This window comes from Cyclopterus lumpus, chromosome 6 (genome assembly GCF_009769545.1).
Source record: "Cyclopterus lumpus isolate fCycLum1 chromosome 6, fCycLum1.pri, whole genome shotgun sequence".
Classification (NCBI taxonomy): domain Eukaryota; kingdom Metazoa; phylum Chordata; class Actinopteri; order Perciformes; family Cyclopteridae; genus Cyclopterus; species Cyclopterus lumpus.
In genome coordinates this window covers 21495134-21598106 of record NC_046971.1, presented here as the reverse complement: position 1 = coordinate 21598106, position 102973 = coordinate 21495134, and the positions used below count along the sequence as shown (strand labels likewise).

At 42.1% G+C, this 102973-nt stretch overlaps 4 protein-coding genes across 5 annotated transcripts; 2 read left to right on the top strand and 2 right to left on the bottom strand.

Annotated features, from left to right (window-relative positions):
- Nucleotides 1-3345: 3345 nt before the first annotated feature.
- On the bottom strand, nt 3346-5337 carry exosc6 (exosome component 6). Its single transcript, XM_034534884.1, has 2 exons — nt 4663-5337; nt 3346-4002 (listed from the first exon to the last, which is right to left on the bottom strand). The coding sequence occupies exons 1-2, from the start codon at nt 4938-4940 to the stop codon at nt 3468-3470; spliced, it is 813 nt and encodes a 270-aa protein (XP_034390775.1). The 5' UTR covers nt 4941-5337; the 3' UTR covers nt 3346-3467.
- A 99-nt stretch (nt 5338-5436) lies between these two features.
- aars1 (alanyl-tRNA synthetase 1) lies at nt 5437-19807 on the top strand. 2 transcript variants are annotated; one of them, XM_034534873.1, is made up of 20 exons: nt 5437-5560; nt 7939-8096; nt 8278-8466; nt 10027-10172; nt 10288-10479; nt 11549-11693; nt 12126-12271; nt 12401-12509; nt 12791-12941; nt 13576-13700; nt 13881-14025; nt 14130-14308; nt 14888-15001; nt 15161-15367; nt 15903-16087; nt 17444-17552; nt 17988-18101; nt 18192-18398; nt 18659-18772; nt 18870-19807. In XM_034534873.1, exons 2-20 carry the CDS (start codon nt 7953-7955, stop codon nt 19047-19049), a joined length of 2901 nt encoding a protein of 966 aa, XP_034390764.1. In that variant the 5' UTR covers nt 5437-5560; nt 7939-7952; the 3' UTR covers nt 19050-19807. The 2 variants fall into 2 exon arrangements, with proteins under 2 accessions (XP_034390764.1, XP_034390765.1); XM_034534874.1 differs by having other exon boundaries at nt 5445-5560; nt 7943-8096.
- Nucleotides 19808-23884: 4077 nt separating this feature from the next.
- Nucleotides 23885-37710, bottom strand: st3gal2 (ST3 beta-galactoside alpha-2,3-sialyltransferase 2). Its single transcript, XM_034534664.1, has 10 exons — nt 37686-37710; nt 37386-37474; nt 36438-36507; nt 35063-35721; nt 30859-30918; nt 30282-30415; nt 28688-28867; nt 28301-28346; nt 27706-27825; nt 23885-26902 (listed from the first exon to the last, which is right to left on the bottom strand). The coding sequence occupies exons 1-10, from the start codon at nt 37708-37710 to the stop codon at nt 26729-26731; spliced, it is 1557 nt and encodes a 518-aa protein (XP_034390555.1). The 3' UTR covers nt 23885-26728.
- A 23352-nt stretch (nt 37711-61062) lies between these two features.
- sf3b3 (splicing factor 3b, subunit 3) lies at nt 61063-84646 on the top strand. The gene is made up of 27 exons (XM_034534870.1): nt 61063-61211; nt 61863-61998; nt 62604-62759; nt 63052-63222; nt 63667-63839; nt 64644-64785; nt 65227-65339; nt 65712-65849; nt 65945-66048; nt 66249-66414; nt 66536-66631; nt 67092-67164; nt 67689-67840; nt 68121-68276; nt 68788-68943; nt 69628-69771; nt 70225-70347; nt 70482-70636; nt 71203-71377; nt 73087-73292; nt 74810-74966; nt 77167-77292; nt 79031-79243; nt 79452-79550; nt 82377-82520; nt 83040-83144; nt 83250-84646. The coding sequence occupies exons 2-27, from the start codon at nt 61929-61931 to the stop codon at nt 83388-83390; spliced, it is 3654 nt and encodes a 1217-aa protein (XP_034390761.1). The 5' UTR covers nt 61063-61211; nt 61863-61928; the 3' UTR covers nt 83391-84646.
- The last annotated feature ends 18327 nt before the right edge of the window (nt 84647-102973 follow it).

The window sequence follows — 102973 nt, the reverse complement described above, 5'->3', positions numbered from 1 at the left end:
ATTTCTTTTACAAATTTGGTGCACCCAAAAGACTGCTAACAGACCAGGGCACTGAGTTTCGCAACAAGGTATAATGCTGATGCATTATGAATCCCCACTAGGTAGGCTCACTGCTGTGCATACCGATTTCATGTTTAACCAAATGAGAATTTCCAGGTCAAATCTGGCCTGTGAGAGGCTGGGCATCGAGAGAAGCCTGTGCTCCCCATACCATCCACAGACCCATGGCCTTGTTGAGAAGCTAAATGGAACAATACAGAGGTATGTTTTGTATTGCATGAATTTGAGCTCTTTATAGAATAACACACTGATTGCCTGATTCCTTTCTGAACAGGTAATTAGTAGTGATGCACTTTGTGAAAAAAAGGTTGCTTATCAAACCAAATGCCTGTATTTGATTCTTTGCATTTTTAGGTCCCTGAACAAACTAGTGGCAGAGAAGCCCACCCGCTGGGACAAAGTCCTTCAATCGACTATGTTTGCTCTTCGGACTAAGAAGCAGCTAACAACAAAATATAGTTCATATTATTTGATGTTTGGGAGGGAGGCACAGTATCCGTCAGAGGTGCCAAAAGAGTATGAGGTAATGTTCTCATCCTTTTTTAAAAGCTTGAATTTAGATTGATTTCCACAACATTGAAAATGTGGTTTGCGGCAGGTCACTGAAGATAAAGTCTGCAGTCTGGTGCAGAGGAAGACACTGGCTGAAGGACTACAAAATCAAAAAGCTGTTTTTCAAGCAGTGCAAGAAAACATAAAAATAAGCCAGGAAAAAGTTTAAAAAAAAGAAAAGCAGAAAGTGGCCAGGAGGACCAGTAACAAGTGGGGGATCAGGTACTCCAAAAGAATATACGCCAGGACCAGAGGAAAGGAGGCAAGATGGAGGCAGACATGTTGGGACCCTTTGTTATCATGCAACTAGAAGGAAAGAATGCTGTCCTGGCCCGAACAGGTAGTGCATTTTACAGCAAAGTCATCCGTGTTTAGTCTTTAACAACATACCATAAAAATAACGTGACAGAGGCTAAACGATGGAAATGTGTATTTCCTAGTTAGTCGACGTGGGTCCTGCCTCACGGATGTAAACAAAAAAACAGTTAATTCAAAAAACAGTTAATCTCGCACACCGGAAGCCATGCCCATGGCCAGGGCCGGAGTGGGGCCACTTTTCCAGGCTTTCCATTCATGACTCCTAAGTACAGAAACATGAATGCCTCTCATTGAGTAAGCAGTCATATAGAAGACTAAAAGGGCATTTGAAGCAGTTATATTCATGTCAAAGAAGGTTATGTTTAAGCTTGTTTAATACATTTGTACCATTAAAGATATGAAGGAAGAGCTGAATACCTTTTTTAGAGACATTCATGGATTCAAAGAGAAGATTGATCTGGTTGGTGATGTTTGTATTAAATACACATTATGTGTGGAAAGAATCAGAATCGGCTTCATTGGCCATGTATGTGTGCACGTACACTCCAACAACAGTGACAATTAATTGGGGATGTTGGAGCAGAAAGTGATGACAGTGCAAGTTGTGCAGATGGAGGTGATTAATTGTTCATCAGAGTGACAGCCAATGGGAAGAAGCTGTTCCTATGTCTGGTGGTTTTGGCGTAGTGCTCTGTAGCGCCTACCAGAGGGGAGGAGTTGGAACAGCTTGTGTCCAGGGTGTGAAGGTCTGCTGTGATCTTTCCAGCCCGCTTCCTGACTCTGTAGGTGTACCAGTCCAGGATGGAGGGCAAGCTGGAACCAATAGTTCTCTCAGCAGACCTGACTATCCGTTGTAGTCTGTCCCGTTTGGTGGCCGATCCAAACCACACAGTGATGGGAGAACAGCTAGGTGTGCAGGTTTGTGGTGGGAGGTTGAGGACAGTAGGTAAGTGTGGGGTACCCTGTACATTTGTGCATTGACTTAGGTACTTTGTGTCTAGAAACATTAGACTTTGTTAGATAAGCAGGTGAAGCCATTTTGTTTGTTTCTTAAGAGGTTAGCCAGGCCTAGTTTTGTTATCTTGATTTATTTTGTTTGGCACAACCACAACTGTCCCAACCTCTCCCAATTGATAGAACCTTTGGTTTTTGTGTTAACCGCATCCTAATAAATGTTATTTGAAACCGTTAGTCCTACTTTTCACTTATTCTTTGACTGCCATGTGTTCGTCCCACCCCCACCCCCCTAGACCGAGAAGGGGACGTAACAAGCCCCAGGTTCTTCTGACCACACCAGAGGACCAGCTGTTCAACCTCCCGTCTGTACGCAGACTCATCACTGTGCCTGATGAGGCTGTTGTGTCGTCTGTGAACTTCAGGAGTTTAACAGACACACCAACGACTGCACCCTGAGGTGCAGTGGGGAGAGCACACATCCCTGGGGGGCGCCAGTGCTGATAGGAGGGGTGTTGGATATGTTTTTTCCCAGCCTCACCTGCTGCATCCTGTCTGTCAGGAAGTTAGTGATCCACTGACAGGTGGAGGCGGGCACGGTGAGCTGGGAGAGTTTATGTTGAAGTACCTCCGGGATGAAGGTGTCGAACGCTGAGCTGAAGAGACCACAGATGTCTGGGCGACGGGCCTGTAGTCATTTAATCCTGTGATGGAGGATTTCTTGGGGACCGGGATGATCATGGAGCGCCTGAAGCATGATGGGACTTCACACAGTTACGGCCCTGTAGCCGTGAGCTGCACTTCTTTTAATCCGCCTGCTCCTCAGCAAGGTCTTCGTCAGCTTGATACACCTGGCAGTCGAGCCACAACTCTCAGCTCCTCCTTCTGAAGATCTCCACCAGTTGAGGGGAGGGGAAATATGCAATTGTAATGATTCCCTTTTCGTTTGTAAAAAATACATCTATTTTTAAACCTCTGGGGTATGCAGCCCACTGCGCAGTAGGGTTTCCCCCACTAGCCCCGCCTGCAAGTTCCCACTCAGACTTTACACTGTAATGACGTCACATATTCAAAATAAATAAATAAAATGTTTTTCTTAGCTCAAGGACATTTTACAAAATATACATGGTTCTAAAACATAATCCACAAACCATTTGGTGACTGAACATTAAGTCGGGACAGAGCAACTGAGTTTAGTATTCAAACTCCAGTTTCACAGCAGCATGGGATTTGTTTTCTCCCCCAGAGAACACAAGTTGAACCCGTTTCAAACCAAAACCTCCAGCAGAGCGGATCTTGAGTTGACCAAATTTTAAACAGGAGTCCATTTATGTAGTCATTTTCCACAATACATTCAGGAACCATACTAGCAACCTTATTAATCTACAAAGTGTGTTCATGGCTGTTGTGTAAGGCAAATTGGAAGTTTCACACCCCAAATACAGAATAGCCCATATGAGTGCATTGACACATTATTTAATGGAAAACACTGAAACATTTCCATTTCAAGAATATAATTGCAATCATAGGAAGCTGTAAAGTAGAAAAGCTATGGACTGAGTAGTTATTGGTGCCGGAGTCTCTCAGCTCTCTGGTGGTGGGGGCGCCGCCCTGCGTACAGCCTTGGACAGGGCTTGTTGGATGACCGGGTACAGTTTATAGCATCCCTCGATGCAGGTCCGCACCCCGGCTGTCAGAGTCTCTTCAGCCATTTCTCCATCTGACTGCAGCCCAGAAATCTGGTTCAGGCTGGGGAGGAATGCAACGGTCAGACCGCCCTGGTTGTCGCTGCAGCCGCTTTCCTCCACATAAGAAGGGTCGACCATGTAAGAGGTGCCATCCTGGCGCATGGAACAACCAAGCACCAGATCGTACATTTCGATCCCAGCGTCTGCGAGAGCGAGTGATGCGCACGTGACTGCATGGGCCAGAATGGAACCGCTGTTCTCAAGAACCATCACGTTGACCTCGATCTGAGAGCGAGGATATTTGTGGAGGCACACAGCTGGCTGCAGACTCTCGTGCAGCATCAGGGAGAGGTCCTTCTCCTGGCTCCCCTGAATCCAGGAGCCCCTCTCCCGGCAGGAGAATGGAGCGAAACGCATATCAGCGATCAACCTGGATACAAAGAGAGATACAATCATACAGCTTTGTTGTCTTTGTGAACTCTTCCTGTAGAACCCTATCACAAACATCAGTGTCCACTTCAAATGCAAGTAGGGATGCAGCTGCTTGAGGTAAAACCGAACTAAACTCATGGATGATTTTAAAGTGGCATTATAGGTTAAGGCATTTCATTTTTTGTATCCATAGTGGCAACTCTGGTAGTATATATTTTTTTTTATACGTTAGAAATAAATGTTCTCACTTTAATCACGCATATACAACTTCCGTGTCTTTTTGAAAACTTCTGTTAACATTGAGCTAACATAAGCTGTAACTTTAACTTAAACACACGTCACTTGAAACACACACCTAAACACTTTAACGTTATTTGTTGTCTGAGCACTTTATCTTGATCTTATATTTAATACATTGCACTGTTGCTGTCGCGTTGATTGTTGTTTGTCATGTCTAATGTTGCACCTTCCGCCCAAAAAAAATCCTCGTTTGTGTAAACATTCCTGGCAATAAACGGTTTCTGAATCTGATTCATATTTTATTTGACTGCTTATGAATTCAGGCAGAACGTGTAAGTCTCGCTTTGTCGCATGTGTTTACCGCGTTATTGATCAATAAACAAGTCGAAGGAAACACATTCATTAAATCCCTACATACCTTCCACATTTCATGTCGGTCTCATCTTTCCGCTCCGTTTCTCTGGGGCCGTAAACGCAGCACATCAACTTGGTGTTTCCAGCCTCAATGTACGCGGAGCCTTTAGCCTGGCTCACCAGCCCGCACCGGACAAACACGGGTCGGACGTCCACTTGGTCCCGCTGCCGGCCGTCCGCCCGGGGCCCGCGCGACGGAAGAACGGTCGCCGGTTTGCACAAAAACAGAGACGGGCTCTGAGACGCTTCTGGGCCGCGAACACGTTTGGTGTCAGTCGGCATGGCGCGTGGAAGTACGGTGCAAAACGAGTTGCGTCTGAACAAGTCCGGCAGAGAAAATCTTCCCCCGGGAAACACAGCGAGCTGAATAAAGATTCCGCCAATCGTGGCAGTAACGAGGACTAGCGTTACATTAGTGATATAAACATCTGATGTGCGGCTGCAGTAACAATCAATTATATGTCATTTGCATTATTGTGTCAACAAATCACAAATTATGACACAATTCTTGATACATATCCTGATGACAGAACTTAAACACCTAAACCAACGACCTGAAACTATCGTTGACGAGAACTTTTAAGTACACTTTTTATTGACAAACATGTGCACTACCACTTTTTTTAATCAAGCAGGTCAAAACATATCAATTGACACCGACGTCTTTTCCATTGCATCAGCCAAACCAAAGAAGTTTGTACCATTCATGCGGCGGGCTCGGCTAAGATTGACAGTAGGCTTGTCCAATAGAAATCTACATTGCCCAACGTACCGGTGCGGCCGGACCAATGGGCGGCGGCCATGGGCGTGTCCTCTTACTTTCTTTTGGTGGAGAAGCGTGAGCTAAAGCGTTGTGTCAGAGAGAGAAGTTACTGATTCATTCTGCGGGAATTGCGACCTCTGTGAGTATTATCTTTAGCTGAAGTGTTGTTGAAATACAAAACGCTTACCTTTCGCTAAAGAAGGTTCTCTGTTAGAGTTGTGTGCCTCTCTCTCTGGCGAGCCGGTCTGGCATTGCTAACGTCAGCTTGTCAAGCTAGCTCGCCTCTATTCACCACAGCAGGTAACAACCACCCGACGGTCTGATAATGCTGCATGGCGGCTTTTAGAAGCACTTTGTGATGAGCGCTCTGCGGTGGGACGTGCAGTGTTTTTGTGGAAACGATTTCTGAGCACTTGTTTACAGCGGAGATGAAAAGGTGACATGGGAGAACTATTGTTAGTCAGCAGGAGGAAAGGAAATTAACCCCCTGAGACGTCACGTTAGTCCTGCGGATTCAGTCGTTTGTGGTACTCCCCAATGGAAATGTGTTTACTTTATTTTGAGAAGCACGGGCCTGCTCTGCTTACTAACTTGGCAGTTTAACTCTCTGGACATGAAGACGTTGAAACCTATCTGAGCTCGTGATTACAGATAAGGCCCAACACAATGTGTTCATCCTTTTTTATTTTTTTCAATGACTTAATTTTTTGTTGTCACTGTATTCTCCTGTTGTCAGTTATTGTATCATTTTTTCCCCCATTTCTTTGTCCTTTGTTAGGGTTTTCTGCTTTATGACGAGAAGCAATTACTATTATTATTATTATTATTATTATTATTATTATTATTATCTTCACAATACACCAGGTCTGTTCCAAAGTTTCCATCCCATCACCCAAAGGTCTCCACTTTTTGTCGTTGCCAACCGGGTGGTTTCGTAGTCAGGATGGGGATGGTGGCTGTTTACCGTCTGCTTGCTGGCCCCAGAGAGCTGAAGGCATTGGCTGGGTGGTTTCTTCTTTTCCCAGCTAGTTTATGAATGACTCCACTAATGGGAATTCTACTATACTGCGTTTTAATTATAGGCATCATTGTTACTGTAGCTATGGTGCTTGGTGGAAAGATCCTTCAAATCCTTAATGGCTTTAGTTTTTCCCTATGTAATTAAATGCTCTACTTTTGATTGTGTTCATTGATGTGACCCCAGAATTGCTTAACAGCTGCTACGATAGTTCCCCCCACCATTCTCTGAACTTCATGGTAACTGTTAAGTATCAAACTGAAGCTCCACCTGATCAAAATACTCTCATTGTTTTGCCCTGAATGCAATCAAGCCTTGAGGCTTTTATGTGGGTGCATTTCACCGTTGAGAAACAGTGAGCACAAAGAACGCAACATAAGTCATCAGTAATTGTGGATGCAAAACTGCTCAATCTAAATCTGTTCTCAGGTTGACAGCAGTGCCCTGCAGCATGGAAAGCCTCACCTGCATCACAGGTTTCCTGAGTTGCCTTTGGGTTTTATGAGAAGATCCACAGACGATATGTTGTTGGAGGGAAATGACAGAGCAGAATGTTTCTGCCAAGACTGCTTGTTGGGAAACGCTTAAAAACTGACTTGACTTTAGGCACAGAAAAAAGTAAAACCATATGCTCATATTGGTTTATAACACACATTATGGATGTTGTAAGCAGATGGAAGCGTTGAATAAACTTGCCATTGCTGTAACTATTAGGCCAACTGCTTCTATGGGCGTGTAGGAGCTGAGAGTCACACCAGGCAGCATAGCCAGCCCTCTGTTTAGTAGTTGACAAATACTGTGTTGATAACGTGGAAATCTACGTACAACTAAATAATAGTTATAATAAATCTACTGAAAAGGCAAATGAGAAATTACAACGATGAAATATAGGTCTGTAGCCCAGCCGGGAAATTAAATTGGGCTACCTGATCAAGGCAAAGGCATGTCAAAACACAGTATTGCTATAAAGCATTATTTGGGCAAAATGACTCACAATGGCCAAATACAACTAGACATATTGAAGGGATAGCTATCATGGTATAAATGGTACATAAAATGTTCCATGATGAATGGCAATTAATATCATCAGTCACAAGTTTGGTCATGTTGCCCAAAAGTTTTTTTTCCCAGTAAAGTATTGAATCTCCAGTGTTTGTATTTATTTATATGTCCCAGCGTCTTTCCTGTGCCGTCAACATGGCTGATTCAACGAGGGGAAACCGTTAATAAACTTGCTTCATTAATGTTGAAGAATACACTTGACATTTTTGGAATGTATTTTTAATCATGATTATCATATGAACCAGTTTGTTTTAACCTCTATGACTTAGACTAATCTCCAAACTTCTTTAGATAATATACTTACCATGCTGTTAGGATTACTACTCATTTACATATATACATATGTTCATGTTGTCACTGTGCAACACATTCAGAACAAGTGAACTGGACATGGAGCTGAATTATACAGTATTCATTGTTGTGTATTTTTTGCCCAGACAGCTGACTCAGAATGGACTCCTCTTTGAGTGCTGCTCAAATCCGCGAGAAGTTCATTGACTTCTTCCGTCGCTATGAGCACAAGTATGTCCACTCGTCTGCCACCGTACCACTGGACGACCCCACGCTGCTCTTCGCCAACGCTGGCATGAACCAGGTACACTGTGCGTCTCCTCACAACCCTCCCAAAACATCTGTGCGCCTCTGCGCTAAGATGTAAAAAAATCTTTTTATCCCTACCCACTACTTTTTTTTACCTTTTGACCCAGTGCTGTATTTCTAGGCTCCTTGAAGCAAACACATCTCACAAATGTGCCTTTTGTGCCGCTTCCTCTTAGTTTAAGCCCATCTTCCTCAATACCATCGACCCGTCCCACCCCATGGCCAGGCTGCGTCGTGCCGCCAACACCCAAAAGTGTATCCGTGCAGGAGGCAAGCACAACGACCTGGACGATGTGGGTAAAGACGTCTACCACCACACCTTCTTCGAGATGCTGGGGTCCTGGTCCTTTGGGGACTACTTTAAGGTATTACGCTGTCATACTTCTCAGTTATCATTGCAATTGAAAATTGGAATCATTTAATCATCAAGTAAACCAGATTGCTCAATCAGACAAAAACAAATAAAAGGTGCAATCACTTTTGGTAGAACAAAGTTATATATGTGCAGAAAATAACAAATATATGGCAAAAAAATAGTGTATTGGGGCTGCAATTAACTTGTTTTGCACTGAATATCTTTTTAAGATAATATCAATAAAGTGCAACCTGTGAAAAACTAGTTCAAATATTTGGCAATAAAGAGTTTACACTGCATATCTTTTCAAAACAACAATAACGTGCAACCTGTATGAGCCATCATGTTTTATCAGTATTAGTGGCTCCAATGAGCTGGCTTTCCACTACAAATCTTTTTGAAATGGGGTTGCAGGCTTGATACGGCCACTCTCAATTCATGCTCAATGTTGAGCTAGATCTGTTTTTTGTTTTGAGAGGCAACAGCAGAAAAGCCGATCTCACAGAGGTAGGATGTGGCGAGTCGCCAAGAATCTTCGCAGTCGCGCATAAGTAACCTGTTATGGCGTAACATAACGTAAACATTTACACAAAAGTACATTTTGCATGTATTTTTTAATGACTTTGTACTTTTGTAATATGTGAAGTTCTCAATAAAGTTAAAACAATTATGCATTTCCCCTTGCGGTACCTGTAATACCACTGCGCCCCACTAGAGGGACACGTCTCCCGTTTGAGAAATACTGCCTTACAGTAATTAAACAGATACCGGTATCAATATTTTTTTACAAGTTAAACAGCCTTGATACATATCCCTTAAATGTTGTTTTCTATATGTGACCTAAATAGTAAGTAGGACAGTTTGCAGTAGGAAAAAAATCAGTTTATCACTGCATAGTTTGAGGCGTTTCTGTGCTGCATTTTCTTGCCACTTATCGGCGATCATGTGCACCAATACTGATATGTCTGCAATAAGCGTCTGCAATAAGTTCCTTGCACATTTTGTCATCTGCTGCAGTGCCCTTCATTTTGACTTGAAGATAAAGTGGTAAACTACAGAATTGCTTTCACTGTGGCTGAGTATGTGTGGCTTTGTGAATATAAACATGGTCTAATTGTTTCTTTCTGCTGAGTTGATACTTTGTTTTACCCGTGCTAGGGAATTGTAAAGTTCAACTATTACTTTCTGGGATCTCAAATCTATTAAAAAGGATTCTTGATTTAAATACTAGCAATAGGACATCCAAAGTAACATCTCTAAAAATGGCTTATTTTAAGTTCCCAGCTAAGTATTAACTCTGAAGTGTATCCCTGTACGCTGAACTGCGCAAGGGAATTTAATATTATGCCTCAGCGTCTTTTCTCTGGCGTCAACATGGCTGGTCCAACCATTAATACATTTGCTTCATTAACGTGCAAGAATAGACTTGAAATTTTAAGAATAGATTTTTTTAGTCATGTTTGTCATATGAACCAGTTTTCATTTTTTTCACCTCACAAACCGGAAGTGTGCTGTCAAGTCACTTCTCTCGTCTCGCCTCCTTCTGCGTCTCCCCTCCTTCCCCTTGCAGCACCTGGCCTGTAAGCTGGCCTTAGAGCTGCTGACCCAGGAGTTTGGTATTTCCATAGACCGTCTCTATGTCACCTACTTCGGGGGTCACGCTGATGCAGGCCTGGAGCCGGACCTGGAGTGCAAACAGATCTGGATCGACCTGGGGTGAGCCTAGCTTGTGAACGAGATACATTGGTGAACGCGCCAGATGAAGGCATTTGCTTCAGGGCATCTTTGAGCAACTTTTAATAATCACCCCCGCTCCCTGTGTTCCTCTCAGGGTGGATGAGGCTCGCATCCTGCCAGGCAGTATGAAGGATAACTTCTGGGAGATGGGGGACACCGGTCCCTGCGGTCCTTGCAGTGAGATCCACTTTGACCGCATCGGAGGGAGGGACGCCTCTCACCTGGTGAACATGGACGATCCCAATGTCCTGGAGATCTGGAACCTGGTGTTCATTCAGTTCAACAGGTAACAGACTTACACAAACACACAGTCACTGGTCAGAGTATCAGCAAACCTTCAATGCAATTCCTCATTGTATGTATGTCTACTAAAAGCACTTTTTGCCGCAGACAGGCTGATTGTTATTATACACGTCTGACAACATTATGGAAAGGACAGAGAAAAAACACTTTCCTTTTTACGTTTCACTACATCAGCCTGTTTTTTATTGTGTCTTTCGAGACGCGTCATGCGATAACCATCCGTGTGCATCACTTTTTCTTCATCTTCTTTCTATATTATCGTGACCCTCTTTTCTTTTTTCTGAGCTTTTTTCTAAATGCTGCACATATGTAGACCAAACAACTCACAACTCAACGGCTCATTGCTTTTCAGGCGGCATTGTTCAGAGGTTTTCTGGTCAGATTGCATTTATTCACACAGCCACACCTAGATTACTTACTTGTTTACTGTTGGTCTTTCTGGTTCATCGCGTTTGTTTACTCCTTCACTCTAACATCGCACCACTGTCTGTTTTAGTCGAGACTGGTAACCAGTTCAGTGAGATAGATAGATAGATATATATATATATATATATATATATATATATATATATATACATACACACAGAGTGCCTAACTGATTGCAACACACCTTTTCGGAATTTGGACACACCTTTTTATTGTCAACTGTTTTGTACTACTGAATCATATGTACTCACCATCTCTCCACCCCTCTTTACAGTTTGTTTTATTGTCTGTGCAGTACAACTAAATTGTACAGGTTATTATTATTTTCTTTTTGCATGTGATCTGGTTTTATGAATTTAATCTAATCACTTGGCCTGTGTAAACTCATAATCTGGTTCCTAAAATGGTTTGAAATGTGTGGATTTTGCATGACAGAAGAACCAGGAAAGAAAGGTTTTTGTAATAAAACAGAATAATTGCTCATACCCCAAATAATCAAAACTGTATGATCCTCTTTCAACAAATGCATACAGTAAGAAAAACCTGTGTTCCCTCCCATGGCGAGGCTACTTAGTCGAAAGTGCTCACTAAATTAATCTGTTTTTGACTCTTGCTTCTTTGCCTAGAGAGTCAGAGACCGAGCTGAAGCCCCTGCCTAAGAAGAGCATCGACACAGGGATGGGCCTGGAGCGCCTGGTGTCCATACTGCAGGGCAAGATGTCCAACTATGACACCGACCTCTTCGTCCCGTACTTTGAAGCCATTCAGAAGGTAACGAAATGCACCCGATGTGTGTAACTGAATGGAAGTGCAGAAACATCTCACTTATGGGGCGACTGTGGGTCAGTGGTCAGTGGTTAGCAGGTCTGTCTTTCAATCAGGGGGTTGGTGGTTCAATCCCCGCCCTAGTCGATGTGTCCTTGAGCAAGACACTTAACCCTGAATTGTTCCCTGTAGCTGTGTCTACAGTGTATGAATGTAACATGATTGTAAGTCGTTTTGGATAAAAGCATCAGCTAAATGACATGTAATGTAATGTAAACTTATCAGTTAATGCTAACCGTGTGAATGCTAAATTCTGCGTGATCCAAATCATTCTTCATCTTCAACTATTAGCGCTTTAATTTCCTTTTTTAAAGCTGAAACTCCAATCAGGACTCCCCACTCTAAGAATCCAAGGCTGATTCCTTGTGTTTGTTTCAGGGTACAGGTGCTCGACCGTACACCGGTAAAGTAGGTGCCGAAGATACTGACGGCATTGACATGGCCTACCGTGTGCTGGCTGACCACGCCCGCACCATCACCATCGCCCTGTCGGATGGCGGCCGGCCTGACAACACAGGACGAGGGTGAGACATTAAAGTGTACTGGGATTTGTGATTGCAGATTAGACTTGTTCAGACGACGTGGCTTTGAATGCAGTGATTTGCAGTTTTTCACACTTCATCTTAATGTTTTGCCGTTCATGCCTTGTTTAGCTATGTGTTACGGAGGATCCTGCGCCGCGCAGTGCGATACTCTCATGACAAGCTGGGAGCTCAGAGAGGTTTCTTTGCCACTCTGGTGGATGTGGTGGTCGATTCCTTGGTGAGATTTATTATTTATTTTGACTTTCTTTTGATTCTGGCCTCGATGGTCTATGACCGATATAAACTTGAAAGGACTCGTCCTTAAACGTTGTTTTCTACAAGTGTAATGAGCTGTTGGACGAAAGGTTAGCACAGATATGTCCAGTACTGGTGCTATCTATATGAAATTCTACCCCCAACTTTATGCATTATACTCGCACAATTGTCCTACCTGAGGGGACCTCCTCTCTACGTTCCCTCTTATCTTTTCCATGTCTTCTTTCACTCTCATACCTCCAGGGCAATGCCTTCCCGGAGCTGAAGAAAGATCCAGAAATGGTGAAGGACATTATTATTGAGGAGGAGGAGCAGTTCCTCAAGACCCTCAGTAGGGGACGCCGTATCCTTGACCGGAAGATCATGAGTCTGGGAGACAGCAAGACCATTCCAGGTGAGACCCAGTTAATCGGAAGCTTTGCCACTGGCATGTGCGCACGTTGGAAGGAGTTTAGGTTTATTGTCAGGTATTATGTGTTGGAACAGCTTTAAACTTATCATTTGAACAGGTTTCTTTCATCCTTTCTAAAACTCATGGGACCCCTCACGACCCAGGTCCCTTATCTCTTTGCTCTTCCCTCCCGCTTGCTTTTTGTTCCTGCTTCTTCTTTTAATCCAATCAGAATGTGTTTGTTGCGGTTATAGAAAAAAGAATTTGAAAAGCTAAAATCCAGATCTTTCAAGCCGTGACGACAGATTGTAGTCTACCTCAGTTTTTAAACACATTTCCTTTTTGTCCCAAAGGGTCGGTATAATTTGTGCACAAAATGAGACGCTCATTCCAAAGTACAAGTCTTACATTGCATTTAATGCATTAATTGCATTCCCAATTGCTGTGTTGGAAATACAATAACAGCAACAACGCTTTTTCCATCAAACTTCTCTCAGATTGATCAAAAATGCTGACTGCATTTGTATGACATTTGTTTACTGTTTGACTTGATGGGTCTCTGAGCATTACTCCTTCAGACAGATGCATCTTTTTCTTCTTTTCTTTTTTAACCCTCTCTCTGCCTGTGTGCATCCAGGTGACACAGCATGGCTGTTGTATGACACGTACGGATTCCCCCTGGACCTGACCTCCCTCATTGCAGAGGAGAAAGGCATGGCGGTGGACATCGATGCCTTTGAAGAGGAGAAGAAGGCAGCACAGGTGAGGAGATGGAGGGAGAGGGCAAGGGAACTTTCTGATTGTTTGTTTGAATTTGGCCTTGGCTGTGTCCACAGTGTATGAATGTAATATGCTTGTAAGTCACTTTGGATAAAAGCGTCAGCTAAATGTAATGTGTGTGTGTGTGTGTGTGTGTGTGTGTGTGTGTGTGTGTGTGTGTAGTTAAAGTCCCAGGGCAAGGGGGCAGGAGACGTCGACCACATCATGTTGGACATCTACGCCATCGAGGAGCTGAGAAACAAGAACATCCCCGCAACAGATGACTCTTCCAAATACAAATATACCTCTGAGGAAAACGGCAACTACAGTTAGTGATTTTGCGTGCTCACCAGCAGACGTTTAAGTCCAGTTTGGGCGGCTGTGTTTTTCGGGACCTCCACACACTAACTCTCCACCTGTCTGCTTGTCTAGAGTTTGAGCAGGCCTCATCCACGGTGCTCGCCCTGCGCTGCAACCGCGCCTTCTGCGACAGCGTGACCACGGGTCAGGAGTGCGGCGTGCTGCTGGACCAGACATCCTTCTATGCCGAGCAGGGCGGTCAAACATTCGACGAGGGCTACATGGTTCGAGAGGACGACAGCACAGGGGACGTAAGTGCAACGCAAATAAAGAAAACTACAATGTTGATTGCAGGGTGCTTCTCAGCACGAGCTCCACTGATGCTGTTTGAGAGAGTTTTGTAAAAGCATCATAAGGGAGGAGGTATTTAAAAAAGAGTCAGAGTATTTTCGGGGTTGGTGTGTTGCATTTTTCCCAAAACTGCATAGTGGTCACGTTGCAGGTAGGAAACTAAAACCCAGGTTTCTGCAGACGTTAACATTTAATTTGTTAACTTGAGAAATGACACTATCATTTATTTGGTGTTAAAAAAATGTAATTCCTTTTCATCTATTATTATCCTTTGAAAACGGTGATATTTCCAGCCTTTGGCCCGTCTCATGAGTGAGAACCTGAGACAATCTGTCAAAAACAAATGTATTCAAAACTAATGTCAGCGGTTTGTTTCTCTTTTATGTCTTTTTATATGCTTTCTCATCCTCGTTTTTGCCGAGGACGTGAAGACTTAAAGGAACCTCCTCTGCCTTCATACATTTTATTTTCTCTTCTGTATTCCACACTGTTACCAAAAACCCTTCAAAGAAAAGTGTCTTTCTTCCCCGTCTTTACAGCGGACGGAGTTCACGGTGAAGAACACGCAGGTTCGAGGAGGTTACGTTCTCCATCTGGGGACGGTCTATGGCGTTCTGAAGGTTGGAGACCGCATTACACTACGCGTAGATGAGGTGAGATCACATGCAGTTTACGTCCACAGAATCAAGTTACATGCATGATATTGAGGCAGTTAAGTGGCGTAACGAGCAGTTTGTGACTTTATTTTTGCAGCTCTGTCTGTTTTATGGCATCTGGGTGAAGCTGTGATCACATTCATATTCTCTTTCCAGGCTCGTCGCAGGCCCATCATGAGCAACCACACAGCTACACACATCTTGAACTTCGCCCTGCGGGGGGTGTTGGGGGAGGCAGACCAGAGGGGCTCCCTGGTGGCCCCCGACCGCCTGCGATTTGACTTCACTGCTAAAGGTGCCCTGAGTACGGGGGAGGTCCGTCGCACTGAGGAGATCGCTTGTGCCATGATAAAAGAAGCCAAGGTCAGTGGGGGAATAAGCATGAAACGAAATCACACAACAGATTGTAGTTCATTTTCACCGAAAGGGAACATTTTGCTTTTTTCGCTAACGGTTTTAAAGGATCTCGCTCAAGGTTTTGTATGAATATACCTTGAATAGGTAGCACTTAAATGCCGTAGGAGCACTTAAATGTCCCTTACCAATAGCACTTTGTTGTTTAGCACTTTAGTAGCACTTAAATGGCACTTACGGATAGTACTTTGTAGTTTAACTTTATTGAAGAAATTGTACTTGCTTGATTCTTGTTGTTCTGAGTTTGGACTCATGGTTTAATGCACTTATTGTAAGTCGCTTTGGATAAAAGCGTCAGCTAAATGACATGTAATGTAATGTAATGTAATAAGTCAATGCTTAATGTCTCTTGCTGAAGAGATGACCAAATGATCCTTATTAAAGTTTCACACGGGCTTGCCTCTGATGTAATACTCATGATTATTGACTCCATCTAAACCATCAGCTGACAGGTGCTTTCTCCCCCATGCTTTGCTCTCTCCAGCCGGTGTACGCCATGGAAGCCCCACTAGCAAAAGCGAAGGCCATCCAGGGCCTGCGTGCCGTGTTTGATGAGACTTACCCCGACCCCGTCCGAGTCGTGTCCATCGGTATTCCCGTTGAGGAGCTGCTGGAGAAGCCCGACAGCACTGCTGGTTCTCTCACCTCCATTGAGTTTTGCGGGGGAACGTGAGTGTTGATGCTTTATTCCATTTCTCATGCAGTTGTCATCAAGTATTCCTGTTTTATGAATAGAGCATTTTTTAATCCCAGAGGTTAGATAAGGAGTTTGTTTGCATATCAAGAGTCAGTAATCTAAGAACAACTTTTGTCACACACATATGTTCATATCTCAATGAAAAGTTAATTAATTTCATTAATTCAATTCAAAAAGTGAAACTCATATTATATAGATTCATTACACACAGGGTGATATATTTCAAGCAATTATTTATTTTAATTTAGATGATAATGAAAACCCAAAATTCAGTATCTCAGAAAATTAGAACATTAGACTAGACAATTTAAAAAAAGGATTTGTAATACAGAAATGGTGGCCTACTGAAAGGTATGTCCATGTACTGTATACAGTATGCACTCAATACATGGTTAGGACTTTTTGCATTAATGCGGCGCGGCATAAATTAACTTTTTGATGACATTGAGATGCACAATTCACACATCCTGTTTTCAGTGTCAGCTGTTAGTCTAAATCAGATGACCACATTTCTGAAAAGACAATTCAAGAAGGGTATAAAAGTTATAATATAATGTAGCAGAACTAGCTGAGCAGGGGAAACGACAAGTGCCACGTCAACATGATGATGAGGTGTTTCTTGAAAATTAGTAAAGTAGCAGAACCAAAACACACGGCAGGAAGGAACGTTTAAATCCGTTGGCCTTTTAGTTTTCTCCACTCTGCTTTTGATCGTGTGTTTGTCATAAAGCGGACGCAAGGGTTGCCGCTAATTACGGGTCATGTTCTCACATCGACCTCGGAGACATAGAGTCGTTCCTGAATCTGCATGAAACCAACGTTTTTTTAGAAGTGTCGGACCCGCATATCTGCAGTGTGTAACGTGGAAACCATTAATTGGATTTGTCCAGCGATTTCGACTTGCTCTACTGACCTTTACAGTGTCTGCTCCGCACTGTAAAATCCACCTGATAGCCAAGATGTCCCCGCCCTCGCATAAATGGAACACTTGATTGCTGTCAAAAGTGATTCCCAAGCTGTATTTTATGTGCATTGGTGTTGAAACCGACCCTTGGTTACTGTTTTGAGTTGGTTCTGATTCAAGCACTGGAGGAAACATTCTGCCGCTTCAGGTTTATAAATATTCCACTTTTATTAAGCTGTTTTTGTGCCTCCTGATGTTGTTTTAAACCGCAGGCACTTCGAAGAACCCCTTGTTTCTGTTGCTGTTCTGCGATGTTTTCTCTCTCCCGTTCATGTTCCTCCTCCTGGCCGCTCTCCTCCTCGCGTACCTCCCACAGTTGTGTAGCGCTTCTGGTAATGTGCTGTTGCTTTCTGTTTTTGTGCAGCCATCTCCAGAACTCAGGTCACGCCGCGCCGTTTGTCATCGTCTCGGAGGAGGCCATCGCTAAGGGCATCCGCCGCATTGTTGCTGTGACGGGAACAGAGGCCCAGAAGGTACACGCTAATATACACACACACACACTTGCTTCCAGCATTATGCCCAGAAAAGTGTATGTCTACATCTACAATGAAATGATAACTTGTTACAATGATTTTCTTGCCACTCATAAAACCAAACTAGATGAAAATGTGTCCCCAGTGATGAAACTTTAATGAAGCTCGGAATGGTAGTAAACATGGTGCTAGAAAGCAGCATTTTTGCACCCCCCCCTACTCTCCGGGCCCCAAGGACAAATTAATCTCTACTATTTTTAGACAACAGTTGCTGTTTGATCCTCCTTGTTATCTTTATTGTATTTCCCTCTTCCTTACTCCGTCCACCGCTCTGCTGCTTTTCCTTTCTTCTCTCCCTCCATGTTTTTCTCGTCGCCCTTGTCTCGCTGCTGCCTGCACTGCTCATGCCTCGCGTGTCTCATTTACATTCTCCAGGCCCAGAGGAAAGCCGATTCCCTGCTCCAGTCTTTGTCCGGACTGGGAGACAAGGTGAAGCAGCAGACAGCCCCGAACAAGGACGTTCAGAAAGACATCTCCGACATGACGGAGGTAAAATGGCTTCTTTCTTTTTTTTTTGCGCTCCCTGCATCTCAATAGAACAACTGTGAGGTGGTCCCAACATGTCCGTCCTCCCTGCAGTTGTTAGGCACAGCAGTGGTCTCCCAGTGGAAGAAGGACGAGATGAGGGAATCGCTAAAGGGCCTGAAGAAGACCATGGACGACTTGGACCGCAACTTCAAGGCTGACATCCAGAAGAGAGTCTTGGAAAAGACCAAGGAGGTGATAGAAAGCAGCCCGAACCAAGCGCTGCTGGTCATGGAGATGGAGACCGGAGCCTCAGCCAAGGTGAGAGCCAAGATTGTATTGAAAGATGGACTGAACGGAGGTAACTGATTGTAGTATTGCCCATTTTTCCCAGCCAGTCTCATATTTTACATTATTATATTGTCATTGCCACGAGACAAAATCAGTCCATTGGTTCTGACCTTGACACATCAACAGTGCTAATTGGGAGACTTTTTATTTTTCTCTTTTCTTTCGTGCCTCCCCGTTTCTCCCCGTTCCCTTCTTGCTGCTCTTCACATTTTTCCTTTATCCTTTCTCAGGCACTCAACGAGTCACTGAAGCTGCTGAAGTCGCAGTCTCCACAGACCGCTGCCATGCTCTTCACCATAGACCCAGACGCCGGCAAGATTACCTGCCTGTGCCAAGTCCCACAGGTAACGTGGCCATTCATTCAGTCAAAGCAATTCAGTGGCAAGTAAAAAAAAATAATTAAAAAAAACATTTAACCCTGAACACCCCTTCTCTCTTCAGGACGTGGCCAAACGTGGTCTAAAGGCCAGCGAGTGGGTTCAAGAGCTGTGCCCGCTGCTGGACGGCAAAGGAGGCGGCAAGGACATGTCGGCCCAGGCCACGGGCAAGAACACTCAGTGCCTGCAGGAGGCGCTGCAGATGGCCAACCAGTTTGCACAGCTTAAACTGGGGGAGAACTAAGAGCAGAGAGATGTTTAGTGTGTGAGGAGGAAGAGAAGGAAGGTTGCGAACATAGGTTGTGTCGCAGAGTGGAAAAAAAGTCATACAAGTCCTCTGTCTTAATTGAGTTAGAAATCACAGAATATCCTCCTCTTTCCCCTTTAGTAACAAAAGATTAGGTTGAAAAAAAGCTCCCGGGTTTCTTGCTCACTATGTTGACGGACGACACTCTGCCAGCAGTAACTGAGCCACTCATTTATTAACACTATGATTGATTAATCTCTGTGGAAGTAAAAAGATCTAATGTAGTTAAGTGGAAGAGGGCAGCAGATAATTTGAGTCTCATTTCAGTGTCTCCACTGCACTATTGCATGCTTGTGACAGAAAAACAGATGCACCTTTGATCAATTTAGCCCCCGGCAAGTACTGCACAGCTCAGATGAAGCGACTAATACTGATGCTCCATCCATCAAGAGTGAGCAAAAGCCAGAGTTCTCCTGTGATTGGTTGGACTTGAGTCTAACAAGCACTAGATGTATCATTGTCTCGCTTTTCAAATAAACAGCCATTATCTGAAATGCAAGTAGTCTATGGGTTAATTTTAGTAAAGAAATCAACCGTATAAAAATGATCCATGAAAGTGTCCAATAATTAATCTGTGTAACGTAATTTTCTGACATTTAATATTTATCGAATGTAGAAAATGTCTTCTTATTTTTACCATTGTAGCTGTTCCATGTCACGTTATGAGGATGGAATAAATACTGCTGTCCACCTTGCTTCTTTAAAATGTGTGATATGTTTTGATTCACTTCAGGGAGGAAAGTACGAACTGGTTGGACCGATCATTTATTTTTAAAAATGACTGAGGTGTAAATGTATTTGTAAGTTGTAGAAACGTATGTTATTAACACTGTTGCTTTGAAGAGAGTGGATATTGTATACACTGTTTGACAGTTGCAGATTTGGTAAATTATTCTTACCCGGCAATAACATGTTTGGCCACTTGGGGGAGTGGAAACAAGCTGAATATACAACACTGACATATCAGCACTTCAGTTAATTATTGAACTTGATAGCAAATGGTTGCCAATGTACATATCCCGCTTTAAACCCAATGTGCCCTGCTTCTTGCATGATTTAGTATTTGCTTGCTGATAAAAGCAAACTGGTTTCTAGTTTAACGCCCCGTGATGTTTACCAGGCTGTTTGTCATTTAGTGCTGGCAGGAAGTGTGCGGTGGTGTTTTTAGTGCAAAGTGAGCTAAAACAAAAAAATCATACCCTCTCAATTAGATATTATTAGATGTGTGAAAATTTTTACCTTAAATATAAAATCATCTAAAGCTATGAAACAAGTGAAAAGTTTAATATTTTTTCTGTATGAAGTCACATAAAATGTAAATATTAAAAAGTCTATATAAAAAAAAATTCTATATCGGTGTATATTCGCCTGAAATTAAGAATAGTTGTGTTTTCATTTCCCCTTCACCTAGTTCACCTAGCCAGCCGCCATGTTGCAATCTGAAACCTCACTGATGACACCAAATCTCACACACTGGACCTTAAGAACCGTAGGATACCCCAGTATCCAGCAACAGAACACCAGTTGTGCCAAATTTTAACCAAATTTCAAAATTACACCCCCACATTATTGTAGTAGCCAAGTGGAAACCAAACACACAATCAGACTCTTACCTCATGTTTCTTGAAGCTTTTATTTGTACAATAGCATACGATACAAAGAGTTTGATCACATATCATACGGATGTTTCAATGTAGTAAATACACGTGCAGCGTACTACCTTGTTCAAAAGGCAGTCCCACTGAAGAATGAGATGTTAATGCTTGAACTATGATGACGGATCCAGACAGCAGGAAACCACCTACATTTCAACGATTTCACCCATCCAAACTCGGACATCAATCTTTTTAAATCCCTGGATCACTTCTTCTCCTACAGTATTTATTTCATATGCGCCACCAGTGAGATGTATTGACTAAGCAGCCTTTAATCCTATTTGATATGTCATACTTGATTGAGAGTACTAGCACAACAGCTTACAGAGGTTAGCGTTGTTGGTGTAACAATCTGATGTGTGCGGTCTGGAGCACAGTGACTACTAAAAAGCTGTCCTTGTCTAATGCAGACCAGTGAGCTGATGAGGCTTTCCTCAACTCGGCCTCAAACAGCACGATGCCAACAGTAGCCGGCGATGTCATTATGCCAACAAGCTGGACTGGCAGTAATTTTGATCGGGATGTATTTGTTCCTTAAAGCTCTCTAACAGTCAGTTAAATGTATGCCACTGATGCAAACGTTATTCTAAATTACCCAAGAACACCTTAAAGGGGACATATCATTACAAAAACTAAAATTCAGTATCTTTTTTATAGGCTACCTAGATAAAAAAAAACATGTGATTCAACAAGCCATTCAGATGTGGCTGCTCATCCTATGTCAAATTTGAGGGTAAATACAGGTGTATTAAGAGACAGTATGGAAAAAGAATGTGTTTTTATTATTAGGTAAAAACAGACAAACATGTTCTAGTTGAAATTCCAAATCCAACTATATGAACCTGAACAATTGAAAATATGTCACCTTTAAACCCAGCAACCAGAAGGAAACAAATTGAGATGTGAGTGGTGTTAAAAAAGCTGTGATTTTCTTTTCTCTAGCACAGATGTTGTCTTTTTTACAACTCAAGACACTGACTGGACTGTTTCTCCCCAGCCAGGTTGCAGCAAATTGATCCAATTCTCTTATTTGTGTTAACTAGCTCAGTAAAAAGTTTTGATTACTATGTTGCTGAGTTATAAAGCCGGCTGAATGAAAAGCACCCACTTGGGAGGGTTATTTGCTTTCTTGACAATAGTTAGATGAGGAAATCGATGCAGCTCTCAAGAAAGCAGATGGTTAGCTTAACTGAGACTAGCCTAGCTCAGTCCAAAGGTAACAATTAGCCTACTAGCACTACTAGTAGTTATCTACTTAAAACCTTATATCTTGGTTGTTTAATCTGTACAAAAACAGAAGTGTGTTTGAAGTTTAACAGGATATGTGACCCTATGCTATTTCTTGTCCAGGAGCAGTCACCACCGTACCGACTAGCTTGCTGGTTAACTCGTGTTCTCCCCATAGTTCATGTCGAAGTGTCCTTGAGCAAGGCACTGAACCCCGAGTTGTTTCCTGGGCGCTTCACTGCAGCCCACTGCTCCTTAATTACTAAGGATGGGTTAAATGCAGAGAATAATTTCCCCACTGTGGAACTAATAATAGGATTAATTAATTCATCCATTCATTCTCGTCTTCATGCTAATGTAAGCTAACTTTCTCAACACATGAGTGGTACGTTCTTGTCACCTCATGCTGCGTTTACACCAAACGCTGTGTGAACGCAGCATTACTCTTGCATCCCCAAAATGTCAGACTATTGCTTTAAATGTAAATGCCTGTATGCAATTGAGATGCTAGACATAGATGTAAAAAAATAAAAATGTCAGTCAGCTTTGTCTGAGCTGAACAGGTTGGCTTTCAGACTTCAATATAAAATGTACTTTAATAACTTTAATGTCTCCTTTTCGACCAAGTAAAATGTAAACTGCAGTAAACTCGAGTTGTTGGTGTCTGCTACTTTGTGCAGTTGCACAAGGCTCAATAACACATTTCCAGCAAGCAATAAATGGGGTTTGTGACTTTTCTGAAATGTGCGTCAGACAAAACGATGTAAAAATAGTCCTGGATGTGGAGGGAACCTGGATTCCACTGACAGCAAAGTACAACAATGGGGTTGTTATTCTGGGGAGGTTTTGCAAGAGTCTGGTAAAATAGAACAATAACACAACGCTTATCAAAAAATAAGTCCGGTTTAAGTTGTTGTGACAGACACATAACACACAAGTCGGCTTTCGTTTGACTTGTTTCTCTCAGCGTTAAGAGAGAACATGAACCACACAGTTTTCAGTGCGGCTAACTGACACAAACAAGGACCACGTTTCCCAAAATGGTCCTGAACCGAAGCCGATTTGTGTTCCTTGACTGATGTTCCTGATGCAGCCACCTGAAAACTGGCGCTGCTTCCAACTATACCAAAATAAATCAGTGTATTGGGTCAGCGACAGAGAACAAACCTACTAGGTTGTATACACTCTCAGACGAGATCTGTGTTGTGCATCGTAAAACCTCCACACTGATTTAGGCCAAGAGAGAGGGATCGCCCTGCTTCCCCCTCACAATGTTCTGGTTTACAATTGAAAGAAATTGAGGATGCTAATTTTCTGTGCTTGAACAGAGACTCGCCCGGTTTTGGGACATGGCCGACTATTACGACTTTTCTATCCACTGCAGGCTGCGAGAATGTGATAGGAATGCTGCCAGAGAACCAAGTTATCTCCAAAACATTTTACACATTCCTCTTGAAGTTGGGGAACACACATTAATGACACAGGACCACAGTAGTGGACAACTCCGCGATAACAAGAAGGCAGTGGTACCCCGATATGGCTAAGCCTTCAGGCGCTTTGTCGTCCTCACCATCTGCGCTACAGTCACTGTGGGGTTGAAAACAAACACCAGCAATAGGACAGTTACCTGCAACTTTGTGGGATCGAATCCAACGGATGACCCTCTGTGTCTATCTTATCTAGAAAAGGCAGCAATACCTCAAAATGATGCTCATAAAAGTAGCAAATGTCCGAATGTGAATTCACAGCGAGTCACACTGCATCACCGGTTTACATCCTCTCCTTTCGCCTACAGCGATTGGTGGGAAACAATGTCACAAAGCAGTGAGTTAAGAGCAGGAGGGAGGCGTCTGTTCCCCTAGCAGAAGGCAGAGTGTGTGTGTTTGTGTGTGTGTGTGTGTGTGTGTGTGTGTGTGTGTGTGTGTGTGTGTGTGTGTTAGTGTCTGTGTGAAGCTCAGAAGGCACAGCTCTCAGCCAAAAGTCGCATGTGTGAAGCTAAAAAAATGCAAAGGTAGCCAGTGTGTGTTGCCGATGGAGCAGCTGTAGGCGGGATATGTCCAGCAGCAGGACAAGGACAAGGCACGAAAGCATGAATTTGTGTGTGTGTGTGTGTGTGTGTGTGTGACAGAGAGAAAAAACATAAAACAATATGTCGAGATTCAGCAAAAGAGACTCCTAAAGTGAGCCCAGCCTGACAATGAAGCCTCCTATATGATCTATTATGTGCAAAGTAGGGTAGAAAACATTGATAGAAGATGAAGTACAATGATAATACAAGAGGGTTACATGTGGTTACACAAAATCCTGCAAAGAAAATCCAATAAAACAACTGATATCAGCAGAAGAGGAAAACAGTTCTTCCCATCGCCTGCTAGGGGCACTATAGCACCCCGACCCTCCTCATTTGAACCTTTCTCAGGGTGAGCGCTATGGGATTGAAATCCTTTTACTTTTTAACAACACGTTCTCACACATGCACAGGTGTTATTTGGGATTAAAGAAGCATCTGCTAACGCAGCGGGCACTCACGGTTCCTAAACAGCTTCTATTCACAAACATAGCCATCAATGTAAATCCAGCTCACGGTGGACCACATTATGAGTCACTAAAATGATACACCAACTCCTTTTAGGAGAAAGAAATATTGGTGAAGGTCTGGTAAACTTTAAGTAAGTTGTGTAGTTTTCTTATAGTTTTAAATGAGCATTAAAGGCCATGCATACATGAATTAGTTTGGTGTCAAGGGGCAATAGAAATATTACTTATCGCACCCTGAAAGTCTTATTCAATCATGGCTTCTCCATATTGTCCAGACCTGTGTAGGAACCATGAGCACTCATCCTTATCAGCCACCATCTGCTGCTTGATCACAGCATCTTTGGATGCATTTGCATCTTTGGATGCATTTGCATCTTTGGATGGATTTGCAGCCTCAAGTCAAACCAAATACTTGTATTTTCCTTCCTCTCTGTGGCACACATTCTCCCTTTTCCACGAACACTTCTGTTTTTCATATTCCGTCTAGCAGCACTTCCATGACTGATTTTATTTTGGGCCTCCTTGTTAAAGATATAAATAACCAACAATGGAGGCTATAACATGTAAATGGCTATTATTTGAAGTTACCAAATCATGATAAAAACATTAACGAGCCACCTGGGTGGAAAAAAAAGATCTAATCTGAGCCAACAATATCAATCCAGCCAAAGTGTAAACTCAAAGCCAAACAGCACATAAAACTAACGAATGAAGTCTGCAATCTGCAGGGTGATATGCCATCAACATGAAAATCAGAACAGGAAGTGCAGTTTGTGCGGTACAAAGGTGAAGTCTAAGGCGTCTGGTGGCTCCGGATATAGCTGAAGTTTGAATTGGCTGAGTGGGGACCAGGGCTAGTGGTTAATGAAGCCAAAATAATTCCCAGATGGGGTTTACTTTCACCCCATCATATGGGTCTTAATCTGGGGCGAAATGCTCCTGACAGTCTCTAATCCCACTGGGATGCAGGAGTCAGGTCTGTGAAAAGGAAAGGAAACAGAGCGAGGTCTGTTTTAGTTTCAATCCTTTCAAAGCTCAAGTGGTGAACCCGGTACAGTTTGTGTCAATGTGATTTTGAGCACATCAACAGTTGACCAACGTCTTATCTATTCACTGTGTTGCAAATTATGTGTTTCCTTTGTCAATCTGGTTCTTCGTGCTCCAGCTCTCGCTCTGTAGTCCTTGTCTCCCAAATTAGAACCTGACAGAGCACATGGGGAGGAAACGCCGGGCTTTTCCAGCCTGCCTCCATCCAAACATGAAATCCCAGGAGAAAGGCTGTTGGCCTCATTAGAGCGTCACGCAGTAAAAACCAACACTCCCTGTGTCTGGATGTGAAAGGGGACTGTAGCGTGGTGTTTAAAACCAGGTTAGCTGGCTCTACAGACGCTGAGTCTCATGCTAGTGCTGCAGTGATCTGTCAGTCAGAATGGCCACAAAGCAAAAGCCTTGACCCCGTTTCTGTGTGTCTGCTGCAAGGTGTCGAGGACAGTCATACATTATAAACTCACAGCAATCGTCTATGATCTTATAATCAAGTATTTTACAACACATCACCGTCAGACAAGATCCTTGTGATAGTGGCAAGTGAGGCTCCATTTGAGAAGATCAATTCTTTCTTAAGGAAGTCATGGCCCAGGGTCCTGTCAGAGATGGAAGATTAATCCTTGAGTCTCAAAATGTTTAACAGCACACCATCGTGTCAATGTGGTCTATAGGCCTACAGTATAGTGCGCCGTGCTTAGAAGGTGAAGAACTGTACAGGAGTGTTCCTGCTGACAAGCCTTCGCTTGTTTTTAACTCCTGAGTTGAAGCTGCTCCTGGAAAAGAGATATGTAGTCCTTCTCTGGCCATTAGTGGTAAAACCAACCTTGAAAACTAAGAGCCAACTAGAGAGCAGAACTATGTTGGGATCTACATGTTCCCTGCTCCTGGTTCCTCCATGTTCTCCAATCAGAGCCTCCACTGGTGGGCACATTCTCCAAGATAAGGGAAAGTGAATGGAATAGCATTGTTTGGTACCATTCTGTGACCATTTTGTCTCGCTTTCTGGAAGCATTTGGTTTACTTTTCAACCTGGGATCCCAAACTGGTTCAGGTAGGGGAATACAAGGACATAACACGTTCTAAGCAGTCTCTATAGTGTCTGTTGCAGTACCACAGTTGGAACATTAGATGCACAGGGTGATCTGCTGGTTATTTCCCAGGGAATACAGTGATCTTGCCAGCCTTGGCCAGGTGTTGGATGATCTGGGCTTCGTAGTCGGCGTCGTGGACGCCGGTCTTCCTGAACTCTCCGGAGTAGCGGTTCTGTTCCCAGTAGTGGTGCCAATTTCCCCTGCTGTCTGCCCCGAAACCAAACACATTCACCTAGGGGAGAGTCGAAGAGTGAGGGTTGGAAAGCAAGTGTGTAATTTAAAATGTGTCGAGTTGTTCCGAGGCCAGTACGCAAGTCTATTCACCGATCCCATCATGATATCTTATAATTTAGCCGTGATTGAATCAATCCAACTGGATTCAAGCGACACAGGAAATTAAATGGGACATCAGCACTAAAACAGCAAGAGACATATAAACGACCTAACTGGCAGCTCAGACCTGATTGTAAAAATAAAATGGCCAGTGCGCAAGTTGATTCACCGATCCCAAATGCCGTTATGATATAGTTTATCTGTTAGTTTAGGCAACACAGGAGCAACAACATGATTTAGATCTCTAGATCACTCGTTAGCTACTCGCATCAACGTTTTTTGGACTCTGTATCTTTTCCAAGCTGAGGAAGTAGCTAACAAATGTGTTGTCTCATATCTTTCTCATCCCTGTTAAGAGTTGCATATGTGCAGTACCGATCAGACAGGCGATATCGAAGAGTGTAACGGTAGCCAGAGCTAGCAAAATCTTAGCAATTTGGCAATATTTTACACTGGAAAATCCCACCAGAAAAAGTGCTGTTTTTACACCTCGGGTATCAGATTGGTACTCGGTATCGGACGGTTCACAAATTCAGGTTCGGCATCGGTGTTCAGAAGGAAAAATAGTATTAGAGCATCTCTACAAATGTGTATCTATTCAGAATGAATGTGACGGAATAGAGAGATGTGTAGTTTCAGCATGATGCCAGAATTGACCGTTTCTGGTTGTGGGAAAGCAGATAAAGAAAGAGAGAGACTGACCTCATCACAGACGTGCAGGGCAAAGAACAGCACTAGCATTCCAGTGGAGGGGTAGCGCCCATGATGCCTGGTCCAGCGGTCGTGGATGTATTTAAAGAACGCTGGGTTGAAGATCTGGACCTGGGTGGTGAACGCAGAGGATGAGAGATATGGTTATATACTGTCTACCAACCGTGAAGAATCAAACCCAAACTCCATCAGCATTGTGCCTCAGCCTCATATTCAGGAAGGTCCACTTATGGTGGATATGCTTTTCCAAATATTCCAAGCAGAGGTAAATCCAATTTACTCCGAATTTCAGACCTTAAGCTTTCACTCAGATTATTTATAGAGTAAGAAAAATAAGCACAGCTGCTGCACATTCAAGAAAAGATTTCATAATACTCTCCGAGGTATTTTTTTTCAAGGATTAAAGAGCAAGCAGAAGATTATTTAAAACAATGGGATGATTTATAATCTAACTGTAAGCCCTCATCGACAATGGGGAGGGGATCATATAATTGTGTGTGTGTATGTGTGGCGGCAATGTGTTGTCGTAATACTGAGTGTGTAAGAATGGCCAAAAGCAATTGCAATGCGCGTTGAAAATACACACCGTGTCTTTATCTACACGGAGGAACTGCTTCACAGGAGCGTAGGTACTGAGAGAGGGAGGGAGAGAGAGAAACATTGATATTAAACACATTCAATCAGCACTTTATGTGATTGCTATGTATTCTGGATGATAGAAGGCTGACACATTGTTTCAGCACGGAAACTCTCTTCTCTGTGTCCGTGTGTGTGTTTATATAAAATGAGTCTTTACTCCCTTAAACTATACTCGTGTGTCTTTGTGCCCTAAGGTCAAACGGTGGATGCCTACATTTTTGTGTCCCTACATTGTGTGCAGTATGTGTCCAGAATTAATTTTATGTTTGTGTGCACTCTCGTGTGTGTGTGTGTGTGTGTGTGTGTGTGTGTGTGTGCATGTGTCTCTTCTTACAATCGAATCTGGCCGGTGGACAGCGCGCTGGTGATCCAGACGAGATCCAGCGTCTTAAAGGGAACCAGGACGAAGCTGACGTTGGCCGCCAGATTCTTGGCGCTCTCCGGGTACATGAAGTGGTGAGTGGTGTGGCTGCCGGCGTCTTCTTCGTAGCCCACCGTGGGGGCCAGGTTTATCCTGGGAGCAAAGGGGGGACAACATAAGAGGTGTAAGTCTTTGTGTGAGCTTCCATCGTAGTTGAATAGGTGCCAAACACAGTTTCAAAGGATCTAATTTCAAGCTGACTTGATTATGAATGTTTTTGGAACAAACTTTTAAAGGAGTAGCTCTAAATCGATGTGGCCAAAGTGTTAACACATAACTGCTTACAGTATGTACACATCTAGCAGACACGGACCAACATTTGCATTCATTTGAAGTGTTCGGTCACCATAAAAGTGCATTCTTCATTTCCTTTTTGCTCTGTCTTGGTCTGCCGAGGGAAATGTCCTGCACTTTAACTGCCGAACAATCCAATATGTTCACCAGCTAGTTGTGTTGATAATTCACTGTGGGTTTGTCACTACCAGCACACCAGCTCACAGTAGTCAAGGTCATTTGAGTCAATATGAAAATAATAAGTTTCAGGACTTTCCAGCAACACATTGTATTAAATAATGTAAATCTGTGTAGTTCAGACATTTCCTGTATGTACAGTAAATCTGACTCATTGTCTGGAGGAGTGAGCTGTTTATATACCCAGGACGGAGGTGCACATGAAAAGAAAAGGGCCACTGAGAGTGCCTTCCCATATGTCAGTGAACACACTTTTAGATAGCGGGAGGAAAAAGACAGATTGAGAGGAGGTGGGCGATGCTGGTGGTGAGTGGTAAGTGGGCCTGTTGTGACAAAGCTGATAATTAAATCAAATGAGAATCCAACCACAGTAATGAGTTCCTGTAACAGGAGATGGAAGTTGTGCAGGCTTCCCACACAGGTCTGCTGAGAGTGCAACGCTAATGGATGCTATACGCTGCACAGAAACACAAAATACCAGTCATTCCTGCCACAAGCACACGCTCGCTGCAGGAAACAACATATAGCTGTGTGTTCATGCCAACTGACAACAATCAGGCACTGTGATCCATCACTGCTGCATGAAAAAAAAAAGCCGGGGCGGGGGGGGGGGGGGTAGATTTAGACAAAAGGATTGATGTGCCTCTCTGTGCGGGCGTGTACCTGAGAGGCACAATCTATACGTTTCTGCTTCTTAGGGACATAAAGCTCTCTGTGGTGACCTCACACGAGTCAGGTGACATCTCTGTCAACCGGTGGGGGAGCTGAATAGAGGACAGCATTAAACGGCGAGATCAAATGTGGTGTCAGACACACTTCTGCTGTCCGCTTCTTTGGAAATACTTCTCTCAAGTTCACACACACAATGTTATTTGACGTAACTAGAATGGCACCGTGTGCTCTCCGCAACCCTCCTCCTCCTCCTCCTCCTCCTCCTCCTCCTCCTCCACCTCCTCCTCCTCCTCCTCCTCCATATCTCATAAGCGGTCTCTGGTCTCTATCTCTCCCAGCTATCCATTGCATCCATCACCCTCACCTCATGATGTAGTTGTGTCCGTCAATGGTCGCCCCATATCCGGCCCCGCGGAGGTTTCCGGAGTTCCCCACCACGGCGCAGCGCAGGCAGCGTCCTGGATCCCACGAGCCGTACGGCGACCTTCCAGGAATCACCTGCGAGTACAGCGGTGACTTACTTAATCAGACTGGATTCAAGCGACACAGGAAATGAAATAGGACACCAGCACTAGAACAGCAAGAGACATGTAAACAACCCAAACGGCAGCTCAGACTTGATAGTAAAAACACATCCTTGCTCTCACTACTGGGGTGAATTCTTAATGAGAAATTAAAAATAGATGAGGCCCTTCGGCCCTCAAGGAGCGACGCTGAGTTGTAGAAACATTCAGCCTCATGTGAAAGCACTGCGCTGCATTGGACTGAACACAAAAAACAAAACAAATCCAGATAAATAAATAAAGGATGAGCCGTATCAATGATTAAACCTACAGTCTAATTAAGACAATCTGTTCCCCTTCATCCTTTGTCCAAGAGTGTGAAGGCTGATTTGAAAGTGCTCAGATAATGGAAAGGTGAATTAATAATATAATACATACCTGGAACAACCTCAGCAGCACCTGCTGGATGCTGTGGGGTTTAAACTGGGGTTGTAACATCTATAGAGACAGAAGAGAGGGAGAAAGTGGGGTTAGCATGTGTGGTTTTCAGACAAATTGGATGCGACAGATTTGATTTTGAGTTATTTTCCCGTGTGGCCGTGGACGTGTGTACGCATGCATTCATGTGCAATCATATCTGTGTGTGTGTGTGTGTGTGTGTGTGTGTGTGTGTGTGTGTTCAGGTAACAGACATGTGTCAGACTGACAGACTGGGTGAGTGGTCAGAGGAGCAGAAGCACTGCTGCTCACATGTCAAAAACAAATTGATTTAACAAAAGAAAGAAAAAAACAGATGTCGGGGCCGTGGGGGGGGGGGGGGGGGGGGGGGGGGTTGGGGGAAGGGATGAAAATCATCAAAAAGAAAGCGAGGAGTGTGGGAAAGTCCATCCTGTCAACTTCTCACTCCCACCAAATGTTTTCTTTCCCACTGTAAATAAATGGATTATTCCAGAGACAGCACAGTCCCAAAGGGTTGTTGTGTCTTTCCAGAAAAGTTTACTTTTTACACCGTCCGTGTAACAGTGAGTTGTACCCAGAGTTCTGCTCTGCACAAAAGTGACAGCGGAGATGACAGCATGTCTCTCTCCTGTCTCGCTCTGCCAGAATTAATAGAAGGTGGATCAAAAACAAAAAGCATGGAATGTAAAGAGGGGAGGAGCAGAAGAGCAGCAAGGGAAGTTGAAATGAGAGAGTTGAAAGAAAGACTAAGAGAGGAGGAAGATGATGCTGTAGGGATTTTGCCCTTAATGGATAAGTATAAGTACCATGAATGTAAAGCGATTTGTTTTCTGTGCAAAAAAAAAAACTACTTTTAATCACGGTTTCCTCTTCGGCTAGTTTGAAAATGACCTAAATGCAATTCTAATCCTTCTGTTTGTCTTCATTGGGGCCCATCCCCATTTGGGACTAGAGACATCCATTGCAATACTTTGTTTTTGTCTTGAATTGCGAATTTTGGCAACAAATAGAAAAAATAAAAACACTCAGATTAGAAAAGTTTCTGTTCGTAACGATTTTTATCAGTTGACGGATTTAAAAAAAATCTATATGAACAATTCGGATTGGGCTGCCACCACCTCCTGTGGATTAAGACCCCCATTACTTCCTTTGGAAGGGTGGAATCTGTGACTGACCAGTGTACAGCAGCAAAACCTACCTAGTATATCGGTTATATTGACACATGAACAATTGAGTGTTCTCGTTCTTAGAGGAATGAAACATTGGGAAGTCATATATGTTCACAATCGAGAGTAGAACAATCTATTTGCTTTGTTTCTTCATTTATATTTTCATATATATTTATTTGGAATCATAGTTTTGAATGACCTCATTGTGGGATGTAAAGAGAAGGAGGACGCATACCAGCGGCTGACAAAGAGAATATAACTCAGCCAAAACACACAGCTAATGCCAGCACCTAAACACACATAAAAACATAATCTGCCAAAGCCAACACACACACACACACACACACACACACACACACACACACACACACACACACACACACACACACACACACACACACAGTTCCATCAGGGTTTTGCTTCTCCTCTGCTCTCCATGAGCATGATTTCCTCTCCATCTTTTCTCCTTCTCTCCCACACAGCAGTCTTCCTTTTCCCACTCCTTTGTCACCACTTCCTTTTCACCCGCAATCGGCCTTAATTTGCTTTTCCTGACAGATCTCATTCGCTTACATTTTCCTTCATGCATCCTCTCCAGCAGTCTCCTTGGCCCCATGTTTAATTCCTTCTCTTTAATTTCACTGGCTCGCTCTATTGTTTCTCCTCCTCCTCTTGTCTCTCTTCATCTCTTCGTCTCTCTGGGGCGCCACACAGCTCATCAGTGCTGATCAGAGGCCCCTAAATCTTTCTTTTTACTCTCCGTGATTTTGTTTCCCATGCCGTTACCCCTCTGCATTCTTCTTCTTCTTCTTCTTCTTCTTCTTCTTCTTCTTCTTCTTCTTCTTCTTCTTCTTCTTCTTCTTCTTCTTCTTCTTCTTCTTCTTCTTCTTCTTCTTCTTCTTCTTCTTCTTCTTCTTCTTCTTCTTCTTCTCTCTCCCTCTCTGTGTTTCCAACCTCCTTAATCCCACCATCCTTTGCCTTCTTCTGCCTCTGTCTCTCCGCATGAAGCCAGAGGCAGCTTGGCGGCACGCTGTCCCGCTGTTGTTCAGGCACTTCTAATTTTTTTTGGCAGCCATGGCAAATGGTGTCTTGCTTCCTTGCTCACAGCTTCCTCTGACTCCTAAAGTATACGCTTCCTGGCACCTACTTTCAAGTCAATACCACTTTTGTTTTTCACCGACTATGAACCAAAATTGCGACTTCGGAGAATAATGGCACCTGCTGTTACCCAAGTTTAAACATAAGTATTAACATTTAGGGGTTGTACCACACCAAGAAATGTCTTTACATCCAGTAAATGTCAAGTAAAACTGCTGTATAGCTTACTCAACAAACTGACACAACCTGTGGCCAACAATTAATTTATTAAAAGAATTATGCATCCTACTTTTATCTGTTTGTAGCCCTTTATCAAGCTTTTCTTAAAGTTTCATCTCTAAATATCACAAAGAAAAAAAACAAGCAACAATGTTTTCCAAGTGAATCAAAGTTACGATTAATTTAATCAACGAAGAGTGGCGGTTGAGTGTTTATACTCATAACTGTGGAAATGACGTCACTAAACTAGAACATCACTTGAGTATTGCGCAACAAATCATTGTAAAGGTGGAGGAGGAGGTTTGATTTGAAGAGCATTTATACGCCAATCATGCACACACAAAATCTTTTGTTTTCCTTGCTTCTGAAAGTTTGTCGAGTGGATTAAAAACAATTCAAGTGAACAGAAAAAGAAAAGAAAGTGGGGTAATGGACTGCGGGGCACTGACACAGCTACGTCTCACTGTGCATCAGCGATGTCTGCCTCTCAAACTCTTTGCCAGGGAATGACATCTTCTATTTCCCAACAGAAAGAGCTGGAACTCCTCCTCACCTTTACACCATGGTGTACAAAAGTACAAGGCTATAAGCCAAATAAAGGCCCAGTTCCCTGGTGGTAATAATTTTGTGACCTTTTTTGGGAAATCCCAACATTATCCCACCAAATTCCCAGTTGAAAACAATGTAAAATATAAAAAGATCTGTTTAAATCCTTTGGTCAAACCCACTAACAATTCAACAATCTGTGGAGTGACACGACGCGTTCATGACATGACAGCTTATTTTCAGGAGAAGAAAAGAGAGTTCTGTAGAGTTGCTATTTGCATCGAGGCCACATGAAATTACCAGATGGCTCTGTGCAATTGGGATGTGATGTTCTTTCCGATTCAGACTGATAGAAAGGCTTCCCTCACAAGAAAGTGCAAGGTCAAAAACAGAGAAACACTGCCCTCATATATCTGCAGAGGCCAGTGAGTTTATCCTGCTTGGTATGGCCCAGTACCATTCTCCATATATCTTATTTCCCTGTTCTCTTTCCTTTCCGTTTCTCTGGTTCATATTATTACAGTCCATGACTCCACTTTCTTGGCTTTGTTCTATATGTGATCTCCCCTGTTCCTTTCCAGTCAAAACCAATTTCCTCATTTATGTCTCCTTCTTTCTGTCCCCCGGTTCATCACCTCCCTGTTGCTGTGTGACCTAATGACCGGACACTTAGGGTTTAAGACGGACACACAGGGACACCCTGAGAAGGGGTGTTGATGCAAGTTCTTCTCTAATTTGGTGCATTCAGACACGACTCAGTCGTGGTTTAAGCCTGGTGGCCGAACACCAAGAAATTAACATACAACTGGCAGGGATACATGAGGAGCATGTCGTACTACTTGTAAGAGGGGATTGGTTGGCTCAGTGACAAGGAAAGATGAGGAGGATGGAGGATGGAGAGAGATCTGTTAGTGTTCTAATATATATAAATATATACATATATATATATATATATATATATATATATATATATATATATATATATATAATATATGACTTACCCCTCTTTACCATACACGCAAATGGTGGGTTTGAAGGTACAAAATGTAAAAAACGGTAGAATTCTTCTAAAATAATTTGCAGCCCTACTTGACACCACACTGAATTTTGTCACAACCGATCATGTAAAGTGAAATTATATTGTTACTTACCACCCACCAGTAGTAGACATCAGAGGGCAGCTGGATGTTGTCTCTGGTCCAAACGGGTGAGATATCAGGGTCGTAGTTCTCATCGAACCAGTCTGAGACGCCGGGGTCTCCGACACAGCGTGGGCAGGCACATGTCTTCGGCTGCGAGGTCTCGGCCGGTGACAGCCTGTGTGCGCCCGCGTAGCTGGGCACTAGCTTCACCCGCCTCGACTCCTCCCACCCAGGCGGCTCCAGGTAGTTGAAGCCGACGCCCCCGCGGAGCGAGACGGAGAAGAAGAGAGAGGTGAGGAAGATGAGAGCCAGTGAGCCGAGGAGAACCCAGACCCTGCGGGAGCATCTTGCCCTGCCTCCTTTCTCCGCCCCGCCTCCAGCCACGGTACTACCTCCACCTCCTGCCGCAGCAAGCGTCCCCCCGCTCAGCCATGGCCTGAGCTCAGAGACTCTGGGGGCTCCCCTGGATGAACTCCCGCCCCAGAACCCCCAGCCCCAGCGCCTGTCCCGGTGCAGGGTGGAGGACGGGATGCGGCCCCCCCATGGCCACGCTCCCACCCCTGAGCCTGCCACTGTCCACAGCCCACCGCCACCTCCTGCGCTGCCGCCTCTACGCAACGACCACCAAGACCTGGTCAGCGTGATTGGGTCGACCCCCTGACTGACACCTTGGACCACAAGGTCACTCACTATATCACTATATCAGACTCTGGCGGAGTCAATTTGTCTCACAGTCAAGCTGTGTGCTCAGCGATGCTCCTCCGCTTTCCGTCTCCCGCTGGATTCTCTCCCTCTCTCGTTTCACAGCTTTGAGCTCGTCTCGCCACACACACACATTCCCACCCCCCTTTACTTTCTTATGGCTTCCACCGCCTTGACATGTACCTCTCTCTTTCCCCTCCTGCTTTCGTTTTTAGGATTAACTGCGGTGTCCATCTTCAGTGAAACCCGGTACCCGGCGCATGCTGCAGGTCCTTCTCGCTGTCTCTGCCATCTGAGCACGAGCTCCGGCGCTCTGCCTTCTCCCTTTTTCTCTCTCTCTCTCTCTCTTTCGTTGCACTGAAGCGACGTCGCCAAAGAAAGCTGGCAGACTAGTTGAGAGCAGCGGAGAGAGGGAGGGGAGACCGGTGGAGGAGGAGAGGGAGGAGGAGCGGTAGAAGGGAGGAGGTCTAGCCTGAAGGGTGTTCCATCATGTCTCCAGTCAACCTAGACCGAAAAGAAAAAGAAATCATCTCTCTTCTTCTTCTCTTTTCTCCTTCGCTGCTCGGTTACTCCGTCATCCGTCGTTCTCTCAGTGTTCTCTCTTCTGTTTAGTTTTTTTACCCTACTTTCAGCTTTTCTTTCTCCCTTGCCTCTCTTCCTCTCAAGGGCTCTCCTCTTTCACCCTCCGTCAGTCCATTGTCTGTGCCTGGCTGTTTCGCTGAGGCTCTGAGAGCTTCTTGGTGAAAGAGTTTCTGGAGTTCGTCAGAAGCACGTTCCTCAGACCCAAACTTTTAAAAAGTCGGGATAGAAACCTTCAACTCTTTGTGATGAATTATGAAATCTTAATGTGATAACCAACAAAAACTCCCTCAGAGAGTGGTGACGCTGTACCAATACAGCATTCGCCACCATCACCTTCTCGACGTCAGTTCTGTAGTGGATCTGGAAATATTTTTATCGCTCCGCTCTGTTCCCAGAGAAGAAAAAAGAAAAGATAAAAGGCAAAAATGACTTTGGGAGAAGTAATCAAAGCCCCCCAAGCGGAATGTCCGTTGTCCTTCCGGGGGAACGATTTTTATGACGACGGCTCATCCGGGGACGAAGCTGTGCCAAGGAAAGGGAACAGTGGAGAATGGAGTGATGTGCAAAGGCTGCGATGGGAAAAAAAGACAAAACCAATCAGCCCCAAATCTCATCCTCTCTCCAGCTGGCTTTGCGAGGGCGACGGGAAAAAGGGTGAGGGCAGCATCTGTCCTGCATCCCAGAGTGTGTGTATGTGTGTGTGTGTGTGTGTGTGTGTATGTGTGTGTGTGTGTGTGTGTGTGTGTGTGTGTTATGCAACTATGTCTTTGTGTCAGCGATTTAATGCGCGTATGGTGTTGAGCCAGGTTAGCACACCATCTGCCAGTTGCACTAATTTAATTGTGTTCTACAGCTGTGCCGGTGTGTGTGTGTGTGTGTGTGTGTGTGTTTGTGTGCACGCTTCGTATTGGATAGCTGTGTAACTTTCATGAGGCTGGTTTCTTGAGGTGAGTGCTGCTCAGCTCTACTCTGCTAAACTGTAATCCCACTTTATGCCAGCTGTCTGCCCATCTTTATCTAATGCCAAATAAACACCTGCTTAACTCACCTGCACACACTCACTGTTGTCTTTCTGCGGCAATAACACCAAGTTTCGATGTGTGTGCCAGACGTCCGGCTTCTTGTTCTGCGATATACCTGTCGACAGAGAGAGAGAGAGAGAAGAAAGAGAAGAGACAGAATTGAATTGACTGCCATTAGCCCCATTGACCATATTGACATCTTTAATCCTCCTCTCCTTGCCCACTTTGATCTTCTTCCCCTTTCTTTTATTCTTATTTCCTCTTCTCTTGCCTCAGTCTACCCCGCCTCAGCCCAAACACGTTTCTTTTTTTTATTTTGTATGTACTGATCTCCAGCAGCTCTCGGTTCATTTTACACATTTGAATCTCAATCTTCCTCCTCTTGCTCAGTTTGTCTTCGACTCCATCACAAGGGACGAATGTGCAAATGTGGAACCAGTTTCTGCTCCGTCCCGTTTGTGTGTCTGCTGCTCGGTACTGAACGGTACCAGATGATCGCGTGTCTGTGGGGCATATTCGCTAAAACCTGCGACAGAATGCCACCAGGTGGCAAGATGTCACATCGTCGTGTTTTTAAGTAGCGATATATTCATTGAGACAACATATGAAAGTGAGTTTAGCTGAGAGTTAATCCGATTATTGTGTGTTTTCAGGACAACAATTTGTGTGTGCATGTGTCCCACAAGAAGAAATCTGTGTGTGAGGAAATATGACTTAAATAGCCAAATGTCATCAGCTCAATAAAAAGATCAGTGATTCAATAGGACGAGACAAATCAAATGTGGATATTTGTGGTGAAACTTATGGACGCCTTTCACAAGACTGTTGCTGAGAAGAGATCAAAATAATTTAACGGACACTAATAAGTATGAATGGCTGATTAAATCATTAAATCATACTGGGCTTTAAAGACAAATGCTGGTGCATTCTTATGCAGCAATTATTAGTCAATCGGCAGAAAAATTATTAGCAACCTTTTTGATGACCGACTGATGCTCCGGTCCTTTGTTAATCTAAAATGCAAACAGTATATAGTTTGGGTCCACTGGCTTTTTGGAATTCTTTCATTATTTTCTGACATTCGGTAGAATAAAAGTGTTAGTCGATTAATTGAGAAAATAATCAGCAGAGTAGCCAATAATAAAAATTATTGTTGGATGCAATGCTACTATTGACACTGTGTGGCACCTTTTCTAGTGTGGTCTGTTACTAACAAAGGACCAAAGCAATTTGACTTCTTCACAAATATCTTTGTGTGTTGTTCTCAGTCAAACAATGTTTAGTTGTGTACAGGAATGTTTATGTCCCCTTTGTCCGGGATCAAATGACAGTACCATGACAGCCTGCCTCTCTTTCTAGCCACCGACCCAGGAATCGACAATGATTTTCCTCTACTCTATTTTTGAGGCATCGCCATGGCAGCCAGCACATGATGCAGGGTTGTTACGGCAACACAAACCGCAACCTTGACCCATCTAGTCCATGACAGAAAACCGGCACAGACTTTGATTCACTCCAGTTGACATATTTCTTCCTTTTTATGTTATATTCCTATAATTGCTGTGCATATATATATATATATACACACACATGCAAAAAGCCGACAGAGCTTGTGACGTTACGACAGCTGTATTCTGAGTCCTAACAAGCTGCCGGTTTACAATAAAAACTTTAGCTGGTTGCTTTTTCTACCAGTTACAAAGCAACGCTCAGATTGCTCGTTTAGCAGATTCTGAATGGCGGCTTGTTAGCGTTCCTTCTATTTGCCACTGAAGCCAAGTTTGCGCATGATGCTCGCCTCTGCCCCTTTGGTTTTAATAAAGAAAGGCTCCCCGTTGAAATCATTACAATTTCATTACAATTTTTAGAAAGCAAGACAAAAGGAGATAATTGTTAACTATGGCAGCCGTTACGGGAAACAGCTGTCGGTATTTTCCACTGTATTTCCCCACTGTTATACCACAGTGTCCTTCAGATTCCACACAGCTGTCAAGGAAATCTTCTGTGAAATGATTTGTCTCATCCACAAAGAAAATGTCCTTGCTATGCCAGAAAACAGAAGATCTTCTATGTTGCATTAATGTCAGCGGAGCCGTGCACACGCTGCAGCTCCGATGTTTTCCAGACACATCTCCTGTCTCCGTGGTAATGCATTCACACACCTCTGGAGCAGCTTTCAGTGAGTGAACTCGGCTCCTGTGATTTGTATTCTGCCCCGTTTTTATACACTGCTCTGCCTCCGGAAGGGCAACATTTCTCTTGCATTGATTTCAGTCCAACTTTAACAGGAACTCGCCACTTTAAACTGTCAATCACCTCGCCCACGCTCCCTTCCACCGCTCTCTCCATTTTCTGCTTTACTCGTATACCTATTGTCCTGTCATATTCCTGTTAGTGTGATGCAATCACATTTGTACAGCGAGTAATTTTCATCCAATACCCTCCTGCCGGCCTCCTTCCTGTGACAATGGCTCTGAACAGGTGCTGCACTCGTTGGCCACAGTGTACTTAAAATGTGGCAAACACTTCCAGTTTGCTCCACATTCCTGTGCGCTGCTGCAGAACAATGACTACCAGCATTATTGACGCTGACAGCCTGCCCCGGGGAGACACGCGCTTCTGCTTCAGGTCCGGAGGCCAAGAAAACATAATAAATAGGTGTGAAGAGGGCTTTGTTGACACGAGGAAACATCGTTCAGATATGGGGCGTGGCAATGTATTAATATAGAACATGGTCTCCACCTGTTGATGTCAACGAATCCCATGAAAAGACCAAAACCATGAATTGATCCCACGAACGAAGTATCGCCCGTGTTGCCTAAGCGATACATAAATGATATATATTTGTGCCACAGAGCTCCATTGTTGTCTAACAGGACAAAGGCCACGTTCAAACCTCTGATTCGTCTGAATGAGGCCAGTCCGACGGCGCATTCTGACACTCTATAACCAGGTGAAGAAAATGAACGAATGTAACGTGTAGTAACAGCTGTAGAAACTAATCAACCTCCATAGTTGAAATGTCCAATAGTTGAAAAAACACAGAGGAGGAATGAAATAAATGACCAACTTAGACGACTCCAACTTCCTGTTCTTACTCGTCTGGAGATGCTCGGTGACCAACAAAGCAATTAGCTGCCTTAGCCAGTCTGTATGTCAGTGTGCATACATCTTCCAGGATTAATTATCATCTTTAATTAATTTAATCACTCGCCCTAACTGTTGCTGTCACTGAGCTCGCTGCTGCCAGACATTAACCTGCGCAGATGAGCCACATCTTGTTTTCAGGCGACCCGAGTCTTATAGTTTTCCATCTTCTGTCTCGTTTCCTCTCATCATAACGGTTTAAAAATAAGGCGTCAGAGAACTTCTGCAATAATCTGTTATTAGCAGCTGTTATCGGGGTACTGACCGGTTTCAATTACTTTTCCGATTCACCCTCCCACAATCGACTCCCCTGACAACCCACTGTTTCCTCTATCTGCTAGAGTCCCCATTTGTGTCTGATTATTTCCTAGTCCCCTCATTCATCCGCATCTCCTCCGGTCACGACTATAACTCATGTGGGGTTTATGACAATGAAAGATTGATGCCGACCTTACGGGCGTCCAGTGTGACACATCCCCCCCATCACGCACACGACAACGGCTTCTTCCCTCCCATCTCGTTTACCTCTCTGCCGTCCATCTTCAAAGTAGAAGCATCTGTCACAAGCAGTTGATCTCATTTATTTCCTTTAAGGGTTCGAACAGACTTTAATAATTCTGCATCACTTGCTTTCTATCGGGGTTTTTTCCCCCTGTTTCATTTGTCATTGTTTTTCACTGTTCCCCTACATCACCCCTCTCTCTCTCTTTCAAATTTTGCCATTGAGAGTCATAAACAATAAAATGGAGCCATTTTGGTTGTTGCAGGTGCCTAATATGCCTCTGTTCTGACATCACTGCAAATTCATAAACCAGAGGCCACCTTCACCTTCCACGGCTGCTGCTGTGCAACGCTTGTGTCATGCAATAACCCCTTCTATTCTCTTTTCCTATTACAGCGCACGCAGACACACTGCAATACGCTGAACCGGGATGACACACAAACACAGTATGAATATTTTCTTTGGTAAACTCAGTCTTATGCATGTTTGCTGGTTTAAGAGACTGCATTTATTATATGTATTTCTTAAAGTCATCTGGGTGATGAAAGTGGCACAGCTTCCACAACATATTTGCTTCTAAAACCTGGGGATGAATAGATGGTGACCTATTGCGCCTGGCGAGCTAACCGAGAACACTTCACCAAGATTGTACTGTAAAAATGATGTGTGGCATAGCCATTAATCGCAGTAAATCAATTGGAATGAATTGATATTTCTGTAAAATTACACAGATTTATATGTTGCTGCATCATGGCCTTCAGTCTTTATATAGCCCGACTACTTTGCAGCTTTATATTCATAAACGTTTGCATCCAACATTTATAATAGTTATGATTTACACAAGGTAGAAACAATTTGAAATGCATGATAAAAAAATTAAACGAAATAGGAAGATATTGTTGTGCAGAAAAAAAAGCCTGTCACACCCCACTGGGAGGAGGGGATGCCACCCCCTTGTTAGCAAAAAGAGAAACTGCGTGCCCCTCGTTAATCAGCCATCCCCACTGTCCGTCTCCGAGTAGCAGAGAGCGTGCAAGAGCAGAGGGGTTGCGTAGTTGAATATGTTATTTTAGTCAGCCTGACTCTTTGATCCTTCATCTGACTGAGATTTGTGCCAGTTATAATCTATTGACCTCGACTCTGCTGCGTATCCATAAATCAATGGCGCTGTGCGTGGGGCCGAAATGGCAACCTGCTTTTGTAATTGCTGTAAATGTCGTCTTAATACCCAAGAAGTTGATGAAGACCTTTCTGGATTGGTCTTAAAGATATAAACCCTCAAAGAAAGACCTTCAGCAACAAAATGGAGCTTATGTCTCTGCTTCGATGAATCTGAGACTAATGCCCCTGACTTTGAAGCTACTTGCCATATGAAGACCAGCCTCAAGCAACACAGTGAAAAGAGAGAAAATTAAAACAATGGAAAGAAATACAGCAACATAAAATAATGCCAGTCATTGCAGCCATTTTGAAAAGAAGAGGGTTATATATCACCAAGAGGCCAGAGTCAAGAGTCTCCATTTGTATAAACTGTAGGGGGAAAGACTCGCTCTGTGTTCTATATAATGCTTACCGCAAGTGTAATATTGAAACACTAGATACTGATTTTTTTTAGTTTAATGGTTGAGATCAATATTCTGGGTGTCCTTTGCATCCCTTTAAGCACATTCCCTCGAGTTCATCCAGACACATGAATGTGTTTGTGGAAGCTTTCTTATTATAATTCATTATACAGTATGGTAGGGTTTCCTAACTGAGGTTGTTAGGCAAACTAACTGAGGTTGTTAGGCAACCCTAACAAAGTAACTTTTGGGGATTTGAGATCAAAGCACCAAGGATTTTGTTTTCCCAGAGGTCACAGAGATAATCACGCCAGATGGGAATTTGCATATTGAGGAACAACAAAAAGGTTTCACAAGAGCAGCATGTTCCCAGCATCGAAAATAAAAGAAGTGTCGACATACAGGAATGACATTGTCAGTGACATTTTCTAACCGGGTTCAAAGGGGACAAGCACTATGGTTCATTAGATAACATTTTGTTAAAGTAGACAGCGAAAATAGTCCTGTTGACGCTAATGAAGTCCTGTCATTACTTGTCAAAGAGGTATTATATGCGAGTTTGTTTTGTATGTACAGAGCAAATCTGACCTTTATTGAAAGATGCAGCTTCTTGTATATTAGATGTATAAATGCAATTGACCTCATCTAACATGAAACAATAACAGTATAATCTGTTAATGTGTCAGGTCGGGGACTGCAGAAATCATTTTTCAGATAATATATATATATATATATATATATATTTCCAATATTTCCAATATTGCAAGTGACATATTTAAATTGGAAAGTCAAAGACCATTTCCCAAAGGAAATTCATTTTCAGATGTCGATCTACTTTGAATTAACGGATTGAAACGCATTCTGTTCGAGAAAGAGAGAGAGAAGTCCGCCTATAGAAATAGAATAGGAGTAGAAGGGATAATGCCATTCACATCAATGTAGCAGGGTGATCAGAAAGGCGTCCATTTTTATTTTTGCCATTGCTGTTACCAAACAGGCATCTTCGATTTCCGTATAAACCAACAGGCTCAACAAGACTCATTCATGCCGGCGTGCCGGTAACACAAAAACGTTGGCATCTAGTGTGTGTGTATTTGTGTAGGCTGCCCCTTTGTCTCAATTCAGCGGGCCTACCTCTTCTGTCGGCTTAGCTGCAGAGCAACAATGTGTGACACACACATGTGGCATCACCAGAACAATGAACGACAATTACCATTTTCTTTTGAACAAGTCAAATGGCCACGGCACACTGCTCAATGTCCATTCTACTATTCTATTTCTGTGGGTCGGTCCTGTAGCTCCACAGAGGCCAAACATATCAGGTAATTGTGTGTGTGTTTTATGTGTCATTTTGAGTGAGACAGGGAATAAATGTGTCATCCAACTATTGAGGGTACCATAGTGTACTGATAGGAGGTAACAGGAGGAATTACTGAATTGTTCTAGACACTTTTAATGTGACAATTATGTTTAATGTGCTCTTTTTTAATGCAGCTAATTATTTTGAATATACCGTCCACATCTTCCCGGTTTTGGTTCCCGCTGCCATAGAATAATTGCTATGGAAACCTCTAAGAATGACTTCTTAGAGGTTTCCATAGCAATTATTCTGATTATTGTAATATTATTATTATTATAATATTCTGATTCTGTTCAGCACCAAGACTGACAACAACCACCTGGGGAACATTATGGAGCATTTCACAGCTCCTGGTGGAGAACAAAACAGAGCTACAAGGACAGCAAACATGGACATACAACATAATATTCTATCACCAGTAAACTGAGGTTTTGGAAAATTATTGATCATTGTACCTTTCGCGTAATTACAGAGAGGTGCAGAGTCAGCATTTAGACACTCAACCTGACCAGCGGAAGGTACATGTAGTGCACTATAGTCACTAGAGACTGATTTCACACCAGGGTTGCAAAATTCCGGGAATATTCAAAGTTGGAAACTTTCCACGGGAATAAACGGGAATTAATGAGAATTAACGGGAATAAACTGGAAATGTTGGGGTAATTTAACTGTATTTACCTTGTCATAAGCAGACATGCATGCAAACATTTATAATACAACTTTGAAACATTTTTACTTTTTTGACATTTTGTGAGTAGAACTTTATTCTTTCATCGAACAACATAAACATGAACGTTGAATAAAAAAGGTATATTCCCTATGATCACCACCCCCAAACCCACATTTTGTTTTTGTGTTTTTCCCTGAATCTAAATGCTTTCTTCCTGGACCTCATCAACGTCCTCCTCACTGCTGTAAAAAGTTAGTCTACTGTATACAAATAAACTTGGCTTCAGTTTACCAAGTAATCAATATGCTAGGTAATGACAAACAGTGTTGGGAAAGTTCACTTTCTACATGAACTAGTTCAGGTCATAGTTCATAATTCAAAATGTTGAACTAAGTTCACAGTTCCAAAAAATGAACTAGTTATTTTCAATATGTTGCGTGCTATAATTTAAATCTCTATCTGTCTGCAATACCGCTCTTGGCCTCTACTCAACTCGGCGCTCTCACACTTGCCAGGCAAAGGGCTGAAATGTTCAGACGCAACACTGATGACAAAGACGTTCAAAAACAACAGAACGTTTATGTTTCTGGCAGACAATGTTCCCAACCAGCTGCATTCAGGGTCCAGCTGAGCTAGGCGTGCATAGTCTTGTTCTCAACTACATTTAAGTTCCCTGTTATATGCTTTTGCAAAAAACTTTTTTTTTCAAAATTCCCGAGACAAAATTCCCGTGGAAACTTTCCGGAAATTTACCGGAAACTTTCCGCCCCTTTGCAACCCTATTTCACACACACACTATGTTGTGTTTACAGCTTGCTCCACTTCCCCCAAATGGCCCAAATAGACTTAATACTGCTCCTAACGCCCCTTTTTCCTCACGTAATGTAGAGCCATGAACTAAATTACCAAAGTACTTATTTGCGGGTACAAATGTTCATTAGAACAATATAAATGTTTTGCATCAGGCCTGTCCTTCATTTTACAGCACTTCCACCACACATACCCAACATACTGCACCAGTAGAATCCCATTTCCTGACCCTCTCATACCACAGCTGTGCACTTTCGTGTGTGTCTGTGAGCATCCTGTGAACGCATTCTATGAAGAAAGTTAAGGCCATTAAAGGGAAATGTTCCTGATTCATAATGTGGACATTCAGCCTGCCTTGCTGATCTATATAACTACAGCTGTGCCATCGTACTCCTGACCTGTGCTGTTTGTGGCACTGTGTTCCACACCTGCATGCCTTTTGAAACCTTTATTTAATGTAATTAGGTTTGATTATCAACTGCTGATAAGCGCAGTTATATGGTCAAATAATATAAAATATGGCCAAAGTATTGCCTTAAAATTGTTGTTATAGAGTTATAAATGGTTGCATCGTGACTCGTTCTGTTAGCCTCGTCAAAAGTGACAAAACACAATGAACAACAAATCAGCTAATTGAGAACCCAACCAACCACTTATGGTCTGTTCGTTATTTTGCCGTTTATCAGTTTTGTCACTCTACAACACTTAACAGTGGACTTACACTATTATTAAAATAATAACGATGAGTTAGGGTGTAAAGTAACAAAGCTAATGGGGCATCTCTGGACAGGAAAGAAGGTCAACTCCTTTCTTTCATCCTGACTCTCTTTCTGTTTGTCTATTATAATTGTTATACCAACATAATTGGGTATTTTGTACTTCTCACTAATAAAAGTGAATCTAACAAACAGCTTGGATGGACTACTCCCAGGGGTGCCATATAAACACATACCAGCATGACCAGTTGGCCATATGCAGCAGTAGATGCCGCTGTGAACCACTGAGAATTTTTCAATTCTAATTCATTTGATGACACATTGACACATTGCTTTTACTGTAGAATCAAAGGAAAGTGGCACTGGGAGGATTAGCAGGCATAAATAGGCTAAACCGTGCCAATATATTCCTTAAGCCCCTGGTTTGTCCTGTAATTTTGCCAACGCCCAGTCAGCATCTTTCTGGTGATTTTCTGGTGAAAATTGTTGTTAGGCTAAAACAAGAACCGTTTGTGTCCTAGCAGTAGTCACAGTTAGACTTTTGCTTTGAAACAATGCTCACTACAAGCAACACAGGTAAACGGAAGACAATAAGACAATTCTCTGACTGAAAGAAAACAAAGAACCTAAAACAAAACACGACAATAAGAACTAGACAGGATTAAGGCAGGAGAAAATTATGATTTTAAACTGGAAAAGTGCACTCAGTCATTGAGCATACAGCCATAAATGTGCATACATTGTTTTAGGAAGATTGGTCCAGTAGTCTGTGAGATTAGCAGACAGACAGACAGACAAGCACACAATGCCTGATGATCCTCACGCAAACTACTTACAAAAGACAATGCTGCTAGCTAGTGCTACTAAAACATAATTACTTGACCAAAAATCAACAACCACTAGACAAATCACATGATTAGGAACTGGACTAGCCTATCAACATGTTTTGTATAGATTCCTAGTATAAACGCTAAAAAAAACCTCGGCAAGATCAACATATTTGTCTCGTTCTGGTTATGACGTGTAGCGCTTTTTAGTTTACCGCTATTGTGCCAAGCAATGCAGCTGAAATGTGAGGTTTTGCTTTGTAGACATTTTGTTGTTAATAAACAGGGATGGATTAAAACAAACACCCTGTTTCATACAGCATACTGCACATCCAGTGGTTAAACAGCTGTTGTGCATTCTCTGACACCACATTCTGCTCTGCAACCCCTCCTCAACTGCTGGTGGTACGCAGAGCTCACCAGCTAACTGGGCCAGTCTGTGTGCTCTCCCTGTAAAGCAACTCCAACCCCCTGGATGTGTGTGTGTGTGTGTGTGTGTGTGTGTGTGTGTGTGTGTGTGTGTGTGTGTGTGTGTGTGTGTGTGTGTGTGTCGTGAAGTGTGAGCTGGTAATGAGACACAATGAAGAAAACCAGGTAATGTAGCAGAGAGTTCAGCTGCGGCCAACTGAACAAAATCCTGTTTCCGGTCCATTACTTTTCATGGAATAACAGTTATATATATTGAATTAATTCATTAAAACAATACTGATGTAAAAGTCCTGCAAACCAAATCCCATGTGATTTCAGCCCTGTGTTAGTCCATGGACCTACTAAATTAGATGTACATTGTGTATTCTTGTTTTCCTATAATACTGACTAGTGCTAAACTTTAGAATTAAACTTTTCATTCCACGATCTGCCATCTCTCGCCACCAAGGCCCTCCCCTTAGTATTTGTCCTTTGATTCATTTTCATCCTCCACTCCTCTCTGTGCTTCCTTACTGTCTTAAAACTGAGAGATACATACTTGAGTCATTACTTTGAAGTAAAAGGACATGGCTTTCCCTCTTCAGTTGCTCACTTGCTTTTCTTTTTCTGGATTTATGAGTTGTGCTCTGTGTCTGAATTAGATATATCGCATTGGTCCAATCACTGGAAAAGAAATGGGTGCACTTTAGCAGCCCTTACAATATTTCTTCTTCGACAGCTGAATAAAAGCGGTGAAGAGGCCTATCACCAAAAACAATCACCTCTTTCTCCCACTTTCATCAACCAGCTCCATTTTTCCACCCTCTTCTTTTTCTTCATGTATACCTTAAATCATCTTCTTCTAGTTTTCAGCCCTTTTAATCTTCCCATATCCTCTCCTTCTAATGTCTTTCGTTTTACTGACAACCCATGTGGAAGGGCTTTATGTATCAACTTCTTAAAGAATAAATGTTCTCTCTCTCTCTCTCTCTCTCTCTCTCTCTCTCATGATTCTGTGGATATCAAATATTTGTTTTTAACACTGCTCACACTGACACACTGCTGTCTCACAAACACGCCTGTCTTATGCCAAAACCGTGCATAATGACTTACATTTAGGTCTCGATTTCGCCCTGCATCTCAACGCCTCCGCCACTTCTATCGCTCACTTTTTCTTCAGGCTTCTTATTGTTCAACTTCCTGTCGTCACGCGCAGATTTCTCTTACACTCCTTTTCCGCACGCTTTTTAATCTTTCTTCTATGGTGTCAATTTCTCTGTAATTTGCATTTGGGTGAGCGCTGTGTGAGCTATATGCAATTTACAACCGATAATTTCCAATCCTTTCAAACTGGCCTGATCACGGCTTCCATACTGTCGTGGACTAGTTTGGTTACATTGGCAGGAACTGTACTTCACTGTCAGCGTGAAATCCCAATTGGTGATATTATATGACTGTTAATTGGTGGGACATTTAGTGCTTAACATCCCTGATGTCCAACAGAATTTGCTGTTGACAAAATTGAGCTCGAAAACTGGGTTTTTTTTGTGGCAAAACAAAGGAAACAGCACTCCCACTTGAAAGCGTCTGTATTGTCTTTGGGGACGTTTACGTTGCAAACAGGGTTCTGTTCAAACTAGATATCAGTCTGATCTCAGAAATTACATTTTTCCTTATCATATCACAAGCTAGCTCCATGCTGCAATACAAGAATAATGCTGACTCTTTAGCTCCATATCTAAACAGACCATTACATGGTGAGGCTTTGTGTTGTTTGCCTGGGAAATGTGGCTTAAGTGTAGCCCTCAGATGCGTATTGAAGACCCCTTATAAAGGATTCTTATTTTAAAAGGCGTCAGCTAGAAACATTATAACGCTGCCGACAGCGTTTTCAAGTTAATTAGATTGCTATAGCTGTTAGAATCCAGCGACAGTGTCATTTCAGAGGAGTACATTGACAGTCATCAGCTTTAGTTTGACTTAACTTTAAAAAATGGCTATACATTTCGAGTGGTAAGTCAGCCACCATTATCATAGTAAACTGCACATGTGCCCTGTGAGAAGGGAGAGCTTGGCGGTCATACAAACGGTAGGTAAAGGGGGTCAAGCGAATGGTCAGTTCTGGGAGCTGGATTTCCTTACAGTAGCACTTTGTCACTCAAGTTTTCAGGTTCTCAATCATCATGGGAGGTGCAAAAATGAAGACTGACAAAGTAAACAGATGGCAAGTCTGCATTCGTATGGTGCTCCTTCATTTTTAGCTGCACAGAAAGCATGAACCGACCACTTGTCTCTCTTCCCTATCGTTTCCCTGCCAGCCCTGCTAGTGTCTCTGGGCTTCTGCTTCAATCCCCTCCGTTCCTTTTTTCTCAATCAGTCTTCAGCCCTAAAGAGAGAGCCGGGAGGAATACAAAAGACGAGGAGGGTCCTTAGTCCCGAGGCCCAGTGCCAGCTGCTGCCGCTGCAGAGACGATCCATCCAAACCCAGACATGCAGGGATGACATGCTCTGGAATTCAGCCCTCGGTGCAAACTCTGGGTGCCATGTGACCCTCTGCCCCAATAGAGATGACAGAAGGTGGCCCAGTCTGCGCTCTATAAACAATGTTAAAATCACACAACAGATGGCAAGAAGTCTTTTCATCTTTCCTCCATACATCCACATTATTGTGTCGAAGAAATGAAATACGTCATGTATGTATGCATGGACTACTCTGTCCACCCAACTCAGTAATTCCTGTCATTCTGCTGCTGCTATAAGATAGACTGGAGTCAGCGGCACATCTGTTGTTTGTGTAACATTCATCCCAATGCACGTCCGCAACTCACATCCGCAAAACCATGTGCACAAGTCTGTCTATTAAGGAGGCAATCTTATCCAAGGAGCAATGAAACAGTGTGTAGCTTTAAATCAGACAATGTGTGAACTTCCTCGATTCGCATCATTATTCAGCTTTCTCATCAGCAAGCCACAACGTAAAAGCTGCACTTGTTAACAGAAAACTGCTGTATCGGTTCAATCTAACATAAATAGATGCGGGGAGAGAAAAGCAGCTTTAGATTAACAGCTGCAATGACCAAGAATGAGCTCTGTGAGGCAGGAGCAGAGTCAGCAAGCGAGAGAAATATATTCCTACAGTACATAAGTTGAGGGAGTATATTCAATATGTTGTGGTGTGGATGCACAGACGGATCAATGGACAGTTTTCAAAGGACAGTCTCAATGAAGGAGAGCGACGCCTGCACTTGGCCTGCCTGATAATATTTTGGCATAGTATAATCAAAAGAAAAAAAACAGCATTACGTCCCAACAGACATATAGTTTCTATTAACAATTGTGTCTACCGGAACAATAAGGAACATAAAAAGCAACTCACATTAAGTGTGAAAACAGGGTTTAATATGTGAAAGCCATCCACCGTAATTGCTATAATAAAATTGGTCATTACAATCATTCGTGAACAGCAACCAGCTGCATTTCGGATACTGTATGTGTTACAGGGAAACCTGGTTGAAGCATTGGACAATAAACGGTGACACTGGTCTCAGAGTGGTTACCATTGGTTTCCCTAGGAACACATCGAGTTATGTGAACTGACCTGTCTGCATTCATGGACATGGTTCAACATGGCTAAAAATCGCTGCAGCTTTCATCTCAAGCATGCTCCCCCAATCACGACAAACTAATGAGTACATCTTAAATTCAAGTTAGGAGGTGGTTTAGAGTGTTAGGGGGAAGTGCCTCAACCCGGGCCTCAACTCTACACGTCTTCTTGAAAAGAGAGCAGGAGAGATCCCTTTGCTCTTCGTCTCTTGCGTGCCCTTCCTCGCTCCACAGAGGGATGTGAGGGCGAGAAGAGACAAAGAAATGAGAGGATTTCTTGGAGACGGATGAGAGTAAACACTTGACAAACAGCAGCCCTGGAAACCGCTCTCGTCTGGGTTGCCGTACAACAGAGAAACAGAGAGAAAGAAAATAAACTTGCTGTTTTAAACGCAGACCAGAGCCACGGCTTGTTCTTCAGGAGTGGGATTAACTGAAAAATACCAGAGAATATACCATAGAAATCAGTGACATGAGCGTTTCTGGTCAAAATATGTTTTTAAGTGATCAGATGAGTGCAATGATTGAAACTCTGGAGCTGTTACTAAAATAGCAACAGACATGTCAACTGCTCGCTAGCTCGTAAAAGGCAGAATACGTGATGGCTGGTGTACAAGATGAATTTAAGTCAATGTAACTGTCATGACTAAAGTTATAAGCCTAAATATTCTTGTTATTCTAAACTCCTTTTCGATACTTTTTATGATCTACATGTTTTTTATGCAATAGCCATTCAGTTTATTTAAATCCTGTAATTATCCTCCTCCTTCGAGTAGTTTTCCTTGTTAATGGCGGAGTCCACCTTTCAAATGGCTTCCAGCATGTGGAGTGGACTGCTACTGAGCACTTAAAATATGCCAGCACAAACTCATTTATGTACACTTATTAGGTACACCTAGCTTACAATAAAAACCAATGCCGTCTTATCCCACAGTCTCGCAAATAAATCCTTGCTCTGTTTTGAAAACATTGTCTTGATCATTTTGGAGGGTGTGAGGAGCTTCTTGATTGTATTGCATCATTCAGAGAGGTGGTGTTTCTATATGTTTAAGCTTTCATACATTTATATAAATGTGGTGGACGGAATAACAGGAACACTTTTCAGTATATAACGTGCTGACAAGAATATTGAAGTCTGACATTCGAGGAGGCTCAGAAGCCTCATGTATAGATCATTATTACTTGGCTAATCCATTTAACTTTCTACTAAAATGGATTAACCAATCGGATGCATCATAGATAGACACAGAACATATGATTTTAGATCACTTCCATTAACTAGCACGGGCATGAAGAAACACTGCTGTTTTCAAAATGACATCATCATTCTTAACAAAAACTGTAGAACAACCCTTCCAATCGCTTCAGACTTCTCGATATCTGTAATAATAACTTTCAATGCACTAGCAGCTCCAACCTACATCTCATTCAGTATACAGTATGACATAGTACACGCCACACCGGATATTTACTACTCATCACTTTTGGCACCGATCAACTTGCGCTCATACCGGGCTGTTGCATCACTATTACCACACAGCTCTGTACACCAGTCGGCACTATTCCCTTCCAAAATTGTCCTCACCGCCTTAATGGTTGCCAAAAAGCCACTGAAAATACAATAAGGATAGTGATGGTTACGATGTATAGATTCTGTCGGCTTACGTCCAAAATTAAATAAAAATAGGACAGAGAAGAGCCTTTAATTCCTGGATCCATCAGTCCAAGCGTTGCACCTATTAGACCGCACCTGTTTGTTCATGGACATTATGTTTGGTTTGCCTTTTTCCATCCATCAACGCCCTCTGCATCTGTCACCAAGCCCATCTGTGTTACAGCCGGGTGTCTGTCACCAGGGCGGCCCTTTCAGAGAAGGGAACATCAGTCTGACACCTTGATGCTGTGTCTACTTATCTATTCATGCATTATAACGCATGTGGAGAGCAGCAGAGAGAGCGAGAGAGAGTAACCTTTTTTGAGGCACAATAGGATGACCTGTGTATTAACCCAGTTTGAAAACCCCTCTGGACCAAGAGTGACAGGGACTGTATTATCTAAGATTTCAGAGAGTGAGGATGCAGAGGAGAGAAGGGAAAGCAAAGAGGCTTGTGTGGTTCTATTAAACCTCTGCTCCCAGGTATCAGATTAACCTAGTTGAAGCTTCTCCTGCTGAGTTAATTAAACAAGATTGGAAAGGGCTTCTGAATCCCAGCAATGCAGATTGTCTAATGATGTGATGAACGTCAACAGCCCTGGCGTGTGAGCAGAATGGTGATCTATAATTATATTATTCGGCTGCGTCTTCGAATTACAAAGTACCCTCGGCAGTGCAAAGCATGTGACTGCCCGCAAGTCTAATCTGGTATTTGGGCATTGATTTCATCAAGCGGGGAAACGCTGGAACGCTCACTGTGTTTGGCTGAGTGGGTTTCGATGTGGTTTGGTCATGAGGGGAAGCTGTGAATTGACTGAATTTTAATAATATTTACTGGGGCTTTTGGTCCACTTGCTTTCCTTGACCTCTTCACGAAATACATCAACGGGAAACCTTTTTCAGTTGCCTTTCAGTCTGTTTTTAAAAAGCACAGAGAGGCCGAGGTTACTGCGGAGTCACTCACGCAATTTATACTTTATCAATTGTAAATGTATAAGGGGTCATTTAGGCTGGCCTCCTCCTCCTCGCGTGTTCATATTAATGTTTAGAATAAACAGCTGACAAAGCTGAAACCTCTGTGGAAATAATATGAAAGCAGGATGAACAATAAGATCAAAGACATACCCGCTCTACTTCCAGAGCCACAGTTTCCCTAAATAGTAATAATTAGTAATGGTGCAGAATTTACTTCAGCTTACTTCCTCAGATTCAATGTGGATTCAAGCCCTTTGACTTTAAATACGTGTTGTGTAGCGACGTGCATCTTTTGGATCAAAGGAATAGTTTGACATTTTTGGGAAATATGCTTCCGCTATGTTGTCAGGAGTTTGACGATAATATCAATACCACTCTCATATCCACATGTGTGGAAAACAAATTACATATATTATATAAATTAAGAAGCTTTTGAGGTTCTTTTTCTTTTTTTGCCTAAGTCAGTCTTTATGCTAAGCTAAGCTAACCAGCTCCAGCTTCACATTGAATGGACCAATATGGGAGTGGTATTGATCTTCTCATCTAACTCACAACAAATCCACGTTATTAAAGGCCATACTATAAATACAGACACTGTGGTCTGGAAAGGTATTTGCTTGATAATTCCATTCAAGAGCTGCGTTGAAGAGGACACCTAAAACAGTATTTGTTCGACACAATGAGTTTGTTTGAAGTAGCTCTGATAATCATCCATTCGGTCAATTCATCATCCATTCGGTCAACATTGGTTTGAATTGAATGTTGCTTTTCTCTTTCAACAAAATGGTACACATTTTCCCTGTTATCCATCGGTGAGTATGTGTCCTTTTGTTAGCCATTGATTAGTAACCAGACAAACAGAGTGGAAATAAATGTGCTGACATTCCCCTTGTTATCTAATCTAATGTGATTTCCATTGGAGAAGCAATTAGAGATAAGAGATAACCTTGATTGATGATTGATGTGGTGGACAAATTAAGATTAACACTGTGGTGGCTGGGGCGTGGTTAGGCTAAGCTAACCACAGGTCCAGGACCAACGTACCGCGTTCCGTTAAGAATCCACGGGGGTACACATCAGGCGATGGTGGATTCCGGGTGTCTATGATTGTGCTTCCGGGGGTTGTGACAGGAGTTGTTACAAACTTTCAGAATTCAGACAGAATTGATTTCCACTAATTCATATAAATAACAGTGGAGCCTTTCTTTGGGTTTTACACTGATTGGTTTTCAGAGTTCATTCAAAGACCCGCACGGATAAAGGAGTTCAATGTGTGAGAGAAAGTTAAGTAGTTTACAGTGATGGAATAGAGTGTGTGCACATATGTGTGTGTTCGACAGAGAATTAAACACAGCCACTGTAAGTAGTTTCAAATGATAGGATTACAGATGCGTTTATCCATGTGCATGTATGGAGAAAAAACATCTACTAAAAAATATATTTTCTCTGTGTCCTTATTACTTCCTTTTGCCGACTGGTGCTACTGCATGTGGTTTCACAGTCCCGGGGAGGGGGGGCTTGCATAAAATAATATAAGAATGTGAAAATCAGTCTGGTGCCTTTTGGTGTCCCACGTCTTTCATGGAAGTCCATAAACTTAACGACAGTGGAGGCCTTGGCTTTTACCTCAAGGCAGTGTTTAAACTGGATGCACATCACACAATTTCTTCAGCTCATTAAGCACTCAATGTGCTGCCACAGCCAAATTTTGCACACGCACACACACACACACAAAGTACACACACACACACACACACACAGTGCCTTGAGAAAGCTATCATGAAGAAGTTTGAAAGTTTAAAATCTCTTTCTCTTTTTTTTTATTAAAAAGATGTAATCCTTTTCTTTTGGACGTCCATCCACAGAATGTCCCCCCATAGAACCAAATTTCATTGCAGCCAAAGTCTTTGAACTCGAAGTATTTTAAATTACTATTTTAATTTGTCTTGTTGGTGAAAGTACACACACACACACACACACACGGAGAGAGAGAGAGAGAGCCCTTGTACATTCTTAGTAGCAGCTAGTTAGTTTATATTTTCTATTAGCCTTATTATTTATGTATAAGGCTTATTATTTCTTGATAAGGCTCATCAAGCACCTATCTCCTCTTTCTCTCTCCTTATGGATGAATTTACATCTCTCCATTGCACCTTATTAACTCTGCTTCCTCCCCGGATTCTTTGTGACTTCACGTCTCATAGGGTCCATTGGACCTGGAGGTGTCTGATGCCTGGTGAGCCGGCCTCCCGCGTTGGCCCTGCTGATCGCCCCGCCCCCCCTCCTCTCTACCTCCTTCTGTTTCATGGATTGGAGTTCCATTCATACATTGTCATATTCATGTAATGTGTTTATGTAACTTTGTAAATGCTGTTCATTCTGTACACATGACATCTATTGCATCTGTCCATCCGGGGAGAGGGATCCTCCTCTGTTGCTCTCTTGAAGGTTTCTTCCCTTTTTTCCCTGTCAAAGTTTTTCCTGATCTGATGTGAGGTCCTGGGACAGGGATGTCGTATGTGTACAGATTGTAAAGCCCTCTGAGGCAAATTTGTAATTTGTGATATTGGGCTATACAAAATAAACTGAATTGAATTGAATTGAATTGAATCAAGGCTTATCATCTCTTCAATCCGCAATAGCAGGCCATCCGATTAAAGTAAAAAATGTGTAACAAATACGCACTAAAGAGAAGCACCTGATCTCCAAGTTTCAATCCCTTGGATTTATCCAAACTAACAACTAACACTGCTACAGATTGCATATGTGTGAATGTACCAGCATACCACAATGTGAGACGCCTACATTTGTTGTCATCAACACATAATAATAGCTAGTTTGCTGTGTATTGACGTGGTTGGTCAGCCACGGACACCGAAGAATTGTGCCATTAAACAGAAAGGATTTACATTTCAAATCTGTTCTCAGCATTCTCAGAATGTGGCAGCAGCCTAAAGTGTGTGTGTGTGTGTGTGTGTGTGTGTGTGTGCGTGTGGTTTAAAAGGTAAGAATCCTATTAACAGCCTCTTGGCTCAATGCTAAGTCTATCATCTGACGTCTAATGCTCTGTAGTTATCGCTGGGCTTGAGCCTCTGTGTGTGGATGTATCCGATTCTTAAATCTGCCACGACGTATTTGTCTGCGTTTGGATCGTCTCCATAGAGGCAGCGGTTCACACATGCTGGCCTCGCAACCTTCAAGCTGCTTGTTAGTTTAGCGTGTTCGCATGCTAACATTTGCTAATCAGCACAAAACACAAAAGTGGTCCTTTAGTCACAAACCAAAATTCAAATTTTGACCCGATGATGGTGCTCAATGTTTTTGTCATCCAATAGTTGTTGAGACTAAAAGCTCACCTTGTGTTGCTGATGAAGACTGAAGACTCTTTATTTTGTCGCCTCATCCTAATGTCAGGGGTTTAAGGGACGATGGATTTGTATCAGGTGGTGACTCACTACGTTTTGAACGGATGTCCAGGTAGAAGCCTGTGAAGTGGGTTTGGCCTCAAACCGTTTCCATTTAAATGGCCACGAGGTCCTCGTCGCTTCCAAGTGTTTTATGGTGCGACACATTAATATACAGATCCCTTTAGCTTGTGCTGTTCTCTCTACCTGGACACTCGCTTGTCACAGATCGTTATAACTACGAATTTGCTGGGATTTATCAGTCACTTCAAAGTATGTATTATGTGTATTAAACTGCAGAGAACAGGACATTCTCTCATTACTTATGTTCTCATATCTGTCATCGGTCGTGTTTTTTTTTCTGCATCATTTTGATCAAATTCCCGCACACACACAGTATGTATGGGCCCAAACTCTTGCCGTGTTTGTGTTGAATCGTGATTGTGTATGAAAAGAAACCTTAAAAATGTCAAATACAAAACATACGGAATTATTCATGCGCGTACCCGTTCAATTCAGTTGCTTACATCTATCTCCCTGAATCTGTGAGCGGATATTTCATCTGATTTATACAATTCTCTAAGATGATGTACATCTTAACCGCAGACCAAAAGGCTGCTTCGTAAATTACTATGAGCTTGGGAGGAACAGACAGACGGGAAAAACTTTTTAGAATTGATTTCTTACGAGAGTTACAAAATAAGTGTCAGTAGTGTGACTTAATACCTTTAGCCCGGCGTTACTGCTGAGAACATGAAGCAGAGGCTGAGCAGAGGCTCTTGATCAAAGGGCAGATTTAATGCAAGGAACTCGTACAAATCGATCAGTGTTGTGAATACTGCGTCTATACAAGCATAACATCAGAAAAGAAGGGCCACGATTACAAAACCAGGCTGCATTTGTTGCTGCAGCATCTAATTTTAAAGTCGGGGAAAACCCAACATGGTAGTTCAAGCATTGTGCTCAATGGGTTGGGACACACCTAGTGCATCCGCCCCCACAGGACGTATCGAGGGGCAGTTGTCGCCGCAGATCTGTCTTCCCCTTGTGACAGTCGCTGAGGTTTATTTTTAACAGTTAGATGATTAAGCCAGGATGCCAGGTTGAAGGTTATGACACATTTTGCTAAGCTAAAGCTAGAGCTTACATTTAAGCCCCTTGGTTTTCTCAGAGGATGAAGTGTTTTTGAGATCTTTTCAAAGTATGCCCACATGGGATGAGAAGGGAGGAAGAGATGATGGAGGAGTTTAACTGATGCACAGCTCCTCGGAGGTAAAGGTTAGGGACACCAAAGGTTGAGGACCGCTGTGTCATGTTTCTCCAGCCACATCACCAGCACACGTATACCCTGTTATCCAGAATACAACAGAAAGATTGGATCTGAACGGCACCTGCAAACATATTTCCTCGAATCAGCTATTTTCTCTGTTTAGTCATTTATAGGTTTTAGAGAAATGCTTAAAAAAAAGTAATGCTGGTGACTCAGGCTTACTTTCCTATAAGTCGTGTGACTGTGTGCACATCACTGTACGAGCCTTTTGTCACTGGATGCCCACATTACTTTACTTGTGTTCACAAAGTAGATCCGCTGCTAAAGGGAAGTCCCGTGAAACACCTGCATACACGATGTAGCAGCACAGCAATCATTTTGATAATGGCGTCATCGTTTATTAGTATCTTTAATAATTTAAAGCATAGACACCAATGCAAATAGTCATTAGTCCTGGCCATATTTACCAATCAAAGAAAAGAGATTGTCCATTGTCGCCGTGTTTTGTCCACATTCCAAGCACAACCAACTAGCAATGTTTACCATACAGAACCAAGGCGTGGGCACAACATGTGATTCTGAGGGCGTGTGCAACCACTTCTTTGTGAGCTACAGCTACCCCGAAGCCCCCTCTCTGCACACCTTCCCAAAGGCATCTACATGGACAGCTTCCCCCCCCCTCTCCACCCAATCAGATGGGGAGATGACAGCTCAGCAAACGGCCTTAACCGCATGACTTTTGGGAAAAGTGAAGAGAATCTCCCCTTGTGATCTTCACCTCCTCTACTGAGCAGGAGAGGCGGCTGCCCCTCCATCGACTCTATCCTTCACGTCACTTTGGGCTGCTGTTGTGTCTTAGCAACAGAGATGAATGGAGGGGGGGGGGGGGGGGGGGAGGACAAAAGCCAAAGAAGAAGTGGAGAGAAGTGGAGAGAAGTGGGAAGAAGGGCAAATGAGGTGTCAAGTGTACATAGAGAATTAAGGGGATGAATGAGGTGAAGATGTAAGGGAGGAGAGAAGGGGGAAGGGGGGCACAGAGAGGGAGGAAAGGTTACTGGAGGAAGATAGGAGAAAGAAGGTAGAGGAGGGAGGAGGCACAGTAGGAAATAAACTATGAGGACCAGCGTACATGTCAAGCTCCAAGTCATGTGCATTGAATGTCATCTGGGACAAAACGTCAAAGCCCCCCTAATATACCGTAATGTTGAACCTGAACGATTACACGCTTGGGTAAGATGTCCCATACTTCACCACGCGCGTTACACGTCACTCAACTGATGGGTAAGGAGCAGTAATAACACCTTTTGTCATCTCCCGGCAGTGTCATCGGCTACAGCCGATGGCCTCCGACACTAGCAGCAGACACTGGAGGAGGAAGAGGAGGAGGAGGAGGAGAGCGACGCCACAAAGCGCTCGTTTTCCCGGCCGAGCTGCTCGCTGTTCCCAAAGCTCCCCGCGTGGAGGCAATGTGGCTGCGTACAAACGACGATGTCAAAGGCTCACCTTGTTGTGCCGGTTGTATTTTTCTGAAATCCCAAATCCGGTGCGTTGTCCCTTTCAGCCTATCAATCGCTGCTGCTTCTTCTTCTTCTTCTTTCAGCCATCGAGCGGCTCTCGTCGTTTACGGCGTGCACGTTGTCTGAATCTAGATTATATCTCCCCCTCTCTCGCTCTCTCTCTCTGGATGCAAAGCAATTTAAATGGACCTGGATAACAAGCACATACGAAGAAAAGAGAAAGAGGGTTCAACCTCGCTCTGCAGAGGAAACGGGTCGCGCGAGGCCGCCCGGTGCGGACGAGCCCGACGCCGAAGAGGAGCGCGTGATGTCGGATGAAAGCAGAGGACCGGCCACTGCTCTCAGCGACGAGACGGGAGGAGTCTTCCTGAGGGATGGTCCTCGTAAACCCCGGTGGCCATCGCTGTCATGCCATCGCGCATCAATCTACAACTTCCTGTTATATCTTTTCACAATATGAACATTTTAATATCCAACATAGAATGTACAGTCTTTGATGAATTAATGTCACTAGACAATGTGACAACGTCCAGATAGATAGATTATGTTTAGATCATAAGCAAAATATATAGACTAAATATATATACATATATCCTTCAAGAATATACGTGTGTATGCAATATACATATACCTACATATACAGTAGGCCTATGGCTGAACGCATGCATACAAACAGATTCAGTGGTTGACTAGTTGAAAAGTTAAAGTAAATAGTGAATAAAAAACTCTCACAACCTGTAATGAAAAAAGTGGCGAGTGCAAAATGTCTCCTCCAAATATCAAACTGAGAAGAAATCAAATAACCTGAGAATAAGAGCAATTCTGTTATTATATTATTTGTTATAGCCTGGCACCTAAATGAGTTCCGACACAAAACAGTTCCTTTACATTTTTCGGGACTACAACATCTGGTGGTTAAATGGAAATGAGGGTAGAAAACCAGATTGAAAGATTAGGTCTGGTCGGATGGACTAGTAGTCTGACTGTTATGCTATTTTGTGCAGAACCATTAATACATGAAATGCCAATATTCAGTATAGTGCACAATGACATGTTTGAAACATTTGTTGACACGATTACTAATGAGTAACATTGCACACACATTATTACACCTTATTGACAATGGATAAAGTGTATACAAGGGTAAAAACAACGATATCCAAACAATAAACGTAGTAAGAAAAAGGCCGGTTCTCTGACTTTAGAGCCGTTATTGAGCTATTTGTCGACATCTGCTGGAGGTGTGGCTGTACTACAGCAAGTCTCACATTTATGTCAGGCGCCGTGTGAGCCACCTTGCATGACGGAGTTTTGGTTGACGAAGGACCCCAAAACGGCGGCTCATCGTTGGCTTTTAGAGTTTCATGGAGATTGTTTGTGTAAAACCATATCCATCTGAAATCAGAAGCATCTGAACCAACACGTCGGTAAATATTGTATTGTGCAAATCTTCGGCTTGTTAGCATCCAGATGGACGTTGTATGCATGTGAAGCGTGGACGACCTCAGGTGTTATAGCACGGAGACGGGGGACGGCGTCAGGCAAAAGTGGCGCTTTCTATGAATGGGCTCAGTCCGTTGAATACAACAAGTGAACTGTTTAGGCTAACTGTGCACGGTTGTGACTTCTCAAGGCTGACGGTGCCGCCGCTGCTGCCTCGGCTTTGCAACAAAGGAGCCACGTTGGCAAACAAACTTGTTTTTCACACTGAGCGTGAAGTTCGTCTTTTTACTGCTAAGCTAACATTAGCATTGCTCGTCGGTCATTTGCATGTAAACTAACGCCACAAAGTTCAGTTGGTGTGTGCAGCGAGCCCCCTGGCCCTCTTCTTCCTCACGCAGGCTGCATTTCCCGGAGGTAACTCGTTGTTGGAAGGTCACGTTTACTAATTAGACCACAGTGCTAAACGTTACTTCCTCAACGGTGCATCTTTGTTCATTTTGAATTATCCCTCTAACATCCGACACACGGGAACATTTAAACGACTGGTCATGGGAAATAACTGCTCAACGTATGAGACGCAACTGTTCATACATAGTATAACCTACTAGCCCCTCTATGTACTTGTTTCCCTGCAGTTTTGAGCTAAGTGCTCTGTTTGCAGCCCCTGAACAACGTTGTGGGGAAGCCACAGAAAGGGAGCCATGTTTCTGTACAACATCACCCTCCAGCGTGCCACAGGCATCACTCATGCCATCCATGGAAACTTCTCAGGTAAGATCACTTCCTTTTTTCCTCTTTCGTTTGGTTATCTTAAGTCTTCCTTGCCACTGTCCACCTCTTTTGGCATTTGTTTTAACAAAAAGAACTAGAGTCGGGCTTTAGACCACACAGTGCTTTGTGGGGCGGCTGTAGTTCAGGGTAGGGTTGATGCCACAATCATGTCACCTGGTTTCTCCTTTCCTCGTGACAAAGTGTCCTTTAGCAAAGCCTTAAATGGCTCAAAATGCTTTTCTGTTTTGTTTATCGGGTGCATATGCCTTACATTTTCAGTGGTCAGTAGAGAGAATGCATATAGTACTCATCTGCAGAAAGTTGTATAGAAAATGATGTACTCTTAAATATTTGCTAGATTAAATGTTGATGCTTTTATTATTAAGTACAACAATGTATCATTCTTAACTTAGACATGCATACTGCACCTGCACTTTTATTTCTGTGAAAGGTGAGACGATTTTTTTGTGAGAAATTCTGTTAAAATTCCACTCCTGAGTTTGAACCAACTGTGTGAGAGAAAGGCAGTTGGGTGTTTCTTTCTAGTTGATGTCGGACACGTGGCCCATGCTGGATGCTTAAAGGAGATGTTTGTCTCTCGGTAGGAACCAAAATGCAGGAGATTGTCGTTTCCAGGGGAAAGATCTTGGAGTTATTGCGGCCAGATGCCAACACGGGGAAGGTGCACACTCTGCTCACAGTGGAGGTGTTTGGCATCGTTAGATCCCTGATGGCCTTCAGGCTCACTGGAGGAACCAAAGGTACGTAGCCATGGATACATGTTATACAAACACGGATAATGTAGTTAAAGATGCCATTCTCAAGGGATTTTCCCTCAGATTAATTTTTATGAAATAGGTTGATGTATGTTCAGAGTTGGCCGCTGGTTTCACATTCAACTACTGACAGGGAGAGCCTTCCCTCTTCCCTGAGATCTGACGTTCAACTATAATCCAATAAGCAAGAGAAATAAAGCACAGTTCTCTTAACTCCATGTGATACCTATTGTGTTTGTTTTGGTGTGTTCATCGATTCTCTTGTATTTTCTTATAGACTACATTGTTGTTGGAAGCGACAGTGGTCGTATTGTCATCTTGGAATATCATGCGTCAAAAAACATGTTCGAGAAGATCCACCAGGAAACTTTTGGGAAGAGCGGCTGCCGGCGCATCGTCCCCGGACAGTTCCTGGCTGTCGACCCAAAAGGCCGAGCTGTTATGATAGGTACAAAGTCATATCAAAGAGTCACAATGTTTGCATCAATCTGACAGCAAATATAATTTGTATGTCACACAGACAAGCTTAATATAACTCAAACACATTAAAATATGCGACTTCTGTTGCACACGCACATTAGAAACGGTTCATTGTATGTAGGGCAGTTCAATACACTACTGTAAAGGTACAGTAAACAAATATTGAAGGTCTGATTTATTGCGGAACTGTCAATAGACTGCATTAGTTTGAGTTTTGAGAATATATTTGCAGCTGTATTTTCAGAGGTCTCACCATAAATCCTGAGAATGATGATGCTATCTTCAGAATAGTGTAATTCTAATATATTGTATCCTAAAATCAAAATGGGTTTGTCTCGAAGAACAGCCATGCATATTTAAACTGTTACCTTCAGTTACATTAAATCAAGCCTTTTGTCCCTCCCCTGTCTAGGAGCGATAGAGAAGCAGAAGCTGGTTTATATTCTGAACAGAGATGCAGCTGCCAGACTGACCATCTCCTCTCCACTGGAAGCACACAAGGCAAACACACTGGTCTACCATGTAGTCGGAGTAGATGTTGGCTTTGAAAATCCCATGTTTGCCTGCCTCGAGATGGATTATGAGGTATGTCATGAAAATAATTGACGGTTTATAAGCCTTGTAAGAGATAACACACATTGGCTTGTGCTGCAGATGTGATGAGTTTGTCATATCTCTTTCCAGTCATTGAAAAATGGCATTTATAGACTAGTATTTTGGAAAGGCTGCTCCTGGGTTATGTTGGGGAAACATTGTGAACACAGCCCGAAGTCGGGCACATGCAGGTTGCTTTCTTCCCAACTTGTTGTTAAGCGTTTGAATTATGTTAAATTGATAAACGTGTGTGGTTCAGTTGCTTAAGTTGAAGTGCTTGCTAACTTTTGTCTGGTTTGTGATTCAACTCTGGCTATGATCAATGTTTTCAAATTTATGCTGAGTATTGTTGAGGGAGTTGTATAATAATGAATGGGAAGCCGGGGTCCAAACGATGAATGAGAACCCTAAAAACTGCCCAACAGTACTTTTGTACTTTTTTTTTTAACACAATGCTGCATTGTGACGGTAAAATGAACCATGACATGTTTAACATTTTATAGGAGTAACATTGGCTCACAGCGGGTGTGATTAACCTAAAAGACTAGAAATGTCTCAATGTCTCATGCAAAACTGTAGGCTATTAGCTGTGGCATTATACAGTTATTTTTATTAGGTATATATAAATATACATATATGTGCATACATTTCTGTCTGTCCTACCAGCTAGATTGTTACTTGTCCTGGGAAATTCCTGGATAATTATCTCTAGAAAAGAGTGATACCTCTGACTGCAATGCATTGGACTCATTTTGAAAACATCCAATCCTGTATGTTGATATTTACTCTTTCCAGGAAGCTGACAATGACCCGACAGGAGAAGCGGCCGCCAACACGCAACAGACGCTCACCTTTTACGAGCTGGACCTGGGCTTAAATCACGTGGTCCGCAAGTACAGCGAGGCTCTGGAAGAGCATGGGAATTTCCTCATCACTGGTAAGCACCTGGGCAAAGGGTGAAATAGTAGTTGTTCAGTTATTGGTTGCTTTTTGTAGTTGTCAGGAGTGAAAACTGTCACGCACATAGCTGCCACTCTAGGTTGGAGACTGTCAAAAGCAGAGTCTGGTGTACAGGTATGGCTTTAAGACATACAGGATTCTTAGATTATTAATAGTTATTACCCATAACAAAACGCCATTGATATGAGTTGTGTCTCTTCTCTGATTTAACAATGGAGAAAGATTTATTGTTGCTTTATGGACTCATGAGTCTGGAATAAAAGATATATATATCACCTCTGATCTTTGGCACAAGTTAACACACTTTGAAGTGCTAAGTGGGAAACTTGTATTGGAAAATACAGCCCATACTCCTATTGGATTGCATGTATTTTGATGACAAAGAAACGGATCCCACTAACCGCTCCTCTCTATCTAGTTCCTGGTGGTTCCGATGGGCCCAGTGGAGTTCTGATCTGCTCCGAAAACTACATCACTTACAAGAATTTTGGAGACCAGCCGGACATTCGCTGTCCCATCCCGCGACGCAGGGTGAGTCCTAAATACAGAAATACATCATACTTGTTACACTCAGCCAGCATTAACACACTTCCTGCACTTGCTTTCTGTCTTTTGCTCTGGATTCCTACAAGCACGGCAACAAAAACAGGCCTCTTCTCTTGACTGTTTATAAATTACAGCTTAAATCTTTAAACTGTAATTTAATGAGTAGTCATTTTGTAATCCAGTACAATTATTTTCAGTGGAAAGCTGTTTCTTTCTGTTTATTTGGAAGCTGTTCAGGCCTGTTTAAACACATCAAAAAGGCATCGGCCCAGCTCTGTTACAGTACCACTTTTTGTTTCTGTACGCACATTAATTTTTTTATTCCTTTCTCTCTTCCTCGTCTGTTCTTCACTGCAGAATGACCTGGATGACCCGGAGCGTGGCATGATATTTGTCTGCTCAGCCACACACAAGACCAAGTCCATGTTCTTCTTCCTGGCCCAAACTGAGCAGGGAGACATCTTTAAGGTTACCCTGGAGACAGATGAAGAAATGGTGAGCGAAGATGAGGGATTGATGGAGGGCCCTGCTTCTTGATTTATTTATTTGCCAAATGTTTATACTTAAAAAGGTTTTGTGTTCTTTCTCAGGTCACAGAAATCAGGCTGAAATACTTTGACACGATCCCTGTAGCAACAGCCATGTGTGTCCTGAAGACTGGCTTCTTGTTTGTGTGTTCAGAATTTGGAAACCAGTAAGTCCTTTGTCAGCATAATTTCTTCAATTTTTTTGTTAATTAGTATTAATTTTGACAGAATACAACTATGAACCATGTTGTTCTTATCGTACTAGCCTTGAAAACATTCAGATCGGTGTAAAAATATCTTTTAGAATTCCTGTGCCTTTTTTGTCTTTTGCTTCTTTTCTCTCATGTTCTCTTTTTGTTTTCTTTAGTTACCTTTACCAGATTGCTCACTTGGGTGACGATGATGAGGAGCCTGAGTTCTCCTCTGCAATGCCGTTGGAGGAGGGAGACACATTCTTCTTCCAGCCCCGCCCCCTCAAGAACCTTGTGCTGGTGGACGAGCAGGAGAACTTATCACCCATCATGTCCTGTCAGGTCAGTGTGTTTGTTTGCACGCACTTGTGCCGGTGCAGCTGGGCCTCCCCATTACCTGGGGGCAGTATTGCAGTGCATTCCTTTGTTGGCTCATTGTGTACTTTCTTCCTGTTTTTAACAGATTGCCGATTTAGCCAATGAAGATACACCACAGTTGTACGTTGCCTGTGGTCGAGGACCCCGGTCTACTCTGAGGGTCCTTAGACATGGACTGGAGGTATGCACGCAGACTTATCAACACAACATGCATGCATGCAGGCCAGGACACACATACACACACACTGTTGGCTGAAAAGTGATGAGTTTGTTCATGTCTCTTCTCTGAATAAAAGCTGAAGATTCTCTCAATCGCACTGATTTCAGCAAAAACAGAATGTGGTGTTTTTATGTCATACTTTCTTTACTCGCTGCCTTTAAACATAGCTGGTTGCTCGGCATTGCTGGTCCTTGATTTGTTCTCATGTTCAGTTTGAATGCAGATCCCACTTGCGAGTAAACACACAAAGCAGGTGTGTTTCTCCAGGTAAAGTGTTGCATGCTCAATAAACAGGCAACCGCGCTATGAATGTTGTGAGCCTCGTGCAGCCACCATGGCCCACACTGTCATTAACTGCTCTCCCTGGATACAAATATCGCTGCCTTTTCTTTATCTTCCTTCCCCATCCGTCTCTTATCAGGTGTCAGAGATGGCTGTGTCTGAGCTGCCTGGTAACCCTAACGCTGTGTGGACAGTACGCAGACATGTGGAAGGTAAGAAGATCTCTCAAAAAGCCAACTACTTTTTATCCAAACTAGTAAAAGTCAATGAAATGACACGGCTGTCTTAAAATGTGTGGTGTTTGCCAGTAGTACACACTATAGCTTGCTTTGCTCAGTTTTATCAAGATTATAATAGCAAGAAAACCGCTGCATCAAAACCTTACATTGATGGCATTTAAAACATTTTTTGGCACGTTTTGTTTTTTGTCATTACCTGCATTAAAGCCAATGACAGCGAGCGGTGGTCTGCAGCAGCTCTGGGTCTAACCTGTGTAACGGCAGCAGATAGCATGCTGATTAGGCAGTGTTAGTGCAGTCCCCTGCAGGTCCGTGACTATCAATGAGTACTCATTTCCGCTGATGCAATGCAATACAATACAATACATAAGCGTTGGAAATTGTCACAGGCATTACATGTGGCATTGCTATGATTTAGATTATTCATATTGTTTTTCTATTCAGTAATATCCTTTTTCTTATCTGTACTTTTTGCCTCTATTCCTTTCTTTTACTAGACGAGTTTGATGCCTACATCATCGTGTCTTTCGTGAACGCCACTCTGGTTCTGTCCATCGGAGAGACTGTAGAGGAAGTGACAGATTCTGGATTTCTCGGAACAACGCCTACTCTCTCCTGCTCACTGCTCGGTGAAGACGCGCTGGTGCAGGTGGGTGTGCCTTAAACATCATCTTTGTTCATACCTGGGATGATACTGGACAACAAATAGTCTTCAGCATTTCATTTTATTATGTCACATATCCTGAGTGGATAAATAAAGTCTCCTTCTGCCTGTCTGTCCATTTGATATATATATATATATATATTATAGCAAGCAGTATTTAGAATTGCAACACTAAAACATCTTGTGTATGTTGGAATAAGTAAATGGTAAATACAAAGTAAATATCAATGTTGCCATCTATTTTCCTCCCCGATTCTCTTTTCAGGTGTACCCAGACGGAATTCGCCACATCCGAGCGGACAAGCGTGTGAATGAGTGGAAGACTCCTGGCAAAAAAACCATTGTCCGCTGCGCAGTGAACCAGCGGCAGGTTGTCATCGCCCTCACCGGAGGGGAGCTGGTCTACTTTGAGATGGACCCGGTAAGAGAGTACATGTTTTTTCAGCATTTCATATCTCATGCTTCTTCAGCTTCCTAACAAGCCAAGTTTATTTCTTCATATATATTTTTTTACAAGATTGGCTTTTTTTTGCTTGAAACCAGTGAACAACATCGACAACATTTAGTGACCGACATGAAGCACTTTTTTTATTTATTTTTTATCCGTTGTTCATTTTGTACTACTTCTTCTATTAAATAAGGAAATACTTGTTACCTATGTAATTCACACAGGAATATAAGTTTAAAAAAAAAAAGGCTTAACCCGTTGGTTATTTCATAGTAACTATTGAATTACCAGAATACATGCTCTGTTGGAATTTATATTGTTATCGAGTTATAAAATGACCTTATCGGGAAAGAAGATTTTGGCTCAGCCTTACAAATTTTAAAGACAAACTAATTTGTTCTCCGGTACCATAATAAACAGAGGAAAGAACTGCGCTGACTCTGCATTGTAATACTGTTTCCCTCTTTGTGCCCTTCCTCTCTAGTCCGGTCAACTGAATGAGTACACGGAGCGGAAGGAGATGTCTGCAGACGTGGTTTGTATGAGCCTCGCCAACGTTCCACCTGGTGAGCAGCGTTCTCGATTCCTGGCCGTGGGACTGGTTGACAACACTGTCCGAATCATCTCCCTGGACCCATTGGTATGACCAGTATACTAGTTTGTAAATGTAATAGACCCATTAGCAAATATACCAACACTGAACATTTAATGGTTGTGTGACTTCACAAATCCAAACTGTTGTGAAAAATGTCAGTGATCGTCAGTCGAGTGAAGCACTGTTCGTATTTATATAATTGCCCTTGATTTAGTTAGCCAGTCTTGCTAGTGAGTTGGTGTAATGAACCGACTATACCTTTGATGTCCCGATGCCATGCCAAGTACCGATCCCATACCAGTTTTTCATTAAAGGGAGTGTGAGATTTGGTGGCATCTAGTGGTTAGGTTGCAGACTGCAAGCAACAATATGTTCCTCCGGGAAACTGGTTTGTTACTACATGGAGCTACTCTTGCCAATACAAATAAGCAAAGTCCCATCCAGGATACTAGTCTGGCTTTGATATTATTCATGAATAGAATTTCTACAGTCAGCTACGGTACAACTTAAGTAGATAATCCGGTGAAATCAGTGCTGACTTTCTGAAATGATTACTTGTTCCCAAAAGCTTCAATCAGCCTTTTGATAAACTTAAAAATGTAAATTGTTAATTTCTTCTTGTATCTACATTTTTATGTGTTACAATTTAGTGAGACTATTTTTTAAAATAGTTTCCAGCCTTCTGTATGTTGAATTATTGTCAACCCTCTGAATCTTTATCACGTTCAGGACTGCCTACAGCCGTTGAGTATGCAGGCCCTGCCAGCCCAGCCAGAGAGTCTGTGTATTGTTGAGATGGGAGGGGTCGAGAAACAGGATGAACTTGGAGAAAAGGGAACCATTGGCTTCCTCTACCTCAACATAGGACTTCAGGTATTAATTCTCATTCACCCAACTGATTCCAGAAATGTTGTTTTTCTATCACCTCCCTGTGTGGTAGAAAATATATTCATATTCACCACTTAAAACTTTGCAGAGAACACTGCAAATCATATCTATTCTACCAGTTTGAGCTTTTTGATACTTCCAGTACCTCATTTTAACAACATCTTTATATCAATATATGATATACTGCGGCCATATATATATATATATCTATCTATCTATCTATCTATCTATCTATCTATCTATCTGCAACACCATATAATATATAACCACAACTTCTACCAACCAATTACCCACAATTTTGTGTTAATATTTGACTGTTAGCACTGGGGGGGAAAATAAGGTATTTTATATTTATCATTTTATTGGACAATCTATTTGGATATTTATTTTAGATCATGTCATCTAATAAAATGTGTGTGTTTGATCCCCCTCTCTCAGAACGGTGTGCTGCTGAGGACTGTGCTGGACCCAGTGACCGGTGACCTGTCAGACACCAGAACACGCTACCTGGGGTCACGACCTGTCAAACTCTTCAGAGTCCGGATGCAAGGACAAGAAGCTGTATGTGACTATCACATTTCTATGCATCAATACACATAAAATGAAAAAAATTGATAACGTGTCTTTTTTGTAATTTTGAAAGGGCAAATGATCATTTATTTAATAAGAACTTGTCTGCCTCCTCTCACTGACAGGTGCTGGCAATGTCCAGTCGCTCTTGGCTTAGCTACTCGTACCAGTCTCGCTTCCACCTGACCCCTCTGTCATATGAGACTCTGGAGTACGCCTCTGGCTTTGCATCCGAGCAGTGCCCTGAAGGCATTGTGGCCATTTCCACCAACACACTGAGGTATGGATGCCACACTGCAACATGGCCGCCGCCTTATTTGTCTTGTTGATTTTAAGACATTTCTGAAGTGTTTGAGTGGCACGCACAGTCGTCCATCCTTTGCCATGTATCACTCCAAAGTAAATAATAAGATCTTCCGGTATATAATGGCTGTGCAACATTTCCTGATGTACTACACCTCCATCAAGTGTTGTGATGGTGACCTGTCAATTAAATGTGTGGTAGGACAGCTCCGTGGAGGACACAATGTCACCAAAGTGTCATTTTATCATGTTAGAAATATCGCATTTCCCTCTCGGGCCGACACAGAAAAACAAATGCACGTTTCTAAAACCCCTAGGCCTGATTATTGCACCGCACTCGTTTGGTCTACCGAAGAATGTTTTTTTGCCTGTGCCATTTTAATCTTGCAGCGTGACGCACTTTAGGCTGCATGGTTGTATGAAAGGTGCCATATTATGTTTCCTAAATGTACATCTTTGGCGCTCGGCTGTATCCCTCAAGTAATAATAATTTGTAACTGTCCTCCCCCTTCTGTTTTTTCTCTTTTTTTATTCGCCTGGCAGAATCTTGGCTTTGGAAAAATTAGGAGCCGTCTTCAACCAGGTGGCCTTTCCTCTGCAGTACACTCCCAGGAAATTTGTTATCCACCCGGAGACCAATAACCTCATTGTGATCGAGACGGACCACAATGCCTACACCGAGGCGACCAAAGCCCAGAGAAAGCAACAAATGGCTGAGGTATGCAATGTCAATGAAATGATGCTGTAATGATCCATGGCAGTAATAATTGATTAGAGCCGAGAGTTGGTCTTTTGGTTAGATCTAATATTTTTCCAGTTAAAAGCTTAAAAAGCAACTGTAACAGACGTTGCTCTACCTTTCTTGTCCCTTTTAAAGAATAGTCCACTATAATCGGTATCCTTTGAGTTTGTGGGCTGAACTAATTAGAAGTATGTGGTCAAAGGTTACTGCCTGTTTTAGTTTGGGCGAAAATGAGGTTGAGTCATGACTTTGTCTAAATGTTTTCTCACTTAATTCTTTCAGCTTTTAAAAAGATGAGTCTTTGCCTTGTCCAGTCAAAGCATGCATTTATCTATGAGAACAAGTTGCAGCTATAAAAAATAAGAAAACATCCCAGAGCGATTTAAGCCAGCGCCGCGTCCTGTTTACTCTGTCACAATCAAAGCAGACAGGTTAGCAATATCTGGAGCGTGTGTGACTTAAATGGGTTTTCTAAATATTTCTTCATTGCCCCCATTTTAAGAGTCATTTCTGCACAGCTGCTGTTCAGTCCTGTAACATTACTCCTAGTGTAATACAAACAATGGTGAACAGCAGCAATATGTCACACTTAAGGAGCTGGAACCTGCAAATGGTTCAGTTTTGCTTGATTAATGACTGGACCGATTATCCGGATAGTAGCCAATTGGTTTTAGGTCGATTGTTTTGGCTCTAGTGCACATATCAGCTGGTAAGAATCCACCAATCGGAAGACACCAGAACATATCGCTGCATACATATGTTGCTGGTAGCAGTTTTTATTAATAATTAATTGATGTTAAACGATTATTAATGATTCAATTATGATTTAAAACCCCATAACTTGGTAGAAAACAGTGATGGTTCTCTGCTAACGCCATCATTTTGAAAAGAATTGGGAAAACTTCAAAATGTGAATTAATAAAATCTTCATCAGGGTTTTTATGGAGTTCCTCTCAGTGTACAAAGACCTGTTATTTCATATACACGCATCAGATGATCATGTTCTTCATAAATTAAATATTTATTTGACTAACTACCTAATTGTACTACGAAACTAAATAAATGAACACATTCCTTAAACCTCTTGAAATAAACAGGCTTTTATTCGGTGCTCATCTTGACAGGAAAGTTACAGGCAGAGTTGAACATAAACTAACTATACATAACTTTTATAAACTCAGATGTTGAAATTAGGAGATTTGGTCAACTTCAAGCTTGAATAATTAATGTATAAAGATGCACTATGTAGTGAGTCAGGAAGGTAAGATAAGATATTTGCAAATATTATATATATATATTTATATTTAATTTATTTATTAGTAAGACTAGTACTAGCATATCAAGTAAAAGTTTCTTTACATTTTTCAAGTAACAATTAAATGTGTGTCTGTTTCTCACGAATGTGGATGCTCATAAAAAAAACCGGAAGGATTGGGTAATAAAACATGGTACCGGTTTGAGTGACACTCCAGGCACATTGTAGATTGATAGTCTGAGCCACTTGCTGTCTTCTGGGTTGTGAGAACAGTTCCTGAAAGAGGTTTATTAGTGAAAATTAATTGTCTATACATACCACTGAACACGTCAGTCACCTGGTGATGGGAGATGATGGCCCAAGCTGGCCAAAACGCTGCGGTATCCCCTCGACTGACCTACTTTGTTCTTTATTGCTGTTGCCTCGGTAGGAGATGGTGGAGGCTGCTGGTGAAGATGAACGAGAACTGGCTGCTGAGATGGCCGCTGCCTTCCTCAACGAGAATCTCCCAGAAGCCATTTTTGGTGCACCCAAAGCTGGAGCTGGACAGTGGGCCTCGCTGGTGCGTCTTATCAACCCCATACAGGGTACAACACTGGACCAGGTGCAGCTGGAACAAAACGAAGCTGCTTTCAGGTGAGCAGGTTCTATTTCACGTATTGCATCCAGATGGGGAAAGACTGAGCAGACAAAAAGAAGAAAGATATGGCTCAGTGCCTGAACGTGGAATATCGGGTAGACCTGCCATATGCACACACATGAGTTATTATCTGTTGTGGAAGAGTGGTAAAGCTGCTGCCAATCTGTCATACATCAGCAGGAAAGCAATATTTCAACTGCTCTGCAGTCTTCTATATGCCTCTGGTTTGTAAAGGCATCTTTGGCAAACCCTTGTAGACTTTAATGGCAATGAACCTTCACTCCCAGACTTGCCACTCCTACCGTAATGTACCGCGTACCACTGGAAAGCTCCGCTTCTTAGTGTTCAGAATCCTTTGGAATTACGTCGTAAAGCATTAACTTTCAAAGAGTTCCGGTAATTTGAATTTGGCATGTCACTTTCTGTGGCCGGAGACGGGGTTCGTACTACAAGAGTTTTAGAGTTGTGAAATTAACAGCTGCATCCAGAGTATTTTTCCTCGGCATAACAACGCACATCAAACCCACGGGACTGCACCGCCCCGGACCAACAACACTGTTCCACTGAAACGGATTCTTTTCTTCATGCCCCTCATCAATCTAATCTGAATTTGCCCATTAGCTAAAACAGAACAAAGGATCTTTTTACAGTTTTGTTTATATCCTGTTATCTGGTGACCAGTTCCTGGTTCAAGAAAGAGTCATCGTCATCGTCGTCGTCATCGTCGTCGTCATCGTCATCGTCATCGTCATCGTCATCGTCATCGTCATCGTCATCTTTTCCTGCAGCTCCCCCGCTCTGGGGCAAACTCTTTTTAAATCCATGAAGCTTTTTAAATCCATGAAGCCGAGAGAGACGGCGACAGTAATGTTACCGTGTCGCTACATTTTGATAAAGTCCTGGCCCGTCTGCCCGTGGTTTTTGCTGTTTTTGGCTGGGGACAGTTTCTGCTGACACACACACACACAAAGTGATGTTTGAGAGGAAATATTCTTGAATGAGTTGAAAAATGTTTTTTAGGAAAATGCTGCATATTGTGTATTTTTATTAAACCATGTACACTTGTAGTTACCATATTTAAGATTGTTTGTTTTTAACACAAAAAAAGGATTTACTCTTGTAAACAAAGTGCCACATACAATATTAGTTTCTTAACTAAATGTAAAAAGGTCATAGCCGATGCTTGGTGCCCGTTGAGGAATTTTGAGCATCTTTTGATAATTATCAGGATAATAGGATAATCCTTTTAGTCCCTCAGCGTGGGAAATGTATGATAATATCGTTAATTGCAATTACTTTGCAATTTACTTTCCATATTATCGTAACATGCCTAATCAGGATTGTACATGGCAACATAAATGTGCATGTGCCTCTTAGCTCAATGCAAGTGGAAACCTGATGGGAGAATTTAGAAGTTGGAGTATACATCTATGCTACAAGAAATACGAACATGTACCCAAGAGCCTATAACTCACACCTCCTGTTCCCTTTTCCTTTGTTTGATATTTTTCAGCGTTGCTGTGTGTCGGTTCCCCAACACAGGAGATGATTGGTACGTTCTGGTGGGCGTTGCCAAAGACATGATTCTCAACCCCAGATCTGTGTCCGGTGGCTTCATCTACACCTATCGGCTCATCAGTGGAGGCGAGAAACTGGAGTTTGTGCACAAAGTGGGTTTGACGCTTAACTTCTCCGAAACTTTATTCTTGGATATTTATTTTTTACCTAAGAATCACCTCGAGGAACTCATTTGCAAATTACTCTCAAAGTTACTACCGATGGAGCCAAGTAATCTCGAAACTTCTCCAGTCAAACAATACCTGCCATGGATCCTTTTCTGTCCTGATTATGAATATAAGTTGTATGGATGTTAACACAAACAGTCAGCCAAGGGCTGGAATGCTTCCACTGTGGGTTTGCCAGTTGGTGGCAACATCAGCATGCTTCCACATTGTGCCAGTCGAACCCCCTGCTACTATTACTTAGCTTGCACTGGAATGGCAGGGGCAGAACCTATGACTCAGGGGTGAGTTTGCGAAGCCTGGTTTTAATGTTACAGTTCTGTGATTTAAAGTAAAGAAATGCACGGCACAAGGGAGTGAAAGTGAAATGTAGGCAATGTGACTGACATGTTACTGGGGTCAGACACCTGTACATACAGTCTTTTGAAGTAGAAGTGGGATTGTGTCACATAACAATTTAGTGGGGGCAGAGTGTTTTTGTATGCTTGGTGAAAAACAACACTTTTTTTTTTTTTTAAATGCGAGTTGGATAAAAAATACGAGTTGGACGAGAGAGAAGTGTGGTCAAAGTCCAACGGGCAGAACTGCCTTAAGGAAAGTTTTAAACATAGAGCTTCCCTCTGGGCAACTCCCCAGAACCGTGTGCAGGATGGAGGCCATCAGCATGAATTATCCCACAAGCCTTTGTTACCTGATATGGATTAACAAGGGGGAGAGTCATGAGGGTTGCATTGCAGTGGTGTCTGCCACTTCTTTCACGTTAGAGGAATTTCCCAACCACTTAACCAGAGCAGATAGTTTCGATGAGTCCATCTGGTGTGAACGCACTGAGCTGATGCACATGCAAGCCCAGATGGAAGAACAAGTATTCATCCCCAAGTTGAGAGACTTCTGTGCACATTAGTTGAAAACACATTTATGACTAGACATATCTGAGCCTGACTGTTCCTACTGTTCTGATCATTTTAGCCCTCTTATAACAGAATCTAAAATGACAGGCGAGCTGAGGGGAAAAGAAAATATATTTTTGTTTGAAGAATGCATTTATTTGCTCAAATTTCTAAAGCATTTCAAGTGTGTATTTGTTTTCAATAATATGGCCGGTTGACCAATTCAGCATAATCTGGATGCGGAAATGGAAGTGCAAAGGGTCAAATTAGGCACAAATTATCTTGCAGTTTAGAAGATGAGGCCTATTATGAAAGAGGTCTTCAGAAAAAAATGTTTGGGGAAACTTTGATCTATAGCTTAATAATGCCATGGGATTGCCCCATTCGGTAGAAAAAAGATAAACACCCTAATCTCTCTGATACAGATTACTTCAGTTGCCACGCTATTTATTTTAATTTAAACATAAACAGTTTTTTGCAATTACATTGTGAATTTTCTGAAAAGAAGATGATCCCGGTTTGAGAAGTCTAGTTAACATCTCTATGCAATGATGGCAGTTTTAGCTGAGCAAGGAATTGCCATCCTGTCCCTTTGTGTTTTTAAAAAAAAAAAAAAAAAAAATGTTTAAGGTCTTATATACATTTATTTATTTATATGTGTGTGTGTGTATATGTATGTGTGTGTGTATATATATATATATATACATATACATATACATGTATGTGTATGTGTATATATATATATGTGTGTGTATATATATGTGTGTGTGTGTGTGTGTATATATATATATATACATATATATATATATATATACATATATATATATATATATATATATATATACATATACATATACATATATATATATATATACATATACATATACATATACATATATATATATATATATATATATATATATATATATATATATATATATATATATATATATATAGTGTATATATATATATATATATATTTATATGTATATAAGACCTTAAACAGAAGCCTCAATGGGAGAGTAGTCCAAACGTAACTGCTGCAGACCAGAAGGATGTCCTCTTCACAGCAAAGCGTGCCGATTTGAATTTTCTCGTACTGTGTTTAGTGAGACATTGGATCCTTCTTCAAAAAGATGGCCTTCTACTCCTAAAAAATGTGTTTGTTTAAACAAAATAGATGCATCTCAAACAAAATGCCTTAAATAATCTTCTTAGCTTTGTGTTTTGGTTGGCAGACCCCGGTAGAGGACGTGCCTTTGGCCATTGCTCCATTCCAGGGACGAGTCCTGGTTGGAGTTGGGAAACTGTTGAGAATCTATGACCTGGGCAAAAAGAAGCTGCTCCGCAAGTGTGAAAACAAGGTAAGGCGAGGACACGCGTTCATCTATGTGCCTAATGCATCTCTTTATGTTCTGTTGGCAGTTAATGTGATTATTTTAGTCACATTGGGCCTCGTGCAAGAAGTGATATAAACTCAAGAATATCTTATAATCCGATTTAGATAATTGTATTTTTTAAAGTATAGTGATTGGCGCTCCAATCCAATTAGATTTAAGAGCTAAAGAAATTCACTGATCCAAATGCCGTGCATGATATTCAGTGATTAGCTTCTCAGGCATCATGATGGAGCCACTCCACAATATAACTATTTTGATATCAATATCTAATCATCTTTTCTTCCTGTTCCAATCCAATTATATTATGACATGCATCAAGCCACCAAAGTCTTTCGTAGCTGCATATCACGCTACGTTTTAAGCCTACTTTTTAGTGGTCTAATAAAATGTAAATTTGATTTGAACAAATCCAAATATTTCTTTATACTGCGACTACGTCACAGTTCAGAAGCCGAAGATGCGCCGACTTCCATTTCACTTTGACTTTAATGGCTTAATTTGATAAATGAAACTTGAGTATATCAAATTAAAGGTGTATTATCTTTACCTTTTTTATAGAAACTAAATAAGCCATTGATTCACTGTCCGTGGGTAAAACATTTTTGTTGGAGTGCACGACAGCACTGATTTTAAATGAGTTTAATTAAATGATGTATCTACTTTATTTATTCAATATAATTTGAAAGCATTCCAATTTTAAATCATCCACACTAAAGTTTTATAAGGACAGAAATAATAAGATTAGTCTTTCTGAGAAAATGTTTGCTTTTTTACAAATATTAACCTTTAGTTGGAGTGTGTGACGACTGAATGGTGTCAATCTACATTAAGATCTGTGTCCTCAAGGCCTCTTTCTGGCAGAACAGAGCACTTCATCTCAGCTTTTCATTGAAAAAGTGGATCGAGCGCTTTCTTTAATGTCTCTAAAACAACTATCTTGACATTATAATAAAAGTGTACCTTTCTTTTTTTCTTGCCACTATAACCATTGTTGTATTTTAAGTTTCTATATCTATCTAAAACTGAGGATTCCTGTTTCATTCTTTGGATAAATGAGCTTATCGCCTCTCGGACAGCCGAGACCACGCTTACGATAACGAACCAGCAACATTCAGTGTCCGCCCGGTTGATCTGCTCTCACAAATGGGCGTTTCGGCCTTTTTGATAGTTGTGTGTCTGACACTGACACATTTTCAATTTGAAGTGCGCCGGGCACACGCTCTCATTGGGGTGTGTGTGTGTGTGTGTGTGTGTGTGTGTGTGTGGCTTTGCACCCCGATGTGTAAACATCAAGTGTAAACCGTTTAGACTTTCAGCTTTTAGATTTATTTATCTATTCTACTCTTATGAAGCCTCCTGGTTGCTTGTAATGTTCTAAATAATTGGACATTATTTTGAATAAGGCCTAAAGAAAAAGGTGTGATAATTTATTGATGAATACTTATACAAAAAGAATGACGTACAAATCTCTTTGAATATATAAATTGTAATAGGATCACATATTACATGCCCACTGAGTATAAATTGGTGAATGGAATATGTACATGACTAATTGTAAGAGAGGACAATGATCACATCATATTTCAATGTTAAAAAAAATGACTTGCGTCCTTGAATTTCGTTTTGTAATTACCCATGTATGAACAGTACATGTGTCTTTGAGTGTGCTTCATTGGGTGTACTTGATTGCGCTCCTGTTTAGCACGTTCCCAACCTCGTGACTAGCATCCACACCATCGGCCAGCGGGTGATCGTGACTGACGTTCAGGAGAGCCTGTTCTGGGTTCGTTACAGACGCAACGAGAACCAGCTCATCATCTTCGCCGACGACACATATCCCCGCTGGGTGACCACGGCCTGTCTGCTGGACTACGACACCATGGCCTGTGCTGACAAGTTTGGGAACATCAGCATTGTAAGTTTGAGGATGGGGAGTGTTGTATTGAATGGCAGACAAATGTCACACTTGAATACACCTTATAATACATCAGATTAGGTACAATTGCCTCTTTGGTGAATTTGACGCAGAAAAATCAATTGTCTGTAACGCAGAAAAAAACTTCTGGATCTCAGTAGGACTGCTGACGAAATACATGTCTTCATTTTCTATTAAATTGTCTCAGGTGCGTCTACCCGCCAACACCAGCGACGATGTGGATGAAGACCCCACAGGGAACAAGGCTTTATGGGACAGAGGCCTCCTAAATGGAGCATCACAGAAGGTAAAGCAATCATTCTCCAAAGCATCCGCCCTGTAAGGTCCACTTCACAAGCTTCGTCCTGGTTCAGGCCTGTTCTGAGGGTTAGTGCCTGAAAGGGTTAATTACCATACAAATTAGCAACAAACGGTTTGTAAGTTTACATTGACAAACGAGCACAATTCTTCACATAAGTACCAATAACGCATGAGACTGACCAGATTATTCCTCAGAATTTATGTGTCGGACAGGAATGTAGAGAGAGCGATCGTTGGTTTTAATGTTGAAATGCTCACTTTGGCCTTTCAGGAAGAGATATTGTGTCTTTTTTGTTGAGCCCAAGCCAGACAAGTAGCTACTGCTACTGCCATAATGTTAGGCCTGTACTAGTCTGCCTCCTCCACTGTTCTGACCTCCAACCACCAATACAGAGACACATGCACATACACAGACTGCATAACATCGACAACCACAAGTCTAACCTACTCACAAATGCACGTGTGTAAACACACAAACACACACTCTCCTAGATTGCAGAAACACACACAGAACAACTCATCCCATATTTAAATGCTGGTCAAAAACTGTTTAGGTAACAGATGGACTGGGAAAGTCCCTTGACTTTAGACATGAGCCGGTTCCAGTTGTCTTTGACACAATGTTTGTCAGCTATTTTTATCTACGTGCACATTGATTAAGAATTTGGTTTGAGTTTGGAAATGTACCATGTCTGCATTTAGATGTGGCTGAGCCTGGAGGAGCTTAATTATCCATACATGGTTTGGCTAAATGCTCTCCATTAGATTATATGCATTCCACTTTTATTTGATTTATGCATCTCAAAAGATCAAGGTCAGGCAGACAAAGTGGTCCGTTGAGCAAGATGAAAGGTCTGCCTGTCTTAACCCAAATGTCATATTGTGTGCGAGGATGATTTCTGTCATGTAGTTCAAACCGTTTTCTACAAAGTCCGCGGCAGTGGAGGAATATGAGGGTTACAGGGGTCGGGCCTCCACCGCCCTGCGCGGTCACGCGTCACCCCGCTCCGAAGAGAAACCTGTTTTTTAATTGCCGTTAGGAATATTTTAACAATAAAGTGTACACCGTCGGTATTTAACACAAGATTAAAAAGGGTTAACAGCTAAATAGTTTGCAACACCTGTAAATAAGTCAAACTCAAGTTAATGAGCAAAGTGTTTTGACACAAAGTTTGGAGATTTGAAAAATCAATATCTGACCTAGAAGGCTCAATTCGAAGACCTCGGTCCATCTTTTCCTGGATATATTTTATATACCCGGTTGCTCACAGCAACTCTCCACCTCGGACACTTGTGTCCGTCCAGGGGACAAGCAGGGCTTTCTTACTGACCTCTCAGTACACATTAATACAAGACTTTGTGATGAAGCATAAAAAGGAATGACATCGTAGTACAGATTATATCAGTTACATACTGTACATCAAACATAGGTTATATTGTAGAGTAAACACACTATATAGGTACTCTACCACAAAGTTCATAGCTGCTCCTGTTGTGCGGTCTGCAGTGTTAAACCACCTTAGTCCTAGATAGTTTTATTATGATATATACATTTTAAAGCTGGATAATTGATAATGTAGCAAACAGTAGAGGCATAAACCCGTCTTTGTTCTGCTGCGTGTGTGTTGCGTATATGTTTGCCGTCATCAGGCAAAGTCACACCAACATGAGATTCTTTCTTATGTTGAAATGCACCGAGCCCCCTTTACCATTGAGGCCGGAAGATTCCCGGTTACATTAATTTGTTTATAGCCTCTCAGGCCCCTGGGCCCTGTTTACACACAGCTACATGTGTGCCTGTCATTGACCTATTCATACAGAGCTACCCTGTGATATGTACCTAAGGAATAGTATTAGTCCCGGCCTTTGTCTTTAGGATAAATTCACATTAAATTGCAGGCCTTCCAACAGAGGCGAAGATGTGCCTCCATGAACTGTCAACATGATTGAGGGTGGCAGAAAGCTGCCGTGACCAGGACTAGCTGAGACATGGTGCCTAACTACAGCCTCACAGAGCATGCCCGTAGACGCTTAAGCCAGTCATGCTTCTGTCTCAGTTGTGTGTCTCTCTTGTGTGCTTTCTTGATCTCATGCCGTCTGTGTCCTATATATATGCAGTTTGCTCAGACTAAAATTACGGTTTTATTGCTCCCGAATGCTGCATTTGTATCCTGGCTACATCCTAATTATTAGCTCTAATTATTGACAAAGCATGTTTTTGATGGTTATTGGATTAGATCTAACCATACGGACCAATTTCCTCTGAGCAAGAGATGACTGTGGCAAAGTCACGAAGACACACAGAGTTCATTTAGTTAATTTGTAATTGCAGCTTGTCTGGATGGATGATCTTGAGACATGAAATGGTTTCAATGACAGCTCATGTCTTAATAAGACTGCGAACAGATAGAAGCTATCGGTGTTAATCCCTGACAGGAAGTCAAAAGGTCATTAATATATAATTGTAGGCTTTCTCTAACCTAAACCTGACAGATTGTTTGTCATCTGGAACTGGGCGGACACAAAGTATGTGGCAGGTGATTCGATGAACACTCTGTCAATCAAACTCTTACAAGTTGGGGGACAAGCAAAAACACGGAATAGACAAGGAAACGCATTGAACATGTTAACGCGCATTCAAATTAAGGGCGTCACCCAGATGTTTCATTAATGAATTAATAACATTCCTATTTGCTATCTGTGTTGTCATTATGATCTGTTGGTGTCTCTGAAGTGATCATCTGGTTGGGTTCTACCAGACATCAAAAGAATATGACTGAATTTCTCTTTTCCCCCACAATCTTCTCTCCAGGCTGAGGTGATTGTGAACTACCATGTTGGTGAGACGGTGTTATCCCTCCAGAAGACCACGCTGATCCCTGGAGGTTCGGAGTCCATGGTCTACACCACTTTGTCTGGAGGCATCGGCATTCTGGTCCCATTCACCTCACATGAGGTATAACTAACACGCACACACGTCATAAGAGGATAAGGCCCTCGCTGAATGGAGAGATTGTCTTTTATTGTGTGCCGAATCTTTCATTTAATATAAATTAGACAGAAAACAAGAGTTTGCTCATTCAACAATCTGAATGTCTGTTCTCTATTAATTTAAGGAGCCTGTGACTTATTTTCTGCTGCACTTTCCAGCAAATGGATCAGAATAAAAGCCATGTGACGGGATTCTCTCCACTCGAGAACTTTATAATTTGAAAGGAAATGAGTTGCAAATAAAGATTATTATTATTGAAAAAAAATGATGTTGTCCAAATATAAATAATTGATTTTCAGTTTATTTCTGCTGCAACCTGCACGTGGCATGCGGAGTAAATGGTTGGAGCCCTCGGATCTCGAGAAGAGACACAGCTGAGACAGTCCAGTGCGAATGGCTGCTCGAACCTGTTCACGTGGACGTTTTGTGAGCACCGTATTTTTTATTTTCCTCATGTTTCCCGTTCTTTGTCTTTTTGTCCAGGACCATGACTTCTTCCAGCATTTAGAGATGCACATGCGCTCTGAGTTTCCTCCACTTTGCGGCAGAGACCACCTCAGCTTTAGATCCTACTACTTCCCAGTCAAGGTTGGTATTGTTTTTTTATACGTCTCCTTCAGTTGTGCATTTCAGCATCGTGGACTATTAGAAACCAATATGTGTCTTTTTCGTCATCTTGTTATTTCCTTCCAGAATGTGATTGACGGAGATCTATGTGAGCAGTTCAACAGTATGGACCCTCATAAGCAGAAAAGCGTGGCAGAAGAGCTGGACAGAACACCACCTGAGGTCTCTAAGAAACTGGAGGACATTCGCACTCGCTACGCCTTCTAATAGTACACCTTTTGTGCAGCTGGTGTGGACAGAGATGCGCTCATTAGGACTATTACACGCAAATCCTTCTCTGCATAAGCATGCCTCTGTTCCGGACCTAGATTGATGGACATTTATGGATTGTTAAATGTTTGACTGTGGGCAGATGCACACTGGATGACATGGAAACATACCACAGGATGTCACATGCTTCTAATTCCCGCACATTGCTCAGTTATGATGCGAGTCACATGCACCTCTTCGCAAATACTTTCAATCAAGACTCAAAAGGTGCGAACACCCACACAGCTGTGCCCGGCATCCCTCCACATGCATACTTGCTGACTAATTTACAGAGACGGTCCCTTGAGTTTTGTTTCACAACTCCCCTGTGTTGTTGTCAGAAACCCCACACATGCAGTGTCACAATCGCATGGAAACATGGCAGGAAGTGTCGGCCAGCTCCGCTCTCTTTAACGTTGCTGGATTGTGTCCCCACAATCGTATCCATTCACACGGACGGCTGCGTGAACGGCGTTCTCACAGACACGTCTGTCGAGATCGGCCATTCACACACACCTGTGTAAACCGAATTCACACCCTCTCGATTGCGCGATGAGCAACAGTCGCACTTTCAGCCCTAAGAGTACACACCCTACATCTGAGCATCTATGTGAATGCGTTCTATTTTAATGGTTTTTAGCTCATGCCAAGCAGCGAAGTGTAGTTATTGACACAATTGGTTGATGTCACGCTGCCTTGACGGAAGCTTGAATGCTGAGGATATTTTTAGTGTCTGTTATTTAGCAATACAGTGGTATTTCATTTTGGCTAAATTAAACAAATGTGTTTTTGTACGGTATGATTTGTTCATTGTTTATTGATTAGAATTCTGTTATGATGCATCTACCATAGACAAGATGGTATTATTAAATCATTCTTAGCCCGTTGTCCTACCTGTGTGTGTGAACATGTTGGCTCCAGGCTCTTGAAAGCATATTGCTGACTTGCAACTGAGAACCAAACAGGAGCCAACGTCTGCCCCACTCTGGGGCCACAGTTCAACAAGTGTTGCCATATACTGTGGCATTAGAACTCAGACTAAATAAGTGGGTGGAAGAATGCTGAAGGTTTGCACTGGGTGTTGTTCTTCTCAGTCCTGTAAATTCCCAACCTCAGCCACAGCATTCCTCAGTAGTCACTGAATTTAGGGGGTTTGTGGGATGGGGGCAGTGGTCTGTTTCTTGTAAATAAAGTTGTCTCTGTGTGTTATAATACCATGCGTTTGTGTCATTTCCTGCCACTGTGTGAGAAGAACCATCACTTGGCTAAAGGATTCACGACTGCATTTGTCTCAATCAAATAAACACGTTAGAGGTCCAATATTACATTCTGTGTGTTGTGGTGCTGGCATTGGAACAGTTTTTGTGCTGTTTTGGGTAAAAGTAAAATGTTTGTTTTTGCAGAAAGAACCACTTGGTGCTCTTACTGTCTGAAAACACCCAACTCCTCTAAATTAAGGTGTTAAATGTGTTACACTTAGCCAATCGGGTCCAGTTGGGGATTTGCTCATTTCAGGTAAAAGGTTATGAAAAAGAAAGGGTTGAGTTTAGTAGTCTATTAAATCAGCAGTGTATGTTGCTTGATGGGGAAGTCAGCCCAACTGCTGATTCTTCTCTTTTATTTTTCATTAAATGAGTAGTTCAATATATTGGGTAATGTGCCGGCTATCTTTCCTGCAAAGTATTTATTAACTAATTATACAATACATATGAATATTATCATTATGCCGATATGAGGTCCTGGGACAGGGATGTCGTATGTGTACAGATTGTAAAGCCCTCTGAGGAAAATGTGTAATTTGTGATATTGGGCTATACAAAATAAACTGAATTGAATTTTGTTTTAAATGGGCAAAAGTGACCTTATGCTAAGCTAACCTTATGAGTGACATCTTCTGAGCAAAGAAGCAAATTAACACATCCCACATTTGGTTGCTCGGAAAAGACATTTCAGAGTAAGATAATGAATTGTCTGATTATAGAATAATGAATACTCTGCAACAGCAAAGTACTCATGTGAAGAGTTTCACCACTGGGGAAAACAAGCTAAGAACTTGGCCAGGCTAAAATGCCCCACAGTGTGTGTACTGGGATAGTACTGGGATAGTCAAACTCTTGTTCCCATCATAAACAGACCGCAGATCTCCAATCGCTGGAAGACGATCCGGTTGGAGAAGTGGACACATGTCTCATCAGATGACTCGTTCAGTCTAATGAGGAGATGACTCTGATGTTTCATCATTGCCTATTACGTACAGGTGTCTTCACTTCTACCGGAGAAACACCTTCTGTGGTTGAAACGGTTTCTACTTGTTCCATTTCTCCTCATCAGACTCCTCAAAGCAGGACTCTGCTTGTTGGCCGCCGCGTCCATTGTCTCCTGCTGAGGCTTCAGGCATGCTGCCTTCAACGGGGGGTCACCCGGTACACCTGGGACCATCAGAATGGCAGTAATAGTACATTTTAAAGGGCTAGAACATTGAAACATACCTATAAGACGTTCACAGTACATACAGCATACTTTATTAATTTGATATTTATGTATCTGGCCACCAATAATGATTTAATGATTAAAAGCCTATTTAGGCTAGCAACTGTGTGCTGCCTCTGGTCTGACTAAACTGATTCAATAGACACTTGTCACAGGACAATAACAAACTCTGATTTGTCACAGATGTACATAAGACTCATGAATAGATGAAGTCGGTATGCAATTCCTTCTTAAAGTATTGGTCGTTTTAAAGTTTTATACAAGACAGAGAGATTCAAAAAGAAAAAAGTTACTCCTAATGTCGAAATGTAAACTAAGCCGATGACACTTCAGACACATTGAGTGGGAACGCTCTCGTTCCTTCGTCCTTCTTAAGTTACGACCCCAGCCAAACAATCTTGCACCTGCACCAAACACATTGAGCTCGACTTTAGCGGAGGAGGATTTAAGTGTATGAATGCAGCCCGACAAAGACGTGCTCTGTGTGCCCGCACCCTGCTCTGAGAATGGTGTTGGGTTGACCTTTTGTCCTGCACTGATTCAAGGATTCAAGGTTTTTATTTGCCATTTGTGCCTAGGCCAACAGTCCAGACACATTGGAAATCGTGTGCAGGGCTCTCCGAGTCAACAGTTCAGAAATAACACTGTAATGCCATGTGTTGCCATCAGTCTGACTGTGGCAGGGAAGAAGCTGATGAAGAAGATGATGTGTTTGAGGTGTAATTTGCACAATGTGCCAGTCTGTATTATCTAGTTATTATTATGTAGTATTGACTATATTTGGTTGATCAGACAAGTTGCTCCCTCACAGGTGTCGTCTTCCCATGTGCCTATTCGGGCTGCATCTGGGTGATGTTCAGGGGTCATGACTGGGTTGATTTTTGCTCTTTTTTTTTTCATACTGCCTTGCTCTGCCACCTCTACATCAATCTTTTTTTAGAGAAAGCCTCAAAGCTTGACTGTGGCTTTAACAAGTTGAGAAAGTTTCTGTCCTCCAGTGGGCTTCGCTTTTCCTACAAGTCTTTATTTTACTTTGGTCTCGGTTTCAGTTGAAATGCATGTCGCAGCTCCGCAATTGCATAACTTCACTGTGTAGAAAACAGTCATTATAATTGTCCTCTGCGTGTTTGTTCTTATGAGGAGCTATTGTGTAGTTGCTGCCATGCAGGAGAACTGTGGTTTTGTTTCTTGCCACTGTCATATCTGTGTGCATTTTGCATGTTCTCCTTGTGTTTGCCTGCTGGGCCTCCATTAAAGGAAATCAAGTCGGGTGAATCATAAACTCTCTTTCATATCAAGGCAAGCCATTGCGGTGTGGATGGGTAAACTGAGCAGGATGTTGCCTGGCTCTCTGCCATGTGCATGCTGGGTAGGCACCAACCCCTGTGTAAAAAAACAACAACAACAACTTACAAGTGGTCTTTTCTAGAAAAGAAATGGGAAAGGTTCACACCTCTGTGAACAGAAAAAGGCAGTCGGTTGACTCTTCAGCCTATTTGACAAATCCAAAGGGGACTCAACATGGAAGCAGGCCCGGGACAGTTCGGTAAAGTTGGAAAGATATTCACAGTTTCGGACTTCCCGGCTCAATAACTCATTCACGAAACAGAGTTAAACGACTAACGACATCTCTCTGTGACCGTAGTGATGTCGACAACAAGCTACAACCTTCATTGTTCCAAAACGGGCCGGTCTCCGAGCTGGACGAATCACATTGGTCTCAATGTGCCGGCGCAGGGAGACGTGAGCGCAGGGACCCGCTCCAAAGTGCAATCCGGAAAATAAATACTCAAAAAATATTCGATAGGCTGACAAAATGAATACCATACATCAAGGAGACTCTCCTTGTTGCACTACAGCTGTAATTTTGATTAAAATGTAATTTGAATAATTTGTATGAATTTCTAAAGATATTTTATGGAAACATTATTCAATAGCTCGACTGTTATAAAGTGTAGGCTGACCAAATTAATACCATATATCAAGGGGCTCCTCCTTGTTGTACTACAGCTGTAATTTCTGAATAAAATGTATTTTGAATATTTATTATGAATTTTTAAAATTATTTTATGGAAACGTTATTCAATAGCTCCACTGTTATAAGTGTAGGCTGACAAGATTAACTTTCATTGTATGCAGTGTATTTTCACCTGACATTTAGATGGTTACTATTAGATCAGGTCATGGATGTCTCATGGCCACCAGCCCCATAACCAATGACATTCAGGATGCAGAGTGTGACTAAGTCACTGGCCAATCAGGAGCAACCTTCAACTACGCTCTACCTGCAGTGATCTTTCAGTTTGTCAGTCTTCAATGCAAACCCCAATGACTAGGGACGTGTGCAGAGCAGATGTGAAGCACTGTGTACATTTGTATTTCCTTCCATGTCTTCTGTTTTAAACAAGTAGCAAAAGCCCTGTCCAAGTAGCTGACAATGCTCTCCTTGTTAAATGACATAAGAACACTTTGAAGTAATGCCCAGCTGTAGTCTGTTTCAATCTGCTGTACTCTTAGTTTGGTGTACTGGGACAATTTTCGGATGAACTGCATTAGCCAGAATGTAATTGGTGGTACATAATGCTCATTTGTCAGCATTTCACAGACTGGGAGGGGAGGTGCATTCCGACCACCTCCAGGAAGAGTGAGGGAGTAATAAAGCAGTCTTTTAGTCTGCCCAGGAACTTTGGATGCAACATTACCTGTGGCATCGAGGTATAAAGTCTGTGGGGTCTTCTGCCTCAAGTGCTGCACAACTATGCCTATTCCTGTTTCCGTATACACATGTACCGAAGGGGTCAACTTAAAAATGCTGTATGTAGCCAGGCATCTTGTGAAATTCGGCATCACATTCCTTCATGATGTTTTGAGTGAGGTACATCTCCATAAAAACATCATCATGTATTCTTTGACCCTTTCTGACCTCTGAACTGATCACTTTAAGAACATTTTTGTTCAGACTTCGGGTTATGTTTATAGAAATCAACTTGGCAACGGGTGTTTTTTTTAGTCTACTATAGAACACTTGACTCACTCCTTTACGAAGAGCTCTTGCAATTCTCCCTCTTCTTGTGTTTGCTGCTGGTCTGAATTTTTTTTCACTTTTTGTATGAGACATTTTTCCTCTTTGTAAAACAGAGATCTTAACCAGGGACTCTCCCTTTGGCTCCATTTTCCTTTTAAACAAGTATTTTGCACTACAAGTAGGAAAAGTACAAACTGCAGTGATGTTCAAATATGGACCATTTGTTTTACGACTGTTAGGAGGTTTTATATGATGGCTCTAAAGGCAAGGGTACAACAGGGATTTTTCTTACGGAAACTGTTGTACAGCAAATTGGTCCATGGTTGCCTCAGTTTGGTTGAACCGTGCAGTGGAACAATCTTTTGCTACTTCTTTCTACTGAACTTTTTTTAATACCACTGGCAACTTTCTTAATATTTTTTTTTTTCCATTTCTTTACATGTTCAGATTGTGCTTCTCTCTGCAGCGACACATTTTGGTCATCTGCCTCTTTTTCTTTTCTGTTCTCAATGAAATCCTTCACTCCATTTCGATTTCTGGTCCATATGACCCACAGCCAATGACGATTTTTGGGATTATCTTGGCCAAATCGAAAGCTTAGATCAGATTTCTGAAGAGTAACTTTTATCTCTATTTGTAATGTTTGCACTTTTCAATGTTTTGGCCAAGGCTGTCATTCCACCAGACATTGCCCATAAGTCTTTCCTCTGGACTCTGTTTCCTATTTTTACTCTTCCCATTGTCTTCAAAGGGTGGACAGACAAAGCTAGAATATTTAGTCAAGATAAAGTTGTTATGTGCAGCTGCAGGTAACTGGACCCAAACGCCATCAACGAGGGAAAGGCAACTTTATTGCACAACAGGATTCAAAGCAGACACAACAAGCTCACACACAAGCTCTTCCACGATCTAGACCAGACGAACCAACAAAGGGGAATGACATGAACAGGACTTAAATACAGAGGGCTGGTGCAGGTGATTGGACACAGGAGGAAACAATCAGGGACAGGGCAGACAATCACAGGGACAGGAAGTGCAGAGAAACAGAGGACACGATAGACAAGGACTTCAAAATAAAACAGGAAACACGACACAACACTACAGATCCACTACAGATCCTGACAAAAGTGAGTTTTCGAAGTTAAATCTTTTGATAGTAAAATCAAAAAGGTGGCCCAATAGGTAAATCAACAGTTGACACTTTAAACATAGAATATTTAAAACATCAATACCTACAACATTTTTTTTTTTTGCCATTTTACAAAACTAAATATCACCTATTTGGTTAATATTTACATACACAAAGGCCAACAGATTACGTTGTATTTTTATGCTTTATATTTCTTGTGTGATCTTTTTTGTTTTAATACAAGCATATTAAAAATACTTGGTGCCATGGTGTGAGTCCCCACAAATATACCTGCTCACATACACCCACCCACATAGTGTGGTATGCTACATATATAAATGTATTAACATTTCAGTTAATCAAATATGCACAAGAACTAGCTAAAAAATAATGTTAGAGTCTCAAAAAATAGACAAGCATAGCTCAACTAATTATGTAATTACTACAATGAAAAGACAATAAAACAAAATGATGACTTACATATAACCAAGGATCTGGTGTGTAGGCAAGTTGTCAAAGGAATCCAAACGCATAAGGTATTTAAAGATGTCTTCCCTAGTCATTGGGCTTTGCATTGAAGACTGATTAACTGAAAGATCACTGCAGGTAGAGCGTAATTGAAGGTTGCTCCTGATTGGCCAGTGACTTAGTCACACTCTGCATCCTAAATGTGATTAGTTATGGGGCTGGTGGCCATGAGACATCCATGACCTGATCTAATAGTAACCATCTAAATGTCAGGTGAAAATACACTGCATACAATGAAAGTTATTGAAAATTGTTTTCATAAAATACTTAATACTTAAAACAATTCGTCACAATGACACATTGGATCAAAGTCTAAACACATGTGGAGTTCTTCAGGTTTATGTACAGCATGTCCATGCTTAGTGGCAAGTGAAACCCCCGTCTCTTTGTCTTCCCATCAAGGTGTCACCGTAATTAACATTTGAATAGAACCCAATTCCATTCTCCCTACATGTGACTGTGTGTTGGTGCGATGAGCATCTGCAGTCAACTATTATTCCACTCTCATATATATCAAGTAACAGAGATTCATTACATGATTCACAATCATGGAGGTACAACATTTCTTTAATGAGCATGTTTAATGAGCTGAGTTATAAGATTTGTTTAGAATCCTCTACAAAACAAAACTGAGATCATTAAAAGAGATATTCTGAACTAAATATTGTAGCTTTACCAAGACAGGTGGTTGAACATCACTTTATTTAAAATTATGCAAAAGCACGTCATCAATATAGCTGTTCTATTACAACAAGGAGGAGCCCCTTGATATATGGTATTAATTTTGTCAGACTCCACGTTATTACAGTGGAGCTATTGAATATTTTTTGAGTATTTGTTTTCCGGATTGCACTTTGGAGCGGGTCCCTGCGCTCACGTCTCCCTGCGCCGGCACATTGAGACCAATGTGATTCGTCCAGCTCGGAGACCGGCCCGTTTTGGAACAATGAAGGTTGTAGCTTGTTGTCGACATCACTACGGTCACAGAGAGATGTCGTTAGTCGTTTAACTCTGTTTCGTGAATGAGTTATTGAGCCGGGAAGTCCGAAACTGTGAATATCTTTCCAACTTTACTGAACTGGCCCGGCCTGGTAATCGGGAGAATCGGGAGAGTTCCCGGTGGGCCGCTTCACTTCTGGGCCGGTCGAGAATTTTATTCGTTGACATTTGTCACGTTAGTTCATCTTCTCTTAAAGTGGGCGACACACGTTCCGCATTCTGACACCGCAGCCTCTGCATGGGTTGTACCATGCGAGGAAGTTCTCCCCTCCCAAATACAGTTGGTTCGGTCCGTAGCCCGTCTTTTCCAAAGAGTTTTCTCAGATAGGATACTGATAGCTGGGCCGGCCCCATACGCGTCAGGGAGGATGGACGGGAGGAAGAGGGCAGGAGGGGCTGAAAAAGCCAGGTTGAAAAAAAGAAAGGCATTGGAGGAGGATGCTGCCAAATGTGCCAAGCTTACTGGTTTATTTTCAAGAGGACGAACACAAGTGGCAACTGGTAAAGAGAGACAAAGGCCTAATGATTAGCAACGTAGCTATTCGGCTAACTGTAGCCTTGATTAATAGCGTTGTCAACCTATTCCAAAGCAAAATATTACATTGAATTAAAATATTAGCCTTTTTATATCATCCAAAATATGGCGATCCATAGACTTTGCAAATATTGATATATAATATTGATATTGAAGTATGCAGTAATATGACTTCTTTGTAGCTTCGGAGCAGCAGATAAGACAGTCTGTATACTGTACTGTGAGTTGAACTGTAAACATTAGTTCAATATGCCTCTTTGTTGAAGAGTGAGATCTGTTTCAAATGTTTTATTTATTTCTGCTTTTGTTAATTTATCAACCTATCCTTGTGGAATAGTGGAATATGTTTTGTTAACTTCTCATATTAAGTGGATTATTATTGTTGTGTAATGTTTACATTATTTGTTGGACCATGGTATTAATAAAAAAAAACTACAGGATAGTAAGAGCTGAACTGTTGCTTCATTTATCCAATTTCCACTACCATGGAAAAAGTGGGCTGGTCTTGAGCCTGAAATTCCCGGGCTGAATAGTGGCCCCACTCCGGCCCTGATGAGAAGTGTCTGTTGGGGGTCCTGAACATGGTTGTCATGCAGTTCTCTAACTATAGAGGGGAGGATGCGAGGGCCCGGGGAGCTATCAGAGTAGTCAGGGTGTACTGAAATCGAGGAGTGGGACAAATTGTAAAACAACTATTACATTTATTTCAGTCAAGTCCCTATTTGGTTTCACGTCACACTTTAGGGTGTAGACTGTTTCACCTGCAGGGACGGCAGACTCGGGTCCTGCATCCATCCAAGGCTCTAATTATTTATTCTGGACCATATGACTGCTTTTCTTCTTAAGCCTCTTCCAGCTCATTTCTGTGCCTGTGTATACCTACAAAAAGAAAATATAATTATTAATGCATTTAACGAGCGCTAATTGACACGTGTTGCTGGCTTTTCTTAGGAATACGCTGGACAAATGTGGAGTAACTTTTCAAAAGATGCCATAAGAACCAGAGTATGAGGACACGCTGTTCTGTGTCAGCAACAGCGAGGCTTAAAAGAGGAGATGTCATGGTGCGATAACGCATCATATCATAGGGGCGCAACACTTGCCCAGTCAAATCTGGTCTGCACTTGCTGAAAGGCTCACTGGCTAATGCATGACCGTTGGACATGAGGACGATTGTTTGTTTTTTCCTGCAATTGTTGAAAATATCTCTAATTAAGGATCATAAACCAACACTTCTAACATCCATTCAAGTGTAACCAAAACCCTGCCAAGCTGAGCTCATCTAAAGAGCAATTGAGCAGACACAGCCCCTCTTACTCAACCAAATACATTGATTTATTTTTATAGTATACGTATAATTTATATGACCTTCAGACATAGCCACATTTTCTTTTCACTGATTGTTCAAACACTGTTAAGCACACAGCAGCACAGCCTCTGGCCCAATCTCAATCTCCACACCCACCGACACACAGACTGTGAGGCTCCTACAAACCCTGTGAGGGTTCAGAGCTGTCAAATCTTGGAGTGTTTGATGGCTGTTTTGTAGACATTTGGTTTTGTCATTACAGATGTTTTGACTTAAAAGAGTAAATAGATTATATAAAAATGACCTCTCATCTTGTGAGGAAAGAGCCTGGAAGATGTAAAACGTATACAAAATAAAACCCCACTATTGTACATAATATTTTTTGACGTTGTCATAATAACATGATATGTTGCTGTCCCATTTGTTATTATTATTATTTACACAATTTCAAGCCTCACACTTTACAATTTACAATTTACCAGTTGAAGTCAGTAAGTCCCTGAGGGTTCAGGGTTTAAGGCCTATTAGGAGACATTGGGGTTGGGCCTCAGTCTCATCAACAAACTCAACCCAATGCATCATGGGAAACATCTTGCCCCCAGTATGCTTTGGCTAACTGTTAACGACAACATCAACAACAACAACTCCATTTGAGACGGATAAATGTAGAACTAATCATAGTTGATGGATTTAAAAAGTATCTAACAAAAACACTGTTGCCGATGCTTGTTTACGCTTGTGAAAGACGTGAAATCATGCCCCTCGTTGGAAAGCTACAGCAGTGGCAGAGCAGAGGCCATTTAAAGTATGTTTCTAGATCTCAGTGTTTCAGAGAACCGCCGGCATTATGATTCTTCCTTATGCAGATATTGTCGGACAGAAACTCCTTTGAGATTTCTTTGCTGGTGATTTTGAGCATTCTGAAACCCAGCTGGTGTCACTTTAAAGGAACAGCTGTCCAGGTTACCTGCATCAGGTTCACACCGTAGGTTTTCATTTGGCAAGCACACACTCTTGCTTCAATAGCACTAACACCTGCAGGCGTTATATGGTTTATTGATTTAATTATATTGAAACCCTCTTGATACACATTCTGTTAATATTGAAGTGGCATCGCTGTGTCTGAGATCATTAATGGTGGCATGTATCTATCGGAGTGTCCCTTTAGGTATTTCCAGTAAATCACCATTATTGATTACAATCATATATCTCGGGAACTGTCATGAAAGGGGCCTATTTATTGTTTGTTGTTTACTGGACACTGTGGCTGCTCTGTCTTTGTATTCTGTCCACACCATGACAGTCAGCACCATGGACAGAGCCCTCCGGGGCCAGTTTTGCATGTCTTTGTAGTCAAGTGCCCGGCTGAGTGTGCGTGTGATGCAGTTAAACGCATGGCAAGTGCTTCTTAGAATGATTTCATGCTGGTTTTTGTTGCTTCTATTGTAGGAAAATGAGTTATAACTTCTAACCAAAAAAGGATGACTCTGGGCCTATAAAGCCTGCCAAACATGTAGCCGCATGTGTAAGTCATGAATTTGATATAATTGCATTACTGCCTTGGCAACAAAATTCTAAAACAAAAAGCTTAGTGTAATAAATCTGCGGCAATGATATTTAGATTATTTCTCTGACCCCATGCAGGACGGCCTCATACTATCACAGTTGAATGTTAAGTCCATAGCTTTATCCAGACTGCTCAGAAATGGACCAAAAATGTATTATTTTTCCCACGTGCCAATTCGATCACGGCATATCAGGTTTAGTGAGGAAGCCATTATGTTTATTCACTGTTTAGAAAACAGCCAGTCCGTCAACACGGAGCCCTCTCTACAGAAAAATGCTTTTGGATGTTGACATAAATTATTATATATGCATCATTCGTGAATAAGTGTCACATTGGTTTGCTGTTGAAGCTTTACAATGATGCAACATTCCTTTTGTTAACTCAATACAGATGTGTGTCTTTCTAAGTCGTCGGTGTTATGTGTGCAGCTCGAAACACTGGACCCAAACGCCGTCAACACGGGAAAAGCAACTTTATTGCTCAACAGGATACAAAAACAGTCTCACACACAAGATCTTCCACGATCTAGACAAGACGAACCGACCAAGGGGAATGACATGAACAGGACTTAAATACAGAGGGCTGGTGCAGGTGATTGGACACAGGAGGAAACAATCAGGGACAGGGCAGACAATCACAGGGACAGGAAGTGCAGAGAAACAGAGGACACGAGAGACAAGGACTTCAAAATAAAACAGGAAACACGACACACGCCAGATCCTGACAGTCGGTTTCATTCTTTCATTATTTCCTCCCTCAATAATGTTTTCATCAGAGTAAAAAAGTGCATGATATGCCATGAGGCATCCTAGTGTCTTTGAGTATTATGAAAAGCGCTATATATATATATATATATATATATATATATATATATATATATATATATATATATATATATATATATATATATATAAATTAAATGCATTATCCTGTGTGGGATACACTTGAGACAAGATGGCCACTGTTCATTACTCCTAACCACCCCTGCTCCCATATTTAATCTGTTTGTTTCTATTGTGTCTTGCTTCGGATCTCTTTGGGGTTGATTGATTGACCTCAGATTTTAGTTTGTTTTGGGAGAATTGGAACTAGTGCTACCTGTCCCAGACAACACGAGAGGTCTAGATGGTTCATAACGTAGCAGAAGATCACAAATGTATTTTGGCCCTAAATCATTCCGTGCTTTATAAACCAACATTAGTATTTTGAAATAAATTGTTTGACAGATAGGAAGCCAGTGTCAAGACCTCAGAACTGGAGTGACTAAGTCACTAAGATCCACTTTCTTGGTCTTAGTGAGGACTGACATGGTTAGCCTATCATCTTGCTGCTGTCTCAGCCAACATGGAGATGTTAAACAGAAGAGGCTCGAGAATGAAGCTTTGGGGCACTCAGCATGCCATATCTTTCCTCTCAGATGTGTAGTTACATCGAGATACAAAATAGTTCCAGTTTTTTGTGGGAAAACGCCTGAGAGCAAAGAGTGTTTACAATTTAAAAAAAATCTGATGCCATGCAAATGTATTTTTTTGTTGAAAAAAACTAAAAATTGTACATAAGGTGTTTGAAATGATTTTAGGTGTGCACGAGGAAAACACATATCCTGTACCTGATATAGAGGCACTGACTGCTGGTCTAATTTCCTGAATTGTGTCAGTAAAGAAGTCCACTGACACATGAGGGGTCGTTAACCTGTCAACGGTGGCTAACAAGGCCCATCTATTATTATTGCTTTTGGCGATGTCAGAGAAGAAGAACCACCTTGTAGTTATCAGTCACCAGTTATAAAAGGAGAGCTTGTCTTTATAGGTTTCATGGCTCTTCAAGTAAACACGAGAATGATCAAAAAGAGCATCATCGGTAACCACAACGCTTGGAAATAATCCGTCACATGCTGAGTCAGTCCAAAGTTATCACAAACCCATCACTGTTCGTTAGTGCCTCCGTCCTAGAGGGTTGCCAACAATAACTACAATACAGATTATACATGCAGTTCAGAAAAGTCAGCAGAAAAGGTTCCAAGGTATTTAGTTGTTCTGTAGACATTTAGGAACATGGCCCGTCAAGATATCTACTTGTTAAAATGGCAACTCCAGATCTTTGCTTATGTTATGCACTGCAGGGGTTGCCTCGGTAAGAACAGCTGCACTGCAATTATGACCTAACCAAGTTTCAATTAAAAACATAGAATCAAGATTGCGCTCTATACAGTAATCATTGATAAAAAAAAAGTGTTTTCCTGCCACATACCTGACATTTTATAAAGCTATTTTTCGTGTTATAAAGGCGGTGGGCTTCATGTTTCTTCAGCAGTTACATGTCTTCCTCCTGTTTGGATTCCTCGTGTCAATTGTCACTGGCGGAGGGAACAGATGATCGACGCAGGATATAAATAGGTTAGAAGTGAACAATAATGCAAAATCTGTTCTCCAAGAAGAGGCGCTTCGCCTTGGTGATAATGCAAGCCAGTCGGACGCATCACATATTTCAGGGCGCTTGGATCTTCCTGTTACTCGTCCTCCCATTTCCCAGGGAAATTATTTACTCATAGCCTTTGCACCAAGAGCGTTCAAGTGAGAACTACCACTTGTGGGATGTATCACCCGGTATGCAGCCCTCCTTTTTATTGTAGTCTTGTTGTTACTGATTAGCCGTGTGTTAGCTTGCTCAAAAGAGTCAAAAGTGGTGGAGTTGTCAAATGTAGGCACATTTTCTTTATCTTACTATGCGTTAATGAAGAGAAACAAAATAAACCAACAGGCACTTCCTTCCAGAGATCTGAGAGCAGCAGCCATTGAACCTCAGCCAAACAGTGCAGTCCAGTTTTGCGAACTGTTTTTGTTATACTTTCACACAGATATGATGGCACATATTACACTGCTATATGGGGAAGCTTACACATCACGAATAAAAAACATCAACCAATCACGTTGTGTGGAACGGACATATTAAAAATGTACACTCTGGTTGAACAACACAGGTCCAGACCAAGATGGCAAACTTTATTCCTCGATCCAACAGTGACAATTTCACTGACATGTTGACGAAGATGACTGAGTAATTGTTCCCATTTTATGTTCATCATATTTAAATATTTGTTCCTAATCTTTTTTGTGATAGATTTCAATATTTTCTTTTAATTGTTTAATGGAGCATCATTTTGTTTTGTTCTGCTCTCCATAGCTTCAGTGGTACTGTATTGATAGAGTACTAAAACACATATGTGGCAGCGGGGTGTGGTTCAGGGAACGGTGTCGTGATGTGTAAATCAGCCTCAGCTGGGATCAATTGTGTGTGTGTGTGTGTGTGTGTGTGTGTGTGTGTGTGTGTGTGTGTGTGTGTGTGTGTGTGTGTGTGTTCCATATAAGAGCAGGAGTAGCTGGAGAGGAGAGGAGAGCAGGTAGCGAATGCCCGGATCGTTCGCTATCAGAAGCGTAATCGAAACAAATAAAACCTGTTACTGCCCTCACGATGGGCTGGGTCGGCCCCTCGGCGTGCTGCCCCACGTTGGGCTCCACTGTGACAGGTTTAAGTCTCGGGCAGGCACCAAAGAGGGCAACACACACAATCGTGAGGGCAGTAACAGGTTTTATTTGTTTCGATTACGCTTCTGATAGCGAACGATCCGGGCATTCGCTACCCGCTCTTTTTTCCTCTCCAGCTACTCCTGCTCTTATATGGAACACAAAACACACACACACACACACACACACACACGATTGATCCCAGCTGAGGCTGATTTACACATCATGACACCGTTCCCTGAACCACACCCCCGCTCCACCCACTCTGTCGCTGAGCCGAGCCACACCCCGCTGCCACAACATACATTTTAAAAGCAGAATAATTCTGACTAAGTTGGAGCAAGTTTGAAAACATTGTGTCGTCTTCAAAAAAACAGAGAAAATAGGAAATAAACAACTGCAGAATACCAAGAGCTGTGGGGGTCGATATACATTTCCATTGTTAAAGCTACCACACCTGCTTTTTCAGTCATTGTCAGTTAAGAATAATCAGCATCAAGATCATTTTTCTCCCGGGGGGATCAGAGCCCGTCAGAACCACGATTGTCGGGCAGATCCTATATGCACAAATGGTTGCACTCTACAGAGATCAATCATCATGTTTTGGACCTGCCTTATATTTTGCACATGTGGGCCAGGAAAATGAGTAAATATGCTGGTGTCAGACAAATCAAGTGATACACTGTGTGTGTGTGTGTGTCATTGGATGCCTCAAAACATTCTCCTACTGCAAGGGGATCAGCTAATAGCATTTATTTTTAACTTCATTTTGGAGGCTGCAAAATAATCCGATTTTTTAAATAGTCCGTTGCACTTCAGCAAATGTAGGTGTCTGAAACAGATCGCTCTTTGAGGACAGAATCCTGCAGCATTGTGTTCACTTCTTTTGGTTGAAGGAATAAAAGGTTTATCTGCAGGAACTTAAAAGAAAAAAATATCTCCCCCCTTCCCCCTCTGAAGATGAATGGTTCGTCAATGCAAGGGAAGATAGCCAGCCCTGCAGTTGAGCACATGTGTGTTGAGTAGATACATGTGTTTTTTGAAAAGTTGTTTGCCAAAAGTCAAGTTGAAACAAGCTTTCTGTCATTTAATCCACCAGAAACTGGTGACAATGAAACCCGGGACTGGAGCTTCTCTGGCTTGAACCGGGAGCCTGAGGAACTATACATTTCACTAGATTACACACTCCTCACATCATGGCTTGACTCAGGCCCTGGTCAGACTGCTACTTAATGCTTGGAGGGACCCTGCAGCTTTTTGTCTGTCTGTCTCAGGATTATTCAATATCCTGTCGAGCTGTTTTTTAGACTTTAGACTCTAGGAGCAAAATTACTCTAGGAGCAAATGACCATATCCCTCTAAAAGTTACTTGTTCTTATCGCTAAGTAGAATTCATGAAAACACATCACAAGGTTTCAAAACCAAAAAGCAGAGCTTCTGAACCTCATATCAAGGCAAGCCATTGCGGTGTGGATGGGTAAACTGAGCAGGATGTTGCCTGGCTCTCTGCCATGTGCATGCTGGGTAGGCACCAACCCCTGTGTAAAAAAAAAAACCAACAACTTACAAGTGGACTTTTCTAGAAAAGAAATGGGAAAGGTTCACACCTCTGTGAACAGAAAAAGGCAGTCGGTTGACTCTTCAGCCTATTTGACAAATCCAAAGGGGACTCAACATGAGAAGTGTCTGTTGGGGGTCCTGAACATGGTTGTTGAGAAACTTTGATTTTGAAGTTGCCAAACTGATTTCCCTCGGTCTTAAGATCATGTGGTTTTTAGGAGATGAGTTACATATCTTTATCTAAACATGTGATTACTGAAGAGCTTGAAAATAACACAACATTTCCCAGGGGAAGGATGTTTGAGCATGTATACTTTTTTTCAAGCCTGATCCAACTCACCTACAGGTGAGATTATACTCTTGAAACGTTCTGAAGAAAATATTTAATTCCAGGTTTAATATGTTCATATGAGATCATTTTCAATGGTGTAATATCATTTAAAAAAACAGTCAGTTAGTGTAACAGGTCCTAAACTAATTATAAAGAATCATTTTGTAATATTTATTTATCCATTTATCAATGCACACTCCCCTAACTAAAGAGTAGATCCATTTCATGTGATGCTGTTTGATGGACTTTAAACTTCCCTTCAAAAACATTTTTATTTCCTCAGGGCCATCAAACAAGATTAAGTTAAAAAATCATCATTAAAATCCAGGATACAAAGTTACATTCACTTTGGCTGGCAGCCTAACTATTGTGCAACTACATTTAGCAAATTACCTGTTTCATATCAAACTACTGTAACTGCCATCCAGAGGAGGACGCACTTCAGCGGATATGTGCTAACCCTAACCTAATTCAGTCCTACAGTGATCATGTTCAGAGCAGTGAAGCACAGTCTTCATCTCATTGAGGTGTTACATTTGACTCTGTGTTTAAGCTCCTCACATACTTCCATGTATGTCAGCCAGGGTGACCCCAATATCTTGGCCAGGATCTTTTTAAAGGCACTGTATCGTCTGATCGGGCATTATACTTTAATCATCTTTTTAAGGTGGATAAACGGTTCAGCTTTCTTGAGTTGCATAAGTCAGTTCAAGTATCTCAGTAAGAATGCGAACAAACCTTGTGAGGTCAATCCAGAGGGTGGAAAACTTGGGGGACATGTTGCCCATCTGCATTGTGTCACAGTCTGAGTTTGTGTGTCTTGTTTCCTGTTTTATTTTGAAGTTCTTGTCTCTCGTGTCCTCTGTTTCCCTTCACTTCCTGTCCCTGTGATTGTCGGCCCTGTCCCTGATTGTTTCCTCCTGTGTCCAATCACCTGCACCTTCCCTGTGAACTTAACCCCTGTTTGTCTCCTGCCCCATGTTGGTCTGTCCTGTGTTGTCCTTAGATGAGCACCCTGCCTAGAACCTACTTTATTTAGATTCCTCTGTCCTCCATCCAAGCAACAGACTGTCTACATCTCAAATATTGAAAACATGACCAGAAACATTCCAGGTCCCTTGGGAACAAATGACAGAGAACAATAGGTTGTGCAATTGTAGACAGCAAGAGACCTAAACAAGTAAAGCGACAGCAGATGGTACCAACACTTATGGATATACATAATTTCATCCAGAGCCCCCTCCAAATTGTGTTTTCTTTTCACTCAAAGGAGCATATCGGATCATTTAGAGTTCCTTACAGACATCAATGTGCTTCGTAGCTTGGAACTCCGTGTGGAGGAATGTAGGAGAGCCATCACAGAATACTTCAGGGGAAAACGACCAAGACGTAAAAGTTGTCCTCTCTAATAGTGAGATGGCACTTCGTATTGTTCAGCTGCTCATGGCCCACTTTGAAGAGAAACTAACTGGGCTGGTCCTTCTTATAGATGTACGTTTATATTCTCTTATTTGCTCTGGTTTTTAATTTTATTTTGAAAGACATGTCTATTTTTTCAAAGCAGCTTGACTCAGGATACTTCAGGCCTAACCTAACCTAACCCAACCCTAGCCCTAAGGGGAAGGCAGGCAACTAGGCACAGGTGGAAACAATGAGGGCGGGGCTTGCAATGACAGGAGGAAGGCCCACAAGGAGGGAGGAGTCTGAAACGAGAGACAAGGTGAGTGACAGAAAAACCAACAGAATTAGACCGTGACAATCCAAACTACCCAAGAGGTCTGGATGTTACACTAAAGGTGTTTGCCACCCCAGCTGATGTAAAGACAACCCTCACTCTACCTGCTTGGTCAGATTGGCCATTGTTTTCTGAGTTTACAGATGTTTACTCCAGATGCATTCTAATGTTGCTATTACTTGAAGTTTCAGGAGGAACAGGGCAAGACACTACTGGACGCTTGAGGGTCGTATTATATCACTTTGTTACCAACTTTTTTGATGTGACTTGCTGCTTAGTTGGCCATCCAACCTTTAATATCAAGAAGAGGTGGCCTGCACTCTAGAATTCATTCAGATGTAGGACTCGTCAATATTGTTTTGGAGAATCACAATTCTTGACACCTAAATAACCACAAATCATTACTTTGCACACTTAAAGGGCAGTCGTTGACATGCAATTTAAGAATTTAAATCTATTGCCATTGCATCGGGCAGACATTTTTAGGCAGTATTTATTCTGCTACTAAATATCTTTTTGGCTTGTTTCGGTTGGTCGTCCAAGTGTTTTTAAAATGTATTTTAGACCTAAAACATGATGTGTTTTTGTGAACTAACAGTGGTATTTTAATACCCAATCCATCAAAGGAAGGGATCGGCTGTCTTTTTATTGAAGTTAGGTGTCTGAAGTTGAGGCCTTTGCAAACACAAAGTTTGCATCAGCTGTCATAGATCATGCCCGGTAATGTGAGACCTTATTGACCACAGGGGGAACTATTTGCGGTGACATCTGCCTGTAGCATCGAAGCTAAAGAACATTCCTTTGAAAAA

Bases quoted from the DNA above. Each gene is read 5' to 3' on its own strand.
- exosc6 (XM_034534884.1), bottom strand. From the start codon at position 4,940: ATGCCGACTGACACCAAACGTGTTCGCGGCCCAGAAGCGTCTCAGAGC. The intron at 4,003-4,662 runs GTATGTAGGGAT...CTTTGTATCCAG, and splicing joins ACCGACATGAAATGTGGAAG to GTTGATCGCTGATATGCGTT.
- sf3b3 (XM_034534870.1), top strand. From the start codon at position 61,929: ATGTTTCTGTACAACATCACCCTCCAGCGTGCCACAGGCATCACTCAT. The intron at 67,165-67,688 runs GTAAGAAGATCT...TTCTTTTACTAG, and splicing joins AGTACGCAGACATGTGGAAG to ACGAGTTTGATGCCTACATC. The intron at 73,293-74,809 runs GTGAGCAGGTTC...GATATTTTTCAG, and splicing joins CAAAACGAAGCTGCTTTCAG to CGTTGCTGTGTGTCGGTTCC.
- st3gal2 (XM_034534664.1), bottom strand. From the start codon at position 37,710: ATGAACCGAGAGCTGCTGGAGATCA. The intron at 37,475-37,685 runs GTACATACAAAA...CTCTGTCGACAG, and splicing joins CCGAGAGCTGCTGGAGATCA to GTATATCGCAGAACAAGAAG. The intron at 27,826-28,300 runs GTGTGTATTTTC...TTCACCACCCAG, and splicing joins TCCGTGTAGATAAAGACACG to GTCCAGATCTTCAACCCAGC.
- aars1 (XM_034534873.1), top strand. From the start codon at position 7,953: ATGGACTCCTCTTTGAGTGCTGCTCAAATCCGCGAGAAGTTCATTGAC. The intron at 12,510-12,790 runs GTGAGATTTATT...TCATACCTCCAG, and splicing joins ATGTGGTGGTCGATTCCTTG to GGCAATGCCTTCCCGGAGCT. The intron at 18,399-18,658 runs GTGAGAGCCAAG...ATCCTTTCTCAG, and splicing joins AGACCGGAGCCTCAGCCAAG to GCACTCAACGAGTCACTGAA.